Genomic DNA, 144,179 nt, shown 5'->3' on the forward strand with positions numbered 1-144,179 from the left:
AGAAAAATCCAAACTATCCTAGGTTGTCAATGTGTTGTCCCCCTTGATGTGTACTTGGGTCTCCCCCTTACTGCAAAGGAAGGTATCCCTACTTTTTGTAATTCCACTCTTGAGAGGTTGCAAAATAAATTAGGTGGTTGGAAGGGTAAATTACTTAGTAATGATGACAAGTTACAACTTCTTGTTGCTTCTCTTCAAGGTATAGCTATATGTAGAAAATTATGACTGCAAAACTAAAGAGATTGAAAAGATGAAATTAACAATCAAGCAAACACATATTTCAACCACACTTAAGATTGGGATGCTAAAAGGGAAGAAAACTAGATAAAAAGAAAATGATAAAAAATTAAGATGCAAACTCTAGATTATTCATTTGATTTGATTGTCCTTTGATTTGATGTGTGCTTGATCTATGCTTTCAAGGGTGCTAGATATGCTCCATGATAAGGAATTATGAAATATTAGCTCAAAATGTGGATGCAAAATGGATGCTAAAATGATATGGTTATACAAAGGATGATTGAATAATTCAGTATTACAATGGTATGAAAATGAAAGTGGATGGATTGTGAAGGAAAATGAGGGGATTAAATAGGCCAAGATGGGAGAAGAAGAGACATGAAAATGAGACACTTGTCCTTGAGAAGGGAAAGTATCATGGATGGAAATGACAAGTGTCCTTGAGAAGGGAAAGTGTCATGGAAAAGAACGACAAGTGTCCTTGAGGACACATGCCTATTTGGGAGAGAGACACCTAAATAAGAAGGTTCCATTCCAAATATGAAGATATTTCCAAATATCAAGATAATTCATGGATGGAAATGACAAGTGTCCTTGAGAAGGGCAAGTGTCATGGAAAAGAATGACAAGTGTCCTTGAGGACACATGCCTATTTGGGAGAGAGACACTCAAATAGGAAGATTCTATATAAAAATGAAGATATTCCTAAATATTAGGATATTTGAGATATTTCCCCAAATTTTAGGAAATTTCCTCAAATTATAAAAGATTTCCCCAAATATTAGGATATTCAAGATATTTTGGGAATGTGCACACAGATGGGGAGGGAAAGAGGATAAGGTTGACTAAAACCTATGGTTAGCCAATGGGTAAGGTTTTGGAGGAAGGGTTAGATGAGGGTTAGAGGAGGGTTAGAGTTAGGAGACATGTGGGAGAAAAATAATTTAATTAATTAATTCAATAATGGGAAAAAGATGGAAGGGACAAAAGATGAATTAAATAGTCAAATTATGCATTTGATCTATTTAATAAAAGAAGGATGTAAATTTAAGTAATTAATTGATTTATGATTGTCAAATAATTAATTAAAAGTGGACTCATTTTCAAATATGAAGATATTTCCCCAAATATTAGGATATTTAAGATATTTTGGAATGTGCACACATATGGGGAGAGAAAGAGGATAAGGTTGACCAAAACCTATGGTTAGCTAGGTGGGTTAGGTTTAGAGGAAGGGTAAACTAGATGTCATGATTAATAAAATTAATTAGCTAAAACGAGGGAACACTAATTAATGAAAATAATGCATAATTATTTAATTAAAGACATTTGGGATAGCTAAATTTAATTAATTAAATTAATCAGATTTAGGTGTCTACAATACCTATTTACTTCCTCTCCTTATTCAAAATCTTCTTGATTAATGGCTAAAAAATTTGATATTTTAGAGGAACTTTCTGTGGAGTGGGATGAAGGAGAAGAAAATATTTGCTCTATTTAGTTAAGATAAAGTATGACTCCTTAAGAAATTTGGTGACTTGGGCATAAGAAAAATTTAATCACCTAAACAAAGCTCTAATGGCTAAGATTGTTTAGGATATTACTCTAAATAACAAGGATATGGGTATAATCATGAGTCTCAAACACCATAACCATGAAATTTTTTATAGGGTTCTCACTAATTCTAGTTTCCTACGTGGCTCCAAGATATGACATAACATCCTTAAGACTCATAGATTAATATCTATGGGCCTTAAATGACAAGTGAGGAATGGTCATGTTATTCGCTTCTAGGATGATAAATGGCTAATTGATCAAACTCTTGCAACACACCCCATCTACAAAGATCCCCCCCTCTCTATCTCTCTATAAATATTTCCCCCCCTTTCTCTCCCCCCTTTATATTTTCCTAGCTACATATCTCTATATATCTATCCATCTTTTTATCCCTATGTTGGCATTGTGTTGTCATTGATGTCAACCGGTATAGGATGTTACCGATATCACTGACATTGATGCCAGCTAGTGAACAAGAAGTTGTCGATATGATGTTGCATACAATCGAGGTGAAGAGATTACATGATGAGGATTGGTCATGCTGAAGTGGCAGAATACTGCTTGGAACACACTGGACATGCAAGGTGTGCTACCAGGATAGTGAAGGATGGATGAGGAATTGAGATGATGTGTTTGTCATCTTGACAAACCAGATGAGAATAGAATTAGGTTGATGAAGTTGAATGATGGAGAGTCTGCATGAATATACATGGGATACCAGAATTTGCATTGTTGGTAGTTGACATGTTATGTCAACCAGTGAAACATCAGAGGAATCTGACCTGATTGAAGATGGAGTCTTGTGAAGGATGATGACATGGTGTCATCAAGAGTGGTAACCGATATATAAGTCCACCAGTTATATATGCAAGGTGAAGATGCAAAAGACTTCCCAATTGTGGGAATGTGCATGATTTGGTTGGACACGCCTGTTGACCGGTCAAGGTGTTCCACTGACAATTCAAGCAAAGAATGGACATGAGGAGTTAACCGGTATAATGTGAGATACCGACAAGATTAGTTAACCAGAAGTGAAAAGGAACCGGTAGAGTATATGGTTGGTGACCAAGCTAAACCGACAAAGAAGTGTGATGAGGTGGATACCAACTATGTTGTCACATGAAGATGAAGTGGCCGATGAAACCTGCACAGGTCGGTGAAGTAAGGTCGGTGAGGTAGTTGTGATTGGTCTGACATTGATGGTGACTACAAAGATTGAGGTAGAGTTGCAGAGTTGTGTGGCTTGAGATCGAGGACAGGTTGGTTGTGTGGATTGACATAAGCAAAGGAGATAATTGGGCTATTTATGGCGATTGTTTGAGCAAAGCCGATAGAATGGTTGCAGGTTGCTGAAGAAAGGAGGCATGTTCTAGAAGGCACGTAAATGACGGATATGTACAGATAGACATCTCTGATTTGTGATCCGATCGGATTTGATTGGATTTGGTGTGTCTCATGATCAGTGGAGAAAACCCAAAGGCGCCAAGTTTGAATTGGTTTTTGGCAGGAAGTCTGGGTTATAAATACATGAACCTAAGAGATTGTTTGTGCTGCTGAATGGTAGAATATTGTGTTGTTGCAAAGTGACTATGTGTTACTTCTGCATGTAAGAGCAAAAAAATGAAGTGCTCCATGAATATATGAGAAGAGAGTAAGAAGGAGGGATAACAAGGTTGAAGTGTTCAACTGGTAGAAGAGCAAAACCGATAGTGTCCATACTGGGAGAGCAAAGGCGAAGGAAACTGCAGAGTAGGCAGGCATAGGACTGACTAAGTATAGTACCGGTGGAGAGTAGCAGAGTGCTAAAGGAAGTGAGAACCGATAGAGAGAAAGGTGAAATGGCAAGCAGCAGCAGTGAGGAGAGAGAGGAGTGAGTAAGAAGAGAAGAACCAACAGGATAGTGACTAAGTTGGTGAAGATTCAGTCAGAGTGTGCAGAGAACTGGTATGGCTGAGGAGATACCTTACTGGCAGGGAAGATTGTATTGAGTTGTTACAAGATCCACTTGTAACTAGATTATTACCTTGTATTTGATGTTTTATATTGTGAACACAGAGTTGTAGCTCGGTGCAGGGGTTGTAGCTCCTTGGGTTGGTGCCCTAAAGTCAGGGGTTGGTGCTCCTTTAGGTTTTAGCTCATATATCGGGTAGGGGTTGGTGCCCTAAAACTTGTAACTGTGTTTTTATTGTGAAGCTGGATTGGAGCAGTAGACTCCAACAACATTTCTCACTGAGGTTTTTTCCATCTTGGGTTTTCCTCGTACATCCTAGTGTTATGTGATGTTACCTTGTGTGTGTGTATTTGAGTTAGTCTCCTCACTAACCAATAATTATGCATTGTGTTTGATCCTTAAACCAATATGCTCACAAAGGATAGTAAAAGAGAAGGAAATTGAGAACCACTGATTCACCCCCTCCCCCTCTTAGTGGTGCATTGTGTCTAACAATTGGTATCAGAGCCTAGGTTCCCAGTTAGAAGAGTGTTCTCAAACTTGGGTAGATTCTGGCCTAAGGACACAATGGTCTGTTTAGTGTCAATCTCTGCTCTTGAGTTTGATGGTTCTAACTATTCTATCTAGAGTTGTAGAATGGAAGTCTACCTGTCCTCCCTAGGTTATGATGTCTAGATGGCAGTTGTAAATGGTCTCCCTAAAAATGATTGTCCTCTCTCCATCTTTGAAGATGCAAGAAGATGCATGTGTAATGAAGAAGCAATGAAGGTCATATTTAGTGGACTCAACGGTGATGTTTCTTCTCAGGTGGACAAGTGTAGATCAACAAAGAGTTTATGGGAAAGACTGAAAAATCTCTATGGAAATGAGCCTATTATAGCTGGGTCAGGTTATGAAGACAAGAAAAAATCTGCATCAAACTCTTGTGTGGGTATTGAAGGTAGATCAAATAGTTGTTGTAGAAATGATGACGAGGAGACTCATCTCTTCATGGCACGCGAAATAAAAAGTGAAGAGCACACATCCGAATGTGACAAGGTAAGAAGATCCCCAGGCAATATGTGTTTGGCAGTGATGAAGAAGACGAAGAAGAAGGTGAATCTCAAGTTTTTTTTAAAGGTGAGTTGCTAAGTGCCCTTGACAAATTAAGAAGTGTCAGAAATGAATTTAAGAGTTATAAAGAATCAGTTCATGAAGAATGCAGTCAGTTGAGAACATACCTTGAAGAGTCAAACAAATATGTTTGCATGCTGACTACTAAACTTGAAGAAGCTAAAGGGATGACTGATAGATTGAAATCAGTCCTTGATGCTGATGAAGGAAGATGTGAGGTGTTGCAACTAGATGTGGAGACAAAAGACAAAGAATGTCAAAAGCTGAAAAGGGAAATGAAAAATTTGAGGAGAGACCTTGAGAAGTGTAAGAATGAACTCCAGTTTAGAAACTGGTATGATGGAAACATTGAGGCCTTGGACATTCATTTTGTCTCCTCTAATGGAGATATCAAGGGCCTAACCTTCCCAGTCTAAAGTACACCAAGAAAGAAGGCTGACCTAGCTACAACTGGTGAGGACTTGAGGCTAAAAATGAAGACTGCTGCAGCAAGAAGAAATAATGCAGAGCCTAAAAGAAAAAGGAAGCTGAGAGAAGATAGGTTCACTAGAAACATGAATGCAAGAAGGCATCCTAAGAGACTCTTCACCGGTGGAAGACAAAGAGATACAACATCCTGGAGAGGTAGAAGTGGAGAAGCCAAACCGGTCAGAGCACCTCATATTTGGCAAAATGAATTTGTAAGTAATATGTCTCCATTCTCCGATTACTATTTTGCTTGTAAAGGATATGGTCATAGGGGCGAGGAATGCAAAAAGATGTCTAGGAATAGAAAAAGTGTTCTTCCTAGAAATAACAATTTAGTTTGTAGAAGGTGTAATGCAATTGGGCATAGATCATTAGAATATAAAAACATGTATAAGCTTGCTCCTTGTTATGCTAACAAGAATCCAGTCACTACTCCTAGAAATGCAAATGTTGCATGCTATGACTGCAATGGATTTGGTCATAGAAATTATGAATGCATGAAGAAGGACTCATCTTCCTATGGCAACCGGTGGAACCATCTTAATCAACTCAGAGGCAGTTATAGGATATATGAGCAACAAAGACCCGCATGGAACAAGATGAAAAGTGTTCCTGTACATACTAGCAATTCAAGGAAATCGGTAACTAGCCAAAATGGCATGGTCAGAAAAGGAAGATCAAACCGGTATGTTAGAAGGTTCCCAAATCATGAGATTGACATGGATTTTGTATGTCACTACAACACCATTTGCAGAGAGATGACCAATGAGGAGGAGAAGAAGAAGACTGTAAAAGTGGAAAGGAAAGAATTCAAGCAGACATGGAGGAAGAAGTTGAAAGATAAGAGCATGGATCGAAATTGTGCACTCAATGCACAAGTGATATCTCCTGTGGTTTAAAGGAGATGCAGGACTCGGGGGGAGTTACATATTGACTATATCATTCACCCCTTAGTTGAGTATAGATAAGGAGATGAACAAGTTGCTGCCGGTAAGAGGAAGAAAATTTGAGAGCAATATGTGTAGTTACCCTGACTACACATGGAAGATGGTTTACTGCTACAGGTTAAATGAATGGTATTAGAGGAAACTGGAACCGAGAAATGAAGGTAAAGAGGAAAGTGATCCAGTAGAGACAAGAGACCAGTATGCAAAGCATGTTACCGACACAGATGTTGATCAATATTGCTAAGTTATGTAAGTCAATGAGTTGAGGGGTCATTGCAACAACTCGAATAGCTTGAATGGATGTGGCTATGTCTTAGGTGTCATCAAAAAGGACCTGAATGACATATGGTGGCCCAGTAGCAGATCCTATGTGCATGCATCTTTACGAGTCAACAAGTTGAATATGTGACCTGCAACTGGCATTGTGGTCATGTTGGTGGATATTACAGAAGTAGATCAAGTAGATGATCAAAGAAGGAGAGAGATCGATGTGTGATATTAAGGGTTGTTAGGTACCTAAGTTTTCCATCTCAAATGTTAGTAGTTGAGTTGATGTTATGCATAATCTTCAAAGGGGGAGATGCATCCGATAAAAAGGGGGAGAAAGATTTATGTCAGTACTCGGTAGATACAAGGAGGAATGTTATCCTGACAGTGCCCTTTGCCATTGCTGTCAAAGGGGGAGAAAGTTATTGTAGTATACCAGATACTACATGTGTTGACATTAATGCCAAAGGGGGAGATTGTTGGCATTGTGTTGTCATTGATGTCAACCGAAATAGGATGTTACCGGTATCACTGACATTGATGTCAACTAGTGAACAAGAAGTTGTCGATATGATGTTGCATACAACCGAGGTGAAGAGATTACATGATGAGCATTGGTCATGCTGAAGTGGAAGAATACTACTTGGAACACACCGAACATTCAAGGTGTGCTACCAAGACAATGAAGGATGGATGAGGAATTGAGATGATGTGTTTCTCATCTTGACAAACCAGGTGAGAGTAGAATCAGGTTGATGAAGTAGAATGATGGAGAGTCTGCAGGAATATACATGGGATACCAGAATTTGCATTGTTGATAGTTGACATGTTATGTCAACCGGTGAAACATCATAGGAATCTCACCTGACTGAAGATGGAGTCTTGTGAAGGATGATGACATGATGTCATCAAGAGTGGTAACCAGTATGTAAGTCCACTAGTTATATATGCAAGGTGCAAATGCAGAAGACTTCCCAATTGTGGGAATGTGCATGATCTGGTTGGACACGCCTGATGACCGGTCAAGGTGTTCCATCGACAGTTCAAGCAAAGAACATACATGAGGAGTTAACCGGTATAATGTGAGATACCGACAAGATTAGTTAACCAGAAGTGAAGAGGAACCAGTAGAGTATATGGTCGATGACCAAGATAAACCGACAAAGAAGTGTGATGAGGTGGATACCAACTATGATGCCATGTGAAGATGAAGTGGTTGATGAAACCTGCACAAGTCGGTGAAGTAAGGTCGGTGAGGTAGTTGTGATTGGTCCGACATTAATGGTGACTGCAAAGATCGAGGTAGAGTTGCAGAGTTGTGTGGCTTGAGATCGAGGACAGGTTGGTTGTGCGGATCGACGTAGGCGAAGGAGACAGCTGGGCTATTTAGGGCGATTGTCTGAGCAAATCCGATAGAATGGTTGCAGGTTGCTGAAGAAAGGAGGTATTTTCTAGAAGGCACGTAAATGACCGATATTTACAGATAGACATCTCTGATTTGTGATCCAATAAAATTTGATTGGATTTGGCGTGTCTCGTGATCAGTGGAGAAAACCCAAAGGCACCAAGTTTGAATTGGTTTTTGGCGGGAAGTTTGGGTTATAAATACATGAACCTAAGAGATTGTTTGTGTTGCTGAATGGTAGAAGATTGTGTTGTTGCAAAGTGACTACATGTTACTTCTGCATGTAAGAGAAAAACAACAAAGTGCTCCACGAATATATGAGAAGAGAGTAAGAAGGAGGGATAACAAGGTTGAAGTGTTCAACTGGTAGAAGAGCAAAACTGGTAGTGTCCATACTGGGAGAGAAAAGGAGAAGGAAACTGTAGAGTAGGCAGGCATAGGACCGACTAAGTATAGTACCGGTGGAGACTAGTAGAGTGCTGAAGGAAGTGAGAACCAACAGAGAGAAAGGTGAAACGACAAGCATCAACAGTGAGGAGAGAAAAGTAAGTAAGAAGAGAAGAACCAACATGATAGTGACTAAGTTGGTGAAGATTCAGTCAGAGTGTGCAGAGAACTGGTAAGGCTGAGGAGATACCTTACTGGCAGGGAAGATTGTATTGAGTTGTTACAAGATCCACTTGTAACTAGATTATTACCTTGTATTTGATGTTTTATATTGTGAACACTAAGTTGTAGCTCGGTGCAGGGGTTGTAGCTCCTTGGGTTAGTACCCTAAAGTCAAGGGTCGGTGCTCCTTTGGGTTGTAGCTCATAAATCAGGTAGGGGTCGGTGCTCCTTTGGGTTGTAGCTCATAAATCAGGTAGGGGTTGGTGCCCTAAAACTTGTAACTATGTTTTTATTGTGAGGCTGGATTGCAGCAGTAGACTCTAGCAGCATTGCTCACCGAGGTTTTTCCCATCTTGGGTTTTCCTCGTGCATCCTGGTGTTATGTGATGTTCCCTTGTGTGTGTGTGTATTTGAGTTAGTCTCCTCACTAACCAGTAATTCTGCATTGTGTTTGATCCTTAAACCAGTATGCTCACAAAGGATAGTAAAAGAGAAGGAAATTGAGAACCACTGATTCACCCCCTCCCCCTCTTAGTGGTGCATTGTGTCTAACACCCTATCCCTCCCTCTCTCATACCTCTCCCCATATAGTCTATCTATTTAGATATATATCTTGCTTCCCCCTTTATTTCTCTCCCTCCCTCTCCACCTATCTCTTTATTTGAAAAGATAGAGGTATAGAGGGATTTATTTGAAATTTATAATTCTAATGAGAGGCTTGATGATACATTTTGAATAGATACACCTACCCTTAGACAATTGCAAGATGATAGGAGATTGTTGATTACTGAAATTTAGTAGCCTAAAATGATCTTCCAAAACCTAGAATTTGCATTGTAACTCCTAGAGATCTACAACCATTCTAAAAAATCCTAAAATTATATAAATGGAATATAACTTAAAGTATAAGAAATTAAAAACACATATATAAATATTTATGTCATGTTTATATTTTGAGAAAGAGGAAGAGTGTAAGCTATATAAGGCGGTAGAGAGAGATGAGAAAAGAAAGAGATTTTGTTCTTAGAAATGTGAGTGTGTTATAATATGTTCAAGTGTTATAATACACTTCCATTATATCTTGTTGTGGCTACTTCTTGGTCCTCTAGTATCCCTTTCCATACTTACCCAGAATTAGTGCTATACTTCAATGGATATATGAAGGAAATAAAGGATCCACGTTTTTCCTTAACTATCTCAATTATAAAGATTAAAAAAGAGAATTAATGTTATATTGGATGAATATAGATTACACATAGACTCTATTGAAATTATTAGATTATTCTTAATTTTTTATAAAAAAATGTTCAAAGAAGAGAATATTTGGATAAATATTCATTAAACCTTTGAAGAAAGTGTCAAGGGAAGTATGCCTAACAAGATTGATCACAATTATATATTCAGTTTTCAGATCATGTTCTCTCCCTGAAAGAAATTGAACATGCTCTTTTCTCTATGAAAGCCTCGACTTTGATGGTCTTCTAGCCAAATTTTATCAATTCACGTGGAATCATATCAAAGGTTATTTTTATATGCTCTACTTAGAAGCTCTTCAGAATGGATACTTAGGACTTAGAAGCTCTTCAAAATGGATACTTAGGACCAAGTATCAAGAAAGGCCCAATCAAACTTATTCCTAAGAGAAAAAATGAGATACTATTGCTATTTGGTTAATAATAACCCTATTAAACATTTCCTATAAAATCAAATTGCCAAGGTGTTAGCTATCAAAATTAAACATATTGTGTATGGTATTATGAAAGCTGGAAAACTAAATTTATAAGATATAGATATATAGTTAAAAATCTAATGTTATCTTGAGAAACTATTGAATGGGCCCAACAAACATGCAAAAACATTTTGTTGGTTAAGTTAAAATTTGATAAAGCCTATGATAAAATACATTAGAGCCTCATTCTTAAAATGATATATTGGTTGGATTTTGGGCCAAAAATACAAAATATGTTCAAATGATTTAAATATTCTAATGCTCACCTTGTTGTTAATAATTTTACATCATTTTCATTGAAGTTATAACATTTCTATAAGGCAAGGAATCTCTTTATCTTCCTTTTTATGTGTATTTATAGATAATGCCTTGGGATATGTTCTCCAAACTGCTAATAAGATGAATATTACTAAAGGCATATCTATCACTCAAAATGAAATGGTCATTGACTCCCACTTTGTTGATGATACTATATTGTTTTTGTAAATTTTTGAAAAAGAATTAAACAATACCTTGGGCATCCTAAATTTGTATTGTTCTATTTTTTATTTTAAATTAGCTTAATATAAGACTAATTTTTTTATGTCTAAAAATAGATTCATTCTTCTTTGGATTCCTAAAGATTATAGGCAAATAAAACATGAGGAGATAACTAGATAGGTCAACATCCCTTTTAGTTCTTGATGGCCTCTCTTTCTAAAATACAGGTCTCATTCTTTTAAATGAACTAAAAAATAAATAAGTTGTTTCATAGGAATGACAAGTTCTTATCTTTATTAGGTAAGACTCAAGTTGCTAATAAAATACTCATTTCCACCCATGTGTGCTATTCATCCTATTGGGTGTTCTGCAAGAAACATTATGAAGAATTGAACAAAACAATTAAAAAAATTATATGGTCCAAGGGGGACAATAATGTTGGATTCATTGTTTCTTCTTGGTCTCATTATATAATTGATATCGAAAGGTGGTTTAAGGCTCATAAACCCCAAAACAATCTATCTAGAAATCTTGCCAACAAGTTTATCAATTTTTAAAGTGGAATGATCGATCCTTGCCATATGGTTTTAGTTTTTCCTTGGCATCAATATGGTAGATAAAACTCATTAATTATCATAGTCAAGATCACTAGCTATGAGCCTTCCTAGACATTCTTATTATTTTTTCAAAAAGGAGGTTCAATAATTTAAGGATATTTGGGATTTTAATGTGTTTTACTAGTCTTCATAATAGACTATCAAAGAGTATTATGGGTTGAGTAAGAAATATAAATAATTTATAATTTTTATGCAATCATTAGTATTTCTCTATCTTTCTATAAAATTATGCACTCCTAAATAATGTGACTTCTTAAGGATTAGAGATAGTTGTCTTTTAGTCATTTCAATTATCTTCCTTTAAACTAAGTTTGTATTTAGATCCTTCCTCATCAGTCTCTTATTCATTGCCTTAATCATAAACATAAATGTAGATTTAGCTCCAAATTTGAGACCAAAATAAGTGTTCAAATTTGGAAATCAAAAGATGATTTTGAAACACAAGTGTTGGCTTGCAATTTAATTATACATTGCAAGTTGCGTAGTGGGGATAGATTGAAATGAATTACGGTTCAACCAATTAACTATCCTTTTTATAATGTGCTGAAAATATAAAACATATCTTTGGAGAGTGCACATTTGTTAAGAAACAATAGACTTTTAATTTTAGAAACTCTCCTACCTTTTTTTTTATCATTAATTGAATTGGAAATAAGCTATATTAGGTTTTGGTATGCATAAAAATGTGATTGTTGATTCAATTTAGACAAGTCAGACACACACACACACACACACACACACAATTTTTTGTTGTATTTTCTAGAACTGTTGTAAGAAAATTAGTACTCTAAGGATTTAATTTAACATTTTTCTTTAGGGGGGTCTGTCTTTTTTCAACTCGAAGTATTATGTGAGAATAATGCAAAGACCAAAAATCAAGTTCAACAAATCAAAGAGAAAGTTTTGTAATTTTAGTCAATACCAATTTTGGTCAAAGTCAAGTAGTTTTTTAGTTTATGAAGTGAATTTGTATTGTATCTTTCTTTTAGTCCCTATTGGTTTCTTTGTGATTCATGGTAGTCTAGGTTTTTCTTAAAGCTGCCCATTGTTAGCTTTTATTCTTGTAACAACTTTGTTCCATATAAAAAAAAGAACTAATTAGGTGACATCAATTTCTTACACCAACTTTAAAAAAATGGGTTATCGTGGTTCTTCTAAGTGTGATGCAAATAGGAGGAAGAAAGTGTCAAACATAAATACTATTACGATGCACCTTTACAAACAAGTTTTGGTAGTGGCTATATGTAAAATGAAGATGGATCACAACATAATGCCCATTGGTGTAAATTATGTCTCATAATTACACCTTACTTAATTTAACTTAGGTAATGCATTTCATAGTAGTTTGGATATGAGACACTTAGGGAAGTGTGCACATACGGATGATGTTTGTAGGAGAAATTCCACCTTTTGTGGTCTTATCTTGTTGTTACATTCCACCTTCAGTGGGTGATCCACCTCTTGTGCAATATTTTATTATTTCTTCTACCTACTCCTACCTACCCTCACCTACCCTTGTTTCTCATTGAGCCACATGTCATGATTGTGTGTTCACATATCCATATGGACTTGACTTTATAAGCATGCTCATTTACATTGTATGTAACAACCAACAACAATTCAATTTCAATCAACTCAGTCAGTTGGGTATTTTGCATCATTAATAGGAATATAGTTTATTCTTGTCAAATTTATTCTCTCTTGTTGTGCTTTCCATTGTATCTAGATCTTTGCAAATTATTACATGGTATCAGAGCCATTAGAGTGTCATTGGTTTTCCAATTGAGAGAAATTTGATGTAATTTGGGGTTTTGTATTTTGGAACTTTCTATTGCAGGTTATTATTAACTCAGTCAATTGGGTATTTTGCATCATTGATAGGAATACAGTTTATTCTTGTCAAATTTATTCTCTATTGTTGTGCTTTCCATTGCCTCTAGATCTTGGAAAATTCTCACATGGTATTAGAGCTATTAGAGTGTCATTGGTTTGCCAATTGAGAGAAATTTGATGTAATTTGGGGTTTTGTATTTTGGAAGGAACTTTCTATTGCGGGTTATTATTGGAGCTTGTTGGGTCAAATTTGAGGTCACCATTAGATTAAGGAGGTTCGAGAAAATTAAAATCGCCTTTTGTTTAATCCAAATTCGACATCTAAGGCCAAATCTAGAGCCGTTTGAAGGTGATGGGTGGTGACCTGTCCCAACAACGGTCTGCAATTTTGGAGCACTTTGGGCAAAATTCGACACCACCATTGTGTTCAGAACGCCCAAAAACCCCAAGATCCACTATTCATTCGTCCAAATCGGACACCATTTGCACGGAGAAAAAAATCCCCCTCCTTGGCTAGCGACGGATGTCATTGTTGGAGGACTGAAATTTAAAAAAAAATAAAAAAAATCTTTTTTCGTTTATTTTTCAGAAAAAATAAAAAAATAAAAAAACCGTATTTTATTAAATTTTAAAGCGGGGGCTTTATTGTTTTTTGGTTGTTTTAAAAATAATTTTCTTTTTATGACCTGTGACAAAATGACGCAATCATGGTTGTCATGGCTACAGACCGTGCAACTTGCAGCAAGGTGCACGGCTATAACTGGAGCATGGCCCCTTTAATTTTAATATTTTTTTTTAATTAAAACATTTTTAATTAATGTTTTAAATTGTTTTTTTATAAACGTTTTTAAATAATATTTTTTAAATTTTTTTAATAAAAACTTTAAATTTTAAATGTTTAAAAAATAATTTTTTTTTTCTTTATTATTATTTATAAAGCTTTTTAAATATAAAAAATAAAATGTTTTTTTTCTTTATTATGATAATATTTTTTTAAATTTCAAAAACAATTTTGTTTTTTCTTTATTATTAGTTAATAAAGTTTTTAATCAACAAAAAAAAAAATGTTTATGTTTTTTTTACTTTATTTTTGCATAAAGTTTTTTTTTCAAAAATTCAAAACAAAAAAAAATCAATTTTTCTTTATTATTTTTTTAATAAAGTTTTTTTTGTCATGTGTATTTAAATAAATGTTTTTATTAAGATTTTAAAATCTTTTAAAAACAAAAGTTTTCTTGTAATAAGCAAAATTGGGAACAAATTTTTTTCTTGTCTACCATACCTATCTTACAACATCTCCAGCCGACAGTCAAGGGGGGGGGGTCAGTTTGCTCCTCTATATCTCTTGGCATCATCCCAATCAGAGACATCTTTATCTATAGTCTTCTACAAGGCATCTTTTTGGTGGCATCATTTTCATGTTTCCCAATTTGCATCATCATGTTGTATGCTCTTGCATGAGCAATGTTGTACTCTCACTATTATAAAGTGCCACACCTTGCACTTCGTCATTATTGACCTATTTGATGTAATCCTTCTATACTTAGATTAGGAATATGCATGTGAGACTTTTATTCTCTAGTTGAGAAGGTATTTGGATTGAGTACATCTATCATTGGTGCTCACCTGTCTGTCTCCATGCCCGATCTTTATCATGTTGCAATGAGTGATTCATTAGTCATTCTTCATCAATATTGGTAACTGGTTTTGTCACGCTTTGACATTCTTGGTGCAACATTGACTCTCGTTCTTCCTTATGGGGATGTATTTTGGTCAACTTCATTAGACCATCCTTGTAGGAGATTCTACATTGAGGGGGGTCCTTCATGGTCTTTCCTCTTCTCTCTTATGGGGGGGGGGGACTTTTTCCTCACATGAGGTTTTGTTCTTCTCATACATCATTGAGAGCATTGTGTGCTTTCATATCTCTTTTGTGGGGGGATTTTTTCCCATTGGTTTTTTCTCTCTTTCTCTGCTTTATGAGAGATTGCATTTCATTTGTACATGGGTACCTAACATGGCCTCGTTACCGAGACTCATCTTGCATTGTTAGCTTGAGTCTACATTCCCCTAAGTAGCATTAAGGGGGGCTGTTGGTGTAAATTATCTAATAATTATACCTACTTAAGTTGACTTAGGGTAATGCATTTCATAGTAGTTTGGATATGAGACACTTAGGGAAGTGTGCACATAGGGATAATGCTTGTAGGAGAAATTCCACCTTTTGTGGTCTTATCTTGTTGTTACATTCCACCTTCGGTGGGTGATCCATCTCTTGTGGAATATTTATTACTTCTTCTACCTACTCCTACCTACCCTCACCTACCCCTATTTCTCATTGAGTCACATGTCATGATTGTGTGCTCACATATCTATATGGCCTTGGCTTTATAAGTAAGCTCATTTACATTGTATATAACAACCACCAACAATTCAATTTCAATCAACTCAGTCAGTTGGGTATTTTGCATCATTGATAAGAATACAATTTATTCTTGTCAATTTTATTCTCTCTTGTTGTGCTTTCCATTGCCTCTAGATCAATGCCAAATGATATTCAAGATTTGTTCACCTTTGGCTATAGCTTAAACATTAATCAACTTTTTCTTACTTATGGATTCCATGCCTCTCAAGTTTGTGAATTCTAGAAATGGATAAATCAGAGGACCTTTCAAGAATGATTGAAGCCACTTCTTAATAAGCTGGGAACAATTGTTGTTGAATTAGAATAGTGTCACAATTAGTAAAAATGAAGTATTTTCTTTTTGGGATAGTGAGCTAACACATAAATCGACTACCTTAAAGCCACCTTATTTATGGGAATGGTAGAATTAATTACACTGAGAGGTGTAACTACACTAGGAACACATGGTGAGATCCAAAATCATAAAATAGCTATTAATTAAAAAAAAATGATTCTTTTTAACATAAACATCTCATGTAAAAGTAAAATATAATTGACATTTTTAAGTGAATATTAAAAATAGTATTTATATGAAAAATAAAAAAAAAAACTAATAAAGTAAAAATTAAAATAATATTTATTTGTATACAAATTTTTTTATATTTATTGTCTTGTTATTGAAAAACAAAATAACTCTTTAATAATCTATATCATTATTTATTTAAGTATATAATTATTACTATTTTATTTATCAAATTACACTATAAGTTTTTTTAAAATTAACCTTTCAATAAAAAAATAAAGAAAGAAAAATGTAAAATGAAAGCAAATAAAAAGCCAAGTCTAAAAGATATTTAACATGCAAATCCAATGTAAACTAACAATTATACCTTTTATCCCTCTATGGATTGAGCTAGAAGTAGAGACACCCTTCTCTACTTGATTTGCTCTCTAAGGTTGGGATGTGGATTGCTCTCCAAATTGCACAATATTGGATGAATTGAGAATCAAAATAACAACATAAGTTTAGCTCAAGAATGTGTTGTTGATATGAAGGAGAAGGCTCCAATTTATAGATTTTTGAAAGGCAAAATGGACGATTAAGATCCAAAGTTGATGGAGGGTTAGGATTCAAGGAGAAGATGTGAGTTGGATTGAAGGCTTAGCCTTGTGACAAGTGTCACAAAGGTGGAGGTGTTGGAAATAACATTTATCATGGGGAAGAGAGCAAGGCGTGCTTACACATGTGAGTACATCTTGGGAAGAGCATGAGAATGACAAGTGGAAGCAAAAGTGGCAAAGTGGAAGAGCTGTAGGATGGGGGATAAGACAAATGAATGTAAGGAGAAAGTGTAGGGTGACTCTATTGTAAAGAGCATTCTAACACGTGTGAGCATCTATTTTTTATTTGGGTCAAAGGATGAGTTGGAAGTGGGAAAGTGACTTGTGAATGCAAGTTCATTTAAGAGGGGTGTCACATGTGGACTTAAGTAGGTGTAAAAAAATTAAAATTGGAAGAAATGTTCATGAGGATTAATTAGCCTAAACCAATCAATTAAAAAAAAATTAATTGATTTAGTGGGAGGATTTATAGGAATCAAGGATATTAGTTAATTAATTATAATTCAATTAACTATTTTAGATTAGAAGAATATTTGGGATATAGGCTAAAGTGGAATTTGATTTATTAAAATAAATCAAACCTTTGGAAGGAAAGGGGAATATGATTAATTAATAAAATAATTATATTAAATAGGGCATATTTATTAAAAATAATCTTAATTAATTATTTTAGAAGGATAACATGGCTAACATAATTAATAGAATTAACCATGTTATAAAAGAAAATTAATTAAATAAAATTTAATTAATTTTGGGTGTCTACAGTAAGTAAATAAAAATACAATTAATTTAGTTTTTCCAGAATGATATTTCTAGGCATGTTTTACATAGATTTTCTTAAAAATAGATATACAAGTTCTATAGAAAATTTAGATAAGAACAAATATACCACCACCAACAAAAATAATTTCCAAAATCTTAAAATAAATAAAAACTCTTAAATAAATAAAAAATAAAATTTAAATAAAATAAATAATAATTAAATAAAAATATTTTTTAATAAATAAAAAATCATAAATCTTTTTTTTAAGATATCTATATTAAAAAAAATTATTTTAGAAATTGAAAGAATAAATCCCCTAATCATAACAGCTTAATTAAAAAAAAAAACCTTCCAGCTGACATTTTATAATTAACTACTTGAAAACAAGGGATTCCCACATCTACATACCTCAGCTGTATATAATTAAACTCCTAGGTATATTTCCTCACGAAAACATATTTTAGAAATATTCGAAGCTTTTCGTACCTTTGCTTTTGCTTTCGTATCAGAGCAGTCAATTCTTGAACCAAGTGTGTAACAAACTCATATTGACAATTGAAATTTCATGAGCTTCAGTGGCTTGCCACTATCGATACTCTTGTTAAGATAGATGTGGACTCACTGGAGAATCAAATCTCATGGGCCTAACAGAACTAAAATGAAGGACAGTGGTTCTTCCTTCGGCTTTAAACAACAGGTAGGCCTTCTGCCTGGTCTGTAGCAATCAATTCGGAATAGTTATGATAGATATACATATTTCCAATCACATGAAATCCTGGAATCTAGAAAAATGAGCCCAAAGTCCTGAATTAGATAGCCATGCCATGTTTTATATCTAGATAATCAACCAAGCATCTTCAAAGTAAGAGACCCAGTAAGCATTGATGGTTTTCAGATCTTATAGTGTTACTTTGTGAGATTAAAATTTGGTGAATAACAGGCGGTGCAGGTTGCTCTGTGGTCTACATGGCTGGCTGGGTTTCTGCTGATAGGGATGTCTCTTTATGCTACACAGTTGCTGCCTTCTTTGAAGGAGACAGATCAAGGGAAAGGAAAAAACATCGATGTTGAGGGCATCAGTGTCACAGTATTCTCTGCAGTAGGGCCTTTTGTGGGCGATGGGGGAGCACGCCAGGCAATGGCAGTGCAGTCATGGCTTGCTTTGGCTTCAGATCTTCAAGTCATTTTGTTTGGCCAACATCCATCTGTGCTGTCCTTTGTCAAAACACTCAATCATCCTCGTGTTGCAGTGGACTCTGCCATTGAGTTTACGTAAGTATTACCTTTCTCAACTGACTCATTGTTTTTCTTTAATTTTGATTTGGGTTTCTGGCTTTCGGGTTTCATTTTATACCATCACTCTTCACCCCAGCAACTGACCACAAGTGGGTTAGAAGAACAATGCATGGTATGATATTGGTCTCAATTTTTGCCTCTCACATATAAATGATATACAACATACTAGCATTCGATCAATGGAATGATGAACATTCATACAATAACCTAGTGAAGAATAGGATATCTAAAGGAGGGTTGCTGTAACCATTGTTAAAGCCTTAAATGATACCACAGTGGTAGGTAGTATCCTTATATGTTTAAGATATGCATGGAACACGTAGTTTATCGGTAGTTTAGAGGAAGCTATAATGCTTAAGTTACCTCACATCTTGAAAGTAGTCTCTTTTATCGTATTTGCGGAATTAGACCAGTATTCAGTTTTATACGGCAAACCCCCTTCCCAGGTTTGGAGAGGTAAGGCTAGTGGATTTTACCACTTGCAGGGCTCTGCATCAGGGTTGCCTATATTCGGCTAGCATTGTGCATACCTGGCTGAGCATTTCTCCCTATCCAAGGTTGATCTTGGGCATCTTTAATAAGCATGGGCTAGTGTTTGAGTCCCAGAAATCAGCAACCGAAAATAAAAGAAATCTGCTGTCTTGTTTGCTGCATATGTGAATCTGTGAATCGCCTTATTTGTTGAACAGTGAACTTTTATGTTGTACCCTTATAGTGATAGATTATTACAGATATTATATTTTAACGTGTCATATATCAACACTACTTCCCAGGGGACCACACATTCTTTTGTGCCTTAGGACAAGTGCATATAACTAAGGGCAAGTGAGACAAATATTTCTGGGAGCTATATTGGGTTCACACTTTATCATTTATTGTTAGGCAGAGACCGGAAGAGATATTACATCGTTTAAGCTGCTGTTCATCAACTCTTGTCATATGAATTTCTGAGAACTGCTCGAAGACATATCCTATGACAGCTATAGTTGGATTAATTAACTTCCATGTAATTATTAGGCTTCCACTAATGTATTTCAATATCTCAGGCAATGTTAAACCCTATCACTTATGTGGGTTAAAAGGAATGTTAGCTAGTCATTAGCAATATCATTGTGTTCATTGGCCATTGCTTACAATTTGAACTTTGAACTTTGAAATTCTAACATGCCTTTGTTTTCTTACCCTCTATTATCAATTCTAAGTGCATTGGCCTATTTGGACAGTTGTTTCTATGCTACTATGGTTTCCCTCTTTCTATCCATTCTATCTGTTTTCCTCAAGTTAATTATGATAAGTACATATGGAATTTACAACACATCCTATAACAAGCACAATCCTTATGTTTTTATGAATCACTCAAGAATAACACAGAAACATAAAAGCAATAAGGACAATATTCTCTGTATAAAATAACTTTGGCCCTGTCTCCTTGCCTATTCACTAAATGCAACACTGAACAAACCAATATATCAAATAACAATATATTTTCTAAAGAATTACAAGACATACTCATCCCAAAGAGGGGAATGATATTTAAGCCTTTGTTTATGTCTGAAAACAAAACTCTACTGTCCTCCAGCATAGACTCATCTATTAACTTGCATTACATCTTCAGCACAGATAACCCTTTCTACTTATCACATGGCATCCACTTTTCTTTCTTTCCTTACATCAAAAGGCATTTATCTCCTAAGCCCACTTCTTTAACAAGTTTACTGATAGTTCTCTTTTTGGATTCCTTTCCTTCCTCTTCGTGTCTCTATGGTTATTTTTTCTTGTGCATAGAGGTTTCCTTTGCAGTCCTTTACCTTGTTCTTCTGGGATCTGCTGGGATCTGCTGGGCCATGGGGAGTCTGAAGCACTATCTACAGTATTCACTAACCAAATTAATGTATCAGCTCAGCATTGTGAGTACTACAACTGTATGTTAGTTTTCTTTGCAATGTCATGGACCTTAGTGGATAGTGTCTTGGCCCTCAAATTACCAATATGTGCCTTCTCCATGATCATTTAGTCTTTACTGTTTTGTTCCCTGCTAACTAAGTTTGTTTTATGATTTGTAATTCTATCTTTTCTGGCTTCTACCTTCTTCTATCCATTTGATGTGTTATTGTTAATTTGATCTGATATACTTCTAAGAGCCTTTTCTATAATGTTAGACCCTAACAGCATTCCTATTTATACATGTTATCAATTTTTGTCTTCCTTGTGCATCTTCTGCCTGTGTTCATGGTTTCCTTTCTGACTAGGAATTATACTTGTATTGTATTGTGCATCTTCTGCCTCCAATCCATGGCATGCTTTTCCACTTATCCAATTAGTGCATTCTTTCATCGCATAGAAGAGTTCCCAGTAGTACTATAAATCAATGTTTAAGTTCTCTAATGAATTTTTGGTGGACAATACTTATCCTTGAGATGGTCCCAAGAAAGAATCCCCTTCTTGCCCAAAATGTTTCCAAAGTTCTGGATTTCTTTAGAGGCCCACAATTTTGCAGAGCGTCCTCTTATCAAGGCAAGAGGCTTTTACTTATATTTCAAATTCATACAGAAGCTTGAGCATACCCATCCACATCAAAGAATCCTTCATGACCTTTAATGAAACTTTCCACAAACTCGCAAAATTGAGCCAAATATAGGCAAGCCACTAATAATTACTCTAAATGGACCAAACAATAAATTCAATGTATGAAGGCCTTTCCACCTAGGCCTAGAGTTAACATTATATTTGAGTAATACCTTCTATGGGTCATCTCCTACCAAAGCATGGATTATCCCTTTAATAGCAAGAGAAACCAGCTAGAATATCTATTAAATAGATAATAAGTTGTGCTCACAACTTCTGCCTAGAACCTATTCTCCAAGCTGGCCCCACTAGGCATACTTGTAACTCTCTACCCAGTGTCCTATTCACCCTCTCTGCAAATCCATTCTGCTGAGGGGTGTATGGAATTGCCTTATGCCTCACAATATCATGTTTCCTACAAAAATTGTTAAACTTCACTAAACATAACTCACGACCATTATTCATCCTCAACACCTTGATCCTCTATGTCTGAATTCACTATAAGAGCCTTGAACTCTTTGAACCTGTAGAGGACTGCAATTTTTTTCTTGAGGAAGAATGCCCATGTTTTCTTGGAGAAGTCGTCAATGAAAGAAACATAATGCAAGAAGTTTACTAGTGAAAGGCGATCAATAGGACTAACCACATCACTATGAACTAAATCCAAGATCCCTAAAGATCTAGTAGAGCTTGGGTAAAATTTAATATGATTTTGTTTTTTATTTGAAAGAGTGTTTGAGAAGTTCAGATTTGGAGGGTTTCCTAGTTAGACCACTTTCAATAGTTGCTGTGCAGCATGATTCTAGTTGTTGCACAACCTACCATAATTGTTGTGCAACTATAGAAATGTGAAAAGACAGTTTTGTTCCTTTGTGGTAGTCATTTGACTTCATAAAGGGGCTGTATTTTTCATTATCCTGTGTTAGGTTGCATTAAGGAAGCAAACATCATTCTTGGTAGTTGTTTATTTCCTTTAAAGCCGTGACTATTCACTTTCCTAGTAGTTGATTGTTTCAATTTCCTTGGGCATCAATTATGATCGGTAGTGTTGGACAATTGTTCCATTTTGACAAATGATTTGTTCATGGACTTGTCTGTCATTAATTATTTCATGGTGGGTGATTGTTTCAATATGATGTAGTGGTAGAAGTTATTAACTTTTTTCAATGGTGTCATTTCACATGCCCTAGGTCGTGAGTGGTTGTTGGAAGGTAAAGCAACAAAAAAGTGGGTAGTTTCTTGGCCGACAGTTGAATGGAGGTCATTCCTCTTGATTGAGTAGTATTATTCTTTCCCTAGGTTGTAGGTTGTTTAGAGGGAGGTCAACAGAAAGCAGAATGGAGGAAGAGAATTTCCATTGCTGGCTCGAATGGTAGATTACAAGAGCCATACTATTTGGTTGGCAGTTTTGTTGGAGCCATGTGAAGGAGGTCTATGAGTGTTAGCTGAAACCAAGAGGTTGGTTGATAGGGAGAGCCATCCATGGTTGAGTTTTGTTGGACTTGGATGGTAGATTGTTGAAACCATGGAGAAAGCCTGGGTAGAACTTGGAGCCTTATTATAGGAAAGAGGTAGTGGCAAAGTATGACCAAAGCCATGTTGCAATTGGTAGACATTGCTAGAACTATCTAGAGCTGGTTGGTTGACAAAGTGCCAAAGCCAATGAAGTTGACTGGTTACATGAGAATATTTGTTTGAGAGGGTGTTGATAAAAGGTAGAACATGTTGTTGCAAGTGTGGTTGAACACATAATTTTTAGACTTGGACTCGGAGAGTACTCGGCAAGCCCAAATTTTTTGATGTGGCAAAAACTGGACAACTTAAAAAGTACTAAAATTTCTTATAGACACTTTTTATTTTCAAAATACAATTACAAAATGTATCAAATGAGTCTTAAAAACCATGAGTACGTGTTTTCTATTAAATTTGATTCTTGAATACATGGATACAAAATGGCATCATCATGCAAAGTTGGATAGTGGATACAATAGCTAGCTACTAACTAATATTATTATGAATTTATGACGATTTTGTTTAAAAATCATCATGATAAGTTTCATATCTAGGCAACTTGAACATTACAAGTTTTTACATTTTTGTGTTCCAATACCTAGTGAAAAATTGGGAGGTAGAGGGTATGGTCCTCACACTCGATTCTGGCTACCTGCTTGGCATAGAAGATTGTGCTTGTGGCTCTGCCTTATTGGTAGATGGCAGTGGCTCCTCCTCCACCATATCAATGTCATCCAATTCAATCTCTCTTGCTTCTACTGCAGCCACATCCTGCATAGGCTGCCTCTTGAAATCAGCAATCTCATCCCCTGTAAGCAAGGAGGCCTCATCATCTTGCACAGTCCAATCACTATAGTGATCAATCTTGTCTAAATCAATAAGTTCTTTTGGCTGATCCTGCTTCTTTTTGTGTGAAGCTGAAGGTTATATTGCACAAAAACAAGATCATTGAAGCGTTATTGAATCAACTTATTACACTTCTTCATGTGAATGGGATCAAACAAACTCCAAATGTGCTCACAACCAGAAGCACTACAAGGTTGAGACAAAATTCAGAGGGACCTTTGCAAATTCGCAATATTTCCACCCCAATCTTTCCACCAAGAACCTGCAAATAAGATATTAAAGTTTTTGTAAATAAACAATATTTTATTGATAATTGTAATTTATTGAAGCTATTAGAGAAGAACTTGGGGTTGAGATAGTATCCCATTGCATGAATGGGTTGGTGGAGTTGATTGTTCCACGATCAGTGATCTCCCAAATAGGGGCAAATCTATTTGTATCCCCTGTGTAACAGTGCTGGATGGCCTCTTTGGCCCTATCCATTGCCTCATAAATATATCCCATTGCATTTTTCTCGTCATTCACCAAGCACAAAATCCTCACCAACGGCTTGCTCACCTACAAAGTAGAAGTAATTATAAATTACAACTTACAATGAAACAAAATACTTTTAAAGTTTGAAAATAAAGGATTCAATCTGAAAATTAAATTAAGTTGAAGTTACCTTGACATTCTCTAATGCTCTAGTTACAAAATTACTTTCCAAAATTATTTTGTGATCCTTTCTCCATCAGCCTTCTTGAATAAGTTGAGTCTACTCATGGTTGGTTGACTCACAAACATTTGCTTCAAAGGGAGTCAACAAACTAGTAATACTTTGCAATGCTAGAAACTAATTGCAAACCTTGTAGCATCCGATCACACAAGCTCTTTCTCGTTGGTGTATATATATATATATATCTTGCTTTTTCTACAATTGGTTTCGCCCAATCAATTTTGTCCATGTCCTCCAAAAGAAGGTCAAGGCAATGAGCTACATAAGGGTTCAAAAAAGTGTTTGATGCCTCTCTTGAAGAAATCTTCCAGCTGCCCCATATGCGACTGCATTGTCAGTAACAACTTGGGCAACATTTTCTATGCCCACCTCTAAAACAACCTCTTCCAACATCAAGATCAAATTTTCTGTATTCTTTTTTATGTTGGAGGCATCAATAGACTTTACAAAAATCACCTCACCGTGTGAAGCCACTAAAAAAATCATGAGTGTGGTTCCTTCCATTTGCCCACCCATTTGAAAGAATGGGCATTCAAACTTTCGATTGCTTCTTTTCATCTTCTACAATTTGTTTTGCATCTACAATAGTAGCTTTGAGCAACTTGCCATTTAAATCTGTTAATTTTAGTGATCAGACTGAAAGTAAATAACTGAAACTGAAAATGCAACACATAACAGTACAAAAACAACACAAGAACAACACAGCAGTACCCTGGGAAAACCTCCCTTTTGGAGGAAAAACCCAGCAACAAGATTCAGATCAGATTATATTAATGTCAAGGGATAGCCAAGTACAAATCCGCCCACTTAGGGCATGAACAAATTGACTTATTTGAATCTTGAATTCTGATCAGAATTTGACTTGTCCTTCAATCTGATGATAATCGCCACCCTTGACTGGATTCACTCAGCTGGAATGAATTCGCTATTCTCCAAAGTGAGTTCGCTGACCCCAGAGTATAATGGCAGGCCTTCAATATATATTCGCTGTGTCTTGAATTGCTTGCAGATCAGATCGCTGAATTGAATGAATGCATGAATGGTGTATAGGATGGATTACATCGCTTTGTTTATATAGGAGATACAAGTAACTTATTTGCCTTAGTCGGCTATAATGAACTTGGCGCCAAAACACAATAAATTCGAATTCTATTTACAAGTTACATGAATAGGTCTTGACTCATGTCATCACAAGTTACATGTTGCCTTAACACGATACACCCAAATAGGACCAGTCTCATATGATTACAAGTTACATTATTGTAATCACTTTAAGTTATTACAATATGTATTTAAATTTTAATTGCCACTAGGCAACATTAAAATTTAATCAAGTATAATCCAAATTGGCTATTTATTTTCAACACTCCCTCTTAGCTAGGGAGGATTATCATATTGTAATAACACATCATGGATCTTTTCATTGTATCCACCTTGCATTGCCCACAGAGGGTGGAGGAGGTCTTTCACCTCAACCTTCTCCTTGAGAAGGATCCAATGTCACCTTGCATTGCCCGCAGAGGGTGACTCCACCTTGCATTGCCCGCAGAGGGTGACTCCACCTTGCATTGCCCGTAGAGGGTGGAAGATGCAACTTAGTGCATCATTGGGACTGAGACTCCCTCTCAGCCAAAGTTGTGTTCTCAACAACTCCAAGTCTCTCTCTGAAGTATTCAAACTTCACACGAGCTGGAGGCTTGGTGAGAACATCTGCAATCTGCCCATCAATGCTGACATATTTCAGCTGAATGGCACCTCTCTGTACCATATCACGAATATAGTGATAATGAGTTTCCACATGCTTTGACCTGTCATGAAACATAGGATTAGCAAACATCTCAATACAACTCTGATTGTCACAATGAATGACAGTGGGTTCCCAAGGTTGTCCGAACAACCCAACAAGAAGCTTGTGAAGCCACGCTGCTTCTCTTGACGCCACACTTGACGCAATGTACTCAGCTTCTGCAGTACTTAATGAAATTGAGGACTGTTTCCTGTTGGCCCAGGAGATAACAGCAAAACCCAAACTGAAACAAATTTTTAAAGTGCTCTTCCTATCGGCTACACTTCCTACTCAATCAGAATCAGAGTAGCCTTCCAAGGTGATGACAATGTTGATTGGATACTTCAACCCGTAGCCAACTGTGCCTCACAAATATCTCAAAAAATGCTTGGCTGCAACAAGATGAACATGCTTCAGTTTGTTCATGAACTGGCTGAGGGCATTCATTGCATAACAAATATCTGGTCTAGTGTTAACTAGATACATCAAGGATCCAATCAGCTGTCTGTACTTCGATGGATCTCCAAAATCAGAGTTAGTTGCAGATAAACTCAATTTTTTCAAACTAGTTTCCATAGGAGTAGACATAGTTTTGCATTCCATCATTTCAAACCTTTTCAATATATCAATAGTATATTTTCCTTGACTAAGGATGTTTTCATTAGATCTTTGCCATACTTCTAAACCTAGAAAGTAGTGCATTAGGCCTAGATCCTTCATTTCAAATTCTGTAGCTAATTCTTTCATACATCTAATGATGAGGCTATCTTCACCGGTTAAAAATAAATCATCCACATACAAAACTAAAATTAGCATTTTACCATCAAATAATTTAAAGTAAAGGTTAGAATCAACATCAATCTGACAAAATCCCAAACTAACCAAATACTTATCAATTCTTTCATACCAAGCTCGAGGAGCCTGCTTGAGGCCGTAAAGAGCTTTCTTCAATTTGCACACATGAGATTATGTATTATGAATCTCATATCCTTCTGGTTGCTCAATATAGACTTCTTCCTCAATGACACCATTAAGGAAAGCAGTCTTTACATCCATCTGATGTAACTTCCAGCCCTTAGCTGCAACAATAGCTATAATAGTTCTAATAGAAGTATATCTAGCAACAAGTGCAAATGTTTCCTCATAATCTATGCCTTCCTTTTGAGAAAAACCACGAGCTACAAATCTAGCTTTATATTTCTCAATACTTCCATCAACAGTATGTTTAATTTTAAACAACCATTTAGAGGATACAACAGACTTACCTTTAGGTCTAGGCACAATATCCCAGACATCATTCTTGATGATGGATTGATATTCTTCGTCCATGGCTAACTTCAACGCTTGCTGGTTCATGGCTTCTTCTACATTTGATGGTTTGGTCTCGATAATGTTGCACATCATTTCAACATAGTTGGAGAGCTTTTGAGGTCTCTTGCTTTCTCTGAATGTTCCTTGGGGAGCTACAAACTTTTCGGCTTCTTGGATGGTGTTCCTAGCCCAAAGTGGTCTCTTCTTACTAACTGCAATGTCTCTGGGTCCATCAGTTGGATCCAGGGGCTCAGAAGGATCACAAGGCTCAATATATTCAGAAGGCTCAATAGACTCCCTCTAAATCTTAGGGTTAGTATCAACATCCATATCTTGATTTCCATTAAGTTCTTTATCATCATCAATCAAGGAACCTTCAGATTTCTTAAGAGCAATATTTTCTTCAAAAGTTACATCTCTACTTACCTCAATGTACCTTTGTCCTGGGATGTAGACTCGGAATGCTTTGGAAGATTCACTATATCCAACAAGGATGCCCTTATTTCTAGAAGGCTCTAGCTTAGTTCTCTTTTCATTTGGTACATGAACATAGACAGGGCTTCCGAAGATCCTTAGGTGGCTGATATCAGGTTTGACTCCGGTGAAGGCTTCTTCAGGAGCCTTGTTCTTCAACACTCGATGAGGGCATCTATTCTGAATATATACTGCAGTCTTAGATGCCTCAGCCCACAAGAAGGATCCTGATCATGAATCATAGCTGTAGCTGCTTCAACAATGGATCTATTCTTCCTTTCAACCACCCCATTTTGCTGAGGATTGTAGGGAACACATAACTCCCTCTTAATTTTTGTCTCTACACAAAAGTCATGAAAGCTACTTGAGGTGTATTCACCTCCATTATCAGATCTTAACACTTTAATTATTTTTCCAGATAGATTTTCAACTAAAGCCTTAAATTCTTTGAACCTACTTAATACTTCATCAGATTCTTTAGTTTTTAGAAAGTAAATCCAAGTCTTTCTAGAGAAATCATCTATGAATATAACATAGTATAGGAATCCACTAGGTGAAGCGACAGACATAGGTCCACATAATTCAGAATGAACAAGTGCTAATTTTTCTTTAGCTCTACTTTCACTTTTATAAAATGGACTTTTAGTGTTCTTACCTAAAGCACATCCTTTGCAAGTATCATCATCAAACTGACTAAGTTTAGGCATACCTTTGACCATCTTTTCAAGTGAGGGAAGTGCTTGGAAGTGTAAATGACCAAGCCTCTTGTGCCATAGTTTGTTGATCTCAGGAGCCTCATGAATGAGAGCTTGAACAGGTTTGGCTGAAAGCTTGTATAAGCTATCATATCTATTACCAATGACACGAGCAGATTAAAGCTAGATTTCTTAGGCCACGCAAGTACTCTACCCTCAAAAAATGCTAATTGATAACCCTTATCTTCTAGTGCAGAAATGGAGATAAGATTCCTTTTAATTCCAGGCACAAATAAAATATCACTAAGATGTAGAGAGATACCAGAATATAAATTTAATGAAGTAGTACCGAAACCTCTTACCGAATATCGAGCATCATCACCAATTACCACATGAAGATTGGATTCTTTCTCTATCAAGTCTGAAAGATGCTCTCGGTAGCCTGTGATGTGTCTAGATGCGCCGCTGTTGATCAACCATGTGTTGTAGTCAGTCGGTACATTGCTTGACAAGGCAAAGATGAAGAGGAAGTCTTCATTGTTCTTTTGTTCCGCAACCTCATTGAGATTCGCTTCTCCTTGCTTGAGCTGGTTTTGTCATTCCTTCGCATAGTGACCAAACTTGTCACATCTGAAGCAGTGAACGCGTAAGAGATCTCTTGGCTTCTTCCTTGAATCATGACTTGCTGAAGGTCTATTCCTCTTGAAGTTGCCCTTCTTCCAATTTCCACCTTTCTTTTTGACTGATTGGGCTGCAAGTATGTGATGATCTCCTCCATGAGAGTTCCTAATTACCCCCTTAGCAGCCAACCGAGATTCTTCTTGGATGCAATCTCCCTCCAACCGTTCAAACTTGGGAAGTTCAATCCTCACACTGATTCCTTGAATGAATGGTTCCCAAGTTAGAGGAAGACCATTGAGGGCAGTCAAGGTAAGATCGCTGTTTTCAACTTCCTTCCCTACTGCTGAAAGTCGATCCTTTAATTTAGTCATTCTCATGAAGTAGGAAGTGATAGATTCCCCTTTCTCCAATCGGATGTGGGAGAGCTGATTCCTCAAGGCAAGAATGTGGCTAGTGTTGTTGACTTCATACATCTTCTCCAATGTGCTGAACATCTGTCTAGCGGACTTCATCTTGGAGATAGATGACACAATATGGTCTTTGACAGAATCAATGATCAACCTTCGAGCTTGAAAGTCCTCCTTCCATTCTTTCTTTTCTTTTTCATCAGTAGGTTCTTCAACATCCTTGCTAACGTATTCAGCAAGATCATTCAAGGCCATCATCATACGAACCTTCTAAGAGGTGTAATTCACAGAACCTTCCAACCTGTCTTCAGCCCTAAGAGAAGAAGCCATGTAGTCTAAGCTTTGAACAATAGGTTAGACAGAAAGACAATAAAAGATTGACAAATTTGATCACAACTATTTATGAACCAAGCTCTGATACCATGTTAATTTTAGTGATCAGACTGAAAGTAAATAACTGAAACTGAAAATGCAACACATAACAGTACAAAACAACACAAGAACAACACAACAGTACCCTGGGAAAACCTCCCTCTTAGAGGAAAAACCCAGCAACAAGATTCAGATCAGATTATATTAATGTCAAGGGATAGCCAAGTACAAATTCGCCCACTTAGGGCATGAACAAACTGACTTATCTGAATCTTGAATTCTGATCAGAATTTGACTTGTCCTTCAATTTGATGATTATCGCCACCCTTGATTGGATTCACTCAGCTAGAATGAATTCGCTATTCTCCAAAGTGAGTTCGCTGACCCCAGAGTATAATGGCAGGCCTTCAATGTATATTTGCTGTGTCTTGAATTGCTTCAGATCAGATCGCTGAATTGAATGAATGCATGAATGGTGTATAGGATGGATTACATCGCTTTGTTTATATAGGAGATACAAGTAACTTATTTGCCTTAGTCGGTTATAATAAACTTTGCGCCAAAATACAATAAATTCGAATTCTATTTACAAGTTACATGATTAGGTCTTGACCTATCATGTCATCACAAGTTACATGTTGCCTTAGCACGTTACACCCAAATAGGACCAGTCTCATATGATTACAGGTTACATTATTGTAATTGCTTTAAGTTATTACAATATGTATTTAAATTTTAATTGCCACTAGGCAACATTAAAATTTAATCAAGTATAATCCGAACTGGCTATTTATTTTCAACACTCCCTCTTAGCTAGGGAGGATTATCATATTGTAATAACACAACTTCTGAAGTCGGGGCCTTGTACCTTTTCCCTGCAATTGTTAATGCTATCACCAAACTCTTCCAATATGGATTCCTTACCACATTGAAGGGAAGGTTGTTATAATACCAAAAATTTGCACAAGCCTTATCTACTTCTTCAAGTGTACCTCCCTATTCCGCCCGGTTGCTTCCAATGAAGGTTGTGATCCTCGTTCATTTCTAGGCACAAAAAACTGGACTTTGCTCGAAGTGGATGAGGAGGATGGGACACGTATATGTGGACTGCAACTAGAGCCCACAATGCCTTGCATGTCCACCTTAGATTCTCTTGACAAATTAGGAGCAATAGCTTCTTGCATGGCTGCTGGACATTCCTTCGTATCACGACAAGGAATGCCTGCAAGATGGTATTTGAGGCGATTGATGCCTCCACTAAGCTTCTTCATGCATTAGGTAGAAATAACGCTCCCTTGTGCTGGTTCCATTATGCCATATGTCCAAGTGGGGTCATGGCTATGAGGGAGTCTCCTTCCAATGGGCTGACTTGCACTTGCTGAGTCCTAACCAGATGTAGAGCTGGATGCCATTGTGATTAAATATTAGCCTACAATAGTGTTAGCAACAAAAACTAGTGATTAAATTTTTTTAACATACTAAAATATACTTCATAATTAAAGTGTGAAAGAAGTAGAACCTTACAATGTTTTTCATTAGACATACATATTGCTAAATTGTTAATAATGGACTATGCTGATAGAAAGATATGCACTAAACGGATTTAAGTGTTGTTTATTTTCTGCTATAATACTTGTTTATTTTCAGATATAAATTGCTAATAATGGACTATGCTAATAATTGGCATTGACTGTTGTTTATTTTCTGCTATAAGGTTTTGCAAATATTGTTATGTAAGCAGTTCATTAATAGGCTGATAATAAGGTAAGTGAATCCTTTACATACTGGATAATTTCAATTGAACTCCCTGGAGCTCTTTGATTAAACTAGTCTGCAGTTTATATATGGGCTTCTCAAATTTGATGACAGTTGGGTTTTTGTGATATATTTCTAACAGGATCTGCTGTTATATCTGATTAAACTAAGCATCTGTGATCTGATATTTTTTAAAAGTCTGAAATTTCTACAAAAATCTGAAACCACCCTAGAAATTTGAAGCTGAAATGTTATGAAAATATGAAATTGATCTAATGTCTGAAATCTGCTATATAACTGATTCTGAAATTTATTCAGAATCTGTATAAAATTTTAGATGTAGTAATTTTCTATTTCTTAACTGGTAGATCATATATTACACCAATATTAATTCTCTGTCAATATTCCTAAACTAAAGATATCTGTTTATCTATGTTTCACGGTGTTTTGGGGACAAGGGAACGGCAGGGGACACATTTCCGGGACATACCCTAGAGGGCCCTTTTTAGGGGACGGTAGGGGATGGCTGTATAGTGTATACAAATATATATATGAAAAATGTATTTTTATATATATATGAATTTTTCAAAATATATTAATATATTATAGAGAGAGAAGGAAAAAAGAGAGAAAGAGATATCTCAAATTTCAATAACTGATAACAGCAATATCAAAATATAAATAAATCATGTGAGCAGTAGTTTAACAGCATAATAAATTTCAATAAAGCATTATAACTGCAGTCTCATATTTAAAAAAAAATGGTATATCAATATCCAAAAGTCTCAAACATGTATCTAGAAGTCTCAAACATCAAAATACAATAGTCTATGAAACTCAGCCTCTTTCGGGCTATCAATATCCTCTACATCATGCCAATCTCTTCTCCAACAAGCAAACACTCACAACAAGGAGCAAAAACTGAGAAAATGAAAGAGAAATATGGTGGTTGGGTTAATTTTTAGTTTTGGTTTTTAGTCTTTGTGGCATTTTAGGGTTCAATTTGTGGCTTTAATGCCTTTGTGGTCCCCCACATAACTAAAGAAGCACAATTTTTTTTTAATTACTTTTCATGCCTGGAAGTGTTCTCAGGCGTAGGGGACGACTCGCCGATTCCAAGAAAGTTTGAACGAGAATAATTGTTTTGAACTATTAAAGTGGACAACAAATTTTGTGTTTGGGTGTTGTCCTTTGTTTTCCACTATTGTAAGTAGTGTTGCATGGCATGAACTATCTCAAGACAACCTACAGATATGACTATAGATTAGTGGCATGAGGAGCACTTCTTGGAGTTCTACCCACTTGAGCATTTCTCTAGATAAAGTTTTGTTTCATTTTGTTGTGTGTGTGTGTGATGCAAATTATCATCCACATTTGAGATGATCTATTTAAGTCCTTTATTGCATATGTCATAGGCAACCATTAGAGGTGGTAAAGTGCATACAATGGTTGTTATGTGTAAGGACCTCCATAATAAAATATTTACATAATTCGCAAAACAACATAAATAAAAAACACATGTTTAATATCTATAGATCAAAGACATATTACATTAATTACAAGAATGTTTAGGACGATAAGTTATTTACAAAGTAGAATATAAGGAGACACAATCCTCTACAATAGACCAAAAGGTCGATTACATTGAATACATAAGAATAGAATATGAAGATCCTCATGATAGGAACTCCTAGAGCCTGACACCTACTATGGGCCAGAACATTGCCAAAGCGCGTTTCCACCCTACCATGAAGTATATACACTTCCCCAAAATCTTTCATGAAATGAAGGATTCCCAGCCTAACACAAGGAAGACTAGCAAAGTAATACTGGCAAGAGTAATGGAATTGTGACATTTGAAAGCACCATCTTGCTTATCTATTCACATCAATTCAATGACTCAATATCCATCTCCAACATGAGACTTATTATACTCCAACATGAGACTTATTATAATTTCCAATGCAATCCAAAGAAGATTCTAAAAATGCTTATGAGCATACAACATCGCACAATGCACACAAGATCACATAAGAGCATAGAAGAGCACATGTCTATTCATTTTCTTTATGTTTATAAACATCTATATGAACTAATGCATGGTTCTTATATGATAACATGAGAAATGGTATTTGCAAGATGAGAAAACACACTATTACTCATGCCACAAGTATTCTATATGCAAGATGTACTCCTAGTGTGAATACTCATAAATCATTCTGCTTTTAATGCAACGATGTCTAAATCTATATCTTAATAAGCACACAGACTTGTAATAGAAATAATGGAGCTTCATCATTTAAGGATATGCAATATTTATTAAAGAAGGTATAACACATGTATGTATAATATATTTATACATATATAATTTTAAATGCATAAATATATGTGTATACATTCTAAGATTAAACTAACTAATGATATGCAAACATGAATAAGTCAAACATCAAGGATAAAAGGAAAACACAACCGCATAGAGAATAATTATTTCAATAATCATCCTTAAATCATATGCTATTCAATTTAGTAGTGTTAAGCAAAGGATAAATATATAATAGTGAAATAGAAATAATCTAACATTTGTAGAGTTTGGCATAACTGCCTCAAGTTAATGGATCAACTTTCAGTATATACAATGTTAACAAAAGTCAAATCTAGGCAACAAGCAATAAGCCCTTCTATTAAGTTTGTAGATATTAAATCCCTAAGGGCTTCCTCACCAATGTGATCCATCCGCTCATGCCACATGATACTCTTATTAGTAGCAAGCTTTTGATTCCCTAAATCAAGAACTGCAAGATTGTTACATTCTCTAGTGCTTGCATCAAGACCACCATGGCTTTGTGCACCTTCCTTGCTAAAGACCACCTACACACCCACATAGTTCATTGTGCTAATAACAAATTCTTCGCCAAACACAATTTGTAGATCACTAGAAAAAGATTTGTTTCACACTCTTCAAAAGTGAGGACAAACTTGCTATTATCAATGATGTTGAGAAATGAATTGTCTCCTAAATATACCTAACCATGGTCATATTTCTCACAATGAAAACTACTTCGATAGAGAATCATTTGGAAAGAAGCTCCACAATTAATCAGCCTTGCATCTTGAAGTGCATGTGGGCCAAGGTCTGCAATAAATACATCACCAACATCTTGATTTTAGGTTCTTGGGTTTGATTGAACTCCTTGGCCTCCTTGTTGCTATCTATAATGCGGTTGTTTTTTTGTAGTTCCAATAGCTGACATTAGATTTGCTATGAAATATAGATCTTTCCATAGATTTGGATTGCACACCTTTGCTTTTGACCTTTCCTTTGGATGGCCATTGATGATCAAAGCATCTTTGATTGATTTTATGTTTTTTCTCTGATCTCCTCTAAGAGCAATGCACCAACCGTCTTATCAAGCTTCAACTCTGAGATGGTACTGTTAATCACCATAACCAAGTTGTCCCATGAATTAGGCAAAGGACACAGAACAATTATGCACTAGTCCTTTTGATCCATTTTTCACATCAACAAATGCCAACTAGTTTGCCACAATGTTGAATGCATCAAGGTGCTTTGTCATGGAGTTCCCATCATGCATCCTCAATGAATACAACTTTTTAAGAAAAAACTTATTAACAAGAGACTTCATCTAGTACAAATTTCCTAATTTCATCCAAAGTTTTTTGATGGTGATTTCTCCTAATAAATTAAGATCACTAATTTAGTTAGGCATAGCCACACCAAGCTTCTAGCTTAGTATGGCATAAGCACACCAAGCTTCTAGCTTTTTTGTTGACCACTATCTAGTCTTTGTCTTTCATGTCAAAGGGTTTTTTACTAGCAGCTACAACATGCAAATCTCTATCAGCAAGAAAATCCTCCATTTTGAGTTTCCAAAGCTCAAAGTTGGTTCCATTAAATTTCTCAACCTCCATTCTAGATGTGACTAGCATATTTGTTCGCTATAAAACAAGATCACATTGTAAAGCTCCCACTCGGACTCGGCTCGGACTCGGCAAGGCCGACTCGACTCGTGACTCGGCTATGACTCGGCAACGACTCGGCAATGACTCGGCAAAATAAAAAAACCCTTGAAATTAAGAGATTTTTAACAATTTAAAACTTGTTTCATGCACCCATTATTGAATAAAGCCCAATTATAATGTGTGCTAGCTTGTTATGTCATGAAAGGCATGCTGGTAGAGTATCTACTTGTTTGGGGCTTCTGTTTAGTATTTTCTTTGGCCAAATTGAAATTTTTGGGAGCACCAACATGAGACATCATGAACATCTTCACTTGGAAACTATAAGGAATGCTTGTGTATGGTAGCATTAAATAGTGTGCTTTTTGAACTTAGGTTTTACCTTGGGACTATAGTTGATCTTGGTCTTTCTTGGACCTCTTAGTTTTTAGGCTATATACATGTTGGATGGAAGGGGGAATTGTGAGGCCAAAAGGGTTTGAAAATATGCTCCTCAGAGACATGTCCCTTGCCAAAAATAACCTTGTGCCCCATGGGGGGATTTTTTGGGATGTGGGGACAAGTAGGAAATGTCCCCAACTCAATCCCCTTTTTTCAAAATTTTAAGAAACATCCCTATTGTGAGGTACTCACACATCGCCCCATTGCAAATGAAGACCCCCACTTTTTGCTTTCTAGGGTTAGCTCTTTTAGTTTTGTTGTTGGTCGTTTTAGTGTCTTAGCCTTTGCATTGAAGGGATTGAGTTTCTCAAAGGTCATCAAATCAGGTGGATCTCCTCGAGGTGGAGTGAAGGAGGTTAGGTCAGTTGAGTGATTAGGGGTTATTTAGATCATTCCTAGGGTTTTTGTGTACTTTCTGGTCATGCTTCAAGTTGCTAAATCAAACCTTGGTTGAATGCATAGTGTCCTCCTAGGTCCCGTCCCTTACATCAAGGTCAGAGTGAACTCGCCTTAAAAGTCTGGAATGTCATCTTGATCCTGAAATGGCCTGAAATTTGACTAAGTCTGGAAATTTGAAGGATCCTCCAAAAACTAGATTTTGCATTATAACTCATGGAGGTCCGAAACCACTCTCAAACATCCTGACAATATATATGGAATATAACTTAAAGTATAAGAAAGAGAAAAGACATAAGGAAATGTCACTTATACTTAAATGTTATATTCCATATATGAATCATGACGGAGAGACTAACTTGTCAAACAAGTCAAAACATTGACCTATCGTGGCCGAGTCTTGGAGCTTGGACTCGGCGAGTTTTGCCATAACTCGCCTGACTCGCGAGTCAGGGGAGTTATGGTCAAAACTCGCCGAGTCCGAGTCCCGAGTCAGCAAAACTCGCCGAGCTTGGCTCGACTCGCCTGACTCGCGGCGAGTTTGGGAACTCTGTAGTCTAATACATTGGCCAAGCTGTGATACTGAACAAAAGGAAAATTCAACTAATTCCTAATCCAAAGAGGAGAACAATGCAAATAAATCAGATCTATGACAATTTTAGTAGAGTAATGACACAAAAAAGAATATAGAAGAGAAATAGAGAGTGAACACAAGATATACTCTATAAAAACCCTTGTACGGGGAAAAAAACCAAACTACAAAGCACACCCAAAATCTATTACTCTTCAAAATAGGTTACAATACACTAGTTGACTTGCAATGTTTCAATGGATCAACACTCTATAACTGGAGGAATTTTCATGGTATAACCTTGCATACAATTTACAATACAATCTCCATCCCAAGCCCACTATTTGTAGGCCAAAGAGATCTAGGAAACTATCCATGGTTTTCCAAAAACCATAGGCTCAAAACCACGAGCCAAGTCATTGTCTAGATAGTCCAAACTGGACCCATGTGTCGTCTTCCAAAAATAGCTCCTCCTGGGATACAATAACTTCCTAGTTGACCATTTGACACCCAATATCAATAAGGGTCCAATTAACTCACAATCACTTCTTGTGGGTGCAATAATTGCTATTAGTACCTCCTATAATTGGCTAAAAATAGCCAATAAAAGATGCAAGTCATAGTCCACATAGTAACTCCCTATTCAACGACTTCTTACAATTGACATAACTTGAATGACACATGGCAAAGAGTTTTAACTAAAGAATCTCAAGGTTTCTTTCAATTGGAGTGCCATTATCCATGTAGGCACAATATTTATATTATTTAGGGGTACAACACCTAGTTGTAACACTGCCAACTTAGGAATAGTGTTTTGGAAAGAAATGTTAGTCTTAGGAGGGAACACCTCAATTAGAGAAGGATTGTCTATTAAACCTCCAACTTCAACATGAATAACCATGCATTCATCTTGATCTAGAATACCATGGAGAACATTGTCATCTAATCCTTGAGGATCCATATTCAAATCTTTATCATTGTTATCAACTTCCATTTTCCTCTTATTGGGGTTTGAGGTTTGAACTTCTTTAGAACTAAGAGCACTAGAGCTTTTCTGAAGTAGAGGGCAGTTTTTCCTTACATGGCCATCTTTCTTGTAGAGAAAGCAAGAGTTCAATCTTGCAAGCCCATTAATCTTACATTAAAAAAACTGAACTGTGAATCTCAAACAAGAGAACATTAGGGAAACAAGAAGAGATAATTAATGAAATATTCTTGTGTTCATGTAGGGAAGGAAGATATTGCATCCTCAATTTCTCTCACTTACTCTAGTCGTTTCAAAAGTATGTAGGAGCAAAAACTAGATATGGGGTGGGACATTGCAAAATTCTATCCATCTAGGGGTTGATTGCAAAACCATTTCTCCGGGATTTACCATAGGGTCTAGTGAAAAGCCCTATACATAGGAGGACTAACATTCAATAAAAAATTTGCAATCTCTTTTTTGCATACTGTTAGAGCATTCTATATTTAGAGACATGATTTTTAGCTTAAGTTCACTTAGTTGATCTTTAGTTAAGCTTTATTCAACTCTCTGCTTTTTTAATTTTCCTAATATTAGATTAGGGCTTCTCTTGCTTTCTATAATGCAAGTCAGTATGCATTGTATTATTAATTCTATAATCTTTTTTTTTTGAGGAATATAGCATATCTTTCTTGCTACTCTCTTTTGTGGAAGGTGTTCTTGTTTGCTGTTTGATCTTGCAAGCTTGTGTTGCAAAGTTCAACATGGTATCAGATCTTGGATTCAACAAATCTCTTCTCAAACTTTGAGGGTTGTTTTTCTTAGAAGTGTTACAATGTCACCGGATCTACCTTTTTTTTTGTATCTAGAAGTTTTTTTTTTTGAAAAACCTACAAATCCAATCATTTTGGAGAAAAAAGATTTCTACGTTCAGTTCTTCGACACAAAATACCATCTAGGCATCCATTAGTTTTTCAAAATCATCACAATTTGCAAGAAAAAAAAAATGATTTGGCCATGACATTTTTGTGCAATTTTTTTTGAAAAACGATTTCTAGGTCGGGTTGTTAGCCACGAAAAATCATTTGGGTATATGTCACATTTTTCATTTAGTGTGCGAATTTTGCAGAAATCAAGTTGCAAGAGCTGTGTTTGCTAGTTGTTGGCTAGTTAAATTTAGCATGTTCTTCTTTTGGCCTTAACTTTTACATATGGTGTCTATTTTTTGCAATTGAGATGTCGTTGGAAAGATGATTTAGATGGCTATCTAGTGGTGCTAATCTTTTTTCTAGATTTGGCTCGTGGAGTTTTCTACAGGTTGTTGAAGTTATAATTTTTTGTGCTTCCGGGGCAATAACTTGCTCAAATGAAGTCCATTTTTGTGAGAAGATAAAAAACATAAAGGACCTAAATAAAGCTCAACCAAAGATGAACTAAGTGAACTTAAGCTAAAAAGCATGTCTCTAAATATAGAATGCTCTACACCCCCCCCCCTTTAAGTGAAACTTAGGGAGAAGGAAAAAACCTTTAAATGCATGAAATGCAAGAATGGGTCCTAGCAACTAAAGGCTTGATGAGATACCCATCTACAAAAAAGATCTCTCGCAATTAGAGAAAAGGAGAAAAACCCAGTGGGAGAAAACTCCTCTTGAAAAGAGAGAAAAAGAGAATGGACTAAGAAGCCTCCATGAGAGCAATGTCCCAAAAGGAATAGGAACATGAAGAACATCCTTTGAAGCACAAAGAAGTTACTGATATCTATCGAACAAAGAGACTACACAAGTGCTGAAATGAAGAACCTCCTTTGAAACCAAGATGATGATTGGGATAAAGAAGACAATAATCTGCATGAGTGCCCCCATCGACACTACTCAATCAAATAGATGGCCAGCAAAGGCAAAACATTTGTCAATTGAAGATACAGATGGCACATGGATTTGCATGAGTGACCCCAATGATACTGGTCAACCATGCAAGAGTAAACTGCTAGTCAAAGATTCAGGTGCCAATAGTCTGAAGAATTGATCAACGAAGGATAAGTTGCCTCCACAAAACTGGACTGCAAGAGTGTCTATATGGTAAAAGCTTAAGTTCACTTAGCTGATATTTAGTTAAGCTTTAGTTGAGCTTTATTTAGCTCCTTTATGCTTTTTTAAGTTTTCCTAATATTAGATTAGGGTTTCCCTTACTTTCTATAAAGCAAGCCATTATGCATTGTATTATTAATTTTGTAATCTTTGTTTTGTAGGAATATAGCATATCTTTCTTGCCACTCTCGTTTGTGGAAGGTGTTCTTGTTTGCTGTTTGATTTTGCAGGCTTGTGTTGCAAAATTCAACATGGTATCAGAGCTTGGATTCAACAAATCTCTTCTCAAGCTTCGAGGGTTTCTTTTCTCAGAAATGTTACAAGGTCACCAGATCTACCTTTTTTGTGGATCTAGAAGTGGTTCTTTTGACAAATTTACAAATCTAATCATTTTGGAGAAAAAGATTTTTGGTTTCACTTCTTCGACACAAAATACCATCCGAGTATCCATTAGTTTTTCAAAATTCGTCACAATTTGCGAGAAAAATAAAAAAAGCAAAAAAAAATTTAGCCATAACATCTTTTGTGCAGTTTTTTTTGAAGAAAGATTTATTGGTCGGGTTTTAGCCCTAAAAAACCATATGGTTATCTGTTGGATTTTTCATTTAGTGAGTGAATTTTGTAGAAATCAAGTCGCAAGGGCCGTGTTTGTTAGTAGTTGGTTGGCTAAATTTAGCATGTTCTTTTGGCCATAACTTTTACATACTGTATCCATTTTTCACAAACAAGATATCGTTGGAAAGATGATTCAAATGGCTATCTAGTGGTGCTAGTCTTTTTTCCAAATTTGGCTACTGGAGTTTTCTCCAGGCCCTTGAAGTTTTTCCTTTTTGCACTTCTAGGGCCATGACTTGCTCAAATGGAGTCCATTTTTGTGACAAAAAAAAGAAGCATAAAGCAGCTAAATAAAGCTCAACTAAATTTCAACAAAAGCTCAACTAAGTGAACTTAAGCTAAAAAGCATGACTCTAAATATAGAATCCTCTAACACCCCCCCCCCCCCCTTAAGTGAAACTTAGGGAGAAGTAAAAAACCGCCAAATGCATGAAATGAAAGAAGGGGCATCAACAACTAGAGGCCTGACGAGGTACCCGTTGATGTGTTTTTAATGCACTTATCATAGAATAAAATACCGAGTATTTTATCTTCCCTTGAACAAAATCCTCTTGAATGCTAAGCTATGTGATCATACAAGGTGACTCCAAGGTTTCTACTATCAAGTCTTGATGTGTGGATAACTCAATGGTTTGATGTGATATTGCTAGAATCACAAGGGGGACTTATGTTGAACATGAAGACCTACTTAACTTGAGGAACAAATAGCAAAACAAATTAAGGGTTGAGAAAGCTAATCTAATCCTAAGAATGTCGGAACTAACTCTTGATTAGGTGTGACCAAACCAAGCTTTGTTTTGCCATCAAGGAACACCTACACAAAACTGGTGCAATCTCCTAAGGATAAACAAATGATTTTCATATCACCAATGCACATCAACCACACAAACAATAAGCATGAAGTAATAATAATTAAGCTTTCACACAAGTTCAGTCGACTACACACTGCAATTTGCAATCAACACATTACAAGTAGTATGAACATTAGGTACACATTAATCAACAATGATATTTTCCATTCATCTAACAAACTTTAAAGCAAATGAGAAGTAGAGATCATGCAACATGTTGAATTAACATAGAGAATTCACCGTAACTTCAATGAAAACAATGTGTCTCTTACAACAAGATCTTGGAAACAATTTTTGCCTTTTCCTATTCTAACTTCTAATTCCTTATTGTTGTCTATTAATCCACTAACTTTTTTAATCCTCCATTAACCTTTACAAATAAGAGCACTGAGATATAGAGCTCTCTTTACAATTCAAAGGCTCCGATTGATTCATAATCAACGACCAAGATTACATAATAAAATCCCTAATTAAGGTAACTTACAATAACTCCGTTTTGGCCAATGAGAGAATTACAATGATTTGAAGATGTGCATTACATTGAATGTGAACCAATAGCATATGAGGTTAGGTATCTCAAACTTTGTGTCTTTATGGGATCCATCAGGTTCATTGTATCTAGACATTTTAACTTGGGGCCCTTTGATTGGATGAATGATGACTGGGATGCCACCTCAGCTTACCTTGTAGACTTGATTAACTTGCCTTGCTCCAATGAATCTTTCACCTTGAAGCTTTTCACCTTGGCATATTAGCAATGATTCTTGGATTCCCAAAGGAAATTCAAGATCGTAAAACATCCTTTTGTCTTTGTTACTATCTTCCTCCAGACTTGACATGTTGATCCTCCTCATTCACATTTGTGATGTTGTCTCATTTGACTTGTCTCTTACATTGATGTACTTTTTAATTTCATGGTGAACACAACCTCCCAACCTAAAACTCCTTCATGTTGTTCATGCTTGATCATCCTCATGACGTAGGAGGCATATTCGTTGTTGTACTAGCCTTGATTTTGATTTTCTCATCTTTGTCATGTCTACCTTTCCTTCATTTGTTTGCCATCATGGTGAAGCTCTCTTCATGTCTTGAGCTAACTGCATCTTGATGTCCTTGTAGGGCTTTCATCTTCATCCATTTCCTTGCATGCCTTTGTTGAGTCCTTCATCTTGCATGCTCCATACACCACATTGCTTGCATCCAACCTGATTTAGACAAAGAAAACATTTAAATCTTGATTATGAATGAAAACTTAAGCAAGCAAAAATGCAAGATAAGTCACAAAACTTGCTTCTTGAAACCCTTAAAAAATCTGGAAATTGCCCTCTTAAAACTTTTGGAAATGATGTTCCAGATCTGAAAACACTCAAAAAGGTGAAGAGAAACACTCTGATCTGCTTCTAAAACTCTGATTTATTCTTTCCAATTATGACCTCCTTTGCTCCAGATCTGATTTTAGCAAAATTCACTATCTCCTCAATCCTTGGGTCTGATTTTCATGGTCTGAATTCCTTTACAAACTCAAATTGATCTCTGCTGGAACTCGCACTTGATGTGATTTAACTCTTATTGGTGTGGAATGATTGCTTTGATCTTCTATGCCCTTTGGTTGCCAACTTCTGCCCTTGAGTTTGCATCATCTGCTGTAAAAGTTCGCTTCCTCTCTGCCCTGATTCACTTGGATCTGCTGTTGATTTGCATTGAATTGGATTTGTTTGATCCTTTACTTATAGGCCTTCAACGCAGCAATTACCTATGTTCTCAAGGAAGTCTGCTAGGAAGAGATTTATTATCTTTCAAATTGTTTTATTGAATTGCAACCAAGTCGGCTGCCCCCTTCATAATTTTGGATCTAAATTGGATTTTTCGGAGGGAAAATTCATTGCTTCTTATTCAGGTCGGCTTCGAAAAATCATGAATTCTACCTTGCATCGATGCATATAAATAAAGGTTAAGAGCTTCCCCTCAAAACACAATTCACACTTGCAATAATATTTCTGCTCTGCACTTAGGGCAAGTGCGAATTAGGATCACATTCTCAGGATTTTTCCAGTTTGATTCTTCACGTTTTTTAGAGTGATTCCTTTCTCCCTTCATGCGATTTTGTAATCAAATAGTCATTAATGAATGTTAAGCGCTTCAAGTTTAGTTGCAATTGAAGGTTGAAATTTGATAAGCATAGGGACATAATTAATTCCTATAGAATTTGCTCACTCCTTGGTTCCTTCCACCAAATGCAATAGTGGAAAATCGATAGGTATAGGGAGAAATTAATCCCTGTGAAATTTGCATAACCTAAGTTCATTTTTTCCTTAAGTGGAAACCCGATTTGAATAGGGACAAATTTAGTCCTTATGAAAGTTGATTTGTCCCTAAAACTTTGTTCACATTTTAGCAATCTTAACCTTAGTGGAAAATCGATGTGTATAGGGACAAATTCAGTCCCTAAGAAATTTGTTCAATCCTTAGCAAATTTTCACTTGTTGGATATTCAATAGGGATAGGGACAATTTAGTCCCTACTTTTTGTCCTCAACGCTCGCTAGGTACTTTGTCTAGTGGAGATTTGATAGGGATAGGGACAAATTTAGTCTTTAATTTTGTCCCTATTTTTGTCCTTACTTTTGATGTAACCCCCCTTAGGTAAGTTGATTTTTAGGCTTGGAGTGGAAAATCAAATCTCATAGGGACATTTTTTTCCCAACTTTTGGTGTGACACCCCTTAGGTAAGTTGATCTTTGTGGGGAGGTGTTGTGACCATCTCACACATCGCACCATCAAAATGGGGACCCCTCTCTTTTTGGGTCTTGCTTTCTCTTTGCTTGGCTTTTCTCTGTTGGTTAGGTGTTTTGAGTGAGTTAGTGATGGCCTAGGTTAGGTAAGTTAGGGTTTCCTCCGTAGAGCTTGCCTAGGGTTCCTTTTAAGGCCAAGTCTGGCCTAAGCTTGGGGAAGTCTTTATTCTTTGCCTAAAACCTTGATGTAAATTTTAACAAGACCTTGCCTTAGAAAGTTGGAGAATGTATATTTTGAAGAGGAAGTCTTGAGCGGTTTAAATCTAGACGAGTCAGGGTTGCGAGTTGTTAGGCCAGAGTCTTGTCTTCTGTGGAGTCTGAGTTGGTGTGATGAAGCAAATAATCGAAGTGTAGGCACGAACGACGAAGGCTAGCAAGGGCAAGTTTGGAGGGATGTGTAATTGTGAGGGATAGATTTAAAAATTTGAGAGAAAGTTAAGGATTTGAGCTTAAAGAAGAATTTTGCTCCTGACTCTTCCAAAGGGTCTAGAGCGAATTTCTCTAAAAAACCTCTCGTGCTTCTAACATGGGTTAAAATCCTTGAATGAAAAATGATCTATCCATGCCTTTGGAAGTGACTTGCAAGCAAGTGAGATGAGGAAAATTGGAGAAGTTGAGCTAAGAAGCAAGTTTTGCTCCTGACCCTTCCAAAGGGTCCAAAGCGAAATTCCTCGAGGTCATGTACCTTCCAAAGGTACCTAAGCAAAATTGTTAAGATATCCTTTTGATCCATCATTTTGAGCTAGGCGCCTCTTTAAGGTGATTTGTTAGCATGTGAATGAGGGTGAAGTGTTGAATGTTTGAATGATATCTAAGGCTAATTCCTCAAATTTCGCTCCTGACCCTTCCAAAGGGTCCAGAGTGAATTTCCTTATTCCCTTCTTTGCATCAAGCTTAGGTTCCAAAGATTTAATTGAGGTTGATTGAACTTAGAGGCACCCTTAGGCATGCATTTGAGTAGGTCATGTTCACTAAATGTGAAGGATTTGAGCATAATTGCAAATTTCGCTCCTGACCCTTCCAAAGGGTCCAGAGCAAAATTTATCTAAGTTCCTGATCCTCTCAAAGGGTCCAAAGTGAAATTCCCCAAATGACCTAGTTCTTCACTAGAGACATTGAATGGTGGTCATGCATGGCAAGGAAAAGATTCAAAAGTCAAGTCTAAAACAAACCTAAGTGAAAAGGGATGTGAATTAAGCCTAAAAGAGCAATTTCGCTCCTGACCCTCTCAAAGGGTCCAGAGTGAATTTCTTCATAAAGCATTATACCTTGCTCAAACCTTTGAACTAATTCATTCCCAAGAGTTTTTGAAGGCGAATTGACTTGATCTTGATAAGGTAAGGGTGAAAAGACAAGTCCAAGGCAAGTTGAGTGTAAATTGAGTCTGGGAAAGCAAAATTCGCTCCTGACCCTCTCAAAGGGTCCAGGGCGAAATTCATCTAAGCTCCTGACCCTTCCAAAGGGTCCAGAGCGAAATCCTTAAATGGACTCTCTATTTCGCCTAATGCACTAAAAGAACCTTATTTTAGGCTAAATTGATGGCGAGTTGACTTGATCATGATAAGAGGAGGTGTGATAAGTTAAATTCAAGGCAAAGAAAGGATGAATGGAAGATGAATTGAGCCTAGGAAGAATTTTGCTCCTGACCCTCTCAAAGGGTCCAGAGCGAATTCTCCTAAAACACATATTTGTTCCTTGTTTTAATCAAAGTTTTTGTTCCTAGGGCATGGTTGAGGGAGGATTGATGTATACTTGCCTTAAGAAGTGAATTGAAGTGAAGGCAATGATGAATTGAGGCTAAATGATAAAAATCGCTCCTAACCCTCTCAAAGGGTCCAGAGCAATTTTTCATAGGATCCTCCCTTTTGCTTCAAATTTGGACTAATTTTATGCCTTCTAGCCTTAACTAGGATGTTATTATGCCTTGGAAGCAATTGAAGGATGAGAAAGTGAAGGATTTGAGTCTAAAATAGCAAATTTGCTCCTGACCCTCGCAAAGGGTCCAAAGCGAAATATCCTTACATGGCCTAATTTCTTGCCAAAAACATTAAATGGACATCTCTTGGAAGGCAAATGAGATTGATGGAGATGGAAGGAAGACCAAGAAACTAGGCCTAAGAGCAAAGTTGAAGGAAATGGTGAAGGTTTGAGTGCAAATAGCTATTCGCTCTTGACCCTTCAAAAGGGTCCAGAGCGAAATTCTCTCAATAGGTCCTGTCCTTCCAAGGGTACCTGTTGACGTGTATTTTGTACACTATCAAACACAGAATAAAATACCTAAGGGTACCTTATCCTCTCTTGAGTAAAGTCTCTGAATGCTGAAGATGTCGCGAAAAGGATCAATCGGGATGACTTCAAGGTTCTTTGCTGTAGGATCTCTACGTGTGGATAAGCTCTTTGTGGTATGATGTGATTTTGCTGGAATCACAAGGGGACTTACACTTGATGACCTGAACGTCTGATTTGCTGGAATCACAGGATTTTACTAGCTTAGATTTGAAAAAAAAAGGAAAAAGGACGAGGGCAAGGAAAGGATCTAATTCTGATACTAAGAATGTAAGAGCAATGAATGAGCTTTGATGAAATTCTAACTAAGTCTTGTTTTGACATCCAAGGACCATCTCTACAAAGTTAGTGCGATCTTCGAAGGAAAGCTTTATGATGTTCAAATCATCACTGCAGGCATAGACACCATCAGGCTGATGCATATCAATGAAGAAGCGACAATTGAAGTTAAGCTTAAGCTGAGTGATTCCAGTTGACTACACAAGGCAAGTCTGCAATCAACAAACTGCTAGTAGTATGGATATACGAATTCCACCATCAATCAAGCACATTTCTTCCACTCATCTAATAACACGAAATCAAATATGAGAAGTATAGAGACCATGCAAATTGTCGAATCGACCCATAAATTTCACCATTTCTTCAATGAAGTTACAAGTCTTTTACAACAACATCTTGGCAACAATCTTTGCCTTCTCTCTCTACTCTACTCTAATTGCTATTCTATCAACTAGCTAATCACCTTCTAACTATTCTCTATTCGCTAACTCCTTTCTAACTGCTTTCTATCTCCTTTACAAATGAAGAGCCGGGACTTATATAGTGCCCTCAGTACAATTCGATGGCTTAGATCAATTTGAGATCAATGGCCAAGATTCAACAATGAAAACCCTAATTAGGGTTTGTTACAACCATTACATAACATTTAATGCTTGACCAATGATAAAATTGTATTAATTGGACACATGTCTTCTTTGGAAAATTCAACCAATGGATAGCCGAGGTAGGTACATCGAAGTTTGTGCTGCCTCCCATGAGTTGATTACATTGAATCTGGACATGTTGAGGTGGACCACACCGATTGGAGGAGCGATGACCGGGATGCCACCTCATTTGACACTTGGTTGATAATCAATTTGCTAATGTTGAGAAGTTAGCTTTAATTAATTCGTCTGGAACTATCTGCTTCTTCAACGAACCCTTTGCTCTGACTTCTTGTGTCCTTGATTTGCAGGATGATGATGTACCTCGCCTTGGAATACTGGACTGGAAGAGTTCGCCCTTATCCTGATGATGCTGGATCGAAGAAGGTCGTCCTTGTCGATGCTAGACTGGAGGAAGTCGCCCTTATCCTTGCTTGATCTTCTTGGAGGAGACCGTCCTTGATCTGGCTTGATTTTCCAACTCCGGGATCTCCATTTGATGCCTACACAAAATATTAAAGGTAGTCTTTTGAGCATCAAACCTTAAAGCATGAAATTTAAGACCTTTCAAAGGTAAAACTTAAGATATTAATTTGAAAAAAAGTGATGATAAATCAAGAATTACACATTTTCAAATTAATAATGAATGGAATTTGGATCTTCAAGACTTAGACTTTACAAAATTGCAATGGGATCACAATAAGTCTTGAATAAGAACTTCAAAAATGATTCTTCATACCTCCTCCTTTGAGTGCTTAACTACAAAACCTTGAAAAAAATGATGAGAGAAGACCGGATTTTGATGGACAAGGCTTAGTTTATAGTCCTCCTTTGGATGAATTACGCCTCCATTAGTCTTCAAAAGAATTTTGCCCTCCTTAGTCTTCAACACTTAGTAGAAATTCGCTCCAAACAAGCAATATTTCGCACCTCCAATTTGCTCTCCAATTTCGCACTTAAAGGAATGATTGAATGATTTGAAATGTGAAGCAACACTCCTCCAATATATAGAGCGCTCACCTTCCACTTACCCATGAGGCCGACCTAGCAAATAAAAGGTGAAATAATAAATAAAACCTCAAAAGGAGTAGGCCGACTTGTCAAATAAAGGCAAAATAATGCCTTGTGCGCTCAACTTTTAATTTTTTAATTATTTAAATTAATTTCAATACCTCTAAGATGTTTATTTTGATTATTTCAAGGTACAAAATTAATTTATTAAATTGAAATGCCTTTAATTTAATGCGAATTTGATTCAATATCTCCAAAGGCCTCGAAGTTAGCAAATTTGGTGAATTTTTTAAGAATATCACGCTCAAATAATGTATGAATGATATCACTAATTCCGCCCTGGACCCCTGGTGAAGGCCAGAAGCGATTTTTCAATTTTTGCTCAAGATTAGCATTTTTCAACGTCCAAAACCTCTTCAAGACATTCCAACTAGGCCTTCTCACTGACTCGCAAACTTGGTTTTATCAAATTTTGAGGAAAAAGTATGATTTTGAAGTTTCTCGCCCTAGACCCTTAGCAAAGGTCAGGAGCGATTTTTTTATTTTGTGACTTAAATCCTCAATTTTCAAAGGCAATATAATATTCATCAAGTTTCTTGGGGTCCTTTTGCCTTATCTCATCCTTGCCTTAGCACAATTTTGAAGAAAAGTTGTAGTTTTTTGCAAAAATTGCTCTGGGCCTTCAGTGAGGGTCAGGAGCGCTTTTGCAAATTTAAGCTTGTCCATGCCTTGTTGTTTCTCCAAATTATCTTCAACGGATAGAACACACCCTCTTCCATTTATTTTAATCACAAAACTTGTTTTGTCCTTGCAAGAAAATTGTACTTTTAGAATCTAGCTCCGGACCTTCAGTGAGGGTCAGGAGCGCTTTTGCAAATTTAAGCTATTTTCTCTCACCTTTCCCTTTGAAATCACCTTGATAAGGAAGAACTTTCCTTTTTCATGCTATGAATAAATCTTTAAGCCCAACAAGTGATATAATAATGTGTCTTTCCAGAAAATCGCTCTGGACCTTCAGTGAGGGTCAGGAGCGCTTTTTTTTGCTTCTTGGTATATTTCCTTATTCTTTAGACTCCCAATCGCTTCTAAGGTATAAAACATCATCTCTTCCTCTATCCAAGTCAGGTTTTGCCTCAAAATTTCAAACAAAGAGGAGAATCTTGAAAAATCGCCATGGGCCTTCAGTAAGGGTCAGGAGCACCTTTTGTTTTTTAGGTTGATTTCCTCCTTTGTTGACCACTCAAATTATATTCAACGGATAGAACATGCTTTCCTTGATCTCTTCCAATCATAAAATCACTTTGATCCTGCAAGAACAGTGCAAATTTGAAAATCAAGCTCCAGACCTTCAGTGAGGGTCAGGAGCGCTTTTTGCCATCATGATCAAATTGTTTCACTTTTCATCTCGAAATTCCTTGGCTAAGGAAGATGTTATCTTGTTTCATGCTATGAATAGGTTTTTATATCCAACAAGGGATAAAATAGTGTGTCCACAAGAAATTCGCCCTGGACCCTCAGAGAGGGTCAGGAGCGATTTTGATTTGTTGCCCAAAATTCATCATCTTTAATACTTTCCAACCTTCAATTTGCATCAAGTGATGTCTAATCTTCTCTCTGGGAGACCCTGCACAAAACAAGTTAGCCAAAATTAGTGCTAAAATAAACTTAAATAAGATTTTCGCCCTGGACCTTAAGCAAGGGTTAGGAGCGAAATTTACAATCTAGGCTAAATTGCTCAATCTTTTAGTTTCAAACCACTTCACAGGGCGAGGTAAGATCATTCTCAAGGCCAGGAACAAGGTTTCAAATTCAAGCGAGTTGGCATATGATGTCTACAATGAATTTCGCTCTGGACCTCCAGTGAGGGTCAGGAGCGAAATTCCCAATCTTGGCCAAAATTCATCATTTTCTTCAAGGTTTTCAATCAATCCCAAAGTCCAAACAAAATGCTTTGCAAATCAAAATTTGGTCGAATAAGGCCAGGAATGAGTCCTAGGTTGATTTTCGCCTTGGACCCTCTGGAAGGGTTAGGGGCGAGATTCGCATTGGACCTCCTAAGAGGGTCAGGAGCGAAATTTGACTTTTTGAACTCTCCGACAGGATAATTTTATGGAATATAACATTTATCTTTCTTCTTTCTTATACTTTAAGTTATATTCCATATATACTTTCAGGATGTTTGAGAGTGGTTTCAGACCTCCAAGAGTTATATTGCAAAATCTAGTTTTTGGAGGTTTTTCAGTTTCCAGACTCAAATTTCAGGATTAGGACTTTCAGACTTAGCCAAATTTCAGGATCAGGACTTTCAAACTTCATCACTCACCAACTTGACCTAACTCAAGCAGAACTTGCTATCCAGGTGATCCCCTTGGCGATACTCAAAATGCAAAGGCTAACAGACAAAACCCTAAAAGACCTAGAAAACAAACCCTAAAAAGCAAAAAAGCAGGGGTCCCCATTTGCAATGGGGCGATGTGTGAAATGGTCACAACAGTACCCAAGCAAACTTCTCAGATAGATGCCATACTTCACCAAAAACAAGGAAAGAACATCATTTTGAACAAAATTGGCTAAGTCGGCCTATGAGCATTGATAAACCGGTTTCACCCTTTGGCGCCAAAGCAATTTTTAAATTTTAATGCAAAGTCGGCCAGCTTAAGGTGGTGTAATAATTTTTTTTTTATGAATAGCAAAGTCGACTTTTTAAGGGAGAGGTGAAGGCGCCTATAAAGGAGAGTTGATCCTAAAGCGTTCATCATTCATTCAAACAAATTCTTCCTTAGAGCGAATTTAAGGAGCAGATTTGAAGAAGCGAATTCCAGCAATTAGAAAGTGAATTTCAGGTTTGACAAGTGCAAAACCAGAATCTCCAAAGGGTGAAATCAAAAGGGATAGCAAACAGTAGTAGCTGAACTCATCAAGACGAATTTCAAAGGCAGATTTTATTGGGCGGATTGGTGATTGAGAAGGCAAAAGACAGATCATATAAAGGCAGGTCAAGGCAGATTCAACACTTTTAATCTCAGGCCTGACTCTCTAAAGGACGAACTTGAAGATCAGCAATCCTCCGACGGTGAATTTGATTTACTTAAGGTGCAGACCTGAATCTTTTAGGGGAGCGAACTTCTTTGAACAGTATTTAGGAAGGAGGTAAATTCAATAGCAAGACATTATTTACCCCTCTTTTCAGGTTCATTTCTTTCAAAGCTCAAGATCAAGTTTGAGGTATGTTCAATGTCTAAATTTGAATGAAGATCTGATTTAGTTCAATAAAGATTATTTTTGTAAAGTTAGGTCTTCATGATTTAGCTTAATTCATATGTGATATCAATTTGAAAATTCGTAATTTTTAAGGCTTATCATTTTCATTTTCAAATTGAAGTTCATAGTATAGGCATAACTGCTATTTTTGGGTCTTTAATTTAATCATCTTTGTGACCTATTCCTTTAAAACCCTAACTTAAGGTATCTATATAGGTGATAAATGGCAAACCCCAAAGCAAGCGGATCCTCCACTCGGCAAGCCCTCATTAAGGAAGATCAAAGGAGTGAAGACTTGGAGACGAAGATCACGTCGAAGTGGAGCAACATCGGAGACACCAACCTAGGAAACTTCAATGTGAAGAAGTTTCGAGAAGCACCCTACATCGGCAAGCCATCATCCATAGCAAAGAAGATAATTGAGAGTGGAATCATCAAGGCGGCAAGTTTCCCTCCCACAGTTAGATGTCATGAGCTAATGATCGAATGTGCCAGGCACTATAATTCGCATTCGAGGACAATTGTGGCCAAAGATGGGACTATCCTCGCCTATCTCTCAGAGGGAGCTATAAGTGAAGCTTTTCATCTTCCAGAGCAGAGGGATATGATCTACAAGAGCGTAGAAGGAGCCAAGTCTATCTATGAAGATGATCCTGATACCCGTCTGAATTTTGTCAATAAGAATTGGTTGCTCAAGAGTAGGCCTCATCTAAATAAGATACCCAATACACCTCACAGAATTGATTTCCAAGAAGAATTCAGAGACTTGATAACCATGCTTAATCGAATTGTAGGTGCCTCTCAAGCCTTTTTTGCGACAAGTGGATGTTCTTCTTTATACAAGTGATCGTTCAAGGGAAAGGGATGTTCAATTGGGCCAGGATTATCAGTAACAACCTAGATGTGCAGTTGAGGATGTTAGTCCCTACTAAGTCATTCCACATGAGCTCATATGTTATATTTGCTCTAGCTAGATGTTTGAGTATGCGGGACTACCACACAGAGGAGTTGTTGGGAGAGGGCCCGGAGAGATAAGAGTATTTGATTCTTATGCCCAATTGCATCATCCACCTAAGAATTACTACAGGCTAGTCAACGATACTTTCACAATGCATATCACCAGGACACTACAAGGAGGAATTCACCAACGATTGTCTCTAGAAGCACAAGAGCTCGTGAAGAAACATGGTTCATGGTTCATTCAATTTCCTAAATTCACCTACATCAGAATTCATGGGTGTCCTTCACCTCCTTATATGTTGCCAAGGTATCCTACGGATAGAGTAATACTACTTGAAGTAACTAGACAATTGGTAGCTTGTGCTAAGGCATCAAGACATAAGCATGGGAATGGTATCCCTATACCCATTTCGCTTGGAAATTCAATTGAAGTTTGTCCTAATTCTCAAGCAGTTGAAGATGCAAAAAAGGAGCTATCTCTCTACTCATTCACATCTTTTGCTTCGAGAGATAATTTTGATCCTAGTGGTCATATGGAAGAAACAATTGGGAAGAAGTACAAGCATGTATTTCAAGTAGAAGACTTTTGGATGAATGTTCAAGATGATGTAGAGGTAAAAAGAAAGATACACTCTCGATTATCCCTCAATCTTATCAGGAGATGCAAAGTTTATAGAGTAGTAGATCAAGCACAAGACAGTGGCAGATATCTTCAATCTTCCTATGAGAAAGAAGACAAAGAAGTGAAGATTGATTGGGATGAGCAAGAGGTCGCGGACTTGAGAGCATTGATGGATCCAGTCTTGAGTTGTCCTCGCAGATGGGTGGATGTCGAGCATCAAAAGTTGAAGGAACAAAAAATAGCTATGACATTCAACTTAGAAACAAGAACGGAAGAAGGAGAGGCGAGTGCAAGTGAGAACACTTCTCACTCTAAGGGGTCAAAGAGAAAGGAGGGACCTGAAAAGAGAGAATCGTCCAAGAAGAAACAAAAGGTGAATCCTGATCATCACTCTAGTGCTTCTTCTAGACATGAAAAAGAGATAAGTCAAGAAGAGGATCAAAGAGAGGTGTATGAGATAGATGAGTCTATGGAGTCCTGTTGACGTGTATTTTGTACACCATCATACACAGAATAAAATACCTAAAGGCATCTTATCCTCTCTTGAATAAAGTCTCTAACTGCTGAAGATTCGCATGAAGGATCAGTTAGGATGACTCCAATGTTCTGGTTAGTAGGGTCTCTACGTGTGGATAAGCTCCAGCGATATGATGTGATTTGCTGTGTTCTTAAGGGGCATTACACTCCGAAAGTCTTACTAAACTAAAGAAGCTTTTCAAAAATAACAAAAGGATAGGGTTTGCAAGAGGTCTAATCTAATCTAACCCTAAGAATGACTTCATGTGGACAGGACTTGGCAAGATTCTACCAACTTCAATTTCGCCATAAAATAACAACTCAATAGAAATTGATGCGATCTTCTAAAGTAACAAATGATTTTCAACGCATCAAAGATCAAAGACACTACCACGAAGGTACATATCCAAGATACAATAATGATTGAAGGTTAAGTGATTCAAATATCTCCAGTCGACCACGCAAGGCGTTCCTACAATCAGCAAGAAGCTAGTGGTTTGGATTACGAATCCTACCAAAGATCAAGTCTCACACTATGTCCTTCAAATTAACACACTACTTTGATTGAGCATGATTCAAATGAATTGAACAACCATGAAGATAACCAAGAAAGTTGCAACAAAACACCATAACTTCAATATTTCATTGATTTCAAAGTCATCATGTACAACAATTGCTTGAATTCCTTTCCTCAAACTCAATCTTGCTACAAAAATAAATTGCTTCTAAACTCTAATCTCTTTAATACATCAAACTTTCTCTCTAATCTCTTAACTATCTCTATTACAAATGAAATGAAAATGAGGGTATAAATAGCATCCTCAATTACAATGAATGGTCCAGATTGAAAGCAGATCAACGGTCAAGATCATGACACCTAAACCCTAATTAGGGTTTGTTACAAATAGCCTCCTTTTATTGCACAACATTAAATGCATAGCCAATTATAAATTTGGCACGAAAATCTAGGAGACATAGACCAATGGCAATTAAGGTGCCATGTCATCTATAACCACCTCTCATCTAGAATCTTATTCCCTTTCCAATGCTCCTTTTTAGCATATGCAATGAATCTTGATACGATTCCTTCAATCTCAGCAATTGGAATCTCGGGAAGATTCTTCATACTTTCTTCCAAGTGGATGACCTGATCGAATGCATCTAGAAGAGCTGCGTCCCAAGTAGATTCAAGTTCCTTTGTTCTTTCAATCAGGAGCATGGTGGCAAACATCTGATCATATTGCTCGTCTGTGATATTAGTGTCCTTGCAAAAGATGACCTTGATTCTATCCTCTAATTCCTGCATATCCACATTTGTCTCGACCTCGATCCTTCTGCCAAGAATGGTACGAAGTACCTCAAATACTCTGTCCTGGATCGGATTGATCACCTCCTCAACTTGACTACATCTAGTACTGATGTCCTCAAAGAAAACACTCTTCATATGGAGTAAGGTTGACCACTGAAGCAAACTGTGAGGTCCTCCATCCATGATCTTTTCCTGTGCTAAGACCTTCCTTGATGTGTGTCTAATTACTTTCAAGACAGGAATGATAACATCTTTAGTATGAGCAAATGCGGCTACTGTTATCATCAAATTGTGGATTATCTCAAGAACCTGGATAGCTTGATGAATAATTTTCATCATCCTTGTTACAAATTCTATGGCAATTGTATGAGATTTATCCATCCAAGTACTCGTACGCTGGACCATATTCCTGAATCTTTCTGCCTCATTAATTGATTGAAGGGGAAGTGCCTGTATAGGTGATCTAGCTGGATCCTGACGTCCCAAAGGTTCATTGAGATGACTGAAATATGTCCTCCATGCACCGACCTCTCTCTCAAGCTTTCTATTCTTCTCCATTTCTTCTCTAAGCTTGTCTTTCAATGCCTCAAATGAATCGGTGGCATCATCTAGTGTCTGCTCAGCTGTGGATGGTCCTAGCTCAAAAGTCTGTATATCATATTCCTCTGCTAGGATCTCACCTTCATATTTGTCTACTGCCGGTGTAGCTATCTGTAATTTTCTGGATCCAGTCTCATCTCTAATCATCTTGGACATCTTGGTAGCCTTTCTCTTCTCTGTCACTTCCTGGGAATGTCCAACAAGGCTCTCTAAATCAATCACATTGTCTTTGTCCTCGATCACAATCACCTTCGTTAATCTTTCCTTCAACCAATCTGGGATGGCTGATCTTGTCTCTTTGACCTGTATTTCCTTACGACTCCATGGATTCTTCCACTTGAAGTGTCCTCTTCTCTGGTCTAGAAGAAGTACCGGATGAACGATCTCGATTGGCCTCTTGTTTCTTCTTGGAAGATTCTCTCTTTCCAGGTCTTTCTTTCCTCAAATGCCCTTTTGGCTTGTGGAGTCCATTCAATCTTTGCGTCCTTCTTTAACATTTCATTCAAAGGTCTGACAATCTCGGCAAATCCGGTAATGAACTTTCGGACAAAGTTGATCTTGCCGAAAAATGACTTGAGTTCTTTCTTGCTTGCTGGCAAATTGATAGTGGATATAGCCTTCACTCTTTCAGGATCGATGGATATTCCTTTTTCTGAAATGACATGTCCTAAAAGCTTTCCTTCTGTTACTCCAAATATGCATTTCTTCGGATTGAGGGAGACACCGTATCTTCTGCACCTTTGGAAGACTCTTCTTAAGTCATCCACATGATCTTCTCTTTGCCTGGAGAAAACTGTGATATCATCCATATATATAATAATGCATTTTCCAATTAAGTCCCTGAAAGCGATATCCATAGCTCTCTGGAATGTGGCTCCGGCATTTATAAGTCCAAAAGGCATTCTCTTGTAAGCAAATGTCCCCCATTTGGTCGTGAAAGTGGTCTTCAGTCGATCTTCAGGTTCGACTAGGACTTGGTTATATCCTGAATATCCATCTAGAAAGGACATCATCTGCGACCCGTTGACAATCTGTAATACCTCATCTAGTGATGGTAGCGGATAATTATCTTTCTCTGATGCTCGGTTGAGATTTCTGAAATCAACACACAATCGGATCTCTCCATTTTTCTTTCTGACAGGTACTAGGTTGGCGACCCACGTCGAGTGTCGTACTGGGAAGATGATCTTGGCTGAGAGCAGCTTCTTCACTTCTTGATATATCAGGGGTTCCAATAACGGATTAACCGGCCTTTGTCTCTGCCTAAATGGCTTGCTTCCTGGCTTCAACGGGATTGTGTGGGTGATAATTGCAGTGTCGTAGGTTTTGAGATCTTCATAACTCCATGCAATGACATCTGGGAAGTCTCTCATGTTTTTTAGGATTCCATCTCTTTCAGTCGTTGTGCAGGACTTTCCAATGAATACATTTTTAGCTTGTATATCATCACCTAGATTGATCGTGTCGCACATGTTTCCTTCCATGCTGTGATTTTTCTTTTCTTTCAACTTGTCAGGATCAAAAATTCTTTCTAATTCTACCATTCCTTTTGGAATAGTGTTTGTCTTTAAATTCAGGACACCTTCAGCATCGAATTCTGCTTCACCTACTTCATCTTCATCAATGATTTGTGTTAAGAAGACGTCTGTGTTGGTTAAGAAGTCTAGAATATGCTTGTCGTCTTCGAAAACCTGAAAATTGGTGATGTTGTCTGGGACTGAAGGAACTGATATTAACTCGACTGTGAACTTCTTCAATCCTTCCATTGCTAATGGTATCAAGGAACTAGCGGCCTGTGCAAGTGAATTCGCTACTTGATTCTGATGTCTATAAATCGAATTGATATTGAAAGCTTCAAAACTCTCAATGAGATCCCAGACTCGATTTCTGTATCTGGTCAATCTTTTGTCATGGCAAACATACTGTTTCTTGATTTGCCTTATGGCAATTTCTGAGTCTCCATACACTTGTAGTATTTTTGCCCCCTTTTTGATGGCCAATGATAGTCCATGAATCAAGGATTCATATTCAGCTACATTGTTGGTGCAAGGAAATTGTAATCTGTGAGCGGCGAGGTAAGTTTCTCCTGTTGGGCTAATTAATTCATAGCCGGCTCCAGATCCTTGTTTAGACTTAGATCCGTCGAACCTTAATGTCCATATTGCATCTTCTTGGTTTTCTATCTCTGGACTTTCCTGACTTTCAGTTGATGTATCGGACAAAGTTTCATCTTCCACAGAACTCTCGGTCTCTGAATCTTGAATCTCTTCCATATTTAGTGTCTGCGGGGCTCTTTTGTATACTTGTTCTAATGCAGTCTGGCATAAAGCACAAGATAGTTCTGAATGGACGGCATTGTGAATTCTACACCAATTTGGAAGAAGCAAATCTCGGACGGATGCTAAGTTGCCAAGTTGCACACTTTGCTGTATGTTTCTATGTACGAATCTCCTGAAATTTTCAAACATACCATCATCTTCTTGGTTGGACCCTTGGTCACTTTCAACAACAATCTCTGTAGATTCCATTGCTTCTTGTTGAGCATCTTCATCTTGTATGTTTCGTATCATCAGGACTTCTTCTACTTTAGGCTTGTATGTCCCCAAGTCGGATTCTAAAAACAGAACTTCGTTGTCTTCCCCATATTCAGTTATCATAAGTCTCAATCTCGGAGTGCTGTCAATCTTGATTTGATTCGGGACCCCTCTCCATGGTAGCCACATGTGTGCAAAGTCAGTCGACACATACCCATTCAATTTTCGTGACCAATCTCTACTCAGAAGCATCCCATATGAATCAGGAATATCAACCACTGAAATATCTATGAAATTTTGAACTCTCGGGTCCGCGGCCAATTGCATGTGAATATTGTTCAACTTGCCCATGACTGGAACTTCTGTCTTGTCTAGCTGGGTGACCTTTCTTTTGGTAGGAGCAGGAGTTATTCCTAGTCTTTGACAGACGGCCAGGGGCATCACGTTACTGGAAGCTCCTGAATCGTAGAGGCAATTGTGCAATAATTTTCCAAAGATTCTGATTGATAACAGGAACGGGGCCGGTTCGTCTTTTCCTTGGGAAGGGGCTGAAGAATCCCCATTGTGTTCTTGATGTTTGACTTCATTGACTTTTGGATAATCATCCTTTGCTAGACTCTCCTCTTTTGAATGATCTGTTTTGTTTGTGGATTTCCCTTTCTTGACCACATCCTTCTTAATTGCAACTTCCTTTTCTGGAAGAACCTGGCTAGTGGCGAGGCCTTCTTTGACAGTAAGCTGAGTTTTCTTAGTCTCGCCCCTTTTGAGTAATACTTTTCCTTCCAACATGTCTTCCTTTTTGGCTGGGAAGGTTATGGTCTGGACCATGCATTCATTTTGTTCGGATTGTCCTTGGTCAGTGGCTTCCTCTTGGGTCACGTTGATAGTGGCTTGAACATTTGACTTAGCTGTACTAGACTCACTTAGGCTATTGATCACTGCTTCTTTGATTTCTGACACCTTGAGCAACTCGTAGAGTGGTAGGCTCACTTTGACTTTCTTAAGTTCATCCAACACCAACGCGGCCAATCTTTTCATTTCATTGCCCATGGGGGGTGCAATATTCCTTTGTCTGTATTCTTGTGTGTTCTGCGGGTACTCCGGAATGTTGCTGGCTTGGGGATCCGGCGGTGTTGAGAAATTGTTCGGAGGGATCGATGTAGTCAAGGGTTCTTGAGTCCTTTGATTTCTGTGATAAACCCTTTGGTTCACACCTCCTGATGATTGGTGAAATACCTCTTTTATCCCTTCGACCAAGACACTGTTGTTTAATGGTGGAAAATAATACTCTGAATCTTCTATAGGTCCATTTGCAGATGCAGGTGGGAACTGGGATCCTGGAGGTACCATTGGTCCATTTGCAGATTCTGGTGGAAATCTCCCATTTTGTGTTTGACTAATTTCTTCTTGTGAATACTTGCAGGTTTCAACAATCATGGCTTGACCGTACTGCGTGGTTGGGACCATTTTGTATCCTGTCGTGGGCGGATTTTCAGGTGGATCAGTGCTGCGCATCTCTTGTTGAAAAATGTCGGCCGCGATCTTGAACTCAGGACACTGCAACTCGGAATGTTGGTTTGTATTGTGGAGTCTACACCAACTGGACAGGGCTGCTTCTACTAAAAACACTTTACTTGTAGAAGGATTTTCTTGATTTTGCGAATTTGGAGGATTATCTAGAGGCGTCACCACATTTCCATTGTTGGGAGCCGTATTCCATGGTCTCCTCTGGAAGCCTTGGTTGTTATTTCCTTGATAGTTATTTCTGAACCCTTGATTGTTGTTTCCTTGGAAATTTTGATTGTGATTGATCCTTTGCATGCTTTGGAGTTGATTATTCTGGTTCCTTAGGTGAGTCACCTCGGTTGATAACTTCTTGACTTGTTCAATCAATTCTTTCATTTCGTCCTTTTCTTCTTGTGTCCTTGATGAACTCGTAGCATTTTGCAGGTACACAGGTTGTGTGGGTGGAGCTTGAGAAATTGGAGCTCCAGGGTGAAGGACCAACTGATTTGCCGGCTGTACGCTAGGATATGTTGCTTGCGGTATTGGATTCATGACTGGAGTTTGGTTGGCCAACACCGTACCAACTGCCTGCATCTGGTTCGGTGCTGCGACAGGTCCCATGTGTAGTAGTGGCCCAGTGATATTCTGTCCCATGTGCTTACTAACTTCAATAGCCTTTGCATATGCTGCGTTTAGATCATTTGGTGTCGGATGCGTCCTTACAAACATAGCAGTGAGATGATCTAAAGCTCCATAGTAAATTTCCCTTGGATCCGCAATGAGATAAGGAGGACGTAGCATTGTGTATGCGCGGTGAAATCTGTTGTTGAAAGAAGTAATGGGTTCATGTTCTCTCCTTCGGACTTCAACAAATTGTCTATATAACTCAGCTGGTGTAGTTGGTATACCGAATTTGGCAATGAATGCATCTTTCATCGCGTCCCAAGTCCTAATGGACCCTGTAGGCAAGTGAATGAACCAAAAGTATGCCTCTTCTCCCAATGAGTAGGGAAAAAGCCTACATGCCACATCTCCATATTCAGTTTGTCTGTTACGAAGAAGGTCTTCGAACATCTTGATATGATCTTCTGCCGTGCGATGGAAATCACTGACATTGAACTTAGAACAGAAATGCTCTGGATTCTTTGGCATATCATGATAAACTGCAAATTCCAATGGTGACGGGTTGTTGATTAGCCAAGTTGCACCATTAAGTACATGAGGAGGAGGAGGAGGGGGCGGAGCCCGTTGAGCCATCGTACTCTTTGAAGCTTGGGAGTTTGAAACTGAACTTGATGAACTAGCTTGGCCCTTCGTTTGCGAAATTGCCTGGATACTGGATTGGATCGCCGCTTGTACTTGTTCTTGGAGAACTTGTGATGACTCAGGAGATCCCTCCAATCTTAGTTCGAATTCTTTGGGAGTGTCCTCTCTTTTGACTCGCTTCGCTTTTGAAGTAAACTGAAGTTCGCCTAGATTCTTGATGCCTGGTGTCGACCTCAATAACCTTTGATGTTTCTCGGGCGAGAAAGAACCAATGCGATCCAGCGTGAAGTCTTGCGAAGATTTATTGTGGATTCCTTTGATTGAGAAGTTCTCTAGCTATGACCCTTTGATGTTCTTCGGCTCTATCTTCTTCTTGTTCCAAGATGATTCTTACTCTGTTATACTCAACTTGACTTCTCCTTGCGTTCCACGCTACTTGATTCAATCCTGAAACGATATCTTCTTGAGTATTGCCTATCTGCAAATTTGGTTGCACTACTTGATTCAATCCTTCATGTGGCAACACCATCGTACTTCATGATCATGTTTGCAATGTATTCCTCTTCAAAATTTTAGGACTTTCGGAGACTCAGCCCTCCTTCTAGCGCCAATTCTGTTGACGTGTATTTTGTACACTATCATACACAGAATAAAATACCTAAAGGCATCTTATCCTCTCTTGAATAAAGTCTCTAACTGCTGAAGATTCGCATGAAGGATCAGTTAGGATGACTCCAATGTTCTGGTTAGTAGGGTCTCTACGTGTGGATAAGCTCCAGCGGTATGATGTGATTTGCTGTGTTCTTAAGGGGCCTTATACTCCGAAAGTCTTACTAAACTAAAGAAGCTTTTCAAAAATAACAAAAGGATAGGGTTTGCAAGAGGTCTAATCTAATCTAACCCTAAGAATGACTTCATGTGGATAGGACTTGGCAAGATTCTACCAACTTTAATTTCGCCATAAAATAACAACTCAATTGAAATTGATGCGATCTTCTAAGGTAACAAATGATTTTCAACGCATCAAAGATCAAAGACACTACCACGAAGGTACATATCCAAGATACAATAATGATTGAAGGTTAAGTGATTCAAATATCTCCAGTCGACCACGCAAGGCGTTCCTACAATCAGCAAGAAGCTAGTGGTTTGGATTACGAATCCTACCAAAGATCAAGTCTCACACTATGTCCTTCAAATTAACACACTACTTTGATTGAGCATGATTCAAATGAATTGAACAACCATGAAGATAACCAAGAAAGTTGCAACAAAACACCATAACTTCAATATTTCATTGATTTCAAAGTCATCATGTAGGAACGCCTTGCGTGGTCGACTGGAGATATTTGAATCACTTAACCTTCAATCATTATTGTATCTTGGATATGTACCTTCGTGGTAGTGTCTTTGATCTTTGATGCGTTGAAAATCATTTGTTACCTTAGAAGATCGCATCAATTTCAATTGAGTTGTTATTTTATGGCGAAATTGAAGTTGGTAGAATCTTGCCAAGTCCTGTCCACATGAAGTCATTCTTAGTGTTAGATTAGATTAAACCTCTTGCAAACCCTATCCTTTTGTTATTTTTGAAAAGCTTCTTTAGTTTAGTAAGACTTTCGGAGTGTAAGGCCCCTTAAGAACACAGCAAATCACATCATACTGCTGGAGCTTATCCACACGTAGAGACCCTACTAACCAGAACATTGGAGTCATCCTAACTGATCCTTCATGCGAATCTTCAGCAGTTAGAGACTTTATTCAAGAGAGGATATGCCTTTAGGTATTTTATTCTGTGTATGATGGTGTACAAAATACACGTCAACAAGTCCACAATATAGAATGATAAACAAGACAAAGGAAAAACACTTAAACAATCATCAAGTCAGTCTCTTCCTCTTCAAGTTTGTGATAATGATCAGCAAGAAGAAAGAAATGATGATGTGTGAGATTTTGCCAAGATCAAGGGCACAATGAAAAGTATAAAATAGAGACAAAAGAATGACAAGAACAAACTGTATTCTCATCAATATGCAAATGATCAACTGGATTAACCAATACAATGAATATAGGCTTGCTTATATAGGCAAGGCCATAGGGATGTACGAGCACACAATCATGACATGTGGCTCAATGAGAAACAAGGGTAGGTAAGAAATACTAGGGGTAGGTAGGAGAAATAATATAATATTTTACAAGAGGTGGATGACCCACCGAATGTGGAGTGTAACAGCAAAATAAGACCGCAAAAGGTGGAATTTCTCCTACAAGCTCTATCCCTATGTGCACACTTTCCTAAGTGTCTCAAATCCAAACTACGAAGAGATGCATTATCCTAAGTTAACTTAAGTAAAGTGTAATAATATCCATAATGAATATTTATTTACACCAACATGATGAAGCGACATCTCCTTTTAGAGGCGAGTGACCATTGCTTGAGGAAGTGCAAGTAAAAGAGGGAAAGTCTTCCATTCCAGATTGGCTTAGAGAGAGGCTTACAAGGGAAGTTGTAGTTGAAGAAAAGGAGCAAGTATTCAATTTGGAAAGTCTTCTAAGCAAGTCTCAAGAGGGGATTGAAAAGAAGAGAGCTACAAAGATATCTAAGGTGATCAGAGATGATACAGGCTCCAGAAAGATACAGATAGCTACACCAACGGTGGACAAGTATGATGATGAGATCATGGCAGAAGAATACGATTTGGAGACATTTGATCTTGGTCCACTTACCTCCGAGCAAGCCATGGGATGTGACTGATTCAGTGAGGGCAGTCAATGAGAAGCTAAAAGAGGAGATAGAAAAGAATAAAAAGTTGGAAAGGGAGAATAATGCTTGGAGGAATTATTTTAGCCAGCTTAATGAGCCATTAGGGCTACAGGATCCAGTAGTCTCACCCTTGCAGGCACTCCCTCTTGAGTCAATAAATCAAGTAGAAAAGATGAACAACTCTGCCCGACTCATGGATACATTAATTGATAGATCCTACATGGTAGCCAAGGAATTTGTTGGAAGAATGATGAAAACAGTCCACAGGGCCATCCAAGTCCTTGAGATCATTCATAATCTAGTGGTAATTGTCGATGCATTCACTCACACTAGAGATATTAACATCCCAGTATTGCAAGTGGTAAGGAAGACATCAAGACAGGTTTTAGCGCAAGATAGGATAGTTGATGGTGGAACCCATAATCTCCTACAATGGTCAACTTTGCTCCAAATGAAGCAGGTTCTATTCAAGGACATCAATAGTAGGTGCAGCCGAGTTGAGGACACTATCCATCCTATTCAGGATAAGGTGTTTGATGTACTGTGCAATCCTTGATAGAAGGATAGAGATTGAAACAGATGTGGATATCCAAGAATTGGAGGACAGGATCAAGGTCATCTTTTGTAGAGAAGATAGCATAATCACAGAAGAGCAACGAGATCAAATGTATACTACTATGTTCTTGATTGAGAAAACAAAAGAGCTAGAGCACGGATGGGAGATGACTCTTCTTGTTGTCTTTGATGAGGTTGTTGGCGGCAATATTGTACATGGAAATAAAACTAGTTAATTAAGTTGTAATTGTGTTGGTTAGTTGGCAACCGAGGGGTGGTAATTGCGGTGCGACGGTTGGCGCTCGCACCCCCTCGACATCTTTATATACTTCAGAATGTAACTTGTAAGGGGAACACTTATGAATGGAATAACATCTGATATATTGCATCTGATATCTATGGCATTATTATTCTGCATTACGTGTTTTATCTGTGTGCTTTAAGTTATTCACCCGAGAGGGTAAACATTTGGCCCCGTTGCCTAGACGTACTCGGGAACCGAAGACGCGGATGGCACACGGACGTAATGGGCCTACCCGTCGGTGAGATGAACCCAGAGACCGACGACGCGCACACGGAACAAGAGGCGAAGGGGAAATTGAACCTTGTAATAATCCCGACACAATGTTGATATAAATTGTGGTCGAAAGGGAAAAATAAAAAATAAAAGAATTGTGTACATGGTGTGTGCTTGCTATGTACGGAGGTGATTTATGCCAAATATATTAAATAAAGACATAAATAAGAAAGCAGAAATGGACGAGTGGGAGGCCGCGCAAAGGGCCTTGATTCTGGAGCAGCAAGTAGAATGGAGATGGAGGCTGAGGCAACTTGCCGAAGGACGACCTGCCGAAGGGTGGCCCGAAGGGAACCACGGAGGTGTCACGGAGGGTGCAGAAGCCGAGGGAAGTTTCTATGCGTCGCCAGAACACCGTAGGGTGCGAAGCCACGAAGAGTTTCTGACGGAAACAACGTTAAGGAGAGATCTAGTCGAAGAGACTCAGGATCAGTTTAGAAACTTATCCCTTACACCACGGAGTGAAGGTCACCAACGGGAACCAGGAGTGGGCGTGGGTGGGAGTGAAGGGGAGGGCAACCGTACGGGTGTAGGTGCCACACACGACAGGCAAAACATCGTACCTCCAATCGCCCACGCAGGACACACCACTGACGCCATTGGAGGAAGCAGCGCAGGGTCACAGACACATGCACAACCGCCCCCAGGAAGACGACCCGAGATGGCGAGTAAACAAAAATTGCCAAAGTTCACAGGGGACGGCAAGGAAGAGCCCTTACGACACTGCCGTACATGTGAAACCATTTGGTCCGCCAACGAAGTGACAAACCAGGATGATTGGGTACAACAGTTCCCAGCCACGTTACGTGGAGTTGCCATAGATTGGTACTCCGATGTGGACAAGCAAAAAGTGGCCACGTGGGTCAATCTACAGAAGGAATTCACGGAGGAGTTTCGGTTGCTCCGTGATGACAATGAAATTGTAACGGAGATATACAGTACCAAACAAGGTACCAAGGAGACAGTACGGGCATACAGCAGGAGGCTAAAGGAATTGCTGGGAAAAATGGAGAGTCAACTAGCAGATGGGTTGAAAAAGCGATGGTTCGTGGAGGGACTAAAGCATTCCCTCCGAAGGAAGATGAAAATTGTTCCACCTACATCATATGACGATGCCTATAATAGGGCGATGGACCTAGAGAGCGAATACAAAACGTCAAAGAAGAAGAAAAGTAATAAATATTCATCTGACGATGATGAAGACTTTGACGGGGAAAGCAGCAGCAGTGGCGAATCGAGTAAAAAGGTGCACGCTCTCCAAAAGGACATGGAACGAATGTTGAAAGAATTCAAAGCCATGAAGGGGAGTACAAGTAAGACTGAAGAAAACGACGTGTGGTGTACCGACTGTAGGAGTGACGGACACACCAAGGGGTCCTGTCCCAAGAAGGCTTTTTGCGACATTTGTCAGATTGCGGGACATTTGACAAAGGAATATCCCTACAATATGAAAACCAGAAGCCAAGTTCTCTTCACGCAAGAGCAGCCGGCCGTCGGAACTTCGCAAACCAACACAACGGCATCATCTGGAGGTTACCGGGACAACAGACGCGGCGATGGAAGGAATAGCAACAATAACAATAACGGAAGCCATATCCAGTAAGACGCCAAGGGCCAGCCAATTATCCAATGTAGGGCCTGTAATCAGTGGGGGCACTTCGCCCGTGATTGCACGAAGGAAGCCACCCCTCAGCACCTCTACCGATGGTGTGGGCCAATCGACCATGAGGACGCAAATTGCCCACAGGCAGGGGTTAATCTCCTAACATTGAGAAGGCTGAGAAGACTGGTGAGAAGAAGTACTGGCGATCACCCGTGCCCAGACGAAAAAACCACTTATCCCGGCCCCCGTACGGAGAAGAAGAGATTATGGGAGGCAAAGGCCAATATTGAACATGAGATGACAGCCGAACGACGGGACAACGAGGTGGTGAGTACATCATCCCGTACGAAAGCGGAAAATAACATCATTGGGCAAATATTGCAGATGGAGGTACCCGTGAGAATACAAGACCTCCTGGAGACCATGTCGTAGCTAAAAATGACTATCTTAAACTCCGTACCCTCACAGGTGAAAACGAGGGAGGTCGTGAGCCCCACAGCCAACCCTGCGTTAAGGGAGGTCCTAAGCCCCACGGTCGATCCCATGTTGTTGGTAGTCAACAGCAAACGCCAACCGGCGGTGGTAGAAATGGGCATACTAGGGACTACCTGGACAGACACTATTGTCGATGGTGGATCAGGAGTGAATGTTCTTCCAGAAGAAACCTGGCGGAAGCTGGGGAAGCCGACGCTGTGGCCATCTACATTCAATCTGCTCGGAGCAGATCAGCATGGAATCAAACCCATCGGGACACTGAAAGGCCAACAAGTTACCATCGAGACGCAACCCTTCATACTAGATTTTGTGGTAATCCCACTCAAGAAGAAGGGGTACAACGCCATCTTAGGCAGAGGGTGGCTGGTTACAGCAAAGGTGAACCACGACTGGAAAAAGAACACCCTTTCTATGGAGAAAGGGGGGCGGAAGTACACCATTGATCTGAGGACCCAGGTTGTTGACAAGGAACTGGCATCATCTTTGGAATCGGAGGATGAAGGAAAAGGCGACCCGAGGGCTGAAGGACGGGGCTGCAGGGAGCCCAACGACGAAGGGATTCTCGAACTAGGAGAGTGCTTCGAGGATGAGACAGGGTCATTGAACGGGCTCTTCCATTGGCAGATAGAGGATTATGAAATGTTCCAGAGCTACAGGCTCGAAGTAGAGGAACCAGAGCAAGTAACAGAGGAGGTGTACCTGCCAGAATACATAGAATATTGGAAGGGAGACGCCCCAAACCTCGGTGACATAGATAATCTGAAGAACAATTGTGTTGACAACGATTGGAACCCTGTGTGGAAGGCTGCAGCCTTCAAAATCTTTATTATTCTTCTTCTTCTTATGTACGGGAAGGAGACCGTGGTCCCTGTAGAATTTGTGGTTCCAGGTCTTCGGATGGACATTGAAAATAGATTGGCCACCAACGGGCCCAAATTGAAACCCTACCACGCGAAGTGCGCAGGGGACCCGAGAGGACGGACGGACACCCGAGAGCCCGGAGGGGGACTCGAGAGGATGGAAAGGGGACTCGAGAGGCCAGACAGGCGACTCAAGAGGCACAGGACCACAACAGGAGACTCTTGGGCGAGGAAAACTGAGAAGGATGAAGGGCGATCCCAGCGACATGGGACCCGAGCCGAAGACTCTCGACAACTAGATTATATTTAAAAAGAAAAGGCCATACGGGTCCGTATGGCTGCAAAAAAAAACTCGTATGCCAGGTGACCGTACGACATGGAAAAAAAAAGAAAGAAGTCGTGGGGCCACCGTACAGTGGAACCACCGGCGGTGGAACCACTGTGCGGTGGTCACACTGACGGTGGGGCCACCGCGCGGTGGATGCCACCGTGCGGTGGACACCCGCACACCACACTTAAAACAAACCCCCGCACCACGCAAGGAAAAAGAAGGAGAAGGAAACCCCACACCATGCCAAACAAAAAACGGACGAAGAAAAAAAAAAAAAAGGAGAGACGAGCACAGCAACGCACAAACAAACACAGCCGAACGGTGGAGGGGTGTTGATTGCACGGGAAGGTGGCCGGGGTGCCATCGAGGACATTACAGTGGAATTAAAAAAAAAAAAAAAACGACGACGACCAGATTCAAAAATTATTCGATGACATCTGGAGCCCCAGACCCCGTAGTGGCGCTACCCCTCAACCCTGTTGGGGGCGTTGCCCCCAAACCCCCGGTTTATTTTTTAGCTACAGAATACCATGGGAAGTGTTGTGGTTGTCCGTACTGTGAGAAAGAAGCTTGCAGCTAAGCATTGGCGGGGAAGCCATAAGCCGTAGAGGGAGACGGATTTGGAGGTTGGGAACAAACAGAGTTTGAGGGAAGGTATTGTAGGTCCGCGCAGTTGTATGACACCAGGGAGTTATTCAGTTCAGTTTTTAGCCTTTGGGGAGTGTGATGGAGGATTTGAGGTGCTCCTAGCCTTTGTGCCAGCGGGTTGTGGCCACCTCCAGGCAGGAATGGTATGCTTTGAGGAACTTGGAGTAGGTCTCGGCTGGACGTGAGGTTGCCTTGGTGGATGCAGAGAGGACTCAGGAGGAGCTGACCACCAGGTTGGAGGTAGTACTAGCGTGAGACTTAGCTCAGCGTACCTAGGAGTTGGATGCCGAGAGGGCAACGCGGGTGGCTATCGAGGACAAATTGGCTAGGGAGACAGTATCATTTGAGTAGTAGTTGGTGGAGGTTGAGACTGAAAAGCGTGTTTTGCAGACAAGTTTGGTTTAGGCACAGGAGAACTATGATGTCAAAGAGGCACTTGAGCATCGGATGGTAGCAGAAAAGGGTTTTCAGGCGAGGACGCAGCCAGTGTATAAGTTCCGGGCTCGACTGGCGTCAACAATTCTGTTTCATGTCATCTCTATTTTGTGTTAAGTCGTCCAGAGACTTCTTCTTTTCTTTTGGGGGGGATGATGTTGGCGACAATATTGTACACGGAAATAAAACTAGTTAATTAAGTTGTAATTGTGTTGGTTAGTTGGCAACCGAGGGGTGGTAGTTGCGGTGCGACGGTTGGCGCTCGCACCCCGTCGGCATCTTTATATACTTCGGAATGTAACTTGTAAGGGGAACACTTATGAATGGAATAACATCTGATATATTGCATCTGATATCTATGGCATTATTATTTTGCATTACGTGTTTTATCTATGTGCTTTAAGTTATTCACCCGAGAGGGTAAATAGAGGTCCTTCACTTAGAGGAACGAATGAAGAACTTGCCAGAGATCCCCATTGCAGATATTGAGGGGATTACGTCCAGATTCATCAAATATGCCAAAAAGGAACAAGGAAAAGGGAACAAAATTCTAGATGAAAAGTTGTTATGAAATGGTGTGGCGATTCAATCCCTATTGGAGGATGCTTCCTCGTTATTCGTGCCAATTTCTATTGGCTATGTTATGACAATGCTTATCTAAATAGGGTTATTTTTGTAACAAACCCTAATTAGGGTTTAGGTGTCAAAATCTCAGCCCTTGATCTTCTTTAAATCTGGGCCATTCATTGTATTTGAGAATACTATTTAAGCTCTCACTCATTTTATTTTGTAGGGTTAAGAAGAATAAAGTTATTAGCAGCAGAGAAGAAGAGTAATTCTTAGAGAATACAAATTTGGTGAATAGAGAAAGTTGAACAATTGTTGTTATATTTTGCTATGAGATTAATGAAACATTGAAGTTATGGGTGTTTTATTGCAATCTTTGTGGCTTCTTACATGGTTGTTTATCTTCTTGAATCTCTTTTATTGAAGATAGTATTTAGATGTTAGAGTTAGATTGAGTGATAAATGTTGTACTTGATCTTTTAGTGAAGCTCATAGTCCAAATCACTAGCCTCTTACTGATTGTAAGTGTGCCCTGTGTGGTCAACTGGAGATATTGAAATTGTTTAGGGTTCAATCATTACTTGAATATTGATATGTATCCTATTGATAGTATCTATGTTCATGAATGATTTGAAAATCTTTGAATTCCCTTAGAAGATTGCACCGATTCCAGTAGAGTTGTTGTTCTATGGCAATATTGAGATTGGTAGAGTTTCACTAAGATTGCCCTCCATTTAGTCATTCATAGGCTTAGTTTAGCATAGCCCTTTCTAATCCCTTATCCTTTGTCCTTTTTTGAAACATTGGTTAGTATAAAAAAAAAATCCATTTCCTCATTGGTTAAGTAGTTGCAAGAACCAACTTTCATAGAAAGTACGTAAGGCCCCTTGATGAAATAGAAAACACAACGAACACTGGTGCTTATCCACACGTAGAGAACCTACATACTAGAACCTTGGAGTTGCCTCGATTGATCCTTAGGCGAAATCTTTAGCATTTGGGGAAACTTTGTTCAAGAGAGGATAAGGTACCTTTGGGTATTTTATTCTGTGTTTGATCGTGTATAAAAGACACATCAACAGGAGGGTGGAAAATTGACCCTCATAGGGACAAATCTGTTCCTTATTTGGTCCTTGAATTTGCTTTGAAATTTCTTCATCTCCCACTTGTAGTAGAAAATCGATTAGGATAAGGACAAATTGATCCTTATTTCAACTTTCACTTAGTCTTTCAATGCTTATGAAGAGTGGAAATTTGACTCCTATAGGGACTATTTGATCCTCATAACTTTCCACTTGAATTCTTCTCAACTCTTGTTTCAAAAAACTCTTCATCTCATATTTGGAGTAAAAAATGACTAGAACAAGGACAAGTTGATCCTCAACTTAATTGCTTATGGTGGAAAATCGATCCCCATAGGGACCTTTTAATTCTTGTACTTCTTTTCCTTGTCAAAATCGTTCAAAATCACTTCACTTGCTCATCTTTGAAGTGTAAATTCGATTTCCATAGGGACTAAATGGATTTTCATCATCATTATTTTACTTCAAATCTTTGGAGTGGAAATTCAATCTCCATAGGGACTTTTCACTTGTTCATCACAAAATTTATATTAGCTTGCAAACACTTGGACAACTTAGCATTCCAGATGACTTCCTTGCAATTTGACAACTTTTTGCATTCTTTGACAACATTTCTTGCTTCATGACAACTTTGGCAACGTTAGCTAATTGACAACCTTAATCTTGATACGATACCCCCTCATAAGCAAAGGTTAAAACCAAGAAATAATAGCAAAGCCAAGATAATCCAAGCAAAACATCTACCTAAAAAGCGAAAAAGTGGGGGTTCCCATTTGCAATGGGGCGACGTGTGAAAACGTCACAATCGTACCCATGTACAAGAAAGATCTCTCACAATTGGAGAAAAGGAGAAAAACCTAGTGGGAGAAAACTCCTCTCCAAAAGAGAGGAAAAGAGAATGAAGGACTAAGAAGCCTCCAAGAAACCAATGTCCTAAAAGAAATAGGAACATGAAGAACTTCCTTTGAAGCACAAAGAAGTTGCAGACGCTTGTCAAACAAAGAGACTGCTATAGTGCTGAAATGAAGAACATCCTCTAAAACCAAGATGATGATCAAGATCAAGAAGACTAATTTGTATGAGTGCTCCCATTGACACTACTCGATTAAACAAGTGGCAAACAAAGACAAAACGTCCGTCAATCGAAGGTACAAATGGCACATGAATCTACACGAGTGATCCCAACGACACTACTCAACCATGCGAGAGTAAACTGCTAGTCGAAAATATAGGTGCCAATAGTTTTAAGAGCTGATAAATCGAGGAGATGTCGTCTCCACAAAACTGGAATGCAAGAATGTCTATATGGTAAAAGCTTAGGTTCACTTAGTTGATCTTTAGTTGAGCTTTATTTAGCTCCTTTATGCTTTTCTTAGTTTTCCTAACATTAGATTAAGGCTTCCCTTGCTTTCTATAAAGCAAGTCATCATGTATTTTATTATTAATTCTATAATCTTTGCTTTTGAAGAATATAGCATATCTTTCTTGCCACTCTCGTTTGTGGAAGGTGTTCTTGTTTGCTGTTTGATCTTGAAGGCTTGTGTTGCATAATTCAACACATTTTTTTCTTTTCTTAAAATGCACACTAAAAAATCCCTTTTATAATATCAAACCATATAGCTCAAATTTCTGTCTCCACATAGAGCCTATTCAATCATCACATAAATTCTTGATAGTAGAGCTTCTAGGATTAAGCAAATAAAATACGTACATTGTTAACCCTTTGCTCTTATTTTTTTAATACCAATTGCATAGTGACATTAGGATCTAAGGAAAGAATAAAAGGAAGTTCACCTTGTTTGCCAATTGTTTTTGTTAGTGCTTGGATGGTCTCTCCCTCCAAGATTTCCACTTTGTCATCATTAACTAGGGCTAGCTTAAATGTTTTTGTATCCACTGAATTTTCCTTGTTCTCTGGGATTTATTCACCATTGTTTTCTGAACATGTTTCTTGTCTGTCATTTTTCTTTCAAATTTCCATAAGGAACTTACTGCCACCATTCTGCCACTTGCCTCTTTGAGGGGTTGTATCGAGGGAAGAATACATGGGTAAGACAAGTAGAGAAGAAGATTCAACAAAGGAAAGATAGGTCAAACCAGCAATTAAAGAAACCACAAAAAAACTGTAACCCACTTAGACAAAAGCAACAAATAGCACAAAGAACACCGAAGAGCAACAAGGAGGACAATGGGGATGATGGTTTGTCTTCTACACTAGCTCCTACTTGCTCCTCAATAGTCTTCCTGACTGAAAATTTAGAAAACAAGTATTTAATACTTATAAGCAAATTGAAAAAAACAATATAGTCATGAATTATTACAGTGTTCCACGGAAACGCGTTTCCCCCTCCCAGGCCCAAGTCCCCCCGTCCCTAAAACTTTTTCCCTTTGTCGCCCTGTCCCCGAAGCCCGTCCCCGAGTCCCCCCGTCTCCCCGTCCCCAACGGTCGTGGAACACTGTGAATTAATTGAAGATTTTTCACATGGCCTCAAGAATTGCACTGACAATCAGAGGAAAAAACAAGCAATCGGATCTGAATCAAATTGCTAACATGAGTGATTGGTGAGTAGATTGGATTTATTTGAAATTTCTTCTTCTATGAGAAATTTAATAATAAGGTTTTTATTTATGCATTATACTAGATTCCAGGAATACCACGATTAGACTAAAAATCAGGAGGATGAAGAACATTTTTTAATCCAATCAGACCGATGGAGAAAAACCAGATCTTCTTAGCATTTTGTCCAAAACTGACAAATTTAATGTCATTAGCCTTAAGTATCCTTTCAACCAATTTATTTTCTTTCCAACTTGTAAGAGTGAAGTGGATGAGATTTTTTTTCTTGACCAAAATAACATTGCTCTTTTGATAATGTCTTGTAGTCTATATTGCATAAAATAATAAGCATACAAGTTTGAAATGGTCCTGAAATTTTGCATATTAGGAATAATTACAAGGAAGGTGGAGAGTAATAAATTACTAATTTAATTATTAATGAAAATTTCTCGAGGCTCGTAATTCTTCCAGCATTGCCCCTACTATATCTGTGATTATATATTAGAAATCTTGGTCAAAAAATTGATGGAGAGCAAACCTGTAGAGATGCTTTATTCGTTTAATACATGCAAAATTGATGTCTAAGCCTGATAAATATCTAAAGGATGATGATGCATCTCAAGGCATTTCCTATGCCTTTATGCCATTCAAGCTAAAATCCTTGTCTCTTACTGTTTACAAGCCCAACTAAAATCGTTGTGTCTGGCAGTTTACAAGCCCAAACTGTAAGCATAAAGAAAAGAGACATTTTAGGACTCATCTTGAGATGTATTTTCTTAGGGGTTTACCACTGTTATTTTAACACTCATGGCAGACACTACACCATAAGTGCGCTGGCATAGTCGTGTTCTACAGGAAAATAGATATGAAGGTTCCTGAAAATGCCTAGGACCAGCTTGATTCAGTTTAGGAAAATTCTAATTAGGAAAGTCATGTCAGCGAAAGCCATTAAGTTACAACTTACATATCACTGCTTGAGCTTAAGGCATCATCCTCAAGATCAATATCAATTTGGGCAAAGAATTGACCATTATAGACCTCATTACAGTTATTAATTGTTGACCAAGTATGTTTGAGAACTCTTCATACTTTAGATCTCGTCCTCACCTGCTGCACCCAGGAGACCAATTTTGACTTTATTTCATATAGATGTACTAATTTGTGGTATTTCATGGAAAACTCTAGCTGCAAGGCTTGTAGGAATCTCTTCTTTATGAAATACTAGATGTAAAAAGATCCTGGTTGATCTTCCCCAGTCACGACTATGAAATAAAACACAAGATATGAACTTAAGAACCTATCTGTTCTTAATCACATGTTTCAAATGCTGGCAGAAAAATGCATGAAGCTCATTGTCTGTGATGAAAACTTATCTCCTTCAAATATAACACAACATGGAGAAAGAAGAATGTTTTGGCAATAAATATGTTGTATACAGCACAGAACTCATGTAGTTGCCTCACACTTTGAATGGTCTGCCATTGTGGTGAAATGTGTTGAATGCAGAAAGGTCTGGAAAAGACAAGAATAGAGGAGGAAAAGTGATTGGATTGCTGATATTAAAATGCTAATGCAACTAATATGTTGATTGCCTCAAGGCATTAACACTTGTCAGACATGTGTGAGTTCAATGTGCCTTGTATCTCACCCCTCAAGTTTCACAAGTCCATCACCAAAGATAACAAGAAGTGCTTATTGAGAGGAGCTCCAAGAAATAAAAGTAATTGAAATAAGTTCATGCAATATGATATCTTTAAATCCTATGCATTCATAGGGAGAGTGATGAGTGAGAGTTCCAACTTCCTCAATCCTCTGCTAGCACAATTGACCCATTGTAGATGCATGACCAAGAAATCAAATCAAAATGTGAAGCAACTGCTCTACCCATTTCAAACATAGAGTGAACTACCAATCATGAGAAATGCTCTTAGACATAGTGCCAGTCAGTTTTAAAACTTGCTAAGTACTAACAATAATTTTGAACAACTGAGAAACTCGCCCATTTATGTGTAGGTGAGTTTAGATGAGTTTTATGGAGAAACTCATGGTGAGTACTTGTGAATACTGGATGACTTTGTAGGAGAAACTCAAGTAGGTGAAGTCTCTTCCAAGTTTTGTCGAGTTGCTGAATCAAAGTCAAAATTAGGTCTGTTGAGTTTTGCCAATTGCAAGTATTCATTATGGTGCCAATGGCAATCGAAAAATCACTCACTATTGCTAAACATTTGATACACAGAGAGAGCCAACTTAAGTTCATCCTCAATTTTACATGCTTCCATTCAATTGCTTATGTCTATACTTTGTTTTATTGAGAAAACATGAAAAAATGAGCCTCACAGGCATCTAGGATGCCGCCTGCCCCTGTAGAGAAAGTTTCTGTGAGGTGCAACATTGAAGTTGAGTTTCATGGACTGATGTTAGTAACCAACTGTTGACGTGCATTTTGTGACCACACCAACACAAAATAAAGTCTCCCAACAACTATGTTACCCTCTCTTGATCAAAGTCAAATGTATGCTAAGATTGCAGGAAGATCATACAATGACTCTGTTGACAATTTTTCTTGCTACCTCTAGTCCTAAGGAGAAATATAATTCCGGGTTATCGGACTAAAACCTAGAGCATACAACTTGCGCTATCAACAAATTGAAGACAAGAAAACACAACACAACTTGGCTTTGCTAGCCTTCTTCACTTCGAGCTCCACCAGACTCAGATGTGTATTCCTAATTTCAGACCTGTACACTTGACATTTTGTAAACAATTTACGGTATTGTTGTGACGTTTTCACACATCGCCCCATTGCAAATGGGGACCCCTGTTTTTTTTGCTTTTTAGGGTTTTTATTTTTTTAGGTCTTTTAGGGTTTTGTCAGTTGGCTTTTGCATTTTTGAGTGCTGCGGGGAGATCAATAGGATAGCAGGTCCTGCTGGAGTGAAGTCCTGATCCTGAAAATTTGGCTAAGTCTGAAAGTCCTGATCCTGAAATTTGGCTAAGTCTGAAAGTCCTGATCCTGAAATTTAGCTAAGTCTGGAATGTCCTGATCCTGAAATTTGACTAAGTTTGGAAACTAAAAATCCTCCAAAAACTAGATTTTGCAATATAACTCCTGGAGGTCTGAAACCACTCTCAAACATCCTGAAAGTATATATGGAATATAACTTAAAGTATAAGCTTTCTTATACTTAAATGTTATATTCCATAAAAATTATCCTGATAGAGAGTTCAAAAAGTCAAATTTTGCTCCTGTCCTTCACTGAGGATCCAGAGCGAATTTCGCTCCTGTCCCTCTCCAAGGGACCAAGGCAGAGCGCTCCTGTCCCTCACCAAGGGTCCAGGGCGAAAAGGCTTATTTGAGTCATTCCTGACCTTGTTTGGTCAAATTGGAACATCAAAGGCATGGTGGAGGACGAAATGAACGTGATAGAGCATCCAGACTTGATCAAAGACAATGAAATGATGGAGTTTTTGTCTACAAAGGTAAAAGCGCTCCTGTCCCTCACCAAGGGACCAGAGCGATTTTCTTTATATACACATTTTTAGACCTTTCTTAGACTTGAACTCTTATTCATGGCATGTAACAAGATGATATCTTCCTTAGCCAGGACATTTCATGGTGAAAAGTGAAGCATTTTGGCCTAGAAGACAAAATTCGCTCCTGTCCCTCACTGAAGGACCGGAGCTTGAATTTCAAATCTGCACTGTTCTTGCAGGATCAAGACAATTTTATGATTTGAAGAGACCAAGGAAAATATGATTTATCCATTGAATATAATTTGGAAGGCTAACAAAGGACAGATAAGCTTGGATTTGCAAAATCGCTCCTGTCCCTCTCCAAGGGACCAGGGCGAAAAACCTAATATCCAGTCCTTCTCGCCAAGTTTGGACAAATCTAAGCCAAGGCATGAATTTGAAATGATGTTTAAAATGCCTTGAGGTTGATATGATCAAGAATTTGTGCAATGGATGCAAAAGGCGCTCCTGTCCCTCACTAAAGGACCAGGGCGATTTTTATAAAATCAACAATTTCCCTCCGAGATTATGCTAAGGCAAAGTTGAGCAAGATTGGAAAGGTCTTCTAAATCATGATGAACAAAGGTTTGACTCCAAAAACTTGATGATCCTAGGCCAAATGCAAAAGGCGCTCCTGTCCCTCACTGAAGGACCAGGGCGAAAATCTCTAGAGCATCAATTTTGCCTTGCAAAAAACGAGTTGAACATGCACTGAAGGGACGAAAGGGATCATTGCTAGCCCCACAACGTGAATTGGCAATAAAAAATGAAGGATTGAGGACAAAAGTGAAAAGGCACTCCTGTCCCTCTCCAAGGGACCAGAGCGAAGTTATTGGCATTCACTATTTTCTACTTGGGCGTTAATATCCTCCAAATCGCATGAAATGCCAAAATCATCAACTTCGAAATATTTGAAAAAATTAAATTAAATTGGCATTTAATAAATTAATTTTGGGCCTCAAAAAATCAAATTTCTATTATAAAGGCATTTAAAATTAATTTTTGTGAAATAAAAAATTAAAAGTTGAGCGCACAAGGCATTATTTTGTCTTTATTTATTAGGTCGGCCTTCTTCTTAGTGTTTTTTATATTTTATTTTTTGGCTTATTTTGTCAAGTCGGCCTATGGGAAATGAAATGGTGAGCGCTCTATATATTTGGGGTGTATTTTTTTCATTATCCAAATCATTCACTCATTATTTCAAAGTGCGATTTGGAGGGCAAAGAAGAAGTGCAAAAGCTGGCCTATTTGGAGCGAATTTTCCTCAAGTGTTGAAGACTTAAGGTGGTGGAGTTGATGCTTGTGAAGACTAAAGGAGGCGCATTTTGCTAAAGGGAGTCTTGATCTACATTTTGCCTAGCAAATTCACCTTTTTTTGCATCTTTTTTTAGAATTAATTCTCAAGTGGAGGTATGGCAAGATCATCCTAGTCCCAATGTTGAAATTTTGAATTTTGAACTTCAAGTTTTGAAAATTGCGTAGTTAATTAGGAAATGATAACTCAAGATTTATCATGAAGTTTCCTAATTAAAATCTTGAATCTTCCTTTTAAAGTTTAATTTTTAGATTTCAAGATATATTACTAATTTTGAAATGTTGTGTAGGTATCAAGATGGCGACTCCAAAGCCCGGAGGATCTACAAGTCAGCAGGTTCTCATCAAGGACGATCAAGCAAGGACAAGGGCGACCTCCTCCAGCCTAGCATCGACAAGGACGGCCTTCTTTGGACTAACGTCATCAAGGGCGACTTCTCCAATCCAGTATTCCAAGGCGAGGTACAACAATCATCTTGCACATCAAGGACACAAGAAGTTAGAACAAGGGTTCGTTGAAGAAGTAGATAGTTCCAGATGAATTAATTAAAGCTAGCTTCTCAACAACATCAAGTTGAATATTTACCAAGTTACAAGTGTCAGACGAGGTGGCATCCTAGTCATCACTTCTCCAGTCAGTGTGGTCCACCTCAGCATTTCCAGATTCAATGTACCTAACTCATGGAAGGTGGCACAAACTCCGATGTACCTACCCCAGCTATCCATTGGTGGAATTTTCTAGAGAGGACATGTGTCCAAGCAATACAATTTTATCATTGGTCAAGCATTAAATGTTATGTAATGGTTGTAACAAACCCTAATTAGGGTTTTCATTGTTGAATCTTGGCCATTGATCTCGAATTGATCTAAGCCATCGAATTGTATTGAGGGCACTATATAAGCCCTGGCATTTCATTTTGTAAAGGGCAGATAGAATAGAATAGGAGTTGGAAGCAGTTAGAAAGGAGTTAGTGAATAGAGAGTAGTTAGCTAGTTGATAGAATAGCAATTAAAGTAGAGTAGAGAGAGAAGGCAAAGATTGTTGCCAAGATGTTGTTGTAAAAGACTTGTAACTTCATTGAAGAAATGGTGAAATTTATGGGTCGATTCGACAATTTGCATGGTCTCTATACTTCTCGTATTTAATTTCATGTTATTAGATGAGTGGAAGAAATGTGCTTGATTGATGGTGGAATTCGTATATCCATACTACTAGCAGTTTGTTGATTGCAGACTTGCCTTGTGTAGTCAACTGGAATCATTCAGGTTAAGCTTAACTTCAATTGTCGCTTCTTCATTGATATGCATCAACCTGATGGTGTCTATGCCTGCAGTGATGATTTGAACATCATAAAACTTTCCTTCGAAGATCACACTAACCTTGTGGAGATGGTCCTGGGATGTCAAAACAAGACTTAGTTAGAATTTCATCAAAGATCATTCATTGCTCCTACATTCTTAGTATTAGAATTAGATCCTTTCCTCGCCCTCATCTTTTTTTTCTTTTTTCAAGTCAAAGCTAGTAAAATCTTGTGTTCCAGCAATATTCAAGGCAAATCGGGAAGTTCAGTCATCAAGTGTAAGTCCCCTTGTGATTCCAGCAAATCACATCATACCACAGAGAGCTTATCCACACGTAGAGACCCTACATACAAGAACCTTGAAGTCATCCCGATTGAACCTTTTCGCGACATCTTCAGCATTCGGAGGCTTTACTCAAGAGAGGATAAGGTACCCTTGGGTATTTTATTCTGTGTTTGATTGTGTACAAAATACACGTCAACAGGTATACAGGTTCATTATCGGTGAATAGTTCTCAAACTACCTAGGGATTCTTTAAGAGAATGTCCCATTAAACCTCAATCCCGTTTACTGTGAATTATATCGAGAACTGTAACTTATGCATCTCCAAAAGGTTACAAAGACATGAGAGATATACATTTTCACATTTACCTTCTATGACATGTAACGATCACAAACATGCTACATTCGGAAATAACTTAAACACAATGAGATGCTAATCATTTTGGTGTTTCTGAAACAAATTCCAAACAACCTAAACGAACTAGTGCATACTCTTGGGCACAAAGTCAAATATCAGACCACGAATGCAAACCTGTTGGTGTACGTTTTGTCATATACCGAACATTAGAATAAAATGTCCCATGACACTCTATCCTCTCTTGAAAAACCATTGCTTATGTTAAGATTGCAAGACGATCATATGGTGATTCCAAGATTTCTTTTGTCAGGTCTTGACATGTGGATAAGCTCAATGGGCGTTGTGATATGTTGGTAATACACAGGGGGACTTACGCTTGGCCTGTTCAATTCACAATGGAGATTTATCGTTTGGGTTCAGATCATAGACTTAAAGAAAACTAAAAAGGAGATAAGGTTTAGAAATTCTAATCTATTCCTAAGAATTCAAGAGACGGTATTGACTAGGTGATTTCAATAAACAACACTTTGCTTCACCACACTTAGACAAGTACACAAAGTGAGTGCGATCTTCGTGGGATGTGCTTATGATTTTCATACTTATGAATAATACCAACAATTGAACAATATTACTCGAAGTAGAAGTTAAATCCTTCACAAAATAAGCTCAGACTAACTTTACACAATGAACAAAAATCATCTGTTCATCAAAAGTATGAGTGAAAATTCACCATAAATCAATACTTATCAAATATTGCATTATTCTAACATACATGAAATAAAATCTAAACTATGATGAGGGATAAGAACCATGCCAACTCCAAAATAAAAGAGGTAATCACCATCAATTCGAACAATGCATTACTTATTACTTTGGCGATTGTATGCAACAATTTATTTATCTCAACATGTTTTGCAACATGCTCCCATGATTTACAAATGAGGGGTGAGCTCAATTTATAGGCTCCCCAATTACAATTCAATGGCTAGGATTGATTTTCAATCAACGACAGAGATTAAAACAACCTAACCCTAATCAAAGTTTCCCAAAATAGGTCAAATATCTGTCGGATGAGAGACAAGTGGCACAAGATGCTATCTTTTAGGATTGCACCCCCTTCTCCTGCTGAGAGGTAGTGTGTTCAATGAACCTGGACATGTTGTCTTGGAACAATTGAATGTCCTCCTTGAATTCTCCAATTTGTGTCAAAAAATTGCCTAAGTATGGAAATTTGTAGTCTTCTTGCCACCATCTGATTCTGATTGGGAGCTTGCCTTTAATTCTTGAGGAGATGAATTCCTTCAAGAAGTCTGGAATTTCTTTGTATATTTTCGCCAAGCCTGAAGACTTCCTTTCTTGATGCTTGGAAACTCTTTCAAATGCCTAGGATTTTGGCTACAAGGTAAATTTCCAATGTGTTTATCTTCAAGACTCCTGCATATCCTCTGCTTCACAGTCCACTCTAGACATTTTCTCTTTAGCCAGAATGCAACTGCGCCATCTGCACTCTTCATTTCTCAATCTCTGCAAGTAAGGTGACAACACTACTTTATAATTAATTTTTGGGACGATGCCTGTGTTCACAACTTTGAAACACAACTCATATGTAATTTAACCACTTTATTGGGAAGTAATAACCAGTCAATCATACTTCACAAGTTGTAAAGTAGTGGCAGGTAATTGTCACGCCTATAGACTTGAATTTGTTGAGACATGGACCTGCTAGGACTCGAACCTAGGACCTTCCATACGCTGCTGGAGTGCTCTACCATCAAGCTACTAGCCCCTCTTGGACCAGTCCATTGTCGGTCTGAGTGTGGTTTATTTCCAACACCAACACCCCCCCTTAAGCCACACCTCTCGTGTGCTTGGGGCTCCTAGCCTGGACCTGGCTCTGATACCATGTTGAGACATGGACCAGCTAGGACTCGAACCTAGGACCTTCCATATGCTGCTGGAGTGCTCTACCATTGAGCTACTGGCCCCTCTTGGACCAGTCCATCGTCGGTCCGGGTGTGGCTTATTTCCAACACCAACAAAATTTACCCATATATTGTATTGATCTGTGCAAACTGGTCTATTCTGCCATTTCTACATTTGAAAATGTTTAAAAACCATTTTTCTATCTTAAGTGATGGCTACGATCCTGACATTTGTACATGATTCAGCAACTTTGAAATCTCTCGCTCTAGCATTCTTGGATTTTTACAAACTCATTGGGACACCCCTTGAGATTTCGGTTGCAGGGTAAATGATTCTAGCTTGCATTGATTGTCAAGACCTTTTTTCATTAGGAACTTGCGCCATTTTCTAAAATCCATTTGTCAATCTTCCTCCTTACTAAACAAACACAGACAATCCTAATTGGTCCACATCGACACTTTTCTGCTCGCATGGCGTTGTATAACAACTGATAGCTCATTTCGACCCTTCAAACACAACGAAATATTCAAATATGACCCCTTGCAATCCACATACATGCAATGTTGCTTGGTAGGGACCACCTCACATCTATCTTTCTCGAGCTCGTATGCCCACACGATGCCTTACCCATTCAACACAACCTCCACAAGAATGCGGGGTTAATCCATTTGCTCGGCCTATTTTTGCCCATTTCTCTCTGCAAACCCGCATGTTCAACCGAGTGGCATGCTACCACGCCATGGGATTGCGGGGTCAGTTATATCTCTTGCCTCTTGCCTTCTCCCCGCACACTTGCGCAACGACACAAAGAGGGGTTATGTGGCACCATCTATTTTAACATCAACCCGCATACCCGCAGAGTAACATAGGGAACAGTTGACAACATCACGGGGTTGTAGGGCATTACACTTCAGTGCACTTCTCAATCACGTGAGGAAATCAAAACTTAGACAATTTTATAACTTTTAAGGAGATTTTATGCGAATGATTTGGCTATGAATGGCTCTTTTTTGGGACTTTTCGATTGGATAATACTGAAAGTAAAATAGGAAGGGTTTAGAAAAGCTATTCTAAATCTAAGAACGCGATAGATAACAATGCTTCGGGTGAGATCAACCACACTTCACTTCGCCACTAGTAGACAACTACATGAAGCGGGTGCGATCTTCAGAGGATGTGTTCGAAAGATTTTAAACCACTAATGAACACCATCAGACAACAATGTTCATCCAATAATTCAGATTAAGCGCACACACAAAATAGCTAAGTCCAACCTTGCATTGTTGATAAAAATCATCTATCAACAAAAGGTACGAGCAAGCGATCTTCACCTTGAAAACACTACAATCAACTTTGTTCATTTAAATGCTTGAAAATAAATCTAACTATGCAATTGATGTAGAGGGTTTGGGATGAAAGAGAATTTTCTATCCCATTGGCTTGACAAAACCAGATGTTGATTTGACATGTATACTAGATGTTCTCGGTGGTTTTGGAGACAAGAAGTGTCATTCGTCTTTCCTAAGATGATGCCCTTGGCTTGACATCACTAATGTGGCAAGCCTGTGCAGTAGGAAAAGAGGGTGGAAACCTTGAACAACAGATTGAAGGATGGTCAAACTTGGCATGAGAAGGACCCTTGGCAAGTGTTATCCTTTCATTCCTTTGTGATTGGTGAAGCTTTTGAGAGCTTAAACCCCAAATACCGGCTAGAAGGGGCTAAATAGGGTTAGTAGGGTTTGACCATCCGTACTCAAAACCCAGATGCAGAAGTTTGTAATCTTGTAGAATGCCCAAAAGGGTATTCGAATATCAAATTTATTCAAGGGGTTGTTCAGGTAGGTTGTGAGACAAATCAAGAAAAGCTCAAATGGAGGGCTAATTGCTTGTAGCCATATTTCCTAGGTCCAAAAGGGGAAAAGACTCAAAGGGCTAGTAAACACCCATCTAAGGGGTCAAGATTAGTGCAAATGCCATATAACATGTGTGAACACTCACATAGGTTAGATTCCACCTTTTGAGTAAAGATCCTGTTGCTTGGGGTTTGGGGTTGTTAGGTGTCTTTGGTTGAAGGGTTGGAACCTTAGGGGTAGGAGACTCCTTGTCAATTGTGAGTTGTCCTGAGTGAAGGGATCCTTGGGAAGGATCTAGGGCAAGCTCTAGAAACCTTGAGAAGGTTAAAGACATTGGTCCATTGGATGGTACCAACTGGAGACCCTTTTTGAGTAAAAACCAAGAAAGTAATATAACATCCCAAACCCTCTACATCAGCAATCAACCTTGTTCATCGAAATGCTTGAAAATAAATCTAACTAAGTGAGGAAAGTGAAATCATGCAAGCTACAAAATAACACAAGTGCATACCATTAAAGAACAATATATCACCGTTTATTACTTAATAGCTTATCGCAACAATTTCATACAATCTCCCCCCTTTACAAATGAAGGGGTGACCCCTTTTATAGGCCTCCAGCTTGAAAATGGACGACCCAGATTACAAGCCGATCAATGGCTAAGACCGAACATGCAAACCCTAATTGGTGTTTGACCAAAAGATTCCAAATACATGAGGCCACAAAGTGGGAATAAACATTGACACATCATGTCCACTATCAATTAATTCCTTTCTACCCAAAATGGCACCCATTGTGCATTAAATGCACCACTTCTTTCAAACTCGCCCAATACGTAATAAATGTTCCATCATGCCAAAAAATCACCCATTATGCCTTGAATGCACCATTATCTTCAAAATTGGCCACATGCAAAAGATGCTCCATTATCTCACTAAGTATGACGGCTGCCATGCATTGAATCAGCCACCACTTGGTCAAACATTCCAGCAATGAATACGCCACCATGCCCTCATGCGGTCAAAAGATTCTCATCCAGAATTGGACAACCACTATCTCGCTCATTAATGGAAAATGCAATGAATCTAGTAATGACGACCTCCAATTCTCCCACGGAGACACTTGGCACATTCTCCATCTTGAATTCCAACAAGTAAATATCTTCTTCGCACTTGGAAAAAAACTTCTCCCAACTTACTGCCATTTCTTGAGTCCTTCGCATCGTGTTGGAGAATAAGGAAACATTTTCCAGATGTGCCTTGGAAAAAGATTCCACAAAGAAGTACTTGTGTAACCTGTCCTTCAAGAAGTCAATTGTCAGCTCCTCTTCGGTCAACCTTCTTGCAAATAATGTGTCAACTGCATTGAGGACTTCTCTTTGGATTTTCCTAATTGAGTCTTTCAAAGTTTTAGATTCCTTGCTGAATCTTTCAAACGATTCCTTTCCAATGCAGACATCATAAAACCATCGTGGGAAGTCATAAATTTCATTCTCTTGGACAACTTTCCCATCAATCAAAGTCTGCCTAGGAACTCTCATCAATGGTCTAAGTCGTGTAATAGTCAAGTCTCGGTAAATATGCACATCTTCCCATGAACTATCATCAGTTTCCAGCCTGTTTAAGATAGCCTGAATTCTCCAGTGGATTTGAGCCAAGTCTTTAATGAATTTTCCATCCGAAGCAAAAACATCTTCCACCCGTTCCTTAGAATATTGAGCTCTTCTCCTTATTTCTTCAATGCCATTGATAGATTCTTTGGGAAGAGAAGAGGGAAGAACAAAGAATGGATCTTCCTCCCTGAGTGGATGTTTTAGGCTCCGCACATATTCGCATAGGGCCCTATTTTCTCTCTTCAGCCTCTTATTCTTCTCCTTCATCCTTTTCATTTGTTCTTTCAGTGCCAAGGATGATTCATCAAAATCCTCCACCACCTATGCCATGGAAGCACGCCCTAGGTTGACTTCTTTGATCTCATATTCATTAGGCGTGATTTCACTTCTATCCTTATTTGCTCGGGGCACAGCCAAGTGCAATGCCCTTTATCTCGACTCGTCTCGTGCGATCTTAGAAAACTTCCTTGCTGCCTTCTTTTTTGTTGGTTTGTCTATTCTGCTCAGAAGTTCTTCCAATTCTTGTGCAAGATCCATTTCTTGTTCTGGCTCCTTTCTCATCCTTTCTCTTAGTCAATCTGGAGCGGCTGCTGGTTGATTATGTACCTCCATGTGCACTTGTTCTTGCGAAACTTCCTCCAAGTCTCCAAGAATTGTTTCTATGAAACAATCTTGACCCTACTGTTCTAGATTAGGAAGAATTTCTGGCCTTTGATTCTCCCGTTGAAGAAGTCGATTGTCAGGAATATCTTCTGGTGGCTGACTCCTCGCAATTTCCTGTGCGAACATCTCAACTTCGTGCACTCTGGAGGAACTAGCCAGTGATTGCGCTTCCTCTACCCTTGGCCTTTTCTGTTGCAGCTCCTCCGACTGGACTTCTTTCCTCTTCTTCGGCTGTGACTTCCTAGGAACATTTTTCTCTTTCCTTTGCTTTGTTCCTTTTTGTGGAATTTCTCCTCCTCTATTTTGGGCAGTTGATGATCCCTCTGTTGCTTTGCTATGAGAATCCAGGTTTCCCATCAACTGGTAAGTCAGGCAAGCATTACTTGCCTTTAACTTCGTGATGTGGTGTTCAACCCAGTGCCTAGCGAATTTTAGGACTGGCCTACTTAAAACATTAAGATCATCAACTTCTGGCTCCAACCAATCCGGAGCCTGAATAGGCCCATCCTTTAGATTTTCGTATTCCGGTTGAACCACATTCTCATCTTCCTTGACCTAATTTGGCACCTGAATAATTTCACAAAGTCTTATCATGCCAAGGGACAATCTAGAGAACATCCTTTTCCTGATTTCAAAATCATCCCTGGCATTGGCCCAATAATCTTTCGGCTGGATTTTATGCTTGTGCTTCACTTCGACAACCATCCTAATTTTGTTGTACGGATCAAAGTAGGATCTGGCCGTATGGGATGCCAAGTGATAAAATGAGAGTTCATCTACGAACTTTTCAGCCACCGCCAATGTCGGACACATTTTTGCATAATCGCCTAGGACAATTGGAAATTCAATGGACAACTTCTTCTTCTTTTGGATTTTGTCATAGGCGGTCAACTGCCTGGTGAGCTCCAACAACACCATCTTCTCCGTTGGATACCTCGGTAGCTTATGCGGCTGAAAATAAAACCCTTGGACTCGGATGTAGGTAAACTTAGGAAATTGAATTTACCAGGCTCCGAACTTTTGTATCAGCTTTGTGACTTCTTGCGACAACCTTTTGTGGAATCCACCTTGTAACATCCCAGTTATCTGCTTTGTGAAGGTGTCGTTGACTAACTTGAAAGAAGTAGTATTATACAAGTGCAACTGTTAATAGCATTCGTGAACTTTTAACTTCCCTAGTCCACATCCCATGGGTCCCTTTTCTAACAAGCCATTGAATTTTCCCATTCTTGCCAGCAAATAGATGACTTATGAATTCATATAAAAAGATTGGGTCTGCTTCTGCTTCTGCTTCAAATTCTTCAACTGCTCATGCAAGTAGTGGCTGATCAATCTTGCCCAATCCACTATTCCATTGCCTTCCATTACTTCACTGATGAAGAAAAACATCCAAGTTTCAAACATGAAGGCATGTGGACATCCCATAATTCTACTCAACATCATCACTCAGTCAACATACTCTTACTTGAAGTCAAAACTGATGATCTACTTTGGCATCTTGGAAACATGCAGTTTTGAGTTCTGCATCTAGACTTTGTTAATTATTCTAGCACATCTTTCCACGCAAGCATCATATATCATCACTGCTCTCTCTTTGGTTCTGTAAGTCGTGGATTGGTATGTCGGGATTCCAAATGTCACTCCAATTGCTTCAGCTATCAGGTTGGTCAGGAGCTTGCTGTCTGGTGCCAAATCGCTCTTCTCTCAGCATTATAGTGTCTCGCGCATTCCATAAACAGCTCCAAGCATTGGACGGCTGGAGGGAAACCAGAAGCTAAAACAATCCCGCTCTTGACAAACTTGGTGGCAATGGCTGATGGAGCAGGTCTTGCTGTTCCAAAGATTCTGTTCTAGAATTCTCGCTGCTGGAAAGTCCCTAAGTTTGTGTCATTGAATTCCTTCCATTTTGAAATAATCTTTGATTTTGGAAGGAATCCTTTTAGTTCATTCTTGATCTATGCCTATCGGGAAGTGTTTGTAGCTTTGTTGGATTCCGCCATTCCTACAAAACAAAATAAATAACATTAAAATCATCATAAGGAATTTAAATAAATTGATGAAGAACGAATTCCAGCCCGTAAACTCCAAATTTGGAATAAAATAAAACCTTTGATAACAAGAACTTCTGGAAAAAATATTGAACTCTCTGGCTCAAATTTTTCTCCACCTCTCTCTAACTTCAAATTTTTCCAATAACCATTGTGAGAAATGAATTCCAATCCATCGTTTAAATAGAATTTCCTTACCAAGTTGCTAAGCTGGCGAAAGGTTAAAATTGGCAGTTGCATTTAAAATGGCTCATGTTTCCCTTGACAACTTGCTATGCAAACGGGTCCCGCCATCCATGTGGAGTTCAAAAACATAAATTTCTAAAAATTCTTGAGTCGTGTCATAAATGTGGAATATTCCCCTTGCATGTCGCCAACTCATTAATTGCGAAAATCTTTCCATTTTGAATTCATAAAGATATTTTGAAAGATATTCCTTGAAAGAATTTTGACAATTTTATCCGTTCGGCAGGAATCCTGTTTGTTTGGAATTTTAGGAGAGAAAATTCTTGTAGAGAGAATTTTTTATCCTAAAGGAATTTTCTTGTGTTTTTGTGTTCATCTTGTTCTGAAGGATATTTTTGATCAATCAATCATTTTTCCAATTTTTTAGGAATTTTTTTTTTCATTTTGAGTTTTGGAATTTAGGAGAGAGAAAATTCTCACTTGGTCAATTTTCCCTTGTGCCTTGGAATTTCTTCATCTTGGGTCAATTTTCTTATTGAGAAAGGAATTTTTTCCTTTGGAAGACAATTCCTCCATGACACCATTCTAGTGCTCCATCCTCAACTTGGGCAGCAATTTCACATGATGGAGGAAATTTTGCTCTTGAACCCCAATTTGGCGCCCTCTTCCAAGTTTGAGTGCTCATTTGCCTAGGTGAAGGACTTTGCTAATTGGAAGGAAATTCCCTTCCCATCTCTGTTTGGTGCCCACATCAAGACTTGGGTGGAATTTCGCTAGTGTGTAGGAATTCAGCTTGGAGGAGGAAATTCCTCCTACACCTCTCTTTGGCGCTCACCCACTAGCTTGGGCAGATTTTCCATGTGGTGAAGGATTTATTTGCTTGGAAGGAAATTCCTTCCCCACCCTTGTTTGGTGCCCATGCTCGAGTTAGAGTGCTATTTCCACTTGGGGGAGGAATTTAGGTTTTCATGCTTTTCTTCCTTCCTACCATTTTGGCGCCCATTCTCATCCTTGGGCGGAATTTTCACTTGCAAGAGGAATTTGACCATTGGAAGGAAATTCCTTCCTTACCCTGACTTGGCGCCCATTCCTCATTTGATATGCACTTTTGATCAGGATGAAGGAATTTGACAAACTTAGAAATTCTTCCGTGCCTTAGACATTTTTGCTCATCATCTATATTTCTTTGCCATTTTTGGAATGAAGTGGATTTTTCGTGCCTTTGAAGATTTTTTCATGTTTTTTCCACTTTAGGAAAGAACTTCATACTTAGCCATTTTTCCAATCAATTGTCTGCTTTTTCAACCTTCCGAATTTAGACATGGATTTTCAGGAATGCTCTGCCTTCAGTGTTCTGACCGCTGCCTGAGATGGACTTGCCAAACATAGACCTACTAAAAATAGTAAGTACTTCCAAACATCATATTAGGGCAAACTAGAACAAGGTGACACTTACTAAAAATAGAAAGTGCTAAAAATAGCAAGTTTGATTTTTGGCAAAATTAGGGTAATCCGGGACGTAGTGAAACTTACTAAAAATAGTAAGTTCTCAGAATTCGCTCAAATTTCATTGGTAGCTTCCCTGAAGGATCTTGACTTCATTGCAACATTAAGATTTCCCAAAATCCTAAGGAAAAGACCTCAAACCTAAGTCTGAAGTGCAAAACCCTAAAATAGGCAAAATAGGATCCAAACTTGGTCAAATTTGTTCAAACGACTTGCAGACTTGGTCAAATTTCATCAAAAACACTTGCAAACCAGGGAGACTGAAGGGACTGCTGCGAAAAGACCCAAAGAACCAAAACAAAAAGACCAAGAGGACCTAAAAAGTAGGGGGTCCCCATTTGGAATGGGGTGATGTGTGATTAGGTGACAACACCAACCATTGAATCCAATCACGTATTTCCTCTATTACCTTCCTTGTCATCGAGGGGAGACCATGAACCATCTTTGCAAGAAGAAAAAAGAAATGGGTTATAAATCAAATTAGAAATAGATGTGGCATTTCAAAGTCAGTTAGAAATTCACCTTAGCCATCCTTGGAAAGCCAAGATTTTGAAGAACTTTTATCTATTGGATCAAAGCATATGCATATTCTGCACTCCATAAATGTTCTTGTTAATATATCTCCGAGAGATTTCTTTAACTTAAGACACAACGTTAGACCAATGTTTCCTTTATCATCCTTTTTTTAATCATTACTATGGTCAACACTTTGGACAGAACTCGTAAGGATGCTAATCATAAAAGAGAAATCAAGGGTATCAAAGTGACACCCAAAGTAAAAACAAATGATCCACAAGGAACTTCTTGTGGAAGGATTATTTAATGAATGAGAAATTTTGGAAGAATTAACAATAAGATGTCTGGGTTATATCTGTTAAATGCCTCGACCAAGAAGCAAAATCAAAATGCTGGAAATATTTTAAGATAAATATTTCTATAAGACTTTTACCTGCATGTGCATTCCATATAATTATTGCCTCTTTTGAAATTCAGGATTGGCAATCTCTGAAAACTTAAGGAAAGAAACAATGCTTGGTCAAACAGCCAGCTTAGTGTAGCAAGTAAGTTGAATTAATTGAATGTTTGGCTATTATGCTTATTTAATGCATTCGTCATTAAGGGGGATTTGCAGGGAGATTTGATTAATTCTTCGGAGCTTGATTCCTTCATAAGAAAGGATTGTCCATGTATTATTATCAGATAGAGAAGTACACACTTATGTATATCAAACATGGGTCAATAGAATTCCAAGTTTGAAGGAACATGAAATTGAATTGTGATGTCAACAATGGAGTCTAGATATATTTTTTAGAGGTTTCTAGTGGAGGCCATCCATCAGTCAGTTCATTTGCTATCTTTAACAATGCCATACAGGCTTATGCAACTCTAATATGTTGCATCAAGCATTGTTATCAAATACAAAAGTTCGGATCTCAAATTTGGAGGAACATGAAGTTCAGTTGGGATGTCAACAATAGAGTTAGAATTATATTTTAGGAGGTATGACAGAGGCCATCCATGAACCAGTTCAGTTGCGACCTCTAACAATGCCTCATGCATTTGTGGTATATTATCTCAAGCATTGTTATCCAATAGAAAAGTTGGCAATTAGGCATATAAAGTCTAGGTAGAAAGGATCTGAAGTTTAGAGAAACAGGAATTTGAGTTGGGATATTCATATGAAGTTGAGTTCTTGTGGAGGCCATCCACTGATCAAAATTACTTCTACCTTTAGCAATGCTGGATGCAATGAGCAGTCATCATTACCAAGTCATTCTGGAATTTGTGGCTCTGCAGTCAATAGCCATGTAAGCTGAATACTGACAGAATTGCTGAGTTCAACCCTGGTTGTGCTGGCCGAGGTGGCAAACTAAGGGGTGATAATTCTAACACCATTCTTCTACATCATATAATTTGGGAGAAGCTATGGATAGTCCTGCAGAATTCAAAGTTAGCAATCCAACATGAAATGGTGTAAATATTGCAGGGGATCAATAAGCTGTCATCTAAGCATTGATAACTGATAAGGTGCCTGATAACATTAATTGGAGAAAAAACAGTGGTTGACCGAAGTCTAGGCTTGAAGTCACAATCTATCCACTTTATTCCATTCATGTTCCGAGCTGATATTGTATGGCTCCTACAAGGAAATTTAATTGTCAGAAAACCACCTCTTTTCTGATCTTTGTGGGTTCCAATCAACCGTCCTATTTAAGAGAAAATTAGGGCACCATGGAGGAAGTCAATAGAAATTCAATCAAAGTTTGCATTCAATGCCACTAACTTAGTATGCTAATACAGATGTATTTATCCATTGCAACTTTCCGGCTAAAGATATCACAAAGCTTGTATCATGTCTGCAAAAATAATAAATATTGAGATGTCTGGCAATCACCTTCAACAGCATAAGTGGCCAATTACATGTTCTAGTCAGCTGCCAGTGAGGCTAGCAGAATGATCTGCTGCAGAGTTTGTGATTGATGTCAGAGGATTTAGTCAATGCTGGTTAGCATTCAGGATTTCTTATACCAGTAAGGGCTTCTGCATATGTAGTGGCGGCCATTGAACTCCATTGAACTCTACAATGGAGTACATGAAGCCATGTCTAAGCATGGAGAGCAGATTGACGTATATGCTTAGATGACAGCCCAGGAAATTCCTGTAGCTGGGCTGGGAGCACAAATCATCAATTTTTTGTGCTTTTATTTGTTTAAACAAATATGCCAGTGGGGTTTTTCTTCATCTGCGGCCTGAGGACTATCCTTCACTACAAATTTACAATTGAGGAAGTTTGTTCATATTACTTTTACTACAAGTACCTTTTGTTTGAAGAGAAGGCTACACATGAGATGGAGCATATGACCATCAAGATCCAATAGCTCTTGTAGAAGCACAATGCTTTGAATCAGTAATGTTAATTGCTTTTAATATGTGTAGGCAAACTGGTATTATGATGGAGAAAATGAAAATTCTGTGGCTTTCATCATAGTTAATGCTGATATAGATGCATAATCTAGTGAAAAAAGTTTGTTCTTTGCTTCTTTAAAGAGGCAATTTTGTAAGTGGAGAAAATTGTTATATTTATAATCTTTTATCATATCAGAGATTGTGTCAGATTTTGGAATTTCAAGCTGTGTTGATCAGGGACATAGTCCCATAATACAATATATTTATCTTTTGGACTTATACTGACAAAGAAATTTAATGATAAAACTGACATTTAATGATAATTTTGAAGATGCATTTCTTAGGCCTGGCCCAATTTTACTGGAAAGTTGAATCACTTCTAGTTCTAATAATAAACATAAATATTAAATATGCATTATATTTCCTCTGAGATTGCAAGATATTGCCTTATCTGTTTGAATATAAAATATTTTTACTGGCATGGTGTGACAACAGCCTAGTACTAATATGTCATTCATGTTTCCATTTATATGTTATGTACCTATACAAACTGAATGTTTCAGTGGTGAAGGCATGAGTCCCCCATAGAGGAGGGCACATGTTCAAATACAGAGGGCAGGGTTGTGCACCTCATTGAACAATATATATGGTAAATGGAAAAATAATATCCTTGAAGGCTTTCACAGGAGGGGTCCCATATTCCAAGTTGGTGTCTTGCTTGTCTCGCTTGGCGGTGCTCACCTAACAATTATTTTTACCTTTACCCATACATGTCATTAGTCCAGTACTATATAAGTACTGTTGCATAAGGTTGTAACTTAATCTACTGTTCAGATGTAGGAATTGTTGAAGTACGAACTGCAAGACTGACATTATTTCTTTCAAGTACTTTTTGAGTCTTTGATTATTTTTAGAGGAAACATCACAATTCTTTCTATGCCTAAAGCTCCTAATAGTCCTACAATATGCATATTACAAGGAAGCTCAAAGGAGTTAAATTCATATGGAAAATTTCATACTTATTTGTATATGATTTCTTTTGGACTGATGTGCAGTCATCCAGGCCCCTTAAATATATATTTTACCAAAAACTGTTGAATGCCCATTCTGAAAGTGTAAATCAACAGGAATTACTTGCAAAACATTCACAACATATATATAGCTGAAGTCTCGTGTACTAAAAATCTGTTTTCATTCTTTTCAAATTTAAAATTCTCTAAGAAATCCCAAAGTTATAATTTTGTGATGATATTATTCATAATTATTTAATCATATTGAAATTTAACATTAACAATTTTAATAAAAATGAATTGAACTTCGTAGATGGGATGGTTATCCACTTTTTCCCCATTAATTTCTCCTTCCTCTTTGAGAACTGATGGTCTCTATGTTCTTGTATTTCCAGACCCCTCTATGTTGTCTACCTTGTATGAGTAATTTGACCTTTTGTCATCCAATGAATTCCTTCCTTTAAAAAAAATCTGTAGCAAGCTCTCATTTTTATTAACCATACTTGCTTGTATGTTATGGCCAAATGTTAGATTAAAATCATAAATCAGAATACTGGATCTAGAAATGGTGGATTGAGAATTTATAAAGGCCAAAAATCAAGACCTCAATTTTTCATAATGTCGCTTATATTTAGGTTGACTACATTGATGGTGTACTTCAAAAAAATATATCCTCCATTTTTAAATTTATCATTTATGTAATATAATACCTTGTGTTCCCTCCCTATTTGCTTTTGGCCCATAGTCTATCCTTCTATTGGCAATTTTTGAGCCTTAGAGATGAATTTGGAATGACATTGCTGACCTATGCCAATGATGTATTAAATATTTCTTAATCCTACTGCACCATTTTTATTGCACAGGAGGCCCCATTCTTTCCATTCAACATTGAATTTGGTCAAACCTTAAATTTTGCCCAAACATTCTGTGCAGCTATTTTGTAAGAATAAGGTTTTAGCCTGCTGTTCATTTGGCAGCATCTAACCTATATAAGTTTTTACAAAATTAAAAGCAAACATCATCTTGTAGTTTTTTTTAATGTCACAGTAGCTTAAATACTGAAGTAGCCATGCAACTATTTTATTTTCATGGAACCATTTTCTACAGCATGTTCAATTTTTTTTGGAAACACCCACTTAAAAAGTATGCCTCGCCCCTTCTCCATTGGACCTCTGGGTAATGAAGTAATATTTCCCCTAAACTGAAACTTTTGATAAAGTCTTTGATCAAACTAAGTTTAGGTTCTGGACAACATGCACATGTTTATACAGAGACATACATGTATTGAGGATATTTTGTTAGTCTATGAAATCTATAAAGCAGTGGATTTCATTTTTTTGTGAGTTTGTGTTCAATTTCAAGTGAGTGAAAGCTCAAAATGCAACTTAATAAAATGAAAACTTAAAAAAATTATATATCATGGAGTATTGATGCAGATTCTTAGGGACACCAATGTTTCACAGCATGGTGGCAAGAGCTCGTGCATCTAATTCTGACATTGCTGTTCTAATAGAGCCTGAGTTGGTTCTCCTTCCAGACTTTATGGCTGCTCTTCAGTATGCACATGGCTTAGAGCATGATTGGCTTCTTGTTGCGATGCCTCCAAAAATTTCTTACTTTCCCTTCTATATGGAAAGACCAGGCAAATGGGTTGAACAAGGGGGTCTTCCTGTTGAATATGAAAAGGTACTCAACTTTTACCCATTTATTTTTAAAATGATGCAATGGTACTAATGCAAAAGTAATAAAGGCATTAATAATATAAAGAATGCAGGCTGTGCAATATGTTATGTGCCAGGATACATTCAAGTGGTGGAACTGATAATTTTATGAGAAGTAATTATTAGGCCCATTATCAACTCACCTTTATATGGCTGTCACTTTTGATAAATGACTTTCTAAAATTGCTTTAATGGTTTGATCAGGTTCAGCAATATGTCAGACGCAAACGTAAGTGGGTCAATTGTGGAGGTGGAAAATTGTGGGCATGGAATACAGGAGAGCTGCCTTTGCATGCAGGGGTCATGCCTGCTTTCATCTATGGAAAAGGCTTTCACAATGAATGGCTGCTAAATGAGGCTTTGTCATCAGATTTCAGATTTGCATTTGATGCAAGTGAAGCAATATCAATCTTCGACTCCAAAATTGGCATGGACATCAATGGGCATTCTGTAGAAAATGTAGATAATACATATAAAGTAGGAAGGTTGTGGGAAGTTGAAGGTAATACACATCTGGCAACACTGTATGGTTCATTTTATTTCCGACCGGCTAATTTTTCAAACAACCCTGTGAGACTTGTTGAATGTGATGGAATTTATAGCTTTATAATCCCTTCAGATGAAACGAAATCCAGGGAGGCTATAAATTTACAACTATCTCCTCCTGAGACCAATTCTGAGAAGGAAAGTTCAGAACACCAAATAAAGAATGGAAAGCTTATGACAAGCTTTAGAAGGTTCTTCTTGGGTAAAAGACAGAGAAAACCTTCAATAAGGTTAGGCCAGTCGTTACTTCAGGGAACTGGAAATTCAGATGTGTGGAAGGATAAGATCTTGGGGTCTAGAATGAGGCGGCAATTAGTTGACTGTATCTATAGGAGCAACTCAGAAAGAAGAAAACTGGACTGCCCAACATCAAAGATGAATTCTGTTTTGCATCCTGCATTAACCTTATCATTACCTTTTTCCTTGGATACACTTCTCCAGAAAGTCACTGATAATGAAAAAACTGTCATTCTTGCAGTTGTAGGGAATAACTACAGAGACATGCTGATGAGCTGGGTTTGCCGTTTAAAGAGACTTAAAATCTCCAATTTTCTCATCTTTGCAATTGATCATCAGATATATCAATTTTGTGTTCTCCAGGTATACTGTGCAGTTTAAAAGTATAAAAATAAGGATAATCTTCTTCTGAAGCTCTTTCTAATTCTGTATTGTTTTTCATTCACAAGATACTGTTGCGCTTTGACTAATCAATAGAAATCTATGTTCTGATAAAGATTGAAATCTTTGGAGTTTCAGGGGTTACCTGTGGTTATGGATGCTCATGCAATGAATATAAGCTTCAATGACTGTCACTTCGGAAGTAAATGCTTTCAAAGGGTAACCAAAGTAAAATCACGAATTGTTTTGCAAATCCTACGATTGGGTTACCATGTAATCTTTAGTGATGTGGATGTTTATTGGTTCAAAAACCCGATACCCTATCTCAAGTCATTTGGACCAGGGGTGCTTGCTGCTCAGAGTGATGAATATAATGAGACAGGTCTGTTTATTTTGAGCCCTCTTTGGGAAGTGAGTATTTTAGTCTTTTAATTTTTATTGTCTTTGCTATGTATTGTAAATCAGTATTAGTTTATTTAAAATTGACCTCCACTTTGGTCAGATGGGATCATCACCACTTTTTTTACTAAGTACTTGAACATTTGCAGAGCCATTAAATTTACCTCGACGTCTGAACTCGGGTTTCTACTTTGCTCATTCTGACAATGCCACTATTGTTGCTTTTGACAAGATAGTAAAACATGCTGCACTTTCAGATATGTCTGAACAACCAAGCTTCTATGATACACTCTGTGGAGAAGGGGGTGTACACAGAGTTGGTGATAATTTATGTATAGAACCAGAGACAAATTTAACAGTTCATTTCTTAGACAGAAACAAATTCCCTAATGGAGCTTTCCGTGGTCTGTGGGAAAAAGACAATGTTGATGGTACTTGCAAAACTCAAGGATGTATGATCCTGCACAACAATTGGATAAGTGGGAGGAAGAGGAAGCTAGAGAGGCAAGTCTCATCAGGCCTATGGGAATATGATGCCAGCTCTAGAATGTGCTTGCAAAGCTGGCAAGGAACCAAGTCCATGAGTTCTTATTAGCCAGCTTAGATTGCGGGATAGGAAGTTCTGCACCCCACATGAAAATAATTTTTTGAAGCTTCCCCTCATTTCTTCTTCTGGACTTGAATCCCAAGTTCTATCAGCATTCAGGACAGATGTGAAAATGGGAGAAAGTGCTCGAGTGAAGCAACCTGATTGAGGAAGTTTTTGAGTGAAACCTTTGTATGTAAACCTTCATTCTACCTGAAGCAAAATGAAGTCAAATGGATGTAATGTGAGACAAGAAAATAAATTGTTATGAAGCATGATTATTCACAATCTTCTTCACTATAACTTGTTTCCGATAAGAATGAAAATTCCTGCTTCAGATCATTTATAATAGCTGTGCAAGAGATCCTCAACTACATTCTTAGTATCTCTAATTCCAGTTTTCTTGTATCACAAATATGTGTTTTGGCATAATATATGGAGACTGATATCCTGACCCTTGGTCTTTGTCCCATGTATTGGAAACACATCCATGTCTCAGAGACCTCTATGGGGATGCTTCCAAACATTAAGAGACTTCAAATGAAGTTTCCTTGTATCTCTTTACATCTCCTCGAAGTATCACATCTCTTGGAAAAGGGAAACCTCGTATGGAGGTTTTTCAGATGTATCATATAAATCTTACTGGGTTTTTCTAAGCTGCTGATATTTGATTGACAAAAGCAAAACAAACTAGAGAAATACACTTTTCTTATCAAATTCCAAAGAGGTACTGGTATGAAGAGAAACAATAATAATGCTTAAGCCGTGCTCATGTATTGAAGTCTTACCAGTCTCTGTTTGCCATCTCTAAGAGATTATGGCTTAAAATTTAATTGTCTATAATACTATATGATGATGATCATCAAATATCAATATAAATATTGTTTGCTTTAATTGGCACTTATTACAATACTTTATGTTAATTTTTTAATTTTTTAATTTTTTAAGCATTTAGTAATTTGCATTTTTTAAAGTTGCATACCCATGGTATAAAAATTTAAATTAGTAATACATGCATAATTATTTATTTTACTGTCTCCAAGTACCCATCTCCATTTTTTTTTAATGGTATATGAGTACCCATCCACATCTCCTGTTAGCTATTGGTTTTTGAATGAGGTATAAAATTCAGTACCAGTTAGAGAAGTGTGAGTATACAGGAGATTGCTAAGTCCACCATGAATATGTTGAAATTTAGATTTTCCAGAAAGGTGCCAACAAAACAGTTGACCTTGACTGAAGTACAGATTATTGACTTAGTTTTGTACCATTCTAACCACTATTTCAGTATCAGAAAGGTAATGATGCCTTACCTAGAAACAAAAAAGGAATTGTCCTTCTTGTTCAAAGCGGCACTTGATTTATAAATTTCTAATGATTAATTTGCCAATTATGTTTAAATTTTTGGTAAAGTGATGAATTTTCTTGGCAAAATATTCTCAGTTAATGCTGATTAGTAGATGCAAGAAATAAGGCGAAGATGGCTGTTTGTAGAATTGAAATTTCCTGGTGTATCTGACATGGCATGCCCATTTGTCATTCCAGATTCAAAGATTGTTGATAAAAATTCTAGCTTGACATTCTTGAGTATCTAAAATAGATTTTAGGCTGATCTTGAACAAATCCATTACTTTGATTTATTCAATAAGAGAATTATAAAATAATTACCTCTGTAATTCTACTTAATTTTCTGTGATTTTTTTTGTGGTCAGAAAAACATCCATCCAATATGTCTGGCTATACAACATTTGTAATAAATGTTCGAATTTCTAAATCCACATGATCTTTAGGTCTACGATATGGTATATAAAGTAATATTTGTTTCTGGAGAGTTGTTCCATGGACACTAATTCCAGAGATTCTTTATATCTCAATACAAAGATGGCAAATTCCATTGTTGATTAATTTTAAGTCATAAATGATTGATTGAAAACATTGGAAGCAATTGCTTTAGGGATGGATTCTTAATTGCGTGAATTGAAGCATATAACTCCCTCTCATTCACTAGGTAGTCCTGACCATTGAAATCAAGACCTTTACATGGTACTATATCAATTTAACATGTAAAAGATGAATCCCATGACATATTCACTAGCATCCATCTCAATTTCAAAAGGAAGCTATAAATTAGGTAGGGGTAACATTGGAGCATTGCCAATCTTCTCACGTGTTGTTCAAAAGTGTCATGTACATCACACTTGTGGAAGTGCTCATGTAATGCTCCGATTGAATGTAGGCAGGCAACTATAGAACAAAAGGCTAAAATGAATGTACACATATCTTGTGTAGCACCTACAAAACTCTTTATTTTGTGACACTCCTCGATGTGGGTCAATCCCTAATAGCCTCCACTTTTGTGAGATGTTCTCTAAGCTCACCTCTAATCTCATGGGCAAACCATGTCAATGACTCTTTGGCAAGCTCACACTTCATGTTGCATAGAAGTTGTTTTCCTTTTAATACTTCTAAAACTTGCATCGCATGTATCAAATGCTCCTCCAATATTGCACTAAATATCAAAACAACATCTAGATACACTATAATAGATATATCTATGGACTTATTGAAAATTTCATTCATTTATCATATAATGTAGCTAGTGCATTATACATAATCAAAGAGGAAGAATAAGTCGTTCATTCAAACCTTGTTTAGCCTTGAAAGTGGGTTTCTACATATCCCCTTTTGTTCTCACTTGATGATATCCTAATTTTAGATCCAATTTTGTAAGATACTTAGCATATCACACTTGGTCTAGTAAGTCATCTATCCTTGGGAGAGTATATCAATTCTTGATAGTGATCTTGTCGAGAGCATAACAATCTATACATATTATTTAAAAGTTGGCCTTCCTTACATCACTATGAGTGATCCATATGACAAAGTATTGGGACATACCACACCTTGCTCTAACCACTCTTAAAATGGTTATTTTACCTCATTAATCCATCAATGATTGTCTATACAAACCCTATATTGGTAGAGGAGATTTAGAAAGTAGATGAATATCATGTTCCAACTCTCTTAGGAGGCAACTACACTGGATCATGGAATACTTGCTTAAATGATGCAAACAATTCTTCCAATCCATTGGCCTTTTTGCTATTATGAGATTTTGAAGAAATCCTAACTCCCTCTTCTTGCTTATCTTTAAAAATTAGAAGACAAAATTGCTTGGATTCTTGCATGAGTTTAAATGCTTGGTTGGAACTCACCATGGCTATCTACTTTGCTTTAGTGTTCTTGAACAATAAATTTAATTCCATCCTCAGCCTATTGCTACTTGTTTCCCTTCTATTCCTTGCTTTGGTATCTATCGAAATTCACCATGGCTATCTATTCCTTATTTTGGTGTCCTTGAACAATAAATTTAATTCCATCTTTGACCTATTATGAGGTGTTGAAGAAATCCTAACCCCCTCTTCTTACTTATCTTTTGAAATTAGAAGACAAAATTGCTTGATTTCTTGCATGATTTTAAATGCTTGGTTGGAACTCACCATGGCTATCTATTCCTTGCTTTGGTACCCTTGAACAATAAATTTAATTCCATCGTCAACCACTTTGTACTTGTTTTTCCTTCTCATGAATATTGCATATCATACATACAAATATAGACTATTGAGAACAATGTCAAATACATGAAAGTAAATCACATTTGTTTATGCTTCATTTATGTATTGAGCATTTGTAACAAAGTATGATATACTCTTACTCTTAACTTGAATCCTAACACTACTAAGTGGATACGAGTAAGGATGATCATTCATTTTCAAACAAAGCTTCTTAACTATATAAACTATAAGAACTTACATTAAGAATAAAGACTTACAATGTTCTTATCCTTGTTTTCATTACTTGGAGTTGAAGAATGAACAATTGGTTCCTTCTTGATCTTGCTCACACATGATTGTCCTTATGCTATATAACCCGAGTTCTCATTTATATCCAGGCTACTTGTTATTTCAACTTTGTCTCAAATGGTAGTCATGGACTTCTTTGAGTTCTCCTTGGGATTTTTATTTCTTTTCGAATATGGATAACACTTATTGTCTATGTGACCATCAAGCCTGCAATGTGAATAGTTCTTTATTTCTTTTCAAATGTGAATAACAACATTGGTCTCTTTCCTTTCTACTTTTTGAATGGTTTGCTCTTTTCTCCTTAGTTTTTCTTTATCATGTGGTCATCTTTTTCTAGAAGACTCTCCTCCACCTTTCCTTTTCTCATCATCAATATTTTATGTCAAAACACTAGCCTCATCTAATTTAGTTGACTTAGTTTTTATTGCCTTCCTTTCTAGGTTGGAATCCAACCCAACAAGATACTTAGGAAGGATATCTCCCTCTTCCAAGCCCATACTCAATATCATGCCTCGCCTTTAAATTTAGTGCTTTATTCTTGTACAATTTGTTTGTTTGCTTGCTTCAAATAGCGTCATTTTAACTTTTGATTCATCTCCTACTTGATTGCATCAATTTTTTTTTCTTAGCAAATATTTAAATCTCGTCTAGCTATAAGTGGTTGGTTTCTTCTTCTCACACATGATAAACAACTTCCCAGTCTTCTTCAAATGAGAAAATGGAATTTTTATGCTTCACCCATAGTTTGGACACTAAATATGCTTCTATTTCTTTGATCTAAGTATCTAATATTTTAGCATCTACTTGACCTTCAAAAGTTTGGATTACAATCTTGGTTTCAACTTTAAATGGCATAGGTTTGGTTTTTACTTGTATTTCATTTTCTTCATAAGCGTGATCATCACCACCCTTTTGTTCTTCTTCATTATGTCCAACATCTAGCTTATTTCCCAAAGTTTGCACTAAGACATAGGCAAATGATTGATTGTGTACCATTTAGGCTTGTTGTTTAGCAATTGGTTCTTGTCATTAAGGCATTCATTATTGATGGTTTACCACTTGATTTACTTGGCTATATAAGGATAATACCCTAGTATTCAAAATTCTCATTTTGACTTCCCTAGTATTCCAATGAGTTCCCATCTTTGGATAAAATCATCAGTTGAAGACCTTGTTATTGTCACATGTAGTCCACTTAACTATTGTATAGTTGTGAATAAATTAGGGTTTCACTAATTAAGATAGTAAGACCACTAATTTTACTTGGGAGACCACTACATTCAAAGAGGGATGAATCCAATAGATCTAGCCACAATCCAAATAGGAAAAGGGCTGAAATTTTGATTAGATTCATTGTTTTTAAGTTTGCCCCCTCGTTCTAGTTGAAAATTGGATGTGAATTGTGAAGTTAGGGCAAAGCAAGGGATAATTGAAGAGAGTGAAAATAGATTTCAATAGATGTCCCACAGAACCACAAACTGAGATCTAGGCAAAAGAAGAGATTCAGATCCTATTCCTAGAAGTTCGGGCTAATTTTTCGGGACTATGTAGTACAAATTCACCCTGGTCCTGCGACTTTTGCTTCGTCGAAATCTAAACTTGTTTGTCATTGTCAACTCTATCAAAATTCTTAAGTACAACTCCTAAGTCAATTCCCTACACAGAGAACGAGAGAAGAAAGTGTTTTGGATAGGGGTTTGCCTTAGGTCAAAACTCAGTTTAGGAATTAACCTTGAATTGAATAATGTAAATACTGAAGTAAATGCTAGGAGATATACCTCAAATCTGCAATTGTTGATGGAAGGATTGATGATGTAATGCTCGTTGAATGTAATCACAAATGTTGAATGTAATGGCATGACAAACACACAAACATGAAAACCCTAATAAAAAATGCATGCTTGCATGAAGATTAATGTAACTTTGCTCCATAATGCTTGAAGAATGAAATGCTACCTTAAATCTCTGAAAAATGCTTGATGATGAACGCTTGACAGATGCACAAATACTATGGATTGATAGTGGATGTCAAAATGAATTGATAGGGCGTCTTTATAGGGTTCCCTAGGCAAATTATTGATTAGGATGACACCCAACGGTCAACTGCAACCACGAGGGCCAAATTCCATCGGGGAGAGAGAACCTGCCCAGTCCTAAATTGGGACCTATTTAACGGGGACTAGGGCATTGAACAACCTAGTCCTCCAATATCAAGACCAAAAACTCAAAGCCTAAGGGAGGACAACTCTAGGATGGGGCCCACTTAGTGGTGTCAACAAGTGACATCAAGGTTGGAATAAAAAAGGACCAAAACAGACCTAGGGGGAATGAAAACGAGACACACTAAAGTAGGAGCACAAACATGAGGTGTGACTTAACTTATTACAATTTATGATGCTACAACTATAACTTCCCATGAGTTTCAATTTTCTCTAGTACCAAAATGCTTCATAATCACTACAAATATTGAGATTGTGGCTGATGTGCATTCAAATACTAAAATTAAAATCCACTAATTGCTTTCAATCAAATATAATATAATAATCAAAATAAAATCCACTAGTAAAATACCAAAAACACATTCAAGACATTGAGTCTTTGATCATTCAAAGTTTCTGTTTCTATGATGGTCATAGTAAATTTATGCATAAGATGATTACAACTTCAACCAATTATAGATTGTTTAAGGGAAACCTTTGAAGGATTATGAGGATTAGCAATTAAGTTAAAGATCTAGATACATTTTTGTTGTTGATTCAAGAAACTAAGGTTCCTAATGACTACTAAAAAAAATGTTTGCATTGAAATGGTAGAGAAAACACAAACAAAACCACATCACACCATCATTGCACAAAAATATTAAAAACATCAAAATAAGATATTGATATTTGGATTTAATAGTTTTTAATAATTTTTTCACATTACAACCAATTGGTTTATTAAGCCTTATTTTTCTTGGGAATAACCTCCTATGAGAATAAATTTCCAAAAAATAACTTTTGTTTTATTTATATAAACTATAAGCTTACCTATTGATTTAGTTATTTGCTAATATTAAACTCTTATTATTTATTTAATCTAATATATCTATCTAAAAATGATGTAATACTCCAACATTCCCCCCTTATTACATCACTTTGAACGAAGGACATAACAATTCAAGAGTTGAACATAGCTACCCTTTTGGAAACATCACACGACTGTCAAACTTGTAAAACCTTTGTACAACATGGGAGAAAATAAAAGTCCCATCCTCCATGCACAATGAGAGAACAACTCTCCTCTGATTGTCTACATCTCCTTCGAGTGTCAAAATACCTCCTCCAATGCTACAAGAACCAATCCCTCATCTACTCTACAAAAAAAATCAACCGATCTAGATACATTAACTAAACCCACAAGCGATAAATCTCAAGAAAAGCCAAGCCCCTCCTTACTCCATGAAGCCACACAAATATGGAACTAGTGCTTCTCATGTAAGCTATCATATCTGAGCAAGAAGCTAGTTTGAGATGATAAAAAATCCTCCAATCCCCAATATCTCTATCCTCCAATATGATCTCCTTTACACTCTATCTACCAAATGTAGTATATTAGTCCCTGAGAGCCTTGAAACCCTTGTTAGGTGTAGCATAGGCTACCTAGAGAATACAAGAAATAAATGTGACCATGATAAAAAATAAAGTTGACAAGGTGTTGGATTCTATTGAAAATACAATTTTTATAATTGTATATGGTGAAAATGGATAACAATAATAACAATATTGAAAGGCTAAATGAATTCAACCACAAAACCCTAGCCTAACAATCAACAAAGATCCACCATAACATATGAAGATTACCTAAGACAATGCAAATCACATGAAATCACAAAGATTATACCATTACATGTCCAATAGGGTTTTGATCTCCATTCTTCCTATCTCCATTGATCTTGCTTGATATATTTGCTCTCAGATTTTATGTGCACAAGAGCTCAACAAAGAACGGAATGTGGTTGCAAGTAGGATCGTAGTATAGTCAAGTCCTTAAGATCAGTGATTAGGGTTTGATAATGAAGAAGACATCTCCTTAAATAGAAGACACAATATGAAATGGAGGGATAAGATTGAGAGGTGTAAAAGGAGGTCGGCTATGATTAGAGGGTAGGTAAAAGAAATAATAAAATAATGAAAGAGGTAGGTAGTGTATGAATTAAGAGATGAATGACATGTGTCATAGGTAGAAAAGGCTAATGAATTAATTAAATAAATAAAGATTTATTTAATTAATAGAAGAAGTGGGATCAATTAAATAAATAAGATTTTTATTTAATTTAGGAAAATGATAATTTAAATAAATAAATGTATTTATTTAAATGAGAAATAAGGCTAGAAGAGGATAAATGAATTAATTAAATAAATAAAGATTTATTTAATTAATAGAAGAATTAAGCTTAGATAATTAAATAAATAAAATATTTATTTAATTAGACATGACAATTTTAGGTGTCTACATTTTGCCCCTCTTTGAGACAATGCGGCTTGTCGCATTGTTTCAAAGAAGATAAGATGAACTGATACAGAGTTGCCCCAGAATGGGAATGATATGCCCCCTCGAGAGATTGGATGAAAATGTTTGAAAAGATTGCAGACAATCTCTCGATAAGAAAGAAAGGCTAGAATGGATTGACCGGATAAAGTGACAAAGTCACGGGATAATGAAGACTGACTCGGAAAATGAAGGCGAGGGCTAGAGTAGGCTATAAGATAGACCACGGGGGAAAACACATCCTCATTGTCATCTACACATTCACAAGAGCATATTGCAGAGCGAAAATAGAGCAGGAGCAGTCAGCAGCGATGGCTTTCACTCACAGATTCGACCGCGTTCGCTGATTTCAGAGGCCAGCAGAGGCAGGAGAGCCGGTAAGTACCACCAAACCTCCTCGTACTTTGACGCATTTAATTTTGTCATTAATGCATGTCGAATAGGGCAATAAATGTGCTTAGACTAGGGTCCAAAAAGTGTCAAAAAATGTCCAGGCGCGTCTGCGTTGGTGCCAGGCGCGTCTATGTTCGCTAGGCGCGTCTGTGTTTGTGCTAGGCGTGTCTATATATGGACCCGCGTCTGTGCCAAATGCGGCCGCGTCTGTGCTGTTCAGGCGCGTTTGTGCCAAGAAGGCACGTCTGTGTCAAATAGCCACGTCTATGTAGAACATAGGCACGTTTGTGTCCGGCAGGCGCGTCTGTGTTAGACAGGCGCGTCTGTGTAGTCTTTGAGCGCGTTTGCATCATGTAAGCGCGTTTGCATTTAAAAAGTATGAATTTGCATCTTCTAGGTCAAATCGACAGTTCTGTGATGAACATACGCTGTCGATTGGATAAGCTGCTGAGAGGATACACTCAAGCAGGTCCTCTAGAGAAGACTAGGATAGATCAAGGCACTTTGTGATGAACAGTGAGTACCAAGATAGAGTACTTTGTGATGAACAGGGAGTACCCAAAGTATGAGCAGCACTTTGTGATGAACAGGGAGTGCAAATGTGAGTAACACTTTGTGATGAACAGGGAGTGCCACACACGTAGTACTTTGTGATGAACATGGAGTACCACTAGGATAGATAGTAACACTTTGTGATGAACAGTGAGTGTCACTAGGGTAGATAGCCATATGCATTTATATAACGAGTAGCATTTTGTGATAAATAGTGAATGCCACTATGACTGACATGATTGAGTTGTTTGACTACAGGAGTATTTGCCGATGCTAGAGTCACGAGAGAGATTCCCGTCGACGCAGAGGTTGCGACCTGAGTTGTCGTTTCAGGATAGAGTGGTCATCGAGGAGATGGGTTTGAGACATGTGCTGTATGTGCCTGAGTTTCGGGCAAACATGGGTTTGCTGACTGCGCTGGCTGAGAGATGGCACTCTGAGACGTGCACATTTCATTTGCCGATGGGTGAGATGACAGTCACCCTGGAGGATGTATATAGGATTATGCGGATACCGATTGATGGGGAGTTGATCCCATACGATCGAGATGGTGACAGAGAGGCATTGAGACGGGTGTTTCAGGACCCTAGATTGGAGATGAGGGCAGGACACGTGGCATGGGACACCATGACAGCCACAGGGTTAGCATTACCGGCAGTGATCGGAGGAGCTATCAGTGGGTTCTTGTGTCCAGACAGGGCGACACGGGGATTGGCTGTGGGTTGGGGGGGAGCACTGGAGACGCTGATGACATAGCATACCAGATATGCTTGGGGACCGTGTGTGCTGACACACTTATACTATGAGCTGCATCAGTTTGTGTATCATGGGTCAGTTGGATTGGGCTGCGGGGTGACACTATTGCAGGTTTGGGGTTATGAGCATCTGCCAGTGACGAGGCCGATATACTTCAGAGGCAGGGGACATGGACGCAGTTTTGTGCACCTGTATGATATGATCACCTCACAGCCACGGATTGGCAGGTTGGAGCATTGGCGGCGGGTGCTAGATGACATTGATGTGGTCATATGGAGACCATATCTAGGCTGCGAGGAGTGGGAGGATGATGTAGTGGAGCTGCCCTACACCTTCCGGAGCAGGTACCTGATTGGGCGGATGCCCTATGTACTGGAGAGGCAGCTGGTGGACAAGGTTGGCCGACAGTTTGGCCGGATTCAGAGGATGCCGCGGGGCTCAGGCATGTATGCCTGTACCGTGAGAGATCAGGCACAGTTTGGGCCGTTGCTGTCGTATGATCAGGCAGTGACACAGTTGGTGGAGATGCTACCTCTACCTTGGGACATGTGGCCAGAGATCGAGGATGCCGGGATGGATGCAGAGTATACAGCGTATTGGGCAGAGCATCCATTCCCACGGTTGACAGATCCAGGAGAGGCACTGGAGGGAGATGGTGGTGGTGAGGAGGATGATGATGGAGGAGGCGATGGGGGCAGAGGCCGACGGAGGAGGAGAGGAGTAGTGGGAGAGAGGCGAGTTGCACCTCGGAGGGAGGGTGGGGAGGAGAGACAGGCTCGGGTGGTGAGGGGTCATGGTGGATTGCCCCTATAGGTACCAACAGCACAGGGTCCCAGGCAGGTACAGAGACAGGGACAGGTGCCAGTACAGGCACAGGAGCTGGGACGGAGACAGGTACAGGGGCAGGCACCCGCAGAGGGGGAGCCACAGGCAGAGGCAGAGGCAGAGGGGGCTGACCCAGAGGAGGATGAGCTGATTGAGCTTAGGGAGATCTGCCAGGGACAGGTAGATGAGATATAGGAGCTGGAGAGGGAGAGAGATCGGCTCAGGATGAGGCTCAGAGATACTGAGCAGGAGAGAGATCAGGCGATCCAGCGCTATACAAAGGCTGAGACAGCGCTGAGGGCAGGGAGGCAGGTAGCGGAGGACACAGGGGCAGGATATGCCTATGTCCTGCGGGCCGGAGAGGAGATAGGGTACTGGAGGGACCTCTACTACGGTGCAGTGCCAGCAGATCAGCGGGCGAGGAGCTTCCATAGACCGTCGCGTACAGCGACAGCTACGGGAGGGAGTCGGAGGAGGCAGGCATCTAGTGGTGGGGTCATGGGTCCACCACCACCTCCAGATAGAGGAGATAGGCAGGGTGATCCTGGGGCGGGTCCCTCAGGGGCTCAGATTCCACCGAGCCCAGGTGGCTCCGAGGGAGGAAGTTCATCATAGCCATAGAGGGCTCCCATTGTATCAGTGTTGTACCATTCTTTTTGTATTGTAGACACCTGCGGGTGATTGTAGCCATATGTATTTTTGACATCATTGTATCATGACACTTATGATTATATATATGAGATGATTCATTCTTTGCGGCAGCTATATGCATGTGTACCTATGTGATGAGATGTTTAATGATGTATGTTTTGTGTGATGCTTATAATATGGATGCAAATATGTATATGATGCAATGCAATATATTTTGTTCTTTTATGTTTTATATGCGTATGCATGATGCAAATGTGAATGTATGTAATGCAGATGAATATGATAATGCAAATGTAGATTGTGCTAACAGGTGTTGTGTGCAGGATGTGATGCAGTTGTGATATCTATATGTATGTATGAGATGCTTATATGTGGTAATGCAGGTGCAACTTCATGAAATGCAAATGTTTTTTGGTGTGTCATTATACTCAGTCATGTGATAGCAGGCTACACGGACTCGAGAAGGACGATGGAAGTCAATCAAGAAAGGGGGATGGAAGATAGAAAATATGAAAGTGAAAGAACTTCTTGTGCGTTATCATCATTGAGCTTTATTATGACAAGTAGGTTATGACAATCGAGGCATATGTTCGACCCAGAAAGTCATTGTACCTGTTTGCATGGAGATAAGACAGTCACAAACAAGGAATGCCCCAATTCATACTAGACTCACAGTGTCCTCATATCCTTGGACAAGTCATAGCATTACTAAGAGACAATCCACAGACAACAAATACAAATAGGTGATGATACCCCATCCTCGCCTTTCTAGTCAAAGACATCCTAGAGATAGAATCTCTAGTCAAAGACATCCTGGAAAAGCTAAAAGACATGTCACCAGAAAGATAAAATCAAAAGAAAACCAAGACTCGACACCAACACCCACTGTAGTCCTCAAGTTTAGTGTCTCTTGTCACTTGTATAAGTCTTATTTGATTGTGGTCACAATGTTTACTTTCACAGAAAGGATAGATAGCACTGAACCATAATGTTGTCTGAGTCTGTTGAAAGATTTGATTTGTTGAAGCCCATTGTTGCTGCTGTCTCATCTGAAACTGACTGAATCCATGAAACTGATACTTTATTGCGGAGAAGACGAAACTTTATTGCGGATCTGTGATGCAAATGTTGCTTTATTGTGGATTGTGCGCGAATAGACTGAAGAAAGCTGGAAGAAACTACACTCCTCGAAACATGTGATGTTCTCAGTTCCACACCTATTACTAGATGTAGGATTTTGCCTTAGCCACAGATAGGATCTGATTTATTATGGATGGAAAGGGAGGTAAAAAGGGATGGTTTATTACGACTGGCCAACCAGTCTTGGGTAGATCAATAACACGCCATGATGGGAATGGGTAAGTTTATTATGAACGAATATGTTGTGAGTGTGTGCAAAGTGAAATGATGAAAGAGAATCCTGAAGGAGGGAGGAGCAATGTCTCTACGCATGGCGCTGGTGACCCAGTTTTCACCATGGTACTTGCCCAGGGCGCCACCAAAGTGGTTTTCACCATTGGATGAAATTATTTCTCTTTACTTTTTTCGATTTTTCAATGTTTTTTTGTGTCACAAGGCGCCTGTTTGCCAGGTTTTCACCAAGTAACGATTTTTTTGTTTTATGATTTTTTTTTGTATTTTTGAATTAGGATATTCCGAAGAGCTATGTGTAGAACCTGCGAAGGTGCATGCTGTTGATAGGATCCTCCAAAGATTCACCTTCTGTAGTTGAGAGTTGATATGCCCCAAATCCATATGCTGCTGTAATGATGTAAGGACCAAGCCAATTTGGTTCAAACTTACCCTTCTTCTCTCTGTCTTGCTGATTCTTGGGGTTTTCTCTGAGAACCAAGTCACCTACCTCAAATGTGCGAGGCTTGACCTTGTGATTGTAGCTGCGACTCATTCGTTGTTGGTAAGCCTTGAGATGATTAAAAGCAGTTTGTCTCCGTTCATCCAGCAGTTCTAGTTCTTGTAAGTGAGAGACTCTGTAATCTTCATCAGTGATGATGTTTTGCAAAGAGACCCGTAAAGAGGGTAACTCGACCTCAATAGGCAAGATGGCTTCAGCGCCATAAACAAGTGAATAGGGTGTAGCTCCTGTAGGTGTGCGGACACTTGTGCGGTAGGCCCAAAGTGCAGGATTGAGTTGGATATGCCAATTACGGCCAGCGTCGTCGACTGTCTTTTTGAGGATTTTAAGGATTGTTTTATTAGACGCCTCAGCTTGGCCATTACCTTGGGGGTAATACGGTGTGGAGAAACGATGGGAAATATGGAAGCGGTCACAGAGTTCACGAACATCCTGATTTTTGAAGGGACGCCCGTTATCAGTAATAATGGAAACAGGAATACCATATCGGCATATGATATAGTTAAGGATGAATGTAGCAATTTGTTTTCCAGTGACTTGTGTGAGAGGCACGGCTTCAATCCATTTTGTGAAATACTCTGTGGCTGTGATAATGAATTTATGACCATTGGAGGAAGGAGGGTGAATCTTGCCTATGAGATCGAGTCCCCACTGACAAAAGGGCCAAGGAGACGCAAGTGGTTGTAGTTCTTGTGCTGGCGCATGTATGAGGTCTCCATGAATTTGACATTGCTTACATTTCTTGACAAACTGATATGAGTCTTTTTCCATATTGGGCCAGTAATATCCAGTCCTAATGAGTTTCTTGGCCAAGGTAGGACCACTAGCATGTGGACCACATATCCCTTCATGCACTTCACATAACGCAATCTGAGCTTCGTCGCTTTCTAGACATCTAAGAAGAGTGCCATCTAGACCTCGCCAGTATAGGATATTAGCTAAAATGACATATCGAGAGGATTGGCGAATGAAGGTGCGGTGTTGGTTGTTTGATAGATCAGGAGGTAGGATATTGTCGCGAAGGTATGTGAAGATGGAACCATATAACTGGGATTCAGGACCAACAACACATATCATTTCAGTAGGAGTGATCTCATATGATGGAACCAAAAGGTTATCCACCAAGAACTCATAGCGGGTCTCATTTGGAGGTAAATCGATCAATGAAGCAATTGTAGCCATGGCATCTGCGGCACGATTCTGCTCTCTTGGTATCTGCTCAAAATCTATCCTTGTGAAGTGTTGTTTCAGATTATCCACCATTTGTTTGTAAGGCATTAATTTTTCATCTTTTGTTTGGTAATCATCAGTTGCTTGACGGATGACGAGTTGAGAATCCCCAAAAACATGAAGTTCCTGGATCTTCCACTGAACTGCAATCCGTAATCCAGTTGTTAATGCCTCATATTCCGCTATATTGTTAGTGCAAGGAAATGATAAGCGGTATGATTTTGGTATAGAATCCCCTTGAGGAGTTATAAAGAGAATACCAGCTCCTGCCCCATGCTGTGTGTATGAGCCGTAAAAGTATAGTTGCCATGGCTTTGCATGTGATATTGTTAAAATGGATTCATCTGGAAATTCTGAATTTAGAGGAACCTCATCAATCATGGGGGCATCTGCTAACTGATCTGCGATGGCTTTTCCTTTTATTGCTTTTCTGTCCATGTACTCGATGTCGAATTCACTAAGGATCATTACCCATTTGGCCAGCCGCCCAGTAAGTGTTGCTTTATTGAGGAGGCATTTCAATGGATCTATCCTTGCAACCAACTTAGTCTTATGAGTGAGCATGTAATGTTGTAATTTCTGTGAAGCAAAGACCACGGTGAGGCATGCATGCTCGATTGGTGTGTAGTTTAGCTCATATCCCACCAATGTGCGATTGATATAGTATACGGCTTTTTCCTTGCCCCTAGAAATTTGCTCCGCTAAGAGTGCTCCCAGTGCTGTTGGAGTAGCTGATATGTATAGTAGCAAAGGCTGATCTGGAACTGGTGGCATCAAAACTGGCGGATTCAAAAGATAATCTTTGAGCGTCTGAAAAGCTTGTTGATAGTTATCATCCCATTTGAATTTGATATTTTTATGTAGCAGGTGTTGAAAAGGATTACACTTATCTGCAAGTTGTGCTATGAATCTTCGTATAGACTGGAGTCTCCCTTGTAAGGATCGAAGTTGACTGATATTTCTGGGTGGCGGCATGTCCAAGATGGCCTTGACTTTTGCTGGATCGGCTTCGATTCCTCTTTTGGACACAATGAATCCTAGGAGCTTCCCGGAGGTTACTCCAAAGACACATTTCTTGGGGTTTAATCTTACTTTGTATTTTTCCAACCGATCAAAGACGACTGAAAGTATGTCCAAATGTGTATCTCTGTCTACTGATTTACCCAAGAGATCGTCAACATAATCTTCCACAGGTATGTGCATGAGATCATGAAAGATAGTAGTCATTGCTCTTTGATATGTAGCACCTGCATTTTTTAGCCCAAAGGGCATGACATTCCAGCAGAAAGTTCCCCAAGGACAAGTGAATGATGTTTTATGTTGATCCTCGGGTGCAATTCTGATTTGATTATAACCAGAAAATCCATCCATCAATGATAACATTTCGTGACCTGCCGTGAGATCAACAATCAAGTCAATATTTGGTAATGGGAAGTCATCTTTTGGACAAGCTTTGTTGATGTCTCTGAAATCTGTACATATTCTGATGCTGCGATCTGGTTTACTGACAGGTACTAAATTGGAGATCCATTCAGGATAATCAATTGGGCGTATGAATCCGACATCCAATAACTTCTCCAGCTCTGCTTTGACTAGTAATGCCACTTGTGGATGCATTTTTCTTAATTTCTGTTTCACTGGCTTTGCCCCCGGTTTGACTGTCAAATGATGCATTACCAAATCTGGATCTAGTCCAGGCATATCAGCGTATGACCATGCAAAGTTGATTTGTCGTTCCTTGAAGAAACTTATGAACTGTGACCTTTCGGACTCTGTCAATGATTTAGCCAGGAATATGTTGTGTGGAACCTCTTCCATACCAATGTTTGTTTTGATAGTCTCCTCTACTAGCATGGATGACTTTTCCTCATACGAGGCTGGGAGAATGTCGAGCCTTCCATCTTCGGGTGCCTCAGAGACATCTTCGGGTGCCTCAGAGAGGTTTTCACCCTCAGATATGTCCTTTCTTTTTACTTTTTTGGGATCAGATAGCGCCACAGCGTGGTTTTCGCCATAAGACCCTTGATTTGTTCTTATTTTCACATTTTTGCGACTGGAAGGTTCGACACCCTCACCAAAGTATGCCATGTTGTTGAGTTCTATAGTGTATCCTGCTTTATGGTCCCCAGGAGGGAGATCATCTCGTATGCCAAGATAGTCAATAACAGCTTCATCATTTTGGAATGTGTCAAACTGTGCTGGTCCTTCATAATCCCAGTCAATGAGTTGGTGGTGAACAAGGGGAAGGCCTTTAATGTTTTCGGAGTTTGCAGGGTTAAGAGTGAAGATGTGGTTATATTCGGATATGTCAAGGTAATTATCAAGGTCATCGATGGCACTCTCCTCATCAGTCTCAATCGCGAACGAATCCAAATTGTCATCACTAGTAGCGCATTCCGGAACAGGTGTTCTCATCCTATGTGATTTCGACCTAAAACCTTGAGACAAGGACTATGTAGACTCCTCACGGGTTGTTTCTTGACCAACTCTGAATTTGTTATAAAACTCCTCCTCTTCTGTGGGTTCATCTGGCTCTCTGAATGTCTCGGTGAGCTCATAGTCACTGGAGGATTTGTCTGAACCCCATTCCCATTCATTGGAGTCTATGGAATAGCGATCCTCTTGTTGAATTTTGGCAATTTTGATTCGTGATGCCTCTTCTGTCCTTTTAGTGTGGATCTTGGAAGTCAGAAAACCAAGTCCCTTCAAGCGTTCCTTTTTTACAGTCAATTCAGGTTGTAAGGGCTCCATAACGCCTTCTTTTCGTAACCCAAGAGTGCTTTTTCCATCATACCTGAATTTTTGTAGAATCTTGAAGCCTTTGCCATATTTCTCACAGGGTATATTGATCTAATCTTGTGTGTCATCTTCAATGTCTTTGTAGAGCATTTTGTATAAACCTTCCTCTTCCAGTTCGCCCCATCTTTGAAAGGTAGTAGGATCCCATTTGAATACTATGATGGATATTTGCTTGTTAGGATGTGGCCTTCCATATTCTTTTGGAGAGCTCATGACTTGTCGTAAATACATGGTCTGATTTAAAGTGTATTCTCCCATGCCTTTGTCCTGAAATCTGCCTTTAAGTTCACCCTGTTTTGATGTCGAAGGTTTCAATGACTCAGGGTCAATGTATGCCGAAGAAGGAACAGCTTCACGATTACTGGGAATGATGGTTTCCATATGTGATCTCAAGTTATTTCAATATATGAACGGATTAGGATCGCCGTTAACTGTTACCTCGACTCCGTTGTGAGGAAACTTAATGCATTGGTGATATGTCGATGGGACTGCCCTCATTTCATGAATCCAAGGACGTCCTAGCAATATATTATAAGTGAGGTCTAGATCTAGGACTTGACAAACCACATCCTTTGTAACTGGCCCAATTCTCAGAGGTAAGGTGACTGTGCCCTTGGATGAGCGCTCTTCATCATCATATGCCTTGATGGTGATTTGATTTGTTGAATTCACAGCTTTGTCGGAATATCCCAATTGTTTAATGGTGCTCAATGTACAAATGTTTAGACCAGCTCCTCCATCTATCAGGACTCGCTTTATTCGATGTTTGTGTATGAAGGCTTCAATATGTAATGGTGCATTATGTGGCTGACTTACAGAGGTGTCATCGGCTTCTGTGAATGTAAGGGAATGTGGAATGGAAAGGTATCCCACCATGGCTTGAAACTGGTCCACGTTCAGATCAGTAGGAACAGTAGTATCTCTCAAGATTTTGTCAAGAATAGCTTTATGAGCGGGGGATATGCGTAAGAGCTCAAGGATGGAGATGAGCGCGGGTGTCTTCCCTAACTGTTCTACAAGGTCATACTCAGGTTTGGTAGATGAAGAAGCAGTGTTTTTAGTTGAAGCACCTGGCAAAGTAATTTTACCTCGACGAGTTGTAACATGACATTCAGAAGTAGGTTCGGAAGAAGATCCAACACCTCTTAGGACAATCTTGGGTCGCTGAGGAGGATTCTCAGGGTTTTTGTTCTTGATGGTAATAGTAGAGATATGATTGTCCATCGAGATATGATTGATAGTTGAATCATAGTTGTAAGGTGCTCTAGTATAGTTGGCTTGATCATCTGTGACTTTAGCTTTTCCATTGTCGTGCTTTGGGAATGGTTCCTTGAACATCTCATGTTCTTGATTGGATGAGTGTCCCTCAATCTCAATGTCACCTCTATCAATGAGATCTTGCACGATATTCTTTAGTCGATGACAATTACCTGTTTTATGACCCTTGCTCTTATGAAATTCACAATACTCATCATCGTTCCACCAATTTGGTTTAACCTTTGGTTCATATGGAGGAAAATCTGGAACTGTGATTACCTTGTTTGCCACCAGCTTTTTGAAGACTGACTCAAGTGGTTCTCCCAATGGAGTGTACTTCCTTCGTGATCTAGAAGTTGTTTGGGTATTCACTTGATTGTTTGTAGAACTTGATCCTGAAAAGATGAATTTGGGTCGCACTGTGTTGGCATCAACAACACCATCATTGACTGTGTTCTTGTTTTTATTCCAAAATCTTGGCTTGTCTTTTCCTTTAAAGTCATCTTTGTTTTCCTTGAATATTTTAATGACTCCTTGTTCAATTAGAACCTTTTCTGTTGCTAAGCCCTTTTCAATGACATCCTTGAAGGTGGACAAACAAGCTTTTCTTAGATCATAACCAATGTCTTTGTTAACATTCTGGGTGAACATTTCTACCATTTGTTTTTGTGGAATTTCACAAGAGCATCTGCTGGCTAGATTTTTCCATCTTTGTAAAAATGATGCAAAAGATTCTCCCTCTTTTTGCTTGGTGTTGCACAAAGTAGTGACTGATATGTCTGTCTCTATGTTGTAGGAGAAATGTTGAATAAATGCCTCTGCTAAGTCACCCCATGACTTAATACCAGGTGGGGGTTGGGAGAACCATTCCATAGCTTGATTGCCTAAGCTTTGTGGGAATAATCTCATCAAATATGTCTCCTCTGCTGCTACTTCAATGCAAGCTGTGAAAAACTGTCTTATGTGTGCCTTAGGATCCCCTTTTCCTCTATACTTGTCAAATTTAGGTGTCACAAAATGTGTAGGAAATGGAGGCATTGGAATGCTCTTGTCAAATGGATAAGGACATATGTCTCTCATTGTGTATGTTGGCTTCGGTGCATTTATGTCCTCCATTTTCTTTTGTAAGTCTCTTATTTGTTGCTCCAAATTGCTCTTAGGTGGAGATCGACTTCTTGGACCATATCCTATGTTTGAGGCACCCATTGGAGGAGGAGCATGTTGCATATATGGATGATATTGATCATACACATGTTCATATGGAGGAGGTCTATAGTGATGTTGCATATATGGAGCACTTGGTATAGATTCATGTTGAGGAACACCATACTCTATAGGCATGTCATGTTCCATTGTGTTACCCCCAAATTTGACATGAGGTTTCCTTGTGTCCAAATTTTGAGCATGCCTTGGAATATCCAATTGTTTTGGTTGATCCGCAGCTTGAGCATATCTATCTGCATAAGACTTCCATGATGGTCTGCGAAGGTGAGTATCATATGCTTGACCATGTGTATGTGGGACCTCTGGTTTTTGAAGCAAAGACGATGGTGATTCAGGCACCATATATGGTCCTCTATTTCCTCCATTATTAGGTCTCCTTTGATCCATGTTGGAGTGAGTTTGTTGCAAAGGTCGGTTTTCCATTATTTGAGACATGTCAAAATCATGAGGTATCTTGGCTCCACTTTGTGCCATCATGTGTAAGAAGTATTGTCTATCTCTCCTCATTATCTCCTCAATCAGTCGATTGAAATGGGGATTCATAATGGATTCTTCCACATCTGCTGAATGTATTGATAAGTTGTCCAAATTGTCATTGTGTGTAACATTGTTGTTTGTAGTGCCTGTGTTTTCAACATTTGGAATGTTTCTATAGACATCCATGTCAGGTAATGTAGTGTGATCAGTGTTGAAAAAGATATCATTCTCATACTCATAAGAACTCATGTTTGCGGACTCTTGAGCCTCTTTAGTTTCTCTCCTAGATTTTTGAAGACGGGTTTCAACCATGAACTAGGTATTGACCAAGATGTGAGAGACTAGATGAAAAATGGAAAGAGTATGGAAGACCAAGAGTTGAATGGAATGTAAATGAGTCTGAAGTGTACTTGCAATGTCCAAAGTGTAAGACCAAGTATGTATGTAGTAGAGTAGGTGTGACTTCCAAAGAGAGGATAGTTTCTCTTGATGAGGTAAGCTGACCTTGACCTTAAGTAAGACCAAATGAGACCCAAAGGTAAGAAACCTTGATGAGGGACCACTTAGCAAAGTGTTGTTGTATGTAGTGTGTTGACAAAGTATGATGAGGACAAGCAAGTGACCTTTTGACTCAAGTTTAGACAAGTATGAATGTAAAATGAGATGTGAAGCAATGATGGACTATGTGAGACCCAAAGACAGGTTGAATGCTAAATGAAACCTTAGAGAGATGACCTAGGAAGCTCAAGATTTCCGAAACTGACTGTGTTTGCTTGCTGGATTGTAACAGTTTTTTCAATTCTGGACACAGACGTGACTGTATACTTCACAGACGCGGTTCCCTGACACAGACGCCACTCTGTTTAACACAGACGCGCTTCTGAGATTTTCTTGTTTATGTTTGCTTGGACTGTAAATTTTTTTTTTTTTTTCAATTTTGAATATGGACGCGCCTGTATACTGCACAAATGCGGTTACCCGACACAGACGTGTTTCTATCCAACACAGACGCTATTATAAACACAGACGCTATTCTGCCCTTCACAGATGCATTTATATGACTCAGACGTAGTTAAAACAGACACATACGTGTTTCTGTAAAATTTGTGCAATTTTTTCCAATCTGTGAAGTCGTTTTGTTGTGACCAAATATGACTATTTGACTGTTTTTCGTGACAAGAGGACACAATGTTGATGAGGACTCAATGTTTGCAAGTGTTTAGACTCCAAAATGACTCCAAGAAAAGTGTGTTGTTTGATGTAAAATTGTTTTTGCATACACTTGAAGACACAAAAGACACAATGTTTTACTGTTTGGTCTTGAATGTTTGAATGTTTAAAATAAGTCAAGCACAATTCTTATGGCTGGCCAAGACAATAGTTGTTGATCCCACATGGGGTTTTACCCCCGAGGCTACGCTATTCAGAGCAGATACTTAGATGCTTGACCTCACTGGCTCCACCCTCGGCACTCACTTCTCGGGTCAGCCAAGCATCAGTCCCCATGAAAACTCCCCATGGCGAACTTTGTATCTCTACTAAGAACCATATGTGTGTGGGCCGCTACCAGAGGTCCGACCTCCTGCCCCAACAACTAGAAGGATTTGGGCCTCTAAAACAAAATGGTGCTAGTGAGGGCATCCACTCGTGTGGCCATACATGCGGCACTTTCAGCTCTATAAATACAGAAGGCTCCCAGCCGGTAGGGGTTACGCCCTACAAATGATCAAATAAATTTGATCAAACGGGTTTATGGGGAGACATAGTGTCGGTATGAACTAATCAACACACGTTATTCATAGTTTTCACCATGAATACATTTATTTATAGTGGTTCGGAAGAAGATGGCTTTTCTTTTGCTACCACTTGGGTCGTTCTCCTCTCACTAGTAGTCCTAATGACCACACGAGAAGACAGGCCCTCTAAAGATTAAACAAAAAGAGCCTATTTCTCAAGACACAAAAGACAATGATTCAATTTTAGTGCACCAATGGAAGTGTTTGCTAGTCTATGAAAACAAGGCACACAATAAAAATAAAAAACTCTTGCCAAGGACCTGCAACAAAGAGTTGTTAGTAGTTTGGGTTGTTTGAAATAATCACCCCTTCCTGCAAACACACAAGTTAGGTAAATTTTAAAACCCAAAAGACTTTGTGAAAATAGGGGCCTTCAACCAAACGATTTAGCTTCCAAGGCAAGCTACACCAATTGTGTTAGCTAGATCTGAAAATGTTAGTCCAAAAATAAACCAGATCTGAAACCCTAAATGCAAAATCCAAAAACTGAATCAATAAAATTTCCAAAATTTTGAAACAGGCAATACACAGACGCGATTACCGCATACGCAGACGCGACTCCGAAACAGAAACGCGGTTCTGTGAGACACAGACGCGATTAAAAATCACAGACGCTCTTTCCCAACACAGACGCGGGTAAAAATGACACAGACGTGCTTCTGTAACACAGACGCGCCTCCCTGGAACCTGCAAAATGAAATATTGACAAAACACAGATGTGGCTCCAGTTATCGCAGACGTGCCTGAAAATCAAAAACGCGATCCGAAAGTGTGCAGATGCGAAAATACCGAAAATGCTGCCGAAAATGTCCGATCTGCAACTTCAAAAACACAAGATTTGCAACAAGGAGGTTAAATGCAAAGGGACAAGAGTCCCACTGGGCGTGCCAAAATGTATATGGTGAAAATGGATAACAATAATAACAATATTGAAAGGCTAAATGAATTCAACCACAAAACCCTAGCCTAACAATCAACAAAGATCCACCATAACATATGAAGATTACCTAAGACAATGCAAATCACATGAAATCACAAAGATTATACCATTACATGTCCAATAGGGTTTTGATCTCCATTCTTCCTATCTCCATTGATCTTGCTTGATATATTTGCTCTCAGATTTTATGTGCACAAGAGCTCAACAAAGAACGGAATGTGGTTGCAAGTAGGATCGTAGTATAGTCAAGTCCTTAAGATCAGTGATTAGGGTTTGATAATGAAGAAGGCATCTCCTTAAATAGAAGACACAATATGAAATGGAGGGATAAGATTGAGAGGTGTAAAAGGAGGTCGGCTATGATTAGAGGGTAGGTAAAAGAAATAATAAAATAATGAAAGAGGTAGGTAGTGTATGAATTAAGAGATGAATGACATGTGTCATAGGTAGAAAAGGCTAATGAATTAATTAAATAAATAAAGATTTATTTAATTAATAGAAGAAGTGGGATCAATTAAATAAATAAGATTTTTATTTAATTTAGGAAAATGATAATTTAAATAAATAAATGTACTTATTTAAATGAGAAATAAGGCTAGAAGAGGATAAATGAATTAATTAAATAAATAAAGATTTATTTAATTAATAGAAGAATTAAGCTTAGATAATTAAATAAATAAAATATTTATTTAATTTGACATGACAATTTTAGGTGTCTACAATAATATATTTGTCTCCAACAAAAAATAACTTTAAACTATTAAGCATATCTCCAAAATTAAACCATGCCTTTTTTGCATAGGCATTCAATCACAACATTCGTATAAGATCCCAATACAAAAAAAAATCTCTTAATGTAATTATTGCATTGCAAAGAATCCTCCACTATATAACACCAATAACAAAACTTTCTTTCAAACTAATTTTGAGAGATGCAAAATCTTAATTATACATATTAATCTAAAATATTTGTTTACAAATCACACTGTCTCCATAAAATCAATGAAGGACCATACTTAAGTAGTCAAAGTTGAATTGGTAAAGCCTTTTGTAACTTCTTAGGATCATACAATCTCCATTACTTCAAATTATGTTTGACATTTGGTAGAAGTGAATGTAGCAAACCACAAATTATTTTCAATAAGTTGCAATGCCTTATTCACATATATCCCCACATTCAAATATTTACAATGTGATCAAAATCCAACATCTAACAACAAATTTCACTCTCTTTTGAAGTTAAAAAATTCAATATCCAAACGTGGCACCAAATATTTGCATCTGGAACAAATATTTATTGGCACAAAACATTTACACTAATCACCATTGTAACTATTGAGAAAATGTCTCAACCTTGCTTTCACCCTATTCATATTTAATTACTAATTGACAATTCGTAATTATCTTTTAGTTGTCATGAAGGTTGCTAAATGCAACTATGACAACTTGTAAGGCATTTCTTACTTTTCAAAATAGAAAGAGCATTAAAAATGAGAAAATTAAATTAAAGCCCGGATAAGATAAGAAAGATCTTTTAAATGAGAGATAAAATCTCAAGTTGGAAGAGGAAATTTCTTATTTTTGTGATTTATGTCTATAAATGGTTTTAGAAACCATTTGTGGTTTGTGGTTTTTCTTATACCTACATATCTAGTGTTTGAGTTGAAGCAATAAAGTGTAGTGATTTAGAGATAAGTTGTACTGACATAACTCATTTGAAAGATTAATACAATCCTTAGATCTCTTTGGGTGTGGAGTGTTGTCCTCAAAGGATTTCTCCATGGTTTGAATCTATATTGTAATTGATGCTCTGCAAAAAGGATTAGAAAATCTGTTTGATGGCAACACACACAAGAGCACAAGAAACAAACATTAGTGTTAGCAACAAAAGATTATCCTAAACAGGCATATCAAGAGAGATATTAAGCATGAAATAGAAAGCATATAAACATAGAATAAAATAGCTAATCAAGATGCTCATAGTTGCTCCTCCCTTGTTCCTCTCCTCTCCAAGTCCCAAATGAGTGTAGCTCTTAGCTTTTAGCACTAGCCATGGATGCCATATGGAGATTCAAGATGGTTGAATATGATAAGCAAATGCTATGCAAGTGTAGATAGTGATGCTATGAGAAAGCTCTATGCTAATGCCAGTATAACAACAATACTCTAATGCTTCTCTTTTTTTGCTTGAGGAGAAGGGTTCTATTTATAGAAGAAATGGGGAAATGAAGGGTTAAGATTGAATGGTTTAATCAAGGGCCAAGTTTGAAAGTTGGGGATCCATGTGCACAATTGGCACCAATAAAATGGTGACAAGTGTCAACATAGGATTGGGTTGAGAGAAGAGGTTGGAGGCATTAAAGGCCTGAGAAGACCTCATGGTTATCTAGAGGCTAAGGGTCAAGTCCAAATTAAGATTACCCACTGGATTAAGAGTTAATCCAAGGATAAACCTTTGTGCAAATGTTTAAGAGATAATCATGGTCAAAGCATTAATGGCCTGATGAGACCTTTGGGTTGGGTAGAGGTTGAGTCAAAACAAATGTTTTAACCATGTGGGAGGGTTTGAGGTAACCATTAATGGTTATTGGAGACTTTGGGGATTAAGTGGTTGAAGGTTGAAAGCCTTCAGTGGTTATCAAAGACTTTGAGCCATTTAGTGGTTGAAGGTTGAAAGCCTTCAATGGTTATCAAAGACTTTGAGCCATTTAGTGGTTGAAGGTTGAAAGCCTTTAATGGTTATCAAAGACTTTGAGGGTTTGAGAAGTGACTTCCCTTTTGCTTAGGAATGTGACAAAGTTTAGAGAAGGGGTTAGGTTATTTAGAAGTGATTAGAAAATTCTAGAAGGGGTTTAGGCATGCAAGTGGATTTTGTAGGAAAATGCAAGTGGGAGAAATTTTGGTATTTTCAATTAAAATAAAATCATTTATTTCAATTAAATGGTGTAATTTGCATTTGGATAAATATTCAAATAAATATTAATTTATTTAAATGAGAAAAATGAAGATAAAGCATTAAAATGGTTGAAGACTTTGAGGGAAACCATTAAAGCCTTGAAGACTTTAAGGAAAACCATTAAAGTCTTAAGAAGACTATAGAAGGAAGCCATCAAGTTTGAAGACTTTAAAGCCATCAAGTTTGAATACTTTAAGGAAAACCATTAAAGGTTTCAAGTGGGTGAGGATAAATAGGATTTTAAATAAATAATTTATTTAAAATAGTTGTGCAACTTGCTTTTGTAGGAAAATACAAGTGGGTGGAGGATAAAGGTGATTTAAATAAATTATTTATTTAAAATAATTGTGCAACTTGCATTTGTAGGAAAATACAAATGGGTGGAGGATAAAAGTGATTTAAATAAATGTTAATTTATTTAAATGTGAGAGGTGGGATTTTGGGGGAATTTAAATAAATATTAATTTATTTAAATGTGAGAGAAGATTTAATTAAATAAATATGATTTATTTATTTAATTAATGGTCTAAATTTGGTTAAGTGAATTAAATCAAATAAATTGAATAATTTATTTAATTAATAGGAGAAGAGGGTTAAGATGAATTAATTAAATATATTAATTTAATTAATTATTGATTGATGGTTAAATAATCAAAAAAATACTAAATATTCATTTAATTAAGTGGACAGATTTATGTGACTACAGTAATCTATTTTCATCTATGATTATTGTTGTCTATTTATTTGGATGTATAAAATTATCTACATATTTTTACTATAAATTTTTATCCCATTTTCAACAGTAACCAACAACAATAATAATTTTAATAGCTAAAATTGAAATTTCAACATCTAACAACAAAATCACACCACTTTTTTTTTTTCTCTATTTTAATGCATAACTACTCATCCAATACTAATAATATCCTTGAAATATTTTCCTTTTCATAACCTTTTAAAAATATTTCAAATTTTTAAATTTTTTTAAGAAAAGAGTGAGATTTCACAATTTTACCAAGACTGCATTAGATTGATATAAAAAAAATGTCATTTTAAAATAAAAATAGTAGACGCTTATTCTTATCAACTTGCATATGTATCAATTGATATTGTTCGGTTTAAATAATATACTTTATACTCTTCTATTGTCATTCAATCTTTGTATATTATACTCTTCTATTGGCATTCAATCTTTCCTAAATGAAGCTCCATGAATTTTCACAAGTGTAAAGATGATTATTTCTCTAATACCATATTGAAATGGTATAGAAAACACAAACAAAACCAAATCGTATGATTGCTACTTAAAAATATTAAAAACATGAAAATAAGAAATTGATATTTAGATTTGATAATTTCAAATTAATTTTGACATTACAACCAACTGACTTATAAGACCTTATTTTAACCCATGAATAATTTCCCATAAACCAACCTTTGTTTTATTTATATAAACTATAACTAACATGTGTGTGTGCAATTTTCCAATAGGTTGTAGCATTAGTACAAATATTGGGAAAGCATTGTTATTTTGCTTTCAGTTTGTTTGGTGGTCTTCTTTGTGTGGGGGATTGTAGATATTTTTCTCCAAAGGCCTACCTCTAGAAGGGGCTCTTAATTTTAGTAGCCCATATGTCTTGGTCACTAATTCTTATACTCCCTAAGATCGCCAAGATAAGGTTAAACTTCAGGCTGATTTGTAAATTCACATAAGAGCTTATCTTTATGATTTTCCTTGGATTATTAAGATTGAATTTAATATTATGTAATCCTTGATTAAAAAAATATGGTATCTCATTCCTTTCTTAGACTATTCTTCTTCTTATGCAAAACATCAATAATTCCAATTAATGGACATCCTCTTAACAATGGTTTCTGTATACACCTAAAAATGGTCTGAAGATAATTAATTAAATAAGCAATTATTTAATTAATCCCCCTTCCCAATTTAATTGATTTCATTAGCAATTTGATTAAATCCCTTTCATCTACTTATTAATAAATCTAAGGAATTATTTAATAGGTTCATTTCAATGGCCCCCTTTGATTAATTAATCCAAATTCATTAATCCTCTCCCCATTTAATTCATTTCTTCTAATCTTCTAATTAATTAAAACAAATCAATTTATGAGTTGTTGAAAATTAATTAGTCTTTTCCTATTATTTGAATTTTTAAATTCAAATTACCCACATGCCTCCTAACTTCTAACCACCTAACCTAACCATCCCTCTAGCCTAACCCATTCCACCTAACCTTGGGTTTAGTTGACCCTATCCTATCTTTCACATCCTAACCTCCTATGGTGTGGATATTCTCCCCTTGAGACACATGGCACTTTGGCCATATGTCTCCTCTCTTGGACAATTGCCCTCTCATAAGCAAGGCTTCTTGACACTTGTCACCATAGAGATGACAAGTGTCCCTCCCTCCAACCTCTTCTCCAACCTCCTCCAATTTCACCCTTGATATCTTCAGATTCGATCTTGACCATTGATTCCTGCCACCTCACTCCTGGCCTTGGAAATCCTATAAATATCCCCCATTTTGGAGCACAAAGGATCCCATCTCATATCAATTTAGGCATTATTACTATAGGCATATCCATTCTAGAATATCATTTAAGCATTGTTATTATAGGCAATTGCATCTTAGATCTAGCTTAATTTGATCATTTTCTAGCATAATTGTTGAATCATGTAGCTTAATCAATCTCTTTTTTAGCTTAATTGCATCATCATCACAACTTAATCATGCATATCATTAGCTTAATTATCCTCTTGGATCAATTTAGCATAATCAATCTCATCTATCTTGCATATCATTATCATTTCAAATCCTCTGTTTGGGTGTAGTCAAGTCACTGGGATTACTTATCCAGATCTGAGAGCAAATCCATACTCGCATCTCTTGGGAGGAAATAGGTCGCTTTGTCATGGTTTATCTTTCATTTGCTTTTAATTTGCTAACCATGCTTGTAATGATCTATTGAGTGTTTGTGTTGCAGCTGTAGGTACCATACTTCATAGGCACGCCATTTTGGTGCCCACCGTGGGACCGAAAATCTCACTTTTGGCCTCTTAGCATCATCAAATTTTCAATCTCGTAGGTTTTTGGCCAGGTCTGATTCAAAATCTCGTATGAGTTCCTTTGCAGTATCGTACGAGTTTCTTTGTGTACTCGTACGAGCAGGTGATAATACTCATATGAGCAGGTGAGAATACTCGTACAAAATTCTGCTTTTGTGTTTTCAAAACAGATTACATTTTAGGGTTTTCATGCTTCAATTTGGATATTACTAATGCTAACCCTGGTTTGTTTGTGAATTTTCTAGCTGTCTAATTGGTTTTTGCAAGACGATTGTCAAAGATTACGCTTGTCAAAGCTTCATTTCATCAAAACAACATGACTACTAATGTATCCGTTTTGCAGGTTGCCTAAGGGAGAACTCAACCAAACTTTGTGTCTTCTTTAAGTTTTCTAGGCACACTTATTTTGCTAATGGTAAATGAACATCTTATTTTCTATGTTTGAGAAGTTGTCTAAAAGGTAGGAGAGTATGCTCTTGTCTATTTGGACAATCAGAAATCTCAACCCTTGAAGCACTTCTATGTTTGAGATTTGATTACCTTTAGTGGGTCTATCACAGTGGGAAAAAGTAATCACCCTGTGAGAACAACCCAAGTGACTAAAGCTAGACCTAACCTTTCCGACTCACTCTAAAAAATAGGCCTCTCGGGATTAAAGTCTTGAAGGATGGGATTATTTGAGTTTTCTCTCATATCGTACATTTAGTAGGGCTTCGCGGTCTCAATCACGTTTGCGTGACTACTTCTTGTTTCAGTACCTTGTTGGGCTATAGGCCTCAATCGCGCTGGCGCGACTGCAAGGGGTAATTTCAAACGGAAACCCTTACTACGAACCCTAAGATAGAAGCTACCCGATTCACCTTTGAAAGGGGGATAATCTTTGTGCAAGAGAGATAGTAACTCTCTCAAGACACTTGCCATATCGTGCCCCCATTAGCATTTGGAGTCGGATAATACGACATTGAGATTCCATTGCGCGAGACTCATCGACTGTATTCTAATTAACTATTGGGTGTGTACCTAAGTTTGCAAGAAAAGGCTTTCTCTCATAGCCAACTTCCTTAGGATTTAGCGAGTTGTGCTTGAGATCACTTACCATATCACATGTTTGATGTGTCTTCATTCCTGAAACATAAAATCAGACATCTAAAAACTGGAAAACAAAAGCAAAACATCAAACTTCATTGATCAAAAATCTGTCCAAACAAAAATTTGTCTCTGTTTTGTCCTAAGTCGCACAAGATTTCTAGTTTGTCATATGGGAAATCTACTTTATCATCTGGTCTAGTGATAATTGTCGTATGAGTCAGTTTAGCAGAGGATTTAGTGTTATCTTTTGTCGTATGGTTCTGTGAGAAAGCTCATTCGAGTTTATGCCTTTGTCATGCGAGATTTCTAGTTTATCGTATGGGCCTATCTAAATTGTTGTCCGCGGCTGTCTAAACTGTCGTATGGATTTTTGTCTCTGTTTGTCCATAGCTGTTTTCTTGCATGTGTTTTTCAGATCTTTCATGTTTGCTTGGTCAATTTATAGTGAGCATAAACACTTGATATCTGTCATTTTGTGCTTAGATTGTCTTCTTGGTTAGCTTGGTCAAGTTATCATCTGTCAAATCGGATTCTAGAAATAGACACCTCAAGATTTTCAAGTATTCACCTTCAACAAGTTCAAGATCTAAACATCTCAAAGTGCATTATCACCCTCTTTGATAAACTGATTACTCAAAAATAGTTTCTCATCAGGATCTATCATCCTCTATCACGAAACTACAACATTTGGTCAGGATAACCTTGTACCACATCATAGGATATATCATTCCTATTGGACTCGGTTCTTATCAAAATCATCATCATTGCACTCCAAAAACCAAAGATCAAAAGACTTGAAAACTTTTAAACACTTGAATTATCTCTTCGTGTCATATCACTCTATCACATTTACATTGACAGTTGATCACTTATCGAAACAACTCTTAGACAATAGAATCCTTGCACAATATCCAACACACGTGTATGCCTGTTTTAATTAGAGTGCAGAGACAGAAAATCGCAAAAACAGAAATTGAAACATTTGAAATAACTGAAGATTATAGAAACATGGAACCCGCAAATTAAATACAACAAGGGGAAATAATAGAACAACATCCCCGAGAAATCAAACAAGATCCTAAATTCGATAAATTTATGGCAAAAATATTGGAGGGAGAAAAAGAAAAATGCTTCATAATGTTAGATAAATCTGGTGCTACACTCCCCCAAGATTTTGATGTGAGCACATTAGCACAAAAGAGAAGTGACTCTTCCCATGATAATGAACGACATGAGGATATTTTCGGTCTCAAAATTGACGACACATTAATTCCTGATAACACAAGAACTAATGAGGAAACCTCCATTCCCAAAAAGGATGATGTAGAAATTCTCAACCATGTCAAATCTAACAAGGACACAAGAAAGAGTCGAGATGATACAAGAAGAGATCAAGATCATACTAGAATGCACACTCATGGTTATACAAGAACAAATCATGTTGATAATCCTACTACAACTCTTACACAACAAATACAAATGCTACAAACACAAATTCAAGATATGCAGAGAGGAACTTCAAGAAATTTATCCTTACCCCTTCGATAGAAGTCTAAACATGATACCATTTCCTACAGGTTGTGAAACTCCTCGATACGATAAATATAATGGAAGCATTGATCCGCAGGATCATATACGAGAATTTTGCACGATGAGTATGGAGTTTGCACATGAGGATACCTGCCTGATGAGATTATTTCCAAAGAGCTTAAGTGGACTAGCTATGGAATGGTTCTCCAAGCTTCCATCTAGAATTAGATCATTCGCAGAATTGGTGGATAAGTTTATTTCACAATACTCTTACAACATTCAACATGAGGTAACAATGCTCGACTTATATAATACTAAACAAAAGAGTGGAGAACCTTTCATGACGTTTCTACAAAGATGGAGATGGTTAGCTTCACATTATCCTTGGACAACACCTGAATATGAGAAAATAGACATATTCATCGATAACCTAAATGGACAAATGAGCTATCATCTAAAAATGCAATGCCATCAAAATTTTGAAAAGATGATTGATAATGGTATCAGAATGGAAGAAGCTATGGTAAAGAAGGGTGAGTTGAAGCTATACAAAGAAGGTGTTAATTCTCTTAACAATAATGTTAGAAACAATAGCAATGATAAGCCTAAATTTTGGAATAGAAATCGAAATGTCGTCAATGATGTAATAGTGGATAACAACAATGTAAAACTAAAACAACCAGTTTTGAATTTATCCACTCACTCAATAGTAGCTCAACAAAACAACAATCACCAAAAATCAACTTTCAACAATTTCTTTCGAAGGAAATTTACAAACATTGGTGAACCACTTGGGTCAGCACTAAAGACACTTCTTGCAAACAAAATGATTACTTTGCTAGAAGGAAGGAACTACGAACCTCAAGTGAAACCCTCTTGGTGGAATGACAACCATTATTGTGATTTCCATCGAAACAAGGGACATCACACAGATAATTGTTAGCGGTTGAAACATGTCATCCAAGATTTGATTGATAATGGAGTAATAACTGTGGATGGACATACGACAAACGAATCTCATACAAATTTTAAGACTCCGCTTCCAAACTATGAGAAGGGTTAATCATCAACAACACATAATGGTAAGGGTAAAGCAAAGGTAAAATATGCTCATACATATGATAATGTGGTAAATGTGATTGTTGTTAACGAAAATCAACATCAAGAACCTGCACATGCTATCACAAGAAGCAAAGATAAAGTTGTTTTGTTAGGTCCTATCACTAACATGTCATCCACTGCAAAACGATACAGTCTAGTGGATCAATTATAGAAAATGCCCGCGCAAATATCCATCTTAGAACTTTTAAAGCTTTCACCTGCACACAAAGAAATTCTTGAACGAGCATTAGTATATACAACAGTGTCTAAGGATCTTGATATAGAACAATTCCAAACCATGGTGGGACATCTCACAACCCCTCACTGCTTATCATTCACTGAAGAAGACAATATATTCTTGCAACATCCCTATAATGCTCCCCTGCATATCGAAGTCCTCATTCATAAGACACGAGTTAAATGTATCCTAATAGATGGGGGAGATGGCTTAAACATTTGCTCATTGAGTCTTGTCCGTGCTCTAGATTATTCAGAAGATGTAGTTGATCCGCGGAAAAAGATCACCATCAAAGCCTATGATGAAGAAGAGTGTTCCTCTAAAGGAATTGTGATGTTACCCATCAGAGTAGGACCTTTACAGAATGACACAACCTTCCAAGTTCTATACTTGGACTTATCATACAACATACTCTTGGGAAGACTGTGCATAGATGACATACAAGCTATTCCATCAACATATCATCAGTGCCTAAAATTTCCCTACAATAGGCAGGAAATCACGATCTCAACAGATTCAAATCCATTTCAGTACTGTAGTAATCTAAAACCAGCTCAAGAAGTCATTGTTCCTCATTATAGGGAGGCATCGTCTTCGAACACACAATCCAAAGAAAAATCATTTGCCTCAATTTTGTCAAGTATGGAAAAATAAATGCAGCTAAGAGATTGAGGGAATGAAGAATATTCAATATCACAACTACCACTTTCTCCTAAGTCCTATGGAAAACCATCAAACTCTAAACAACAACCAACAGTGAAACATCTTTCAATATTTGATGGAGCATTTGTTAGTGCTGGGACCTTATCAGAGGAAACATAAGACAAAGATGTGCTACAATGGCTATACAAGGATGAAGAAGTCCAACAAAAGATCAACAATGTCAGAATACCCATAGAAAAGTATGGAAAAGGATTTAACATTCTTCAAAAAATGGGATACACTGGAACAAGTCCTATAGGAAAATGAAAAGAAGGTATCTCATAACCTATCCAACCTCACACTCAGTAGGCTACAGACAAAGAATTATTATTGTATGGACAAGTTACTCTACCAAAAGACACATCTTCTAGCCAACAACAAGAGGAATATGAAAATAGACAAGAACAACTTGCAATTGAAAGAGAAGAAGCATCTGCCAAGCAACAAGCACAAGAAAACATGAAATGGCAAAAGAATCAAGCTTCAAATCAACAAGAAAAACAAACTAAAAGAACCTCCCAAGCAACATTAACTCTCAATCAAAACAAGCACGAAACTAGTACTAATCAAGGAGAGCTCATATAAAGGTTGAGAAAACTCAATCTCAGCCAAGAAGAAGCTGAATATGAAAGAAGAAAAGATATAGCAAAAAAAATAGAAGAAACCAATCAAATGCTATATGAACAAATTTGTAGATTACAAGCTACAAGTGAGACAAATTCTAATGAATGGGAATGGGATTCCTATTACTCTAAAGAATCAACTGAATAAAATTGTTTTGAAGAAGATGTAGGAGTCGATGTAGTTCACACGTATGCAGGGCAAACGTTAGGAACTAGCCCACTTGAATTAGAATCACATTCGACTGACTTGGACTTAATTGAGGATGATCAAGAGCTCCTTGTGTGATGTCATTCTGATGAGAGTACCATTCTAGACATTTACATACATATCAAAAACTTTGACATATCTATCATGACCCTTGATACCCTCAAAACATCTCAACCCGATGACCCCCTACCTCTAATCCACCTTGAATTTATTGATTGGGAAAATGAAAGACATACTGCCATTGATACCTTTCCTAATGACCATGCCATATCTGTATATCATAATGCAATCGAACCCACAACAACTTTCACTAGGAATTTCAACAACGCATCTTCTAGTCAAGTGGGTGTCAAATCTCCTAGTCGCAAAAAGGAAAATAAAGAAAACAATATTAGGTCTGATGCTGAAAACCATTTCTTGGCAACATTAGATCAGGAAAAAGTAAAAGGAAAGGACACATCTAATGGTGAAAACCTCCTTGAGGTGCCGAAAGATGGGAGATTTGACACTTTACCTGTGCACTATCAAGAAAGGTCATCCATTTTGATTGAACCAACATAGGCGGTTAACATTGGCACAACAAAACAACCAAAGATTCTCCATCCAACGACTTCTCTGTTAGAGGAAGAAATGCAACAATATATGGAATTCTTCAAATGATGGCAAATCAATTTTGCCTGGTCATATGCAGACATGCCAGGGTTAGATCCAGAGCTTATTATGCATCACTTAAATGTCAGTCTAGGAGCCAAACCAGTTAAACATAAATTAAGGAAGATGCATCCTCATATTTCTCTTCTAGTGAAAGCAGAACTAAAGAAATTACTAGATGTCGGATTCATCAGACCTGTAGCTTATCCTCAATGGGTATCCAACATCGTTCCTATTTCCAAACCAGATAAAAGTATCAGAATATGCATAGACTTCAAAGATCTTAATAATGCATGTCCAGAGGATGACTTTCCTTTGCCTAACATTGACATCATTGTAGATTTAACTATTGGACACTCCATGTTTTCTCTAATGGATGGTTTCTCCAGATACAATCAGATTAAAATAACACTTGAAGATCAAGAAAAGACGACTTTCACATGTCCATGGGGCACTTTCTGCTGGAATGTCATGCCCTTTGGACTAAAGAATGTAGGCGCTACATATCGGAGAGCCATGACAACGATATTCCATGACATGATGCATACATTCATGGAAGATTATGTGGATGACATATTAGCTAAATCAAACATTAGAGAAGACCATATAGGAATACTAGAAAAGATCTTTGACAGGTTATGAAAATATAAGCTATGACTCAATCCCAAGAAATGTGTATTTGGTGTTACTTCAGGCAAGCTATTGGGATACATTGTTTCAGCTAGAGGTATCAAATTAGATCCAGCTATGGTCAAAGAAATCATGGAAATGGAATCTCCCCGAAATATCTGTCAACTAAGACCACTTCAAGGCAGACTACAGTCAATCAGAAGATTTGTTGCTCAACTAGTAGATAAATGCCAACCATTTACTCATCTATTGCATAAAAATGTTACTTTCAAGTGGGACCATCAATGCGAGGATACATTCAATAAGATCAAGGCCTATCTCATGCAACCACCTATCCTTATGTCACCAATTCTAGGAAAGCCATTGTTACTCTATGTATCAATCATCGAAGTATCATTAGGAGTTTTGTTTGCACAATAGGACAAAGAAGGAAAAGAACGAGCCATCTACTACATTAGCAGAACATTAGTGGGATACAAGATCAACTATTCACCAACATAAAAAACATGCTTGGCGGTAGTTTTTGCTTCTCAAAAATTAAGACACTATCTACTATCTCACTCCATCAAGTTGATTGCTAAAATCGATCCATTGAAGTATTTGCTCAACAAGGCAACATTAACAAGACAACTAGCAAAATGGATTATGATTCTAAGCGAGTTTGATATTGAGTATGTTGATAGAAAAGCTATAAAGGGGCAAGTCATTGCAGACCAACTAGCAGAGGCACCGCTTCAAGATGATCATCCTTTACAGATTGAGTTTCCCAATGATGATATCCTAACGGTCACCACAAAACATGACAATTATACTTTGATGGTTCATATACACAACATGGATCAAGAGAAGGTATTCTATTCATCACACCACAAGGTCATACAATTCCAAAAGCATACAAATTAATTTTTTCCATGTACCAACAATACAATAGAGTATGAAGCTTTGGTTATAGGTATCAAAATGGCTATAGAATGGAACATTACACAACTTCAAGTCTTTGGAGACTCTCAACTCGTTATCAATCAAAACAATGATGATTATCAAAAAAAGGATGAAAAGTTAATGCCTTATAAGAAGATGGTTGATGATGTCAAGAAATACTTTGTCGAAATAAATTTTCAGCAAATTCTAAGGAATGACAACAAAGCAGCAGATGCCATGGCAACACTTGCTTCTCTCCTTCAGACATAGGAAAATCAAGAGCGTTATGAACTCCTGGTGGAAGAGTTGTTTTACCCTGCACATAATTGTCCTGATTCTTAAACTATCTATCACCTTGTTGGGCATAATTCCTCCCACTATGGCCAAACTTACACATACCTGAAAGATAATATCATCCCTCCTGACCTATCAAAGAACCAAAAGAGAAACTTTATTCGCCAATCCTCCCATTATACTCTCATCGCGGATACCCTTTTTAAATGAGGTCTGGACGATACTCTTTTTATATGTCTCGAACAAGAAGAATCTGAGAAGGCCTTAAATGAAGTCCATAATGACATTTGTGGCACTCATTCAAGTGGTCTTACCCTTTTGAAAAAACTCATACACTTGGGCTATTATTGGCCAACTATGGAATGAGATTCTTTTTAGATAGCTAAAACATGCAAACAATGTCAGAGCCATGGAAATTTGATTCATACACCATCACAAGAACTTCATGCTTTAGCAACATCTTGGCCTTTCTACCAATGGGGTCTTGATCTAGTAGGAAAGATAAATCCTTCTTCATCCAATGGTCACAAATTCATCCTTGTAGCTACAAAATATTTCACAAAATGGATTGAGGTAGCACCTCTCATCAATATCACAAGAAAACAAATTGCTACATTTATCTTGAACTACATCATTTGTCGCTATGGAATATCCATGACCATTATCACTGATAATGGGCGATCGTTCAAGAACCAAGATGTACAAGAGCTATGTGAAAAATTCAAGATCCAACACAAATTTTCCACACCCTACTATCCACAAGGGAATGGGAAAGAAAAAGCATCAAACAAAACCATTATGAAAATCCTCAAAAAGACAATAAATGATGCTGGCAAAGATTGACATATTCTATTGAACCCTACTCTATGGGCCTACCGTACTAGTATCCGCACACCAACATGTGCCACACCTTTCTCTCTTGTCTATGGATCAGAAGCAATAATGCCAGTAGAAGTAGAGATACCTTCTCTATGAGTATCATTAAAAGGCCTTATCCCAGATGAAGAACAACGAGTATCTAGATTGCACGAGTTAAAATTTATCCATGAACGAAGACATAATGCCTTTGATCATTTAAAGGTATATCAGCAAAGAATGTGCCGCAATTATAATCACAAGGTCAAACCAAGAACATTTCAAGTTGGAGAACTAGTACTGAAAGAAAATCCATGCAACCAGGTAGATCGAGAAAAGAAAGGGAAGTTTGAACCAAATTGGTTAGGTCCGTTTGTAGTCACATCAATATTTAGGTCAAGAGCATATCAACTATCAACATAGGATGGGGATCAACTTGAGGAACCCATCAATATCATATATCTGAAGAAGTTATATGTCTGAAAAAGAAGAAAATCCAAAAACAGTGAAAAAGTAGAAAAATCCAAAAACAATGAAAAAGTAGAAAAATCCAAAAACAATGAAAAAGAAGAAAAATCCAAAAATAGTGAAAAAGTAGAAAAATCCAAAAACAGTGAAAAAGAAGAGAAAATCCAAAAACAATGGAAAGTCAAAAAATAGAAAAACAACAAAAATAGTGAAAAATAAGCAAAAAAAATTCAAATATGAGAAAAAGTGCAATAAAAATAGATGGTGAAAACCTAGCAAACAAGCACTATCTGTCGACTAGCTCTTCCATCTATTAGTTCCTGCATCCTTTCGCTTGCATTCATTTCCATCAGCGTTGTTTATCTCCATAGCGAACCTTTGTACATACGCAGACATCGCAACTGATTTCTCACCATGGTTTGGATCATTGGGTATATCATAATGACTTTGTTTCTAGGCTTGGGGCAAAATCCTGCACCTCGCTTGGGGCAAAATTTTCTATCGTTTTGAGCTTAATAAAAGAGGTAGCATGATAGTTAGACAACTCTTCTCAAGCAAAATTGTGACACATCCAATGTTGAACACGAGATCAAATTGTCAATCATCAAAACTATCACATGTCAGTCTAAACATGACAAACACATCTCAATGGCTGATATCTTTTGGATAATGAATTTAACACTTTAATCAATGATTGTTCAACTTTTCTATCTTGATTTTCACTATCACGATTTCTGAGTGATTCCCAGATGTCTTTGACTAGAGGAACAAGGAAGGAACATGATATTTTTCTTGTCTGTTGTCTGTAAATTAGTCATTCATATGTGCAAATTTGTCTCAGGACATGATCATCAGAGTATCATCGAAGACATTTCTAATTTGCGTATAGAAATAGTTAATACTGCTTGGTTTAGGCAAGCAACATAGTTCATCTTGGTTCAATTATACCTCGATGTTTGTGCTAACTTGCAATATCAAAATCTAGGAAAGTAGTGCTTGGGTCATCATGGTTTAATTATACCATCGATGTTTGCAATCACTTCCCACATTTTAAAAGCAAAATCTCAATGATGACGAAACACAATAACCCAGTGACTGGTCCGATCGTAGCTTTGCATTTCATTTGCATTTGCATTTGCATTTAGCTTGCATTTCATTCTTGCATGGGATCCCACAAGCTCATCTTATCCAAGGAAAAATCTATCACATGAATCATCAAAGTATCATCATAAGTGTATACACAATCAGAATGATGACTCATCTCTCTCTAGATATTGTCAACCCAACGCAAATCTTATGTTACCCCCTCAACATAACCAACATCAACATAGCTAAATCTTCCTACAACCTGATATCAATAAAATGTCAGTTCTTTATCCAATCAACCTTATCAGTTCTATCAATCGATCTCATCTAAATCTATTCTCTCATGTCTTATATAGGATGTATCTTTCCTGGAACCAGATGTTCAGATCAAGTCTTATACAGGATATATCGTTCCTGAAACCAAATGCTTTGATCATCTTTGTCTTATATAGGAGGTGTCATTCCATAAACCAGACTAAATCTCGATCTTATCAATCATCACATCAAGAACTGCATCACCGTAATCAAATAACTCGCACTTTCATTAATCAATGTTACAGAAATCAAATCATTTCTAATCGGGACATCAATTTTGCAACGAGCCAAACACTCCAAAGGTCAATTATCTCAATTGATCTCCCGAGGGGGCATCATCATACCACAATTTATCAATCAATATCTGGGGCACCCTATTGATCCAATATCATCATCAAAATGAGATTGTTCTTTGAATCAACGCATCATCACACCTCACTTCAAAGAGGGGTAAAATGTATACACCTAAATGGTCTGAAGATAATTAATTAAATAAGAAATTATTTAATTAATCCCCCTTCCTAGTTTAATTGAATTCATTAGCAATTTGATTAAATCCCTTTCATCTACTTATTAATGAATCCAAGGATTTATTTAATAGGTTCATTTCAATGGTCCCCTTTGATCAATTAATCCAGACTAATTAATCCCCCCCCCATTTAATTCATTTCTTCTAATCTCCTAATTAATTAAAACAAATCATTTTATGAGTTGTTGAAAATTAATTAGTCTTTTCCTATTATTTGAATTTTTAAATTCAAATTATCCACATGCCTCCTAACTTCTAACCACCTAACCTAACCATCCCTCTAGCCTAACCCATTCCACCTAATCTTGGGTTTAGCTAACCCTATCCTATCTTACACATCCTAACCTCCTATGGTGTGGATATTCCCCCCTTGAGAAACATGGCACTTTCCCTCTCATGAGAAAGGCTTCTTGACACTTGTCACCATAGAGATGACAAGTGTCCCTCCCTCCAACCTCTTCTCCAACCTCCGCCAATTTCACCCTTGATATCTTCAGATTCAATCTTGATTGTTGATTCCTGCCACCTCACCCTTGGCCTTGGAAATCCTATAAATATCCCCCATTTTGGAGCACAAAGGTTCCTATCTCATATCAATTTAGGCATTGTTACTATAGGCATATCCATTCTAGAATACCACTTAAGCATTGTTATTATAGGCAACTACATCTTAGATCTAGCTTAATTTGATCATTTTCTAGCATAATTGTTGAATCATGTAGCTTAATCAATCTCTTTTATAGCTTAATTGCAACATCATCATAACTTAATCATGCATATCATTAGCTTAATTAGCCTCTTGGATCAATTTAGCATAATCAATCTCATTTATCTTGTATATCATTATCATTTCAAATCTTTCGTCTAGGTGTAGTCAAGTCACTGGGATTGCTTATCCAGATCAGAGAGAAAATCCATACTCGCATCTCTTAGGAGGCGATAGGTCTCTTTTTCATGGTTTATCTTTCATTTTATTTTAATTTGCTAACCATGCTTGTAATGATCTATTGAGTGTTTGTGTTGCAGTTGCGGGTACCATACTTCACAGGCACAACAATTTCTTTATTTGGAATAATCATAGAACTGGAGATAAATTAATTGTAGAAAATTTGGATAAATTTTTGGTTAGTGATTCTTGTCCTTCTCATTAACTAAAACTTCCCTCTTCCATCTTGAAAAAACACTAGTTCAAATCATTGGCCTATAGCTTTACATTGAGATGAATCTTTTAAGCCTCAAAATTCTCTCTTTAGATTTTAGCTCATGTGGTTAAAAAAGATGAGTTCAAAGAAAAAAATAGACTTTGGTGGTAGGAAGGTAAGGAAATCGCTAACTAGCTCCTAGAATGCACCAAGAGATCAATATCCTTCATACATTGTAAATAAATTATAATAGATGTTTGGTGCATTTTAGGGGCTAGACAACCATTTCTAGAAGGTAAGCCTCATCATGATACAACTCTATATGTTTATTTAGAAAATTATGCTACAAATGTTAAACAATTAACTCAAATAATGGAATTTTTCTTCTTGTGATAATATTTTGTAAAGTAAAAGATTTGCTTTGAGTAAGCTGGCTCAAATTCAAGGTTGTATTACAAAAATGATTAAGTAAATATCATTCTAAATTTCAAAATGATTTAAAAAATAAAAAAAGAGTGTCAAGAGGGAATCATGTGAAGACAAATATCTCATGCTAAATGGTTACAAAGGGATAGGAATTATAATTTTTTTCATCACTTTGTTGTGGTATAAAAACATGTTGTTTCCAAGAGATTTAAAGACAAGATGAATCTAAAATAGTTTCAATTTAAGATATTAAATTAGAGGTTGTTTCTCACTTTTGTGAATAATTCAAAGGTCTCACCAACCTCTCTGATAATAATAGGTCTGTCATTTTTGTTGTCCTCATTTTTGTTTTCAAAAATGAAGGACCACTATATTGAAATTTTTGTGAAAAAATGAAAATTTTTACTCTATGGCATGCTTCCCGAGGCAGAATTTTGACGAATCCTTGGACTGGCTTAATCCTCAGTCTATCCTCGAACTACGTTTCAAATTTTGTCAAATTCTGGGTTTGTTTGCTATGTCTTTCCTTCAATTTTGGGTTTTAAAAACCCCGACTGCAGGTGGAGAATTTTCTTCAAACTGCAAGTTTTAATGATATTCATTGTTTTACTTGTTGTAGGGGAATTTTTAACTTATTACATGTACAATTTTATTAAAAAAATGTTACTTGCAATTTTTTTTAAATTTCCCTTTCTTGTTTTTGTCTTTTTAATTGTTTTTTGGTCTTGTTTAGTTAAAATAGGGATTTTTTCGCCCAATTACAAGTAAACTTGCAGTTTGGTCTAAAAACCCCTACTTTAATGGTTTTTACATGTAATAGGGATTTTAAATCCCCATTACATATGTGCAAGTCTTCCTTACTTGTTGTAGGGATTTTATTTCCCTTTTACAAGTAAATAAAACTTGTATTCCTCTCCAAAAAACCTGATTTTGCCTTGCAAGGGCATTTTTGACAATTTTAAACTTGTCATTTGTCCAAAAAAACCCGATTTTGGCTTGACAAGTGAAAAAGTAAAAAATAAAACTTGTCATTTGTCTAAAAAATCCCAATTTTGCCTTGTAAGTGGTAAAAGTGAAATTAAAACTTGTATTCTTCTCCCAAAAACCCGATTTGCATTCTCTTATGCAAATTCGAACTTGTCTTTTGCTCCAAAAAACCCGAAATGCAATGAAAAGTGATTTTTGACCATTTCAAGGCAAATTTTGTGGAGAGATTGTTGGAGGAAGGAGGTGTTTTGGTTTTCATCCTATTTTCATGCATTCATGGACATCTTTCACGCCAAATGGAGGTTGCATTGATTGGTTTTTTGCCCTAAATCAGCAACCACGTTTTTCATAAATGCCACTTTTTGAGGGATTAAATCTTCAACAAACTCCACTCTCCTAAATCATTTTTCCCTTTCTCATCTAGGCATGGAGTTTGGGAGGATTGTTGAGCTATTAAATGATGCCACTTGGTGTGCAATGATGGCCACATTTTTTTCCATGTGACTCCTTTGGCTACGATTTGCAAGCACAAATCATCATTTCTTCTACTTCCTCCTTAGGTGTTTTACTCCAATCCTTTTAGGCGTGCTCTCTCATTGGCACTTTGATCTTCCAAATTTGGGATTGCTGCTACATTTATCAGTTTGGGGAATTTTTACAAAAACGTGTTAAGGGTTTGGCATTACAGTTTGGGTTTATTGATTGATTTTGCTTCTTCATTACAAGGATTGTTGCATTTTTGGAGAAGCATTCTCAATTTCAAGAAAGGTATGGCTTCTTTCCTTTCTTTCCTTCATTTTGATTATTTTATTGTTTTCTTGTTTTTCTTTCTTAGTTGCATGTTTGGCATGTATTGTTCTTCCCCCAAAAATCGGTTTTTGTGAGAGGATTTTTCCCCTTTGGTATGCAATTTTCGAATTGCATTGTTCTTCCCAAAATTCCCTCTTTACTTGTATTTAGGATTTTTAATCCCAATTACAAGTTTGCTGGAAATTCTCGTTCTTCCCCTACGGTTAAGGAATTTAACCATTTTTTGTTAAAATTCCAAGTTGAAAAGTGTGAAATACCCCTCCCTTGCAAATTCGGGTTTTAAAAACCGGATTACATGTTGAAGAGTTCTTCCCATTTTCATGAAAATGACTTTCCCAGATTTTCCCATTTCTATCCATCCATGTTCGCCATATCCGTACTTTCCATTTCCGTCATTTTCCCGCAAGTCAAAATCTCATTTTTCGTCCATTTCTCCATTTTTGAATTTACAAGTGTACTTGTATTTGGGTTTTAAAACCCTGATTGCATTTATGTCCTTTCCAACTTGTATACTTGCAAAAATTCTCCCAAGATCCGAAATTGGTCAAAGTCAAGATTTTCCCATTTCTACATATTTCCCCTCTTCCTCTCACAAAATTGTGAAATTCAAGAATCAAAGTTTTACCCATTTGGAGAAGGAAGAATGATATTTGTAGCTGACTATGATGTTGCCTTAACTCTTTTAAGTCTTCATCACAGTATTCTAGGTTCACAATCAATGACAGATTTTCCAGCATCTCCAACTCCAAAGAAAATGAAATATAAATATGACAAATATCAGAATGAGGTTGCACCTTCCCAGGTTTCTTCTCCTTTGGATCACATCAGAGACACAGAGATAGGGCACATTGATATGGTAGAATTCATCAACCAGGTAGAAGATCCATAGGATAATAACTTGCAGTGGTTGTTGGACAGTCATATCCATCATGCATCTTCCTTCCTAGTGACTGCCCTAGAACATGAGTTTGTTCTTGCATGCGCCCATCATTTTGACAAGGAATCAAGAGTCATAAATAATAATGATGGTGAAGCTATAATTTGTCTTGATGCAGATACAATTGAGAAGGTCTTCAAAATACCTCCTGCACCTATTTATATGGAAATCACCAAAGAAAGTGCAGCGGAATATTACATGAAAAGGGAAAAAGATTGCAAGCGACACATCAATAGGTGGATTCAAGAACCATGACCTTCCTTCTCAAGGTGGGAAAATTTGTACCACTGTGATTTCAAATGGGAGATAGGAGACACCATCACTCTTCTCAGCAAGATGATGGGCCTTCAGCATTCCAATGTCTTTGAGCCATGGATGTATCGGTTCATTATGTTCATACAATAGTCACATCACATTTCATGGGGGGAAGTCATCAGCTATGCCTTGTGCGAACAACTTGCAGTAGTTCCTATCACCATGACCTTCTTCATGAATTCTTATTTGGTATATTTGGCAGCATCACTGAAACACTTTCCAGATATTTCTACCAAGGGTGATTGTTCACTTATACCAGTTTGGGAATATTATGACCAATTGCCATTGAGACCTAGCAGACTGCATTTCAGAAGAGTCCAAGATGCATTCTTTGGATATTTCATGTGTCAGTTTGATAGAAATCTTAGGAACAAAAGAGTATCAGATGAGGCATGGATCAAGGTGTCTGATTATGGGTGTTTTTTTTTGCAATTTCCCACTTTCACCTATATGAGGATAGGATGCTATGATGGTTAGCCATACATGCTCCCGAGATACCCAACTGATAAGATAATTCTTATGGAGTTGGGAAGATAGATCATGGCTGTTCACACTTTTCAGTCTGCTAAGCACAAGTTTGGAATGGGGATCTCCACCACAAACCCATTGAAAATTGGTCGATACTCCCTTGTCACATCTGTGAAGGCTAAGGCCATGGAAACTGAATTGCAGGAAATCAAGCTCAAAAGGTTCAAACGTAGAGCTGATTTTGATTATAGGGGTATGAAGGAGAAAATCAAGAAATCCTTTGTACATGTTCATCACATTGAAGACATCTGGGTAGACCTCCGCACAGAAGCCGAAGTCCTCAAGATGGATTACTGCAGGCTCACTGTCGAGCAGATTGTTGATTTGAACTTGGTGGATATCCCACAAGGGATGATTGATGACGGGCATATACTTGATCCTGAATACACTTCACGGAGGGTTGAGGAAGCTCCAC

General features: G+C 37.8%; 1 protein-coding gene across 3 annotated transcripts; it reads left to right on the top strand.

Annotated features, from left to right (window-relative positions):
• Window positions 1-17,943: 17,943 nt before the first annotated feature.
• On the top strand, window positions 17,944-99,063 carry LOC131070373 (beta-arabinofuranosyltransferase RAY1). Of its 3 annotated transcripts, none has more exons than XM_058005880.2 (6): window positions 17,944-18,202; window positions 18,446-18,777; window positions 95,736-95,985; window positions 96,225-97,166; window positions 97,323-97,566; window positions 97,733-99,063. In XM_058005880.2, exons 1-6 carry the CDS (start codon window positions 18,116-18,118, stop codon window positions 98,176-98,178), a joined length of 2,301 nt encoding a protein of 766 aa, XP_057861863.2. In that variant the 5' UTR covers window positions 17,944-18,115; the 3' UTR covers window positions 98,179-99,063. The 3 variants fall into 3 exon arrangements, with proteins under 3 accessions (XP_057861863.2, XP_057861865.2, XP_057861864.2); XM_058005881.2 differs by lacking the exon at window positions 17,944-18,202 and adding an exon at window positions 31,820-31,869 and having other exon boundaries at window positions 18,714-18,777; XM_058005882.2 differs by lacking the exon at window positions 17,944-18,202 and having other exon boundaries at window positions 18,648-18,777; window positions 95,725-95,985.
• Window positions 99,064-144,179: the final 45,116 nt, after the last annotated feature.

This window comes from Cryptomeria japonica, chromosome 3 (assembly GCF_030272615.1).
Source record: "Cryptomeria japonica chromosome 3, Sugi_1.0, whole genome shotgun sequence".
NCBI lineage: Eukaryota > Viridiplantae > Streptophyta > Pinopsida > Cupressales > Cupressaceae > Cryptomeria > Cryptomeria japonica.

Bases quoted from the DNA above. Each gene is read 5' to 3' on its own strand.
- LOC131070373 (XM_058005880.2), top strand. From the start codon at position 18,116: ATGTGGACTCACTGGAGAATCAAATCTCATGGGCCTAACAGAACTAAA. The intron at 18,203-18,445 runs GTAGGCCTTCTG...GGTGAATAACAG, and splicing joins CCTTCGGCTTTAAACAACAG to GCGGTGCAGGTTGCTCTGTG. The intron at 97,167-97,322 runs GTATACTGTGCA...TTGGAGTTTCAG, and splicing joins ATCAATTTTGTGTTCTCCAG to GGGTTACCTGTGGTTATGGA.